This window comes from Bufo gargarizans, chromosome 4 (genome assembly GCF_014858855.1).
Source record: "Bufo gargarizans isolate SCDJY-AF-19 chromosome 4, ASM1485885v1, whole genome shotgun sequence".
NCBI lineage: Eukaryota > Metazoa > Chordata > Amphibia > Anura > Bufonidae > Bufo > Bufo gargarizans.
Genome location: NC_058083.1, coordinates 341,900,083 through 342,044,261, shown reverse-complemented (window position 1 = coordinate 342,044,261; position 144,179 = coordinate 341,900,083).

The following is a 144,179-nucleotide window of genomic DNA, read 5'->3' as shown; positions in this document are numbered from 1 at the left end:
AAATAGTGACCACAAAGAAATAACCTTCCAATTATCATTCAAAAGAGCGTTTCTACGTTTCTACAGGGAGGAACAAAAATACCAAACTTCAAAAAAGCTAAATTTAGCCAACTAAGAGAGGCCATAGGCCTAACTAAATGGGATAAAGTCCTCACAAATAAAAATACAGCCACAAAATGGGATATCTTTAAAAGTATCCTAAAATCTCAGTGTGAGAGGTACATACCGTATGGGAATAAAAGATTAAGGAACAAAAAGAAACTAATGTGGATAAACAGAATTGTAAAGAAAGCAATAAATGACAAAAAGAAAGCATTTAAAACACTAAAACAAGAAGGTAGCACGGAAGCACTGAAAAACTATAAGGAAAAAAATAGAACATGTAAAAAACTAATAAAAGCGGCCAAACTAAACTAACCCTAAAATGTTCTTCAATTATATAAATGTTAAAAAGTATAAATCTGAAGGTGTCGGCCCGTTAAAGAGTAATGAGGGGGGAGTCGCAGAGAGCGACGAGGAGAAAGCAAAGCTGTTAAATATTTTTTTCTCCAATGTATTCACTGAGGAAAATAAACTGTCAGATGACATGCCGAATGTTGAAATAAATTCCCCATTAAAAGTGTCCTGTCTGACCCAGGAAGAAGTACAACAGCGACTTAAAAAGATTAAAATAGACAAATCGCCAGGACCGGATGGCATACACCCCCGTATCCTAAGGGAATTAAGTAATGTCATAGCCAGACCCTTATTTCTGATATTTGCAGATTCTATATTGACAGGGAATGTCCCACAGGACTGACGCATGGCAAATGTGGTGCCAATATTCAAAAAGGGTCCAAAAACAGAGCCTGGAAACTATAGGCCGGTAAGTTTAACATCTGTTGTGGGTAAACTGTTTGAAGGTTTTCTGAGAGATGCTATGTTAGAGCATCTTAACGGAAATAAGCTGAAAATAACGGAAAATTAGGGTTATTCACTTTAGAAAAAAAGACAACTGAGAGGAGATCTAATTAATATGTATAAATATATCAGGGGTCAGTACAGAGATCTATCCCATCATCTATTCATTCCCAGGACGGTGACTGTGACGAGGGAACATCCTCTGTGTCTGGAGGAAAGAAGGTTTGTACACAAACATAGAAGAGGATTCTCTACTGTAAGAGCAGTGAGACTCTGGAACTCTCTGCCTGAGGAGGTGGTGATGGTGAGTACAATAAAGAAATTCAAGAGGGGCCTGGATGTATTTCTGGAGCGCAATAATATTACAGGCTATAGCTACTAGAGAGAGATCTTTGATCCAGGGATTTATTCTGATTGCCTGATTGGAGTCGGGAAGGAATTTGTATTCCCCTAAAGTGAGGAAAATTGGCTTCTACCCCACAGTTTTTTTTTTGCCTTCCTCTGGATCAACTTGCAGGATGACAGGCCGAACTGGATGGACAAATGTCTTTTTTCGGCCTTATGTACTATGTTTCTATGTAAATTCACTAACAGGGATTTTAACATATGCCAGAGATTTTTGTAAGTCTTTAGCTGACACTCTAGGATTCTTCTTCACCTCATTGAGCAGTCTGTGCTGTGCTCTTGCAGTCATCTTTACAGGACGGCCACTCCTAGGGAGAGTAGCAGCAGTGCTTAACTTTCTCCATTTATAGTCAATTTGTCTTACCGTGGACTGATGAACAGCAAGGCTTTTGGAGATACTTTTATAACCCTTTCCAGCTTTATGCAAGTCAACTATTTTTAATCGTAGGTCTTCTGAGAGCTCTTTTGTGTGAGGCATCATTTGCATCAGGCACTGCTTCTTGTGAAAAGCAAACCCAGAACTGGTGTGTTTTTTTTATAGGGCAGGGCAGCTGTAACCAACACCTCCAATCTCATCTCATTGGAGATGTCATTAGTCTAGGGGTTCACATAATTTTTCCACCTGCACTGTGAATGTTTACATGGTGTGTTCAATAAAAACATGATAACATTTAATTATTTGCGTGTTATTAGTTTAAGCAGACTGTGATTGTCTATTGTTGTGACTTAGATAAAGATCAGATCACAATTTGTACGGAAATCCATATCATTTCAAAGGGTTTGCATACTTTTTCTTGCAACTGTATATATAGATGAGCGAACCAACCGGGTTAATTGCGAACTTTGAAAAATTTTGTCTGGCAGACGAACCCGAACATTTTTAGGTTAGTTTTAGATGATTCCAGTAAAACATTGCACAGCACCATTTCACTGCACATGTTGGTGGGAAAAATCTACGAATTTGACCGCGCAGCCACAGTGGAAAAGGAGAGAGGAGGAGAGTAAACGGGGCGGGCAGAGGCATATTGAGGGCGGGGTTATGAGCCATTGAGGAGGTGCTGCCTGGGGCTCGGACGATTGAGACGCCCCCCTGGGCACTTGTGAGGGCGCATTTACAGAATCTTAAAAGTTCATTTTTGGCTGAAAGAAAACTCCATTAGATACAACAAAGGTACCGTTTTTAAGTTCCTAATACCTAATATGTCTACTTTTTATTTTATTTTTACATTTAACACAATAAAAGCATTTTTTAAACAAAAAAATCATGGTTTTATATTTTTTTTAGGCTATTGTCTTAGGTAGGGGCTAATTTTATTGTAGGATGAGGTGACAGTTAAATTGGTACTATTTTGGGGGCATATGCCTTTTTTATCACTTGGTGTTGCACTTTTAGTGCTGTAAATTGACAAAAAATAGCTTTTTTTGCACCGTTTTTATCAATTTTTTTTAAGGTGTTCACCTGAGGGGTTAGATCATGTGATATTTTTATATATAGCAGGTTGTAACGGATGCGGTGATACCTAATATGTGTAATTTATTTATTTATTTTAATTCTACACAATAATATCATTTTTGAAACAAAAAAAAATCATGTTTTAGTGTCTCCATAGTCTGAGAGACTTTTTTTTTTTAAATTTTTGGGTGATTGTCTTAGGTAGGGCTTATTTTTTGCAGGATGAGATAACTGTTCGATTGGCACTATTTTGGGGGGCATATGCCTTTTTTATCGCTTGGTGTTGCACTTTTAGCGATGTCTGGTGACAAAAAATGGTTGATACGGACACGACGATACCTAATATATACTTTTCTTCCCTATTTCTTTTTACTTTAATTTGGAAAAAGGACACTTTTTTTTTTTTTTACTTGAAACTTAAAAAAATGTTGTAAAACTGTTTTTTTTTAACTTTTTTCTTTCACTTTATTATTTGTCCCACTCTGGGACTTCAACATTACAGGGTCTGATCCCTGTTTCAATGCAGCACAATACATCTGTATTGTGCTGTATTGAACTGTTAGTGTCTAACACTGTTAGATGCTAAGGCCTCTTTCACATGGGCGTTACGGGAAAATATGCGGGTACGTTGCAGGAACATGCGCAATTTTCCCTGCAAGTACAAAGCGTTCTAATGCGTTTTGCACACAAGTGAGAAAAATCTGCATGTTTGGTACCCAGACCCGAACCCGGAATTCTTCACAGAAGTTCAGGTTTGGGTTCAGTATTCTGTAAATTTTATTATTTTCCGTTATAACATGGTTATAAGGGAAAATAATAGCATTCTTTAATACAGAACGCTTAGTAGAAGGTCCATTGAGGGTTAAAAAATAAATAAAAATTAACTCACCTCCTCCAATTGATCGTGTAGCTGCAGGTCTCCTGTTCTTTCTTCAGGACCTGTCAAAGGACCTGTGGTGACGTCACTGAGCTCATCACATGGTCAATCACCATAGTGATGTATCATGTGATGAGCACAGTGATGTCACCACAGGTCCTTTGACAGGTCCTGAGGAAAGAACAGGAGACCGGCACCTACTACGCGATCAATTGGAGGAGGCTTGGGGGAAAAACTCCACACCACTCAGGAGCTGTGGACGGGCATGGAAAAACAGTCCGATGATGGTTGGTGCCACTGAGCACTCAGTGCTCGACTGGTCGGTCAGTCGGTCATGTGACGCTGGCCACGTCACATGACCCTCACGCCCCACTATAAATACAGGCAGCCTGCTGGCCACAGGTTGCCTGTTAATTTAGGTTCCTGGCAGTTGTTGGATACCTGTGTACTTACCTGATCCTGTTCCCTGACAATCCATTGCCTGCTCCTCCTGTACTGCGCATCCTTCCTGGTATATTGACCTCGGCTTCCACCTGACTATTCTTTGCGGACTCCTTTGGTACTTCTCGACTCTCCTGGTATTTATGACCTTTATGACCCCGGCTTCTCCTGACCATTCTTTGCTTATCCCTCTGTACTGCGTTGTCCTCTTGGTTTTGACCCGGTCCGTTCACTATCCGTTATTTGTCTTGTCTGTCTTTCCCGCACGTATCCTAAGTTAGGGACTGCCGTCCAGTTGTCCCCTGTCATCAGGACTCGTGAGGCAAGTAGGCAGGGCCAGGGGTGAGGGTGGTGCGCAGTGGTCACTATCCTCTTCCCTGTGTGTGTGTGTACGTGACCGTTACAGCTGATCACTGGGTGGCCAGTGACAATGTGCCGTCCTTAATTCAGTCACTGGAGAGTGATCAGAATATTCGCGAGTACAAGTGCATGCTGGTAGACACGCTGCTAATGGCATTCCCACCTGACACTGGGGACTCAGTGGAAGCACAAGGCGAAGGCAGAGGAGGAGGAAGAAGTTGCCAACGCAGCTGGGGCACTGCCAGAACCTCAGAAGGGAAGGTTAGCATGGCCAAAATGTGGAAAAGCTTTATCAGCACGCCACAACAACCAGCAGCACCAGCTGATATGGAACATCTTAGCAGGAGGCAGCATTTCAGGAACATGGTGAAACATTACGTGTGTGTACACACACCTACACTTGCTGACTGATGGGTCTGCCCCCTTCAACTTCTGGGTCTCCAAATTTGGCACATGGCCTGAGCTTGCCCTTTGTTCCTTGGAGGTGCTGGCCTGCCCTGCGGCCAGTGTATTGTCCGGACAAGTGCACAGCACGACAGTGGGAGTGATCACAGACAAGTGCAGCCGCCTGTCCACAGCCAATGTGGACAAGCTCACGTTCTTTAAAATGAACCAGGCATGGATCCCACAGGACTTGTCCGTACCTTGTGCAGAATAGACGAGTATACCGGCCGCACCCAGTCATTTTTATACTCCAGCACACTTTCTCTTTGTTTTCTTTTTTATATTTCCAAATGTTTTTTGGTCTTCCTAAATTTCAAAAAATAAAATAAAAAAACTACAAAAATAGTTTGGTTACCTCCTCCTCCACCACCGCTTCCACCTACACCACCACGTCCACCGCCTCCTCCTACTCCACTTTGACCTCTGCCTCCTAGTTCAAGATAATTATTTTTTTACTTTTAATTCTATTTATGTTAATTAATTTCCCTATCCACATTTGTTAGCAGGTCAATTGTCCTCCTCTTACCCCTATTTTACTTACTTTTGCAGCCCTCTAGCCCTTTCTGTGACTTTTTTATAGCCATTTTAGTGCCCTAACGTTCGGGTCCCCATAGACTTCAATGGGGTTCAGGTTCAGGGTCAAGTTCGGGTCCCAAACCCAGCTAACCTGAACTTCCAGGTGTTCGCTCAACAGTACCCACAAGCCCACTGGGGATGGGTCAGCATGGTCCATGGCCTGAGCTTACTGTTATGGACAGCAGGTGTGGACCCACTGCGCCAGCTAACCAGTTTGGCTTTGGGCTAAACCTAAAGGTGTTGTCCTGGCGGTTCCCTGGCATTCACCCTTTAACTTCTGTACAGAAATCTGGACTTCACCGCAAGGAACCAACTACCTGGTGTAGTTGGCTGCTGACCCATGGGAGTCAGAGACACTGGTGCGAAGGACACAGGCAAATGCGCAGTCTGAACACAGTCTAATAGTCAAGACAGGCTGAATACTTGGGTATTTCAGGTCACCAAGGTTGGAGCAGACAGCAAGGAGCAGAATCAGAAGACAAACAAGGTTCAGTACACAGCAATCCAGACAAGATCACTCGTGTTGAACGAATCAAAGCATCCTAAGTGGAAGTCCATCCAAAGTTTAGAAAAAGTTTGATTCACACTGAATCTGAATTTCCTTTTGCTTCGTGGTAATGAATCAGCCACAAGTGTTACAAAGTAAAAAAGTAAGAAGCCCTCACCCATAATGCCATGCAGCCAGCCAATCTGTAGCCATTCCCTATGATGTTACATCCCTTTAAAAGCTTCATCCCGCGTGTTCTCCATCATTTCACTGCAAGCTGAACATGAGGAAAGAGATGTGGAAGTGCTATTGAGCTAGGGATAGTAGTGCTGACAATCTGTAGAAAAAGAGAATACTGAATTGTGTAAAAAGTGTGAAAGGGACAGTGCAGGGACTGGATCCAAGCTGAAGGGATCCATAGGAGACAGCTCCATTTGAATAAATCACAATGTAGTTCTAATTGAACTTTGTCCACAGTGATTAATAGAAAAACAATTCTATTGGGCCTTGATTCCCAAATTGAGGTTGTTGGGGCACAGACTCCGATGCCGGATGAGCGGTGGATTCTAAATTAGAAGATATATGAGCACTCATAGAAAAAAACTAAAGATAGGGCAGGCACACCTCCTTCTGGTATGGAAGAGATAAATTCCATATAAAATATAAAAACATTTATTAGGTCATGTACATATCAAATACATAAGTATTAAAAGAACTGAAATATTTATAAAAAACATGGTTAAAGAATTCCCCTCACCCAAAAAACTGAGTTGTGTATATGAATGATCTGTAAGAAATGCAAAATGGATGATCTGTAGGAAATGGGACAAACTATTGCCAATCCAATATGTTGCTGATTAGATTATACAATGAATCTACGTTGCGGCCTAAACAGGATAACCTATGGAGAAAAACGATTATATTAATGGAAGTCCCCCCCAATTTTTTTTTTATGTCTTTCATGAAGTAAGGTTCAATTGGGTCTTCCAAGAGGAGTAATACTAGTTTTGAGTGTGTTTCAAGGTCAAACACACTTGCAGATTCATAGAGCAAGGTAGTCAGTAATGTTGCATAAAACCCAGTTGTCAGAGATGCTGCATAGCCAAAACTGGTAGATGGAGGTTTAACAATGTTCAAAACAGCATATAACGTGGCCTGTGTGGTATGCACATAGATGGTATGAATCTTCATATTAGCAGACTTAGTATCATTGGCCAGTAAATCTCCATATTGGCAGACTTAGTATAACTTGCAGACTTAGCATAACTTGCAAATCAGCTATTGGGAATACAGTGCCTCACTGAGACTCTTACCGCAGACCATAGGTTTTCTTGCGGTTTGGAGTCTGTACCGCGAAGTATGGAGGAGCTTCTTCCTCGCTGTATGCTGTGTGAGTAGTCACGTGTGCGAATCACATGGAGTGGTCATTGGTTTTACTCCATGCACGGAGACTTGTTCGTACCTGCTGCACTTCCGTGCATGGAGTAAAACCTTCCAGGACCTGCAAAGACTTCCAGGACCTGTACCACATGATTGTCTCTTGTGATCACATGATCGCTCCATGTGATTTGCACACGTGGCTACTCACACGGCATACAGTGGAGAAGAAGCTCCTATTGTACAGCAATTACCTCTTGGACCCTTGATCCCACGAGTCTTCGATGGTTTGAAAAGATATACTGCACACGGGTAGGGATCCGGACTAGATCTCCCTTCAGATACCCCAAAGGGGGTCCTATGCTAGCCCTACAGGCCTAACCATGGTACTCACTAAAACAAGGGTGCCCCGTCCGGAACCTAACCCTGGAATTGAAGACCCTACTTTGCCCTCTGCTAAATGTTTTGCTTTCAGATGAGCGTAAAGCTCATCAGGGGAAGCAACAGGGAGCTAGGCAAATGAATACCTCAGAGTGCACACACAACAATATTACTTGTGCACCCTGGATATAAGGATTTTAAGTAGAGTTGAGCGGACACCTGGATGTTCGGGTTCGGCAGGTTTGGCCGAACTTGAAAAAAATAATTAGGAAGGATGTAAGAGGAAGAGGTTGAGGAGGCGGTAAATGGGTGGATGTGGCCGTGTAGGCTCACGTGACAGTCTAGGTGGAAGCGGCGGCGAAGGAGGAATAGGTAGCCAACACAGATGTGTGTTATTTAGCATTTTTACATAGGAGTTTCCCCAAAAATATTAGGACATATAAAAAAAAAGGAATAAGTGCACTTGAGTACAAGGATGGATTGTTGAAGATGTTAGAACTGTCTATTCTGCACAAGGTACAGACAAGTTCTGAGGGATCCAAGCCTGGTTCATTTTAATGAACGTGAGCTTGTCCACGTTGGCTGTGGACAAGCGGCTGCGTCTGTCTGTAATGACGCCTCTTGCCGTGCTAAATACACGTTCAGAGAGTACACTGGCTGCAGGGCAGGCCAGAACCTCCAAGGCATACAGGGCAAGCTCTGGCCATGTGGACAATTTGGAGACCCAGAAGTTGAATGGGACAGAACCATCAGTCAGTACATGTAGTCATGTGCACAGGTACTCTTCCAACATGTTGTTCAAATGCTGCCTCCTGCTAACACGCTCCATATAAGCAGTTGGAACCGGTTGTTGCGGCGAAGTGCCAAAGCTTTTCCACATGTCGGCCATGCTATCCCTGCCTTCTGAGGTGCCGGCGCTGGCACAGCTGCGTTGGCGACCTCTTCCTCCTCCCCTGCCTTCGCCTTGTGCTTCCACTTGTCCCCCGGCGTCAGCCGGGAATGCTCTCATGAGAGCACCTACCAGCGTGCGCCTGTAGTCGCGCATCTTCCGATCACGCTCCAGTGAGGGAATTAAGGAGGGCACATTGTCTTTGTAACGGGGATCCAGCAGGGTGGCCACCCAGTAGTCAGCACACGTTAAAATGTGGGCAACACTGCTGTCATTGCGCAGGCACTGCAGCATGTAGTCGCTCATGTGTGCCAGGCTGCCCAGAGGTAAGGACAAGCTGTCCTCTGTGGGAGGCGTATCGTCTGTGTCCTCCGTATCCCCCCAGCCTCGCACCAGTGATGGGCCCGAGCTGCGTTGGATGCCACCCCGCTGTGAACTTGCTTCATCCCCATCCTCCACCTCCTCAGCCTCCTCCTCATCATCCTCCAGTAGTGGGCCCTGGCTGGCCAAATTTGTACCTGGCCTCTGCTGTTGCAAAAATACTCTTTCTGAGCCACTTCTAAAAGACTGGCCTGAAAGTGTTAGAGATGACCCCTCTTCCTCCTCCTCGTCCTGGGCCATATCCTCTTCCATCATTGCCCTAAGTGTTTTCTCAAGGAGACATATAAATGGTATTGTAACGCTGATAACGGCATCATCATCACTGGCCATGTTGGTGGAGTACTCAAAACAGCGCAACAGGGCACACAGGTCTCGCATAGAGGCCCAGTCATTGGTGGTGAAGTGGTGCTGTTCCGCAGTGTGACTCACCCGTGCGTGCTGCAGCTGTAACTCCACTATGGCCTGCTTCTGCTCGCACAGTCTCTCCAGCATGTGCAAAGTGGAGTTCCACCTGGGTGGCATGTCGCATATATATTGCATATAGATTTCGCCCATTATCGCACACCACCAGGCCGGGCTTGAGGCTCACTGGCAGCAACTACTCATTGGTCTGTTGTTCTATACCCCGCCACAACTCCTGCGTGGTGTGGGGTCTGTCCCCCAAACACATCAGTTTCACAACGGCCTGCTGATGTTTACCCCTAGCTGTGCTGAAGTTGGTGGTGAAGGTCTGTCGCTGACTGGATGAGGAGGTGGTAGAAGAGGAGGAGGAAGCCAAGTAGGAAGAGGAGGCAAGAGGAAGCAAAGAATGATGCCCTGCGATCCTTGGCAGCGGAAGGACGTGTGCCAAACAGCTCTCCGCCTGGGGCCCAGCTGCCACTACATTTACCCAGTGTGCAGTTAGGGAGATATAGCGTCCCTGGCCTTGCTTACTGGTCCACGTATCTGTGGTTAGGTGGACCTTGCCACAGATGGCATTGCGCAGTGCACACTTGATTTTATCGGATACTTGGTTGTGCAGGGAGGGCACGGCTCTCCTGGAGAAGTAGTGGGGGCTGGGAACGACGTACTGTGGAACAGCAAGCGACATGAGCTTCTGAGGTGGAATTCCCATGTCCTCATCAGGAAACATAAGTGGTTGTGCGTCAGTGCATTCTAAGTCTTACACCCCTGGGGAAGGGCTAGGTGGATGCCCTTGGGAAACGCTGCCAGCAGAGACTTCAAACAGCATAAGAGACTGCTGCATGACTTGAGGCTCAGACAGGTTCCCCGATATGCAAGGGGGTGATGTGACAGACTGATGGGCATGGGTTTCAGGCGCCACCTGTGCGCTTTCTGCAGAAGACTGGGTGGGAGATAATGTGAACGTGCTGCATCCACTGACGGCCACCCAATTGACTAGCGCCTTTACTTGTTCAGGCCTTACCATTATTAGAACGGCATTAGGCCTGACCAAATATTGCTGTAGATTCTCCCTGCACCAGAGGCTCCACCAACAATAACCCTGATGTAGGGTATTGCACTCCAATTTTTTCTATTTTTACACTATATGACAGCGGCATTTGTGGCCTAAACTTCACAGTAACTTATGCACGTCTAATCCCAGATGTTCAGTAGATCAGAGGGTTTTTTCACCCTAGTAACCAAAAAGCCGTATTTCTGGCCTAAATGTGACAGCCACTTATGCAAGTCTAATCCCACAGAAACGTATGCACGTGTAATCTCAGATGTGCAGTATATATTAGAGGGTTTTTTCACCCCAGTAAACAAAAAGCCGTATTTCTGGCCTAAATGTGACAGTCACTTATGCATGTCTAATGCCAGATGTGCAGTATATATTAGAGGGTTTTTTCAACCCAGTACCCAAAAAGATATATTTCGGCCTAAATGTGACAGTCACTTATGCACGTATAATCTTAGATGTGCAGTATACAGTATATTATAGGTTTTTTTCACCCCAGTAACCAAAAAGCCATATTTCTGGCCTAAATGTGACAGTGACTTATGCATGTCTAATCCCAGATGTGCAGTATATATTAGAGGGGATTTTCACCCCAGTAACCAAAAAGCCGTATTTCTGGCCCAAATGTGACAGTCACTTATGCATGTCTAATCCCAGATGTGCAGTATATATTAGAGGGTTTTTTCAACCCAGTACCCAAAAATATATATTTCGGCCTAAATGTGACAGTCACTTATGCATATCTAATCCCAGATGTGCAGTATATATTAGAGAGGTTTTTCACCCTAGTAACCAAAAAGCCGTATTTCTGGTCTAAATGTGACAGTCACTTATGCATGTCTTATCCCAGATGTGCAGTATATCAGAGGTTTTTTTCACCCCAGTAACCAAAAAGCCGTATTTCTGGCCTAAATGTGACAGTCACTTATGCATGTCTAATCCCAGATGTGCATTATATTAGAGGGTTTTTTCACCCCAGTAAGCAAAAATCTGTATTTCTGGACTTGCAGACATGCATATAACCTGTGCTGGTGCACTATCGTTGCATAAAATGGCTGCCGATTATGTATTGATATTGACAAACTGAAGTAAAAAAAAGTTTGTTTTCAGCAGTAGTTGGCTTAGGGCAGGCTTAAAAAAATTAAGATTTCTCCCTGATCTCTCCCTCACAGCAGTTGCAGCCTCTCCCTACACTAATCCGAGCAGAGTGATGGGCTGTGCTACGTGACTCCAGCTTAAATAGAGGCTGGGTCACATGCTGCAGTTGGACAATCACAGCCATGCCAATAGTAGGCATGGCTGTGATGGCCTTTTGGGGCAAGTAGTATAACGCTTGTTGATTGGCTGCTGTGCAGCCTTTCAAAAAGCGCTGAGAAAGCGCTGAACACCCAACCCAAACTTTATGTAAATGTTCGGGGTCGGGTGCCGAAAAACCTAAAGTTCGGGTTCACTTAACTCTAATTATACGTCAGGTAACAAATATCCAATCAAAGGAGAAGGAAGAGAGGGTGATAGATAGATACCCCCTACCTCCTAACAAGAGGATAACGGTCTTTTGTGGGCCCAATATAGCCTACAGCGGCCTCAAAACTCACCGGAATTTAAATGCGGCAAAGCTTGGGGACAAGCCTTGGCTTGGGGTCACGCCTCCTGAACGCAGTGCTACATATAACAGTGCATGCGCAACGTTGGTCTGGAGGCCAGGTCGTAGCAAAGACGCACGTACGTAAGATGACGTCATTGCATCAGGTCGTGCAGATGTATGCAAAATCTCTTTATTTTCTGACAGGATTGTTGGGCAGCATGGAAGTGTCCCCGGCTCCGATTAGAGACGCAACTGTAGATGTAAGATTGCATCCTCAATAGAAAATGGCATTTACAGCATACTTTTTCAAAGAAAAGGTGAATTGAATAAATTGGCCCAAATATAAGGAATGTAGCTCTGTGAGAGAGGCAGGCACTTATTTAGGACACCGTAAGGAATAATATAGTAATTGTGTCAACAATATCTTAAAGGGATATACTGCTACCAACCTAATAGAGGGAGGAGAACAGAAGGAGAGAAGGGGACAGTGACAAAGATGATAATATAAATAATGATATAACAGACTGCAACGGAAATCAATAATTGGACCAATGTATATATATTAATACAAATAATGTATCTAAATAAAGCAGCTCGTTGCAACAGAATTCGGTCCCAATCCCCACCTTGTGTCGGGGGTCTCACTTGTTCTATGCCCATGGCCCTGATGCACCTTGGGTCACCCCAGTGACACTCCTAAACATGTCTGGACACAGCAGTGTCCCTTTTATTCTCAATGTCACCAAGGTGTTCACCCAGGCACCTGCGTAATTCCCGTCTAGTCTTACTGATATATTGCTTGCCTGCACTCACAGGTAATGTTATAAACTACACCCTTGGTGCGACAACTGATAAAGTCCCTGATTGGAAATGTACGTTGCAAGTTTGTGCTGAAAAAGGACTTTCCAGGTTGTATGATGTTGCAGGCTACACAGCCACTACATCTAAAACTGCCAATTGGTCTAAGGTCTAGCCATGTTCCTTGTTGGGGAGCTGACGTGTAGTGACTGTGAACAAGGAGATCCATGAGACTGTTACCCTTTCTGAATGTAATATGTGGGTACTCGTGTATGACTTTGCTAATATCAGGATCCATGAGAAGAATGGGCCAATGCTTCCTTAAGGATCCCCCTTGTACGGTCTGTAGTACCATCAAAGGTGGCAATCAAAGGGATTTTTTGATCCTCTATTGTTTTATTTTTAGGCACCAAAAGTTCCGTAAGGGCTGTTGTAGTAGCCCTACGGTATGCTTTCCTTAGAACTTTATCAGGGTACCCTCTTTCTAGGAATCTTGCCCTGAGAATGTCCGCTTGTTTCCTAAACTCTGTTGCATCCGAGCAGTTACGCCGAAGGTGCAAATATTGGCCGCATGGAATCCCCCTTTTTATAGGGGCAGGGTGGCTACTGCTCAAATGCAAAATGGAGTTGGTGCAAGTGGGTTTCCTAAAAATTGTGGTAGACAGTTGATCAGATCCCTTCCTCGAAATATAAATATCCAGGAAAGGGAGGGTATCCATGCTAGATTCATGCGTGAATCTAAGTCCGATGTTGTTATTGTTAAGACTATTCACAAAGTCAGAGAAAGTGTATTTCGGATCATTCCAGATAAAAAAAAATGGCGTTGATATACCTAGCCCATACTGATATGGGCATGGTACCCGGCCACATACTGTCGTCAAAGACCATAGTTGATTCCCACCAGACCAGGAGCAAATTTGCGTAGGTTGGTGCACATGAACAACCCATCGCTGTGTCCCTAAGCTGGTGGTAGATCTTGTTACAAAAAAGGAAGAAATTGTGGGTAAGTAAGTATTCAAGGAGTATCAAGATGAAATCATTATGTGCAGTATATAGATGCCCCCACATACTTATAATACAGATAATATTGCACTGCTCTTGAGTCCAGCCTCATGGGGAATAGATAAGTACAGGGCTTCCACATCTATACTCCCCAGGATGGACCCCCTATCAGTGGTAACACCATCCAGTCTCTTAAGAAGATCCATGGTATCCCTAATGTAAGATGGAAGGGACACTACAAACGGCATAAGAATTTTTCAATATATATATCCCAATGTTCTGGCTAATACTGCTGATTCCAGAAAAAATTGTCCTCCCTTTCAGTGGGCTAGTGCCCTTGTGAATCTTAGGTAGACTGTACAAAGTTACAACTACCAGAGATTTTGGATAGAGAAAATCATATTCCTCCTGGGAAATCGTTTTTTTTTACTCTGGTGTCCTGAAGAATATTTTTAAGTTCAAGCAGGTATAGCTTGGTAGGGGTAGATGAAAGTATCTCGTAACCCTTCCTGTCTCTTAATAGCTGCTCGCACATACTTTTATAATTGTCAGAGTTCATGATTATTACCACATTACCCCCTTTATCAGAGGGCTTCACAATAATCAAAGGGTCGTTTCTCAAGGTAGCAATTGCTTCCCACTCTTCCTTAGTACAATTTGACGCTGGAATGGACGAGGACATTTTAGAGAAGTCTGCTGTTACAAGTTGGGAGAAGACATCTAGCCACGAGATATTGCTGTGGGGTGGCATTTTCGTACTTTTATTTCTAAGTGAGGTAAACGGCCCCTCACCCTCCCGACGAATGTTCCCTTCTCCCAAACTGTCCAATAATCTGACATCGGATGCCATGTTTAAGGGAATCCCAAGTTCCAAACACTGTCGCTTGTCTTTGTTTTTTGAAAAAATTGTGCCATCTCAATTTGCGGATGAACAATTATAAGTCCTTAATCCAAGAGAAGGCATCAAAGCGGTGCGATGGAACAAAGGAAATTACACCACTTTCACTGCACCTACCTACTTAACTAAGACTTAACTTTTATTTCGTATTATTTAATAATTTTGGTGTAAATAACTAATTTTTAAAATTCTCAGTGATCACTGGCCATTTGTCTATCCCTTTAAATTACCCTGTCAGGACCGTCATCTGACTGGGTTTGAATACACACTTTCACTTGCAGGCTGCGCGCTTGCCTGTATTTAATGTTTGTTGAGTGCAATTCATTTTATTTTACTGTAATGGCCTAATGAACAGCTGCCATAAAATTCAGAGCCTCACGCTGCCCCCCGACATGTTTCGCCGTTTCACAGCGTCTTCAGGGGTTAGGCCCTAACCCCTGAAGACGCCGTGAAACGGCGAAACATGTCGGGGGGCAGCGTGAGGCTCTGAATTTTATGGCAGCTGTTCATTAGGCCATTACAGTAAAATAAAATGAATTGCACTCAACAAACATTAAATACAGGCAAGCGCGCAGCCTGCTAGTGAAAGTGTGTATTCAAACCCAGTCAGATGACGGTCCTGACAGGGTAATTTAAAGGGATAGACAAATGGCCAGTGATCACTGAGAATTTTAAAAATTAGTTATTTACACCAAAATTATTAAATAATACGAAATAAAAGTTAAGTCTTAGTTAAGTAGGTAGGTGCAGTGAAAGTGGTGTAATTTAGTCCCAAAGGACATTAGTAGTAGAAAGTGTTGATTAACACACCACATCTCTGCTCTTAAAGGGGAAGTACAGTTATTGTGGAACAAAGGAAAGACCCTTACTAAGAACGGCCATTTCAGTAGTATTGAGTAATTTGTGAGATGAGTTAATTATTTTGGGGCCTGTTGATCCCGTGTTTTGGATCGTTTCCTCAATGGGAAGAGTATTCAGATTTGGTCTCCCTGACAGTTGACTTCTCTTTCAGGACCATATAAGCCTTATTTTCTTTGAACTCCGCGAGATCTTTAGTAAACTGTGTATTTCTCTCTCTCAGATAGTATTGGTACTTTTCAATAGAGGTCTGTAATTGTTGTTTTTGATTATTAAAATCTGGATCTTGAGAGAATGTTTTAGTAACCTCTGAGCCTTTAATTTCTCTAATTTAAGGTTCTCTAGGTTAATCCTCTCTTCTTCAAGGAGTATTCTTAAACCTCTAGAGACAATACCATGTTTAAAAAAATTGTCCAGACTTTGGACCTCCCACCAACTGGAAAGGTGATCTTTATACAGCCTACTCAACTCCTTAAACGCTGTTTTAAAGGATGGAATTAATATTTTTTGTACATATGACTTATCGGAGAACACTTCCCTAGCCTCATCCAGCCACAAATCTGTATTAAGGCCACTAGCCAAGAAACCTGCCATGCCAGGAATAGTCAAGTAATGAAGTTAGGTTCTCCTTTGATTGGATATTTGTTACCTGGGCCATATCAGATCTCAGGACTTATAATCCTTATATCCAGGGTGCACAATTTGTACTTTTCATTGTTATTTTGAGGGGCAATCTTTAATTAGTAGTTTTATATTAAAAGTTAAGTTTTATTATCTAACAATTACGGATCACTTTCTTCTATACTTTTGATATGTATATGTTTTTATATTTTTTTTTCGGAATTTATCTCTTCCATACTAGGAGGTGTGCCTGCACTATTTTTTGTTGTTGCATTCTATTATTACTGGACTAAGGGTGATCCAGAGAGCAGTGAACTCCCAGTTATCCAGTCTTTGATAGTGTGAGTCCTTCCACATACAGCACTCATAGAAAAACCAACACAGGCAAAGTGCTGTGTATGAAGTTGTTCTACACTTTATTGAAAGAAAGCAGAGGTTATATAGCATTTTTCTGGATCATTTCCAGTACATGAGGCATAGTTAAACATTTACATCATATCTCATTAAACCACAATCTGAAATTAGCCTCTCTTGGCTATACACCCGGAGTGTCTCCTTAATCTTAAGTGTGAGTGTTAGTCCCGGACTAGTCCTGCTAATGATTATAAAAATTCCTTACTAGGAAAAGGTTCACACAGAAAAGTTAACAGTTTATAAAATAAAATGGCTGCACAAGGCACAGGATGGAGTCTTAACCCTCACAATTCCCCTATTTTGAGATATTCACTTAACACAGGTGACAGGTAGACATACTTCAGCCGGACATTCCTCTTGCTGCTGGTTCCCCAGATTCTGCATATCTGTAGCTGCATGAGGGATAATCTCAACATGTTTCATAATCTCTCCTGTTTCGACCCTGTTACACATTTTGTTTAAACCGATTAATATAAGCTTAAGATTTTATAATTGTCTGCATTTGTCATGTTTTTAAACATAACCTGATGATGCCTAATAAGGCATTTTCCCAGTCACTTTTCAGGTTCACATAAGGAGCTTGGATGCTCAGAGCCAGGGTTAGCAGTACAATAATCCTTATCCTCAGGGTTAGGCACTTTCTTACAGTGTGAGGTATGGATCCAGTTGGGTTTTCCCTCTACTTTCACCGCTGTGTGTGTGTAGTCAGCAGATCCTGGAGGGGGCCATCAAATCTGGGATCCAGGCCTTTTCTCATGTGCCTCTTTATCACCACCCAGTCACCTGGTTGAAGACTGAGTTCCTTCTACTGAGTCGGGATCTGGAAGTGAAGCAAACACTTGTTTATGCGTGTGTTCCAACCTTTTTGTGAGGGCTCGCATATAACTGGTCAGACTGTTATTATTCATCTGCAGCTGTGGGGAAAGTGCAACCTTAGTCTAGGGGCACTTCCAAACAGGATATCAAATGGGGATAACCCTGTCTTCCTGTCTGGGGTAGTCCTTACCGAGAATAGAGCCAAGGAAAGCACTCTGTCCAGAACCTCTGGGTCTCCTGCATGGCCTTCTGTATTTTCTGTTTTAATGTGCCATTCAGGTACTTAACTCAGCCACTGCTGGGGTTGGTAAGCTGTATGGAAGGCTTGGGTAACCCCTAATGCTTGCATAGCCTCTCTCATCACTTCACCTATAAAGTGGGAACCTCTGTCTGACTCAATAACTTCAGGAAAACCCTACTTGCATATCAGTTCACTGACCAGTTTCTTTGCAGTGTTCTTGGCATTGGCTTTGGCTATTGGGAAGGCTTCCGACCAACCTGAAAAGAGATCAACACACACGAGAACAAACTTATACACTCCTACCTTTGGTAGTTGTATGTAGTCTATCTGCAGTCTCTGAAATGGGTAAAGTGGCCTAGGGGTGTGCTTGCTTGGAGTCTTCACCACTTGGCTGGGGTTGTTCAATGCACAGACCATACATTCTTGTACAAATCAAGTGGCTACTGCAGAAAACCCTGGAGCAATCCACCTTGCATTTACCATACTTAACATGGCACCTTTCGACAGATGTGTAGGCCCATGGGACTCTTGAGCCATAGCTGGGTATAGAGGGCATGGTAGACACATTTTGTCCTTGTTTCTCCAAATTCCATGTTCATCAGGTTTGGCCCTTTGTTTTGCTCAAAGTTCTTTTTCCTCTGGAGGGGCTTGCTTGAGCATTCTTTGAAATGTACTTACTGAAATTTCCTCAGGTCTCAAGGCTCTCATCGGGGTGGCATGAGCATTTGGTGGTTGGAGAACAGCTCGTTTGGCTGCCTTGTCTGCTGGATCATTGCCTTTTGCTTCCACCGTGGTACATCTTGTATGAGCCCTTACCTCAATAATAGCAACCTCCTCTAGTAATAACAGAGAGTTCATAAGTTCAAGTACAGAGTCTTTATTTTTAATTGGCTGGCCTGCTAATGCTAGATATAGTGATGAGCGGCGGGGGCAATATTCGAATTTGCGATATTTTGTGAATATTTGGTAGACTATTCGCCATATATTTGAGATTTCACAAATTTCAGATTATTTTCTTGATTGCGAAAAATCGGCAATGTAATATACGTGTAATGTGCTCGAAATACAGACGTGGGTCACTATAGCTACCTTTTTCAAGCTGCTAGAAGATTCCTGAGACTGGAGAAAATGGTTTGAACGGCAGAAAATTATAATATATTTATATGCAGCTAGAGTGCTCTAATATATTAGTGATTGAGAAATCGGCACTAATGATGCAAATATTTTGGCGCAATACGTGCAACTTCACATTTTAACAGGTCTGACTGACTACTTATTAGTGCGTGACAATGAGTATTGTCGTGAACATGTGACATCACAGCACTATGTATGTACAGTATGTAGCATACATACATACATACATACAGCACTATGTATGTAACATGTATGTATTGTGGGGATTTGCTCTGGTAGACAGGTTAGCGGATGCAGTATAGATGCAAGGAACCAGGATGTAAATCAAACTCCAGTGTTTTATTCACACTCAACAAAAACATAACAGTCTTGGTGCTTGTTCACACACAGCAAAATAACACAGTGTTCACCTGGAATCCTAGGTGTCCGTTCACACACACCAAAATAACACGGTGCTCATCTGGAATCCTAGGTGTCAGTTCACAACTGGCTGAATGCTCAGCCACAGAAAAGTTCACTGGCCTCTTTCAGGCGGCCTGCATGCCTATTTGCAGTCTTCAGCCTCCAGCACAGAGGCTCCACAGCTTTACTGTCAGATGGAGGTAATCCAGGCTAAAACCCAGCCTGGAGCATGGGGAGCAGCCACCCACCCTGCACTTTGGCTGCTCCCAGTAAGAGCCAGCCGGATCGGCTTTACAGCCATGCTAAATAACAAATACTGTCAGTCAGCACTAACTGCCACTGACACTTAAAATTACAAAAATCTCGGTGACACGTACCTGCCGTCAGTGACAGACCCTTGCGCCTTCCTACAGTACGGTCAGCAGAACCCTACACTATATTACTATCTAACCTACACTGACTATCTCCCATTAACTATCTGTATTATATATACAGTGGGATGCGAAAGTTTGGGCAACCTTGTTAATTGTCATGATTTACCTGTATAAATCGTTGGCTGTTACGATAAAAAATGTCAGTTAAATATATCATATAGGACCAAGAAAAATCTCGGATAGATAGAAGCAACGAATGGCGAGAACAGTCAGAGTCAACCCACAGACCAAAACCAAAGACCTACAACATCATCTTGCTGCAGATGGAGTCACTGTGCATCGTTCAACCATTCGGTGCACTTTACACAAGGAGATGCTGTATGCGAGAGTGATGCAGAGGAAGCCTTTTCTCCGCCCACGGCACAAAATGTGCCGCTTGAGGTGGGCTAAAGCACATTTGGACAAGCCAGCTTCATTTTGGAATAAGGTGCTGTGGACTGATGAAACTAAAATTTAGTTATTTGGCCATAACAAGGGGCGTTATGCAAGGAGGAAAAAGAAAACAGCATTCCAAGAAAAACACCTGCTACCTACAGTAAAATATGGTGGTGGTTCCATCATGCTGTGGGGCTGTGTGGCCAGTGCAGGGACTGGAAATCTTGTCAAAGTTGAGGGACGCATGGATTCCACTCAGTGTCAGCAGATTCTGGAGACCAGTGTCCAGGAATCAGTGACAAAGCTGAAGCTGCGCCGGGGCTGGATCTTTCAACAAGACAACAACCCTAAACGCTGCTCAAAATCCACTAAGGCATTTATGCAGAGGAACAAGTACAACGTTCTGGAATGGCCATCTCAGTCCCCAGACCTGAATATAATTGAAAATCTGTGGGGTGACTTAAAGAGAGCTGTCCATGCTCGCAAGCCATCAAACCTGAATGAACTAAAGATGTTTTGTAAAGAGGAATGGTCCAAAATACCTTCAACCAGAATCCAGATTCTCATTGGAACCTACAGGAAGCGTTTAGAGGCTGTAATTTCTGCAAAAGGAGGATCTACTAAATATTGATTTCATTTCTTTTTTTGTGATGCCCAAATGTATGCACCTGCCTAATTTTGTTTAAACAATTATAGCACAATTTCTGTAAATCCAATAAACTTAATTTCACTTCTCAAATATCACTGTGTGTGTCTCCTATATGATATATTTAACCGACATTTTGTATCGTAACAACCAACGATTTATACAGGAAAATCATGATGATTAACAAGGTTGCCCAAACTTTCGCATCCCACTGTATAAGCTAACTAACTATATAATGTAATGACACAGGAAAGCAGAGAGCACAGCAATAACACTGCTGTCTCTCTCAGATCTGCAAAATACTGCATACAAGTGCTGCTGGTGACGTTCTTATATAGTAAGGGTTAGGCAACCTTCCTATTGGTTGCTAGGGATGTTGCTAAGCTCAGACAAAGACATTGCAGCCTTCCTATTGGCCCACAAGCAAGAAGGGAGGCTACTGTTGAAAAACAAATCTAGAATATTCAATATATCACTATATTCTAAATATTCACAAATTATCAAAGTGCCGATATTCGCGAATAATATTCGCTATTAGAATATTCTAGCCCAACACTAGTTAGAAAGTCTCTAGCCTGCCATATGGGTCCATAGTCATGTGCAATACCAAAAGCATACCTGAAGTCCGTGTAGATGTTCACCTTCTTTCCTTCGGCCATTTTACACGTCTCAGTGAGTGCCTTCAGATCTTCCTCCTGTGCAGACATGTACGGAGGGAGTGGTTCAGCAACGTCTACCTCATGCTGAGTAACCACTGCATATCCAGTGTGGAACCGGCTATCCTCTCCTATGAACCTGCTTCCATCTACAAAATACTCAAGATCAGGGTTTATCAAGAGATTTTTCATGCACATAAGAAAGTTTCTTGTTGCATCATCTATATACAATCATGAGGATCATTTTCAGCTAAATCAGACAAAAGGCTACCTGTGCTACCCTCCCCCATTTCTGAATCTGTGATTGGTAACAAAGTAGCAGGATTCAGAGTAGTACATCTTTTGAAATAAATATTGTCTGGCATGAGGAAGGCACATTGGAGTCTGAGTTGTCTAGACATAGAAATATGTTTTGGTTGCACCTGTGTGAGAATGCCCTGTATATCATGGGGAGTTTGTACAATTACCGGGTAGTCCAACACTACTTCTAAGGCTTTTTAAATCATTGTCTGCACTGCCGTGACTGCCCTAACACAGGAGACGGTGCAGCGAGCAACAGGATCTAATCTGGCTGAGAAGTATGCCACTGGGCGTTGACATTCACCATGCTTCTGAGTAAGCACAGCAGTACTGTGACCCTGCATTTCTGAACAGAACAGGTTAAATTCCTCATCATGCTTTGTAATACCCAGCGCTGGAGAAAAACATCAATTTGATTGGCCACTGCTCTCTTCTGGGCATGACTGAGGGGGGTACTGCTTCACTCGAGGGGGCTGACATCCTGGCTTAAGATGCACAGTGACCGGAGACACAGTGACTTTCCCTATGTCTGTTTATCATTGTTTTTTTTTTTTTTTTGTATATATCGAGAATATTATAATTTCACTCCTTTTTTACCTAAAGCCAGAGCACTTTCCTCCCTGTGTTTTTGTGATGATTCCATCAGTAAAGCTGATTTTGCTCACAGTAAACTTGGCTGTTTGACCTTCCTCCGTTTTCTAGTTAACAGCACACACAAGGTCAGTTTTCTAGCTCACACAGACATAAATAAATATTTCCCATGCATTAACACACACACAAGTCTTTGAACTTATTAACAAATAACATATAAATAACACGCACACGCTCCATACACGCACACTAAGTACGTCATACACATTGTCTTGTTATTTTCTCTTGGTATTTCAAACCATTGTCTTGCTTTTCCCACAGAGGCTTCCCCACCCTCTCTTTCAGGTGTACCTCTGTGTTGCTTTTGAGCTGAAGCTTCACTGTGCTTCTGGCCCCTTCCCCTAGCTTCCTGATAAATTCTATGCACACAAAAGACAATAACAAATATGTAGACAGTTACTCCCAGAACAATCCCAAGCAATTCCCAGCTAAAATCCTGGTTTAAATCCATCCACCACTCATGTGCTCGTCTGCGAGCCATCAGGGTCGCAGATTCTTAAACATAAACTAGGCATGACTGTAAAGTTACCTTATACTCTGCCGTGCCCTCGAAAAAGACAAATGCCAGACAGAGAGGTACAGATTACTTGTAAGAAAAAGCTCTTACCTTAGTGCTGATTTTTGCATGTTTGCCCTTGTATGGCACATCTAGGCCTTAGGGGTCTCAGAAGGAAGGTCTTAGTCGTGCCCCACGTTTTGGGCGCCAAGTTTCTTTTGGAGGCGAAGACCCCAATGCTGGATGAGTGGTGGATTCCGAATTAGAAGATATTTGAGTACTCATAGAAAACCAACACAGGCAAACTTTATTGATAGAAAGCAGAGGTTATATTGCATTTTTCTGGATCATTTCCAATACAGGAGGCATAGTTTAACATTTATATCATATCTCATTAAACCACAATCTGAAATGAGCATCTCTTGGCTATACGCCCTGAGTGTCTCCCTATTCTTAAGTGTGTGTGTTAGTCATGGACTAGTTCTGCTAATAATTATAAAAATTATTTACTAGGAAAAGGTTCACACAGAGAAGTTCACAGTTTATAACACAAATGGCTGCACAAGGCACAGGATGGAGTCTCAACCCTCACAGGGTGAACAACCTGTCTCATTCTACTGTTATTGGGGTGTCCACCTTGTTTAATAGATAAACAATTCCATTAGGCCTTGATTCTCAAATTGGGATGAATAACCGGTCTTGTTCGACTGTTATTAGGGTGTCCACCTTGTGTAATAGATAAACTATTCTATTACGCCTCGATACTCAAATTTCGGTGAATAATCTGTCGCCTTCAACAGTTATTGGGGTGTCCACCTTCTTTAACAGATAAAGAATTAGGTTTTGATTCTCAAATTTGGCTGAATAACCTGTCTTGTTCTACTGTTATTGGGGTGTCCAATTTTACTCACTTTAGGGGAAAATATTCCTTCCTCACTCCAATCAGGCAATCAAAATAACTCCCTGGATCAACGATTCCTCTCTAGTATCTATAACATGTAATATTATTACAGTCCAGAAATACATCCAAGCCCCTCTTGAACTCTTTTAGTGAATTCACCACCACCACCTCCTCAGGCAGAGAGTTCCATAGTCTCACTGCTCTAACCACAAATAATCCTCTTCTATGTTTGTGTACAAACCTTCTTTCCTCCAGACGCAGAGCATGTCCCCTCATCACAGTCACAGTCCTGGGGATAAATAGATGATGTGAGAGGTCTCTGTAGTGACCCCTGATATATTTCTACATAGTTATTAGATCGCCCCTTAGGCGTCATTTTTTCTAAAATGAATAACCCTAATTTTGATCATCTTTCTGGGTACTGTAGTCCAGCTATTCCAGTTATTAATTTAGCTGGCCTCCTCTGAACTCTCTCCAGCTCTGCTATGTCTGCCTTGTCCATAGGAGTCCAGAACTGTACACAGTACTCCATGTGTGATCTAACTAGGCAGGACTACGTTCTAATCACGGGCATCTATACCCCTTTTGATGCAGCCCATTATTTTATTGGCATTGGCAACAGCTACCTGACACTGGTTTCTAAAGTTTAGTTTGCTGTCCACTAAAATTCCTAGGTCCTTTTCTATGTCAGTGTTACCCAGTGTTTTACCATTTAGTATGTACTGGTGACATGCATTTTTCCTTCCCATGTGCATAACCTTACATTTGTCAATGTTAAACCTCTTCTCTGCCCAAGCCTCCAATCTATACAGATCCCTCTGAACAGAATAGGGCCCAATACTGACCCCTGTGGTACCCCACTAGTGACAGTTAGTGATGAGCAGCAGGGGTCATATTCGAATTTGCGATATTTCGCTATATATTCGTTATATTCTACAATTTTTTTACTCAAAGCCGGCAAGGTAATGATTGTGTAATATGCAAATTTTCGAAATTCGAATTTTCGTAATACGAATTTTTTATTGCGAATTTTTCAACTTACAACTATTAGACAAAGAAGATTATAGCACTATATTAGCTAAATTGCTCTATATTCGTTTTTTTCCGAATATTCGCTATATTGCTATAACTTTGTTTTTTCGAATATTTGTAATATTCTAAAACAAGAATATATAGCGAATATAAAAAAAACGAATATAGAGCAATTTAGCTAATATAGTGCTATAATCTAGTGATCAACACTAGTGACAGTGACGCAATCTGAGTGTGTACCGTTAATAGCTACCCTCTGTTTTCTATCACTGAGCCAGTTACTTACCCACATACATTTTCTCCCAGTCCAACCATTCTTATTTTATATACAGATGTAGCAGTGCTAGCGATCACAGTAGAATCGCGTGAGAGCAGAACGATATCCTGTTTCATTAACTTACGATATGCCTAAAAAGAGAGTGTTGAGAAAATCCAGGCTGCAATTTGTGTTTGTAAACAGCAGATGGCACATGGAACTGTAGTACGGAAGTATTTGTACCTGCTTTCAGTGTCTTTATAGCATGGTTCCTCCTAATGTCCCTGGGAGGGAAGTAAGGAAGTACCTAAGGCTAGAGATGGAATGGTGCTCAGCATGTACTGTATTCATGGTGTGTGACCCTGCCTATTTACACGGCACTTCTTGTCTCAGTTGTGAGTGATGTAGTAGGACAGTGGCCATAAACCCCCATCATCCCGTGTCTGTCTTCAGTTCTCAACTTTTCATCATGAATCCCGCCTGCCATTCTGTGTTGTCGAATAAAGAATCTCCCTTAATGTATTTGTGCAATTCTTATTATCTATTTATTATCTATTATAATAATAATAATCTTTATTTATATAGCGCCAACATATTCCGCAGCACCTTACAATTCAGGGGTTCATGTACAAACAGTCATAAATAACATAGCAACAGACAAGTTGATTACTACAACAAGATGAATGAGGGCCCTGCTTGCAAGCATTATTATCTTGGCAATGGCTTAATAAGAAGTAATAATTATGAAAATCATGTATATTTGAATTGTTTCATCATAGCGGATATAACCAAAATAGACAGACAAAAATAGACTAATATTTTAAAAAAAAAATATTTTTATGTATTTTGCAATTTCCTGGAATTTTTTTTTGTAAATTGCTTTGTAATTTTAAAAATCTTATCATGTATTTACTATCTTTTTTATTATTATCTTCTAAATAGCCTAAAATGACTTAATAACTATGAAATTGCATATATTTGAATTGTCTCATAATATCTGATATTTTAGAGTAGTTCAGCATATTTATAGTCTATATTATGTATAGTATATATTATACCCACTTGAGAACCAACTTACTCTTTAGTGGCATGTCCTTTATCCTGTAAGAGTGAACAATAGAGTACGAGAGACACGCGACAAACAAATAATATACAACACTGCCCATATAAAGAATAACAGACACATACTGTACAACCACACATCTGAAGCCGAAGTTACCTTCCTCTAGTAGTCATAGCCCTATGTAGGTCAGTCTCACTTAGCCACCTATGCCGCTATATTGATACATTAAATAAAATACTACTGTACATTATTCCTCCATAATCAAGACACTTTACCCTGTTTGAATTCCCTCCACACGGAGTAAAAGCTACTGTATACCAGCCCCATCATCAGAGAACCCCGCCGGTGTAATAATAAAAACCAAGCGCGTCCACTATTAAAATATAATGGCCAGCGAGCTTTGAGCTCTTATTTCCTGATACAGCCGCAAGGTACACAATAACCTTTGAGACAAACACTGGATACAAGTCCAGCAACTGTAAAACTCCTGCACATAGCGGATAGCATTTACTCATACAAAAGTACAGTAGCAATACACAAGATCTAGTCAGACATTCCAGTTAGTCTGTACGCATATCGCCGAGCCACATTATAAATGCAAACAAAATAATGTTTTTTTTTGTATGTAAATATTTACTGATATATATGAACCCATTCTATTAGACGACCAACATACCGGATTATGCAAAACATGTCCAAAACTGTCCCACCTCCCACCATCTGGCCTGCGCGCCAAAAAGGGTTTTTAAAAATCACTGTTTTCTGCATGTTAATAATAGTAGTATCCCTGTCCTGACGAATGGGGCGTATGCATTGACCTGAAAAAAAATGATCATCTGATTCTTACTAATACTGTACTTACCTGGTATTGCATCCCTGCTGACAGCGCCGACATAGAGGTTCCAATTGCTCTACTTATCCTCACTAATTGCTTGTACTGTACACTACACTATGCCCAATCTTCCTCCTCAACCTTTCTCCACACATCCCTCCACATCTTCCCCACTTCTACTCTGCTAGCCCTTTTTGTAAAATATAAAAATATATAGTTTATATGTAGATATAATATATGCAGTGGATATAAAAAGTCTACAATACCCCTGTTAAAATGTCAGGTTTCTGTGATGTAAAAAAATGAGACAAAGATAAATCTTTCAGAACTTTTTCCACCTTTAATGTGACCTATAAACTGTACAACTCAATTGAAAAAATACTGAAATATTTTAGGTGGAGGGAAGAAAACAAACAAAAAATAATAATAATGTGGTTGCATAAGTGTGCACACCATCATATAACTGGGGATGTAGCTGTGTTCAGAATTAAGCAATCACATTCAAAATCATGTTAAATAGGAGTCAGTATACACCTGCCATCATTTAAAAGTGCCTCTGATTAACCCCAAATAAAGTTCAGCTGCTCTAGTTGGTCTTTCCTGAAATTTTCTTAGTCACATCTCACATTAAAAGCCATGGTCCACAGAGAGCTTACTAAGCATCAGAGGGATCTCATTGTTAAAAGGTTTCAGTCAGGAGAAGGGTACAAAAGAATTTCCAAGGCATATACCATGGAACACAGTGAAGACAGTCATCATCAAGTGGAGAAAATACGGCACAACAGTGACATTACCAAGAACTGGACGTCCCTCCAAAATTGATGAAAAGACGAAGAAGAAAACTGGTCTGGGAGGCTACCAAGAGGCCTACAGCAACATTAAAGCTGCAGAAATATCTGGCAAGTACTGGCTGTGTGGTACACGTGACAACAATCGCCCGTATTCTTCATATGTCTGGGTAGAGTGGCAAGACAAAAGCCTTTTCTTACAAAGAAGAACATCCAAGCCAAGCTACATTTTGCAAAAACACATCTGAAGTTTCCCAAAAGCATGTGGGAATAGGTGTTATGGTCTGATGAAACCAAGGTTGAACTTTTTGGCCATAATTCCAAAAGATATGTTTGGCGCCAAAAACAACACTGTAAATCACCAAAAGAACACCATACCCACAGTGAAGCATAGTGGTGGCAGCATCATGCTTTGGGGCTGTTTTTCTTCAGCTGGAACTGGGGCTTTAGTTAAGCTAGAGGGAATTATGAACAATTCCAAATACCAGTCAATATTGGCACAAAACCTTCAGGCTTCTGCTAGAAAGCTGAACATGAAGAAGAACTTCATCTTTCAACATGACAATGACCCAAAGCATACATCCAAATCAACAAAGGAAGGCTTCACCAGAAGAAGATTAAAGTTTTGGAATGGCCCAGCCAGAGCCCGAATCCAATAGAAAATCTGTGGGGTGATCTGAAGAGGGCTGTGCACAGGAGATGCCCTCGCAATCTGACAGATTTGGAGTGGGCAAATCTTGCCAAGTAAAGACTCATACCAAAAAAGACAGTGCTGTAATAAAATCAAAAGGTGCGTCAACAAAGTATTAGTTTAAGGGTGTGCACACTTATGCAACCATATTTTTTTAGTTTTATATTTTTTCTTCCCTCTACCTAAAAGATTTCAGTTTGTTTTTCAATTGTATTGTACGGTTTATAGGTCACATTAAAAGGTGGAAAAAGTTCTGAAATGATTTATCTTTGTCTCATTTTTTTACATCACAGAAACCTGACATTTTAACAGCGGTGTGTAGACTTTTTATATCCACTGTATGTGGACTGTTGTGCTTTTTCCCCACAATACTATGAAGATGGCAAAAAAAATCACAAGCTTTGTTTGGAGGCACTCTAATAATTCATGATAGAATACTATTTGGATATAGCAATTTGCCCCCAAAAATGCAAGAATAGACAATTCAAAAAAGCATTTGTTTAAATATAGAACTGTATGATGAATCAAACAACAGCATTTTACATAGGTTTGCCAAAAATAAAATTGTGGCTTCTAAGGGCAGTTACGTATTTCAAGCTAATATAACTAACTGCCTATCAGTTGGCCACTAATCTTTACTGCAACCAACTGGTTCTAATTAATTTAGGAGAGCTCACTGGTTGAATTCCAGCTATTGAATGTATGGTATTTCATATCAATGTACTATAGTTTGAAATCATAGGAAAGCTAATTTTCTTTTCCCCCCATACATTTACGGTACATTTTATCATGAAAAATGATATGGTAAAATCAAGTCTTATTGTCCTTGTTAAGGAAAATGATCTAATTTTGTAATCTTCTTATGCATGGAGTGCCTTTTATTAATATGTGCAATTAGTCATTCCTGTCACAATCTCACATAAAAGCCATAATCTGTTTTCAGCAGATTGAGGAATTATGTGTTGCAAAGGGTAGCACATTGGAATGTGAATAAATATTTAATTAGCATTAGACCAAATCTCACTTAATACTATTATAACTCCGATCTATAAATCTTATCAGATGGTTGCAAATAATTCACTTTCAGAATTTATTATGAAAACGAAAACTGAATAAATAACATAATGAATAAAATATTAGACTGTTACAGTATGTTGTCAATGCATTAATAAGCTTCAAGTATTCTACCGAACCTGCATCAAGAAATAATGTATGTTCCTTTATTATCCGATATGCTCACTTAGACATAAAATGTATATGCTCAGACATATAAATGTATTAACATCTAAATTATAGGTATTTAGTTCAGAGTTTAATTTAAAAAAAAATATATAAAACAATAATCAAAGAACAGGATTATATTTGTATAATACTTTGTACGGTCATGTACCATAATTTGGATACGCTAATAAGTAATCTGTTTGACATAGGCAAGAATGGATGCAGAATTTAACCTCTTAACAGTCACATTAAAATTGGCAAAACCCTCACAAAAAATGTCAAATTTTTTATTGTCGATTTGTAATGTGTGTCTGCAGTAAATCTTGTTGGTGCATAACTCATGGAACACTATTGCATTTTTAACCCCTTAGTGACATCATTAACTCCTTCAAACAACAGACAATTTGGACCAAATGCCGGAGCCCCATGTTTCAAATCTGACATATGTCACTTTAGCTGGTATTAACTTTGGAATGCTTTTACTTATCCAAGCTATTCTGAAACAGTTTTCTAGTGACACATGCATACTTCATGTTAGTGGTGATTTTGAGTTGATACAACTCACCTTTATGCATAAAACAAATCAAAATTTGCCAAAATTTTGAAAAAAAATCGATATATTCAAAATGAGAATGTTTTTGCTTTTAAGACAGATGGTGATACACACATAAATGACCCAAATTTAGAAACAACACCCCTCGTTATTCAAAACTGACTTTACAAACTGTGTTAACCCTTTAGGTGTTCCACAAGAATTAAAGCAAAATGGAGAGGCGACAAAACCAGCAATTCCGCAATTTTTATATATTTTTTTTTACAGCATATGCCATCTGGGTTTAGTAACATGACACTTTTATAGATCAGGTCGTTACTATGGCGATACCAATTATGTGCACTTTATTTTATGTTTTAATTTTATTAATTTGAAATGTGTGGATATGGGAAAAGCCTATTTTATTTTTTATTTACATTTTTATAAAACAAAAATAGTTTTATTGTTTCTTCACAATTTTTTTTACACTATTAATTTTATTTTATCGAGACTCACATGGATCTTGTAGATCTAGTGGCCTGATTTCTATACAGTGCACTGCAATACTATTGCAATGCACTGTACACATGGCAAGCCTGGATGCATGTTACCATGGCAACTGGATGCTTACAAAGGCAATTGGTTGCCAAGGTAACCATCGAGAAGCTGCCATCACAGCGAATAAGCCCGATAAGAGAGGGAGCTCCCTTTCTCTATTAACCTCATGGATGCCGTGTTAGGCTACTGGCCGTAGCATATAAGAGGTTAAAGGGGGAACATCGGTGCTAGCACCAATCTCAGCCATCACAGCAGAGTGTCAGCTTTATGTTACAGCTGACGCTCTGCTGATGACAGCGGGAAGACAGCCATACTGATGAAGACAGCAGTGCATCAAGGGCACATCAGGTAGCGTGAGGGGGCATCAGGCAGTATGAGGAGGCACAGGGGGTATGAATATTCTGATTGGTTAGTCTGCAAAGACTAACTATTTGAACAAATCATTTCTACTGGTGTGATATACCAGTTTCCCCTTCTAAAAAAACTGATTGAAGCAGGGGTGTTATATGCAATAATATACTTTCTATATAGTGCATTTGGGTAGTACAGCATTTGTTTGCGGTTTTGCTGCGTTACCACAGCTACACAGAGTGACAAACACTATTGCAACAAATAATTTCTACTGTTGTGATATACCAATTGTCTCCCCAAAAAAGTCATTGGAGAAGGGGTGTTATATACCAATAATATACTTTCTGTATAGTGCATTTGGGCAGTGGAGCATTTTTTGAGGTTTTGCTGCTTTACCGCAGCTACACAGAGTGACAAACGCAATTGGAACAAATAATTTCTACTGGTGTTATATACTAGTTGCCCCTTCCAAAAAAACTGATTGAAGCAGGGGTGTTATATGCCAATAGTATACTTTCTATATAGTGCATTTGGGTAGTGCAGCATTTGTTTGCGGTTTTGCTGCTTTACCACAGCTACACAGAGTGACAAACGCTTTTGGAACAAATAATTTAGACTGGTGTGGTATACCAGTTGCCCCCCCCAAAAAAGTAATTGAGGTAGAGGTGTTATATGGCAATATTATACTTTCTATATAGTGCATTTGGGTAGTACAGCATTTGTTTGTGGTTTTGCTGCGTTACCTCAGCTACACAGAGTAGCAAACGATATTGGAACAAATAATTTCTACTGGTGTGATATAGCAGTTTCCCCCCAAAAAAGGTGATTGAGGGAGAGGGGTGTGATATTCCAATAATATACTTTCTATAAAGTGCATTTGGGCAATGCAGCATTTGATTGTGGTTTTGCTGCAAAACCGCATTTACATAGAGTGACAAACGATATTGGAACAAATAATTTCTACTGGTGTGATATACCATATGCCCCCCAAAAAAGTGATTGAGCCAGGGGTGTTATATACAACTAATATACTTTCTATGTAGTGCATTTGGGTAGTGCAGCATTTGTTTGCGGTTTTGCTGCGTTAGCGCAGCTACACAAAGTGACAAACACTTTTGGGACAAATAATTTCAACTGGTGTGATATACCAGTTGCCCCCCCAAAAAAACTGATTGAAACAGGGGTGTTGTATACCAATAATATAATTTCTATATTGTGCATTTGGGTAGTGCAGCATTTGTTTGCGTTTTTTCTGCGTTATCCGCAGCTACACAGAGTGACAAACGCTATTGGAACACGCAATTTCTACTGATGTGATATACCAATTGTTCCCCCCCCCCAAAAAAATAAAAATAAAAAGTAATTGAGGCAGGGGTGTTCTAAACCATTTATTTCAGTACTGCAAATTAAAAGGAATTGCATTAATGCAGCTTAAAATTTGAGTTTTCTGAAAAGGTTTAATATTCTATGCTCAAAGTGTCACACTCTAGTCGGCTAATTAATTCATACCCCCTGAGCAAAGGGTACCTCAAAATTGCAAATTTGGGGTTTCATAAGCTGTAAGCCATAATCATCCAAATTATAACAAATAAAGGCTTGAAATATCTCGCTTTGCATCACATATGTTGGTTTCACTTTTTAAGTTGCATTACTAAAATAAATTAACTTTGCACAATATTCTAATTTCTCGAGTTTCACCTGTATATTGCATTTGGGTAGTACAGCATTTGTTTGCGGCTTTGCTGCGTTACCACAGCTACACGGAGTGACAAACACTATTGGAACAAATAATTTCTACTGGTGTGATATACCATTTGCCCCCCAAAAAAGTGATAGAGAAAGGGGTGTTATATAAAAATAATATACTTTCTATATAGTGCATTTGGGTAGTGCGGCATTTGTTTGTTGTGAGCTGTGTTACCTCAGCTAAACAGATCAGCCCAAGGAAGGTGGTTCCCGCTGTTGCTGCCTACTCCGAGATCTCTAATGTCAGTGGTGGTGAAGGTGATGATGACGTGTCGATGGATGTCATGTGGGTGCCCACAAGAGAGGAAGAGGAGGGGAGTTCAGAGGGAGAGACGGAGCAGAAGATAGGGAAGAGAAGTTGGAGAAGCAGGCAGAGCTTACAGGGCACAGGAGGCAAAAAGCAGATGCTAATGTATCTGGAATTAGCCATCCACCGTGTATGGTCACATCTGGCGCTCCCAAGACACCGGCACATGGCTCCACAATGTGGGCTTTTTATAAAGTGTCCGCTGCTGACAATAGTGTTGCCATCTGCAGCCTGTGCTGGCAACGCATAAGTCGCAGTAATCCCAACACTCACCTATGAACGACCACCTTAAGAAGGCACCTGGCCTCCCATCACTGAGCGCAACACCGTCAGAACCCACAAAGCCACACTCCCGGTGCTCCATGTCCTCCCTTCTTCTCCTTCTCCTCTCTCCTCACATTTGTCCTCCAGTACACCTACCACGTGCCGTTGTCACGTTTATCTGGCAAAAGGCAGGTTTCCGTGGCCCATATGTTCGAGCGTATAAAGATGAAGACACCAGATAACCCTCTTGCACAACAGCTGACTGCTGGCTTGTCGGAACTGCTAGCCCACCAAATGATGCCATATAAACTGGTGGACTCAGAGGCCTTTAGATAATTTGTAGACATTGGCACACAGCAAAGGAAGGTCCCTGGAAGGAAATATTTCTCCCAGAAGGGCATCCTGGAGCTATATTGCCACGTTCAGTGGCAAGTGAATGTATCTCTTGCACACAATGTTGGTGCCAAGATACATCTGACCACAGACATGTGGTCTAGCAAACACGGGCAGGGAAGGTACATAACTTTTACTGCGTACTGGGTGAACCTTCTGACAGCTGTCAAGTATGCAACCCATGGCACCTGTGTGGATTTGGTGTTACCAGCACGGATTGCATGCAGACCTGCCTCTTCTTCTCCTCCTCCTACTCCATCCTCCGTCTCCTTCTCGGCTGACTACTCCTTTTCCACTGCTACCGCCTCTTGCGCTACGCCCCCCAAGCTCCCCAGAACCTATTCGGCGTGAAAGGTGAGACGTTGCCATGCTGTGCTGTGGCTGTTGTGCCTGGAAACCAAGAGCCACACCGGTCCTGCACTCCTTTCAGCTTTGCGGTCACAGTCGAATCAGTGGCTAACCCTGGTCAAATTGACAGTTGAAAAAGTGGTGTGCGATAACGATGCCAATCTTCTGCGCGCGCTGAAACAGGGCAAATTAGCACAAGTGCCGTGCATGGCACACTTCCTGAACTTAGTTGTGCAGCAATTTGTTGCCAAATACCCCGGGGTCCAGGATGTCTTGCGGCAGGCCAGGAAAATCTCTGGCCATTTTAGAAGATCTTACACGGCCATGGCTCGCCTTGCTGACGTTCAGCGGCGACACCATCTGCCCATCAGATGTCTGATTTGTGACTTACCGACACGCTGGAACTCCATCTTGTATATGCTTGATAGGCTGCTCCAACAGAAACGTGCAGTTAACGACTACCTGTATGAACTCTGCGGCAGGGCAGGTTCTGGGGAGCTTGTTTTTTTTTTCACCGTGCCTGTGGCTGCTCATTCGCAATGCATGCAGACTTCTGCAGCCATTTGATGAGATAACCAAATTGGTCAGTAGAGATGGCCTTTCGGTTCGCCCGGTGGTCATTTTGCAGCAAACTTTGCTTGTTTGCTGTTTGCTGAACTGGCAAACATATGGCGATATTCGCGCCCGCCATATTCTTTTACATTGTGAAGAACTTTGATCTATGACACATCCACTAGGTGGTACAGGACAGCTAATTGAGATGTTTCAGCACATGGACATACCCCCCTACCTTATAAATAAACCTAATCTGGCCGGCATTTTACATTCAGTCTTTTACCAGTGCTGTGTGGAGCAGGGACAGACTGTTAGGGACACAAATCGCTAGCTAATAGGGTCATAAAAATCCTTTTAAGGACTGGTATAAGTTTGCTATAGATAGGTGTGACATACTGAGTGGTGAAATATACTTATAATATACTTTCTAACATAGAAAGTATATTATAGTGCAATTGTATTGTGCCGCAGTTGTGTGCGGTTCTGCTGTAATACTGCAGCCACACAGAGTGCCAAACACTATTGGAACAAATAATTTCTACTGGTGTGATTTACCAGTTGCCCCCCAAAAAAATCTGATTGAGGCAGGGGTGTGATATACCAATAATATACTTTCTATAAAGTGCATTTGGGTGGTGCAGCATTTGTTTGCAGTTTTGCTGCGTTACCGCATCTACACAGACTGAAAAACACTATTTGAAGAAATTTCTACTGGTGTGATTAACCAGTTGCCCCCCAAAAACTGATTGAAGCAGGGGTGTTATATACCAATAATATATTTTCTATGTAGTGCATTTTGGTAGTGCAGCATTTGTCTGCGGTTTTGCTGTGTTACCGCATCTACACAGAGTGAAAAACACTATTTAAAGAAATCATTTCTACTGGTGTGATTTACCAGTTGCCCCCCCCCCCAAAAAAACGGATTGAAGCAGGAATTTTATATACCAATAATATACGTTCTATATAGTGCATTTAGGTAGTGCAGCATTTTTCTGCGGTTTTCCTGCGTTACCACATCTACACAGAGTAAAAAAACACTATTTGAAGAAATAATTTTTACTGGTGTGATTAACCAGTTGCCCCCCCATAAAATCTGATTGAAGCAGGGGTGTTATATACCAATAACATACTTTCTATATAGTGCATTTAGGTAGTGCAGCATTTGTCTGCGGTTTTGCTGCGTTACCGCATATACACAGAGTGACAAACGCTATTGGAACCAATAATTTCTACCGGTCCGAAAGGAGGTTCAGCGCAGCAGGGGGGGAACGTGACCGATAAGCGCACTCGCCTAGCTCTCGACACTGTGGACTACCTCACATTTCAAAAAATGAATGAGGCATGGATTTCGGAGGAATTCAACACATGTGACGAGTCGACCACGTTTAATTGAATTTCCTTAATATTTCCAAATGTCCGGTTTTTCTGTCCGGTGAATGCCTAATGTTTTGGGCCTCGGAGGAATTCAACACCTGTGACAACCACGTTTTTCAACTATTATTATTAGGGTTTTTTTCAAGAGAGGGGGATTTTGTTAGCCATGTTTTAGTCCAATTTTATATTTTTAGTTCTTTTAAACATATGTATTTGACCTACATTTGTACTGGCCTTCAGTAAAATTGATATACATTGACCCTCTAATAGACCTCCAGCCACACTTACTTGTTCTTTTCTGCCCGCTGAATGCATAATTTGTGGGGCCTGTAGTCCACTGGCCTGCTGTAAAATTGGTATCCAATGACAGTTTAATCTACCTCCAGCCACATACTTACTTGTTCTTTTCTATCCGCTGAATGCATAATTTGTGGGGCCTGTAGTCCACTGGCCTGCTGTAAAATTGATATCCAATGGCCGTGTAATCTACCTCCAGCCACATACTTATTTAGTCTTTCTGTATGGTAAATGAATAATTGTTGGGGCCTCAGAGGAATTCAACACCAGTGACAACCATGTGTTATCGAATTTCAACTATTATCATTATGTTTTTCAAGAGGGGAGGATTTTGTTAGCCATGTTTTTAATCCAATTTAATATTTTTAGTTCTTTTAAACATATGTATTTGACCTGCATTTTACTGGCCTGCAGTAAAATTGATATCCATTGACCGCATAATGTACGTCAAGCCATATAATCAAAATTTATTTTATGTCAGGTGAATGCCTAATTTTTAAGGCCCGTACTACCATGGCCTAAAATACATTTTTCTAGGCTCCATCAGGGCACATTTCAGAGAATTTCCCTTTAAGACGCATAAAAATGTCCCCTAGATTAAGATACTTATTTTTTGTTGGAAATGTTGTCATTGATCCCCCTCTAGTATGTCACTGTCCATGTTGTGGGACTATTTGTGCACTTCTACTAAGTATTTGGTGGCTTAAAATATGAGCTGAAGGTTTTTCAGGTTCGCCTGCCATTAAAGCGAATGGGGCCCACCGCGAACTTACGCTTCGCGAACATTTGATCGCGTTCGCAAACCGTCCCCGCCGATGTTCATCCATCACTAATCTTGACACTAATTCAGCCAAGAGGTAAGTTAAGGAAGGGCATATCTGTGATTCTCAAACATAGGGGCCTTTACTGTTTTCAAGGCACAACCCAGAAGTAAGTAGAGCTCATAAGGACATAGAAAGTGTGAAAAGTTGAATATTTTTATAAAATAACCTTCCCAGCTGTAATAAAGTGTTTCCCACATGTGATCACTAATACATCATAATGATCATTGTTAGTGAGGAAACCGCTTAAACGCGCAGCTTTCACTTTAATTATCCTTTACAGTGTAATATAAGGACTAGTGTTGATCACGAATATTCGAATTTCGAATTTTTATCGCGAATATAGGTACTTAAAAAATTCGCGAAAATTTCGAATATAGTTATATACAGACGTGGACAAAATTGTTGGTACCCTTTGGTCAATGAAAGAAAAAGTCACAATGGTCACAGAAATAACTTTAATCTGACAAAAGTAATAATAAATTAAAATTCTATAAATGTTAACCAATGAAAGTCAGACATTGTTTTTCAACCATGCTTCAACAGAATTATGTAAAAAAATAAACTCATGAAACAGGCATGGACAAAAATGATGGTACCCCTAGAAAACACAGAACATAATGTGACCAAAGGGACATGTTAATTCAAGGTGTGTCCACTAATTAGCATCACAGGTGTCTACAACCTTGTAATCAGCCATTGGGCCTATATATATGGCTCCAGGTAATCACTGTGTTGTTTGGTGATATGGTGTGTACCACACTCGACATGGACCAGAGGAAGCAAAGGAAAGAGCTGTCTCAAGAGATCAGAAAGAAAATTATAGACAAGCATGTTAAAGGTAAAGGCTATAAGACCATCTCCAAGCAACTAGATGTTCCTGTGAGTACAGTTGCACATATTATTCATAAGTTTAAGATCCATGGGACTGTAGCCAACCTCCCTGGACGTGGCCGCAGGAGGAAAATTGATGACAAATCTAAGAGACGGATAATCCGAATGGTAACAAAAGAGCCTAGAAAGACTTCTAAAGAGATTCAAGGTGAACTTCATGCTCAAGGAACATCAGTGTCAGATCGCACCATCCGTCGTTGTTTGAGCCAAAGTGGACTACATGGGAGACGACCAAGGAGGACACCATTGTTGAAAACGAATCATAAAAAAGCAAGACTGGAATATGCCAAACTACATGTTGACAAGCCACAAAGCTTCTGGGAGAATGTCCTGTGGACAGATGAGACAAAAATCGAAGTTTTTGCCAAGGCACATCAGCTGTATGTTCACAGACGAAAAAATGAAGCATATCAAGAAAAGAACACTGTCCCTACTGTGAAACATGGAGGAGGCTCTGTTATGTTCTGGGGCTGCTTTGCTGCGTCTGGCACAGGGTGTCTTGAATCTGTGCAGGGTACAATGAAATCTCAAGACTATCAAGGAATTCTAGAGAGAAATGTACTAGCCAGTGTCAGAAAGCTTGGTCTCAGTCGCAGGTCATGGGTCTTGCAACAGGACAATGACCCAAAACACACCGCTAAAAACACCCAAGAATGGCTAAGAGGAAAAAATTGGACTATTCTAAAGTGGCCTTCTATGAGCCCTGACCTCAATCCTATTGAGCATCTTTGGAAGGAGCTGAAACATGCAGTCTGGAAAAGGCACCCTTCAAACCGGACACAACTGGAGCAGTTTGCTCATGAGGAGTGGGCCAAAATACCTGCTGAGAGGTGCAGATGTCTCATTGACAGTTACAGGAAGCGTTTGATTGCAGTGATTGCCTCAAAAGGTTGCGCAACAAAATATTAAGTTAGGGGTACCATCATTTTTGTCCATGCCTGTTTCATGAGTTTATTTTTTTACATAATTCTGTTGAAGCATGGTTGAAAAACAATGTCTGACTTTCATTGGTTAACATTTATAGAATTTTAATTTATTATTACTTTTGTCAGATTAAAGTTATTTCTGTGACCATTGTGACTTTTTCTTTCATTGACCAAAGGGTACCAACAATTTTGTCCACGTCTGTATATTCGTAATTTTGAATATTAGATTTTTTTTTCATTTTTTTTTATTCAAATTTTTTTTTTAATCAGTACACATGATCCCTCCCTGCTTCTAGCTTGTGGGCCAATAAGAAGGCTGCAATATACTTGACTTTAGGAGTAGTAGTGTGTGAATTTTGCTCTATATTCGTTTTTTCGAATATTCGCTATATAGCTATATATTCTTGTTATAGCAATATAGCGAATATTCAAAAAAAATCGAATATAGAGCAATTTAGCTAATATAGTGCTATAATCTTCTTTGTCTAATAGTTGTAAGTTGAAAAATTCGCAATAAAAATTCGAATTATGAAAATTTGCATATTACACAATCATTACCTTGCCAATTTTTCTAGTAAAAAAAATATTCGTGAAATATTGCGAATTCGAATATGACCCCTGCTGCTCATCACTAATAAGGACAGCAGGAGATGCAGGAATAAATTGATGCCAGACACCTTGTATCATTAAGGTCATGAGATTGTTGGCTGGTTCCACAAAAATTATTGGATTCTGCTGACATTTGTCTAAGATGTGCAACACAACTAGGTAAGCACCACTACATTATAATTAGAGTTGTGTGTTAATTGATAATTGCATATTACTTTTATTTAAAACAGTTAAAAGGGGTTGTCCGAGTTATTTTTTTGTTCTTTCTATGTTCCTAACTAAGCAAATGTAACAGCTTTCCAATTAACTCACTTTATCTCCAGTGGCTGGTTTCTCAGATTTCACTGAGGGTCACATGACCTGTGATGTCAGCTTCTCTCCCTGCTCTGACAAAGGTTGTTTGCAAGCCTGTAAACGAGACGTCACTGTGCTGGCCACGCCCCCCTTTCACTGCAGTCTATTCTCTGCTAGGATTCTTAACCCCTTCAGCTGCAAAGCTCTGCAGGCAGTGACGAGACAATGCTGGGCACTGGAGTTGACATACTAGAGAGAGAATTGCACAAGAAGGTAGGGGGAAGATCCTGTGTGTATTAGCAGTGTCATTGTACAGGTGGGACATGTAGTTCTACACTTACAAGTTGCTGTTGATTCTCCCAGCACTCAGGGCAGCTCTTGTATCCACTCCCTTAGCAGTGTTATTATACAGCTGGGACTTGTAGTCCTACACTAAAAACATGCTGCAGAGTCTCCCAGCAGGCAGACATGTCATTCACTCCCTTAGCAGAGCAGGGAGAGGGGCAGAAATTGTTTTTATTGCATGTAAACAAAGGGCCAGAAAAGAGCCAGGGAAATTAGGAAATATATATATATATTTTGCATAAAAACTTGCTTAGCTCAGTTATATATCAGATTTTCAGTGCTATATTATTTTTTTTCATAATTCTGACACCCCTTTAATATAAAATTCTTTATAAATTTGCCCTTGCCTTGATATCTAGCTAAGCTGCCAATTGCAGTATTACTGAAGTCATTTGTAGTGTTGACCGCAAATATTCTAATCATGAATTTTTTATTGAGAATATTTGCACTTCAAGAATTCATGAATATCTAGAATATAGTACTACATCTTCGTAATCGCAAATATTCAAGATTTTTTTTCATCAGTACCCATGATTAGAGTTGAGCGAACACCTAGATGTTTGGGGAGTTCGGACGAACTTTAAAAAAAAGTTTGGGTTCTGGACCCGAACTTGATCCGAACCTGAACCCCATTGAAGTCAATGGGGACTCGAACTTCACTTTATTATTTTCCGTTATGACATGGTTATAATGAAAAATAATAGTATTCGCTGTTTCAGATCCGAGTTTTCACGATCGTGAAAACTCAGATTCGACAGTATATAACACAGAGGCGTTCCCATGGTGATGGGAACGCTTCAAGTTAGAATATACTAAGAACTGTGTACATAACTGCCCCCTGCTACCTGGCAGCACCCGATCTCTTACAGGGGGCTGTGATCCACACAATTAACCCCTCAGGTGTCATTGCGGCCCCCCCCTCCCTCCATCCCCAGTATTAAAATTATTGGTGGCCAGTGCTGCCCCCCCACCCCACCCCTATTAAAATCATTGGTGGCTAGTGCGGCCCTCCTATTAAAATCATTGGTGTCCAGTGCGGCCTACCCTTCCCCCCACCCCTAATTAAAATCATTGGTGGCAGTGGCCACAGGTTACCAACCCCCCTCTCCCCCATCATTGGTGGCAGCGAAGCGGCAGTTCCGATCAGAGTCCCAGTTTAAATTGCTGTGGCTCCAATCGGTTACCATGGCAGCCAGGACACTACTGCAGTCCTGGCTGCCATGGTTACTTAGCACTTTTAGCAGCATTATACTTACGTGCGCTGTCTGTGGTCAGCTGGGCGCTCCTCCTACTGGTAAGTGACAGGTCTGTGCTATAAGCAATTTGCCGCACAGACCTTTCACTTGCCAGTAGGCCACAGACAGCGCAAGTAAGTAGAATGCTGCTAAAAGTGCTAAGTAACCATGGCAGCCAGGACTGCAGTAGCGTCCTGGCTGCCATAGTAACGCCCCAGCGATGGAACTGGGACTCCGATCGGAACTGCCTCTCCGCTGCCACCAATGATGGGGGGGGTGTTAACCAATGATTTTAATTAGGTAGGGGAGGGAGAGGGGAGGCCACACTGGAAACCAATGATTTTAATAGGGTGTGTAGTAGCCGCACTAGCCACCAATGATTTTAATAGGGTGTGGGAGGGGGCGGGGGGGCCGCACTAGCCACCAGTTTTTTTAATAGGGTTGGCCGCACTGGCCACCAATGATTTTAATACTGAGCAGGGAGGGGGGTCTGGCCCCCTGCTGCCTGGCAGCACCTGATCTCTTACAGAGGGCTGCGATCTGCACAATTAAACCCTCAGGTGTGGCACCTGAGAGGTTAATTGTGCGGATCACAGCTCCCTGTAAGAGATCAGGTGCTGCCAGGCAGCAGGGGGCTGTTATGTCCACAGTTCTCAGTATATTCTAACTTGAAGGGTCCCCATCACTATGGGAACGCCTCTGTGTAAGAATATACTGTCGGATCTGAGTTTTCACGATCTAATTCAAATCCGATGATATATTCTAACATAGAGGCTTTCCCATGACGATGGGGACGCTTCAAGTTAGAATATACCATCGGATTGGAGAAAACTCCGATCTGATAGAATATTAATATTACTCGAACACCGAACTTTTACAGAAATGTTTGGGTGCCGAACACCGTAAAGTTTGGTACAAACCCGAACTTTACAGTTCGGGTTCGCTCAACCCTACCCATGATCCCTCACTGCTTCTTGCTTGTGGGCTAATGAAAAGGCTGCAATATCTTTGACTTTAGGAGTAGTATTGATCACAAATTTTAGCATTGCAAATTTTCCAATTGCAGATTTTTGCAATCAAGAAAATAATGACTGGAGATCACAAATTCTAGAATTTATGAATTTATGACGAATATTAGGCCAAAAATTTGGGATATATCGCAAATATGAATATTGCCTATGCTGCTCATCATTAGTCATTTGTACTACTATCCAGTTCATCTTTAAGTAGTAGATATTTCTGCCTATCCTAATCCCCTGATGAGCAAACAGCAAAGCATGTCATGTAAAGAGTAGGTTATAGGGATTTTCAAGGGCTAATAGGGTTGAGTGAGCATGCTCGGCCGAACACCTGTTTGGCTTGAGCATCGCTATGCTCGGCACATTGCAGTGCTCGGCCAAATACTGCAGGTGCTCAAGTACAATTTAATACAATGAAAGTCAGTGGGAAACCCGAGCATCAAACCAGGCACCCCCTGATCTGAAGAAGAGAGGGTGTCTTGTTCACAAAAAAAGGTTAGAATGGAAATGGAAACACCATAAAAATTGTTTGGAAACAGGATGGCTGGATGCGTCTTGGACTCCTATCTTCTATGACATACAATAGACAACCACACAAAGGCTTTATGCCAAAAGCCAGGTATGTGGAAGGCAACAATCTATCCATGAGACAGAAAACAGGCTGAATCAGCATAGCTTACAAAGGCAGCCTTGTGCACTGAGACATTCCAAACCATCTCTCATCTGACTGAGAGCCAGTAAGCCTCAAAGTTGCTTCACATCTGTTGGATGGCTTCTGTAGACCTGCGCAGAATATGCCTTGTTTTTCAGCTGAAAAACCATTTGCATGGAAAATTCGGGATCTACACTACTCATGAACAGTGCCATCTATTGGACTCATAGTCTTATGGCTAGATTATTAGTCTTGTCATAAGACTATGAAACCAATAGATGGCGCTGTTCATCTTGTTGGGGCGCTAGTAAGTGTGGTGCCCTGCTCAACAGAGTCCACACACCGTCTAGCACTATAGCCTATAATAGCCTGCACTAGCACTAAGGTGTATATTGGATTGCTGCTATCATTCACACATCTTCTAGCACTTTATCTGCGGTAATATAAGCTTGCTAGGGTGTATTTGAGGACTATTGCCATGCTTTTAATGACTCATGAACAGCGCCATATATTGGTTTCATAGTCTTATGACAAGTAGTATGAGTAGTATAGATCGCACATTTTTAATCGCATATTTTCCATGCAAAAAGCTGAGTGCTACAGTGTGTAGACTCTGTTAAGCAGGGTGCCCCACTAACTAGCGCCCCAACAAGATGAACAGCACCATCTATTTGTTTCATAGTCTTATGACAAGACTAATAGTCTTGTCATAAGACTATGAAACCAATAGATGGTGTTGTTCATGAGTAGTGTAGATCACAAATTTTCAGCTAAAAAACAAGGAAGATTCTGCTCCTTTGCATGTCTTTCCCATATACCCATGTTTATGCAAATTCGTTTCTACATGACAAAACTGTATAGAAAGGCTATTGAATATTATGTTAGGAAAATCAGATTTTTTTTTGTCACCCTAATGATATTGATTTAGGTATGCAGGTCCACCCAAGCCATCCAACAGATGTGAAGCAACTTTGAGTCTTACTGGCTCTCAGTCACATGAGAGATGGTTTAGAATGTCTCAAACTGCACAAGGCTGCCTTTGTAACGTGTGCTGACTGTTATCTGTCTCATGGATAGATTGGTGGCTTCCACATACCTGGTTTTTGGCATATTGTCATATTTGGCCTTTGTGTGGTTGTCTATTGTATGTCATAGATCATAGGAGTACAAGAGACATTCAGCCATCCTCTTAATGCTGTTTCCAAACCATTTTGATGGGGTTTCCATAATTTTCTAACCATTTTTTGTGAACCAGACACCATCCTCTCTTCTGAAAAAGGCGGTACCTGGGGTTCTCCCATTGACTTCCATTATTCTTGGGTGCTCAGTAGAGCACACGAGCATACCGATGTGTTAGGCCAGAGCACACAAACACTTTGGTGCTCAATCAACACTAGAGGCTATCTTGTGCCAGAGTCAGGTACCAGATGGGGTCAGACCTTTTCCGGAACAGGTGCTTCATGGTTAGGCCCAGCACATCACCCATCCATAGGGTCAGGTGTTTATCCATTACCCTTACAAGTTCTGGTTTATGCCTGATGGTATAGGAGCTATTAGTTCTTTTTTAATTTCCGCTGGTTTGGTGCCACCGTGTACCCTGTATAAGTTGTGCCTACCCATGGGGTAGTACATCTATAAGGCTAACTTTTGTTAAGTTATTTAATCTGGGTTCATTTTAACTAGCTTATAATTAACAATAAATTTCATTATAGCAGTCACCCCCTTTGTTTTTAACTGGGGGTGTTAATATGTAGAAATCCAATAATAAGCTTAAAGGATAACTGTCATATTTTCATCAAAAAATCTATTTTACCATATGTTACTGCTGCAGCAGCATTATGCATAAAGCAGTCCTTAGTTTTTTCACTTACCACTGTTTTCCTTGAGTTTCCCACCTTCTCTAAGGACAAAACTGCATTCCCTCGGGTCACATACAAACTTGCTGTGGCCAGCAGCTTCCTGCCAGCCAATCAGATTGGATTACTGAAAGACATGCCTCCTCACTCTGAAGCTTAATGCAGGCATTCAGTGTGAAGGACCGCCCCTCTCTTTTCCTAGCCGGAGACAGACGAACCATAGCAACAGTCTTTTAAGGGAGCAGTGGAAAGGGACAGAGGACATTAATGAAAGCTGTTATTATTAGGTGATTACAGATCTTTTGGCAATCATTGATAGACTAACTCAGGTATACATGCCTAGCTCTAATAAACTAGCAAATAAAAAATAAATAAAAAAATGACACTTATCCTTTAATCAGACTGCTCGTTGACCATAAACTTCCAGGTGGTTTGCACTTATTTATGCAAGAATATTCCTGAATATATTGCAGAGGTGGCATTCTGTTCTTATACCGGAGAGCAAACCGCAGCATGCTGCGGTTTACTTTCTATCCTAGGAAGCAGACCTGGATGGATCCGTCATGACCCACAATGCAAGTCAATGGGGACGGATCAGTTTTCTCTGCCACAATAGAAAATGGATCCGTCCCCCATTGACTTTCAATGGTGTTCATGACAGATCTGTCTTGACTATGTTAAAGATAGTACAACCAGATCCGTTCATAATGTATGCAGATGGTTGTATTATCAGTAGCGGAAGCATTTTTGCTGAACCCTGCCGAGTCCAGCAAAAACGCTAGTGTGAAAGTAGCCTAATGTTAAACACCCCCAAAGGACTTTTATGACCTTAAAAATAAAGGCAAATTTTAAAAAAATGTATTTAAAAAAAATATATAATGATAATAAGAAGAAGAAAAATGTGGAAAGCATTCCCTTTTTAGTTTCATGCTCCCAGGTATAAAAGATTAAAGCAAAAAATAGAGATGGCATAAAAATAAAGCCTCACAAAAATTCTAAAACAAGTTATGGCTGCTAAGAAGCATTTGCTTAAAGACAAAACTGTAAATGATTTCTAAAATGTAGACTTTTGAGTGCATATATACATTATTTATTAGTAATAAAATAATTCAAAAAAAATAATCGTTACTGGGAATATATATTCAGGAATGCTGAAGGTGATTGAATATATGGGAGCCACCAACTTTATGATTCTTTTCTATATCCACACAACAAATTACAAAAGATTTATTGATCTGTTTCCTGTGAATATTTACATAAATAGATATATTAAAAAAGCTGAATACTTCTCATCTACATGCCATGGTTTGTATGGCGTACATATTATTATGCCCTATTATAGTCATTACTGAAATGACAGTTTTGTATTCAGAGCAGATATGCTTCGTAATTTTGTTGCCTACAGTTTTGCCATCTGTCTTAATTTCCTCTGATTATGGTGAAATGCAAAATTATCCTCATTCCATATAGAGCACAAGGCCAGTTCCCATCCTGAACTTGTACAACATCTACATTATGGCAATAATCATAATAATTACTGGCTTTAAATGTAAAACTTACTTTAAAGGCTACTTCACACACACACAAGAAAATGTTCTGCTTTTTAATTTTTAGATTATGAAATTCAGAGGAATTAAAAAAATCTATTACTTTGTTTACCAGAATAAATGTCATATAGCCAACAGTATGTGGAGAACTGACTCACACCTACAGGTGAAACAAAAAAAAATTGAATATCGTGCAAAAGTTCATTTATTTCAGCAATGCAACTTAAAAGGAGTTGCATTAATGCAACTTAAAATTAGAATATTGTGAAAAGTTTCAATATTCTAGGCTTACAAAAGTGTCACAATCTAGTCAGCTAATTAATCCATACCCTCTGAGCAAAGGGTACCGTACCTGAGATTGTGACTTTGGGGTTTTCATAAGCTATAAGCCATAATCATCCAAATTATAACAAATAAAGGCTTGAAATATCTTGCTTTGCATGTAATCAGTCTCTCTCATATATTAGTTTCACCTTTTAAGTTGCATTACTGAAATAAATGAACTTTGCGCGATATTCAGATTTTTTGAGTTTCACATATATGACAGCATGTAGTGTATCCCATTATAGCTTGTGTGCAGTTGGTTGACCATGGTAACCCATTTAATGAAGTTTATGACATACAGTTCTTGTGCTGATGATATTTGCAGACACAGTTTGGGACTCTGCACTGAGTGATACAACAACAAACAGGTGACTTTTGTTTTCCATATGCTTCAGTACTCTAGGAATTTGCATGGTCTATATTAAGGATTAGCGAAACATTTCGGATCGAACTGAGTTAGCTCCATACTTTGCTATTTTTTTACTGCCAGAGACAGTGACTGGAAAGGCTAGAATTACAAAGAAGACGAAGAAGAAGAAGAAGAAGAAGAAGAAGAATTGTGTGTGTAGAATAGGGAAGAACAGGAAAACTGTCAGGCAGGAAGTGAAAAAAGAGGAACTGAGGCTGGCAGAACTGAAGTTGCTGCAAACTTCAGAAGCAGCTACCTGCAAGGTAGTGTCAGGCCTCAATCATCCGTTTCTGTTTAAATCTATATTCACATGGTTGGATTTTTTATTTTATTTTATTTTTTTATCACTTTTTGGACTGCCCTGAGGAGAATTTGGGAAGGAGTCTGGGGACCCATGCATACAGATGTAGCAAAGCCAGATTTGACTCGGGTAACACAGGTCATAGAGTTATCTTCGCTATCTCTTAACAAAACCTATTGAAATCCATTGAAAATTTAGTTAGCTTTTTCTTGCCATTCTTTACTTAATGTGTTAACCATCAAGTTTAGCTTGACTGCATCTGTACCTGTGTTAATGGTGGTTGTAATAGTGGCACCTGTATCCACGGCATTAGTGTAGGGGACAGCAACAGTGTTGTTCGGGGAAAACACAGAGCAAAGTAGAAGGGCCCAGGAGCCCACCATAATATCTCACAGTCTGATAAAAGCAGCAGGGAGGGTGAAGACGCCGATGACTATTGTCTGCTGGACAGGACCTGGGAGCTGGATCGGGGTGCTGAGAAGGAGGCAACATCAGCGAAGGATGGTGGCGGCAGCAAATAGACCAACAGAGATGTACCTCCCAGCCAGGGCCATGTCTGCTTCAGGATCTGGCGATGCCGCTGACACTGTGGTATGCAAGATCTCTAGGATTAAAATAAGCCATTGCCATTCAAACACACTCATAGCTACCAGAGGTTTATGGCACCAAATGAGGCGCCATTCCTGGATCCTTTAGTAAAAATCAACTGGCCAACATAAATTTCAAAACCAGTATGGATTGAATAGTTAAAAACAAGAAAGTTAGGTGGATGAGCTCTTGGTTGAGTTGGAACGGAACCCGAGTTCTGGAAATGTTTTTTTACAGTAGAAATGAATTTATTAAGTTATTATGTGAAGTCTCGCGAGACTTCTCAAAGTATTAACTTCGGCTCATAGGAGCCAATACATTCTAATACTGTATGGAGCTCTAGCTCCGTGCAGTATTCAAATAAAGTATTATGCGAACTGACTTCTGATGTTTCATCCAAAGTCGATTTGCTTATCCCTACTACTCACCTTAAGTGCTATCCCACTGTCCAGCCCAGCTCCATTTCTTCCATTTACAGTGGTTCTGGACGCCAGCGTCCTCTGCAGGCTTCTGCCTGCGCTTCTGGTCTGAAAGTGTCCAGGCCTGTTCCATAGGATACACGCTCATTTTTGGCCTCTTAAACTTCTAAACTAGCACAAGTTCTTGTACTGAACCCCTACCTCCTGACAACTGACTCTTAGCAGTGTGTCCTGGCCTCAGCACGTTACTAATATTGCATCATTACTACCTGTCCTGACCTTTGACTTGTTTCTCGGGTTTGTTTGTATGCTGCCTGCCCCGACTTTGGTCTGTTACTAGACTACAAACATTGCCTGATCCCGCTATGCTTTGCGCCATTGTCTCTAACCCCTGTGAGTGTCACGAGGGTGTCAAGAACCACGCCTGACTCCGTTATACCCGGGGTCAGGAAGTCGCAGCGGTTGGCTGCGCGCTCTATGTAAGATAGGGCTGTTTCCTTATGGTAGCTTTCTGGGTTTGCTTTGCAACCCTTTTTGGCTCACTCAGGGATCCGTAGCTCCTTCTCCTCAGCTGTTCCTTGTCCAGCACTCCCAACCTCCTTATATTCCCCTCTCACACTTCTCTGGTTGCCAGATATAGAGCTTCCTGCCTGGACTTCTATACTGACCCACTGGAGCTGTGTTGCTGCGTTCTCTGGTTGTTGGTCCAGAACGTTTCCCTCCGGATCCCTGTTGGACCTTTGTGGTCTGCTGTGGTCGCCCACCTGGGTTTATGTGTTTGTCTGTATTGTCTGTCCTCTACCTGGTGTTTCCCTCTTAGTGTCAGTGGTGAGGACTAGCGATCCCACCGGCCTGTTCACTATCTAGGGCTCATTTTAGGGAAAGACAGGGTTTAGGCACGTGAATGCCGCACAGGTGAGGAACCCGTCTAGGGACGTCAGGGCAGTCAGGTGCCAGCCGCAAGGTGAGTCAGTGGGTCACCACCTTTCCGTCTCCCTTGGGCAGGGCTTTCCCTTTTCCCTCCCTGTGCGTGACGCCGGTCATTACAGTGAGTTAGCAGCCCACTACACTGCAACTATCTCAAATGGTAGCAGCCTGTTGGGTACCCTGTAACAAAGACCATATCCCTGTTTAGGGGCTAAATGATGAAAACCATATAACGCCTTTTGAGTTACTGCAAAGTCAAACCAGTTAGTTGGTACAGGAAGTCCACACCCACTGCACATTATAGTTGTTAATAAATGCTGGATTACATTTCGCTACTGCAGCTATACTCTGCAAAGGCATTTTCTCTTCTTTCTTTTTCCCAACCAACTATCATATCAGCATATTCATGAGAAAAAGGGGCAACATTTTACTTCCTTGAGAACCACATAGTGACAGTGTCACAAACCAGTAGAGTATAGTGATATAATTAGGTAGATTTAGGGTTTTATCAGGAAATAAATGGGCATCCAGCCAGTCAGCCAGCTTTTTTTTGTAAAAATCTAATTTCTACAATTCATAGGTGTATTGCCAGCACCTCCATAATCAATAGAATACATTATGCTGCAAATAGTGATGTCCCAAACTATATACCGGTGAATAGTTCCCGGCGAACATAGATTGTTCGCTTTTGCCGCTGCGGGCGAACATATGCGATGTTCGGTCCACCCCCTATACATCATCATTGAGTAAACTTTGACCCTGTACCTCACAGTCAGCAGACACATTCCAGCCAATCAGCAGCAGACCCTCCCTCCCAGACCCTCCCACCTCCTGGACAGCATCCATTTTAGATTCATTCGGAAGCTGCATTCACAGTGAGAGGAGGGAGAGAGTAGCTGCTGCTGATTCAATAGGGAAAGCGTTAGCTAGGGCATTGTTCTGTGTCCACAGACTCATCTGCTGTAAGGACAGCGTCCTGACAGCACCCCAAAAAGCCCTTTTCAGGGCCGGTACATCAGTCTGCTTATATATATATATATATACATATATATATATTTATATTTATATATTAATTACCATTACAGGGTGTCATTCACTCAAATACCTTGCAGATAAAAAAATTCTATTTAAAATTTTTCTGTGATATAATCACAGTTGCAAGCCCGTGTGTGTCAGACCCACACAGACTGTACTGTGCCTACTGCCCACCACTTATATAGGTTGGCACAGTACCTTGCACGCATAGTACCACTTCACATAAAAAAATAAAAATAATGACAGGCAGAGGCAGGCCACCCCGCAGGGGCCGTCGTGGTCATGGTGCTGTGATTTCCACTGGCCCTGGAATAATGCCCAGTGTTCAGAGGACACGTACCCTGAACCCAAAAAATTCTGAGAAAATTATTGACTGGCTTACACAGGACACCCAATCTTCAACAGCTTCCGCTAAGAACCTTGACGCACCATCCTCCTCCAGCTCAGCTTTGGTCACCTGCTCTCAAGTTACCACTCTCCCGCCTGCCACCACCACCACCATCATCACAGCCGCTTCACTTGATCCCTCAGAGGAGTTATTTACACATCAGTTGGATGAAATTAGTGATGCGCAACCATTATTGCCAGGGGATGTAGATAATAGGGATATGTCTCAGTCAGGCAGCATTACTCACATAGACGTACAGTGTGATGATGATGATGTTGTACCCGCTGCTGCTTCCTTTGCTGAGGTGTCAGATACAAGTGAAGTGGTTGATGATGACGATATGTCCGTGGATGCCACGTGGGTGCCTGCTCGAAGAGAAAAAGAAGAGGGGGAAAGTTCAGAAGGGGAGACAGAGAGAAGGAGGAGACGAGTTGGAAGCAGAGGGAGGTCGTCGCAAGGAGCTAGTGGCACAGTCAGACAGCATGTATCGGCACCCGGGGTCAGCCAGACAGCACGCCAATCAACGCATGCTGTTGCCACCACTAGTGTTGAGCGCGAATATTCGAATCGCGAATTTTTTTCGCGAATATCGGCACTTCGCTAATTCGCGAATATTTCGAATATAGTGCTATAAATTCGCAATTTCGAATATTCTTTTTTTTTTTTTTTTTTTTTTTTTTTTTTTTAATTGTTATATTTTTTCCTTTCCCACTTCCCTAAAGTTGTTCTTACCTGTCCTTTGGATTCCTGGCTTCCTGGCTGCTCCAGTCAGTGCCCGTTGCCGCTTCTGCCGCCTTCCGTGCTCATGGAGCGTCCCCATCTCCATGGGAACGTCTCCATATACTAGAATGTACTGTCGGATTTGAGAATTACGTTGAAATCGCAATTGCGATTAATATAACACGAAATAATCGCATTTGCGATTTCAACGTAATTCTCAAATCCGACAGTACATTCTAGTATATGGAGACATTCCCATGAGCATGGAATATAGCATTACTAAGTTAAAAATCGCAAATGCGATTATTTTGTGTTATATTAATCGCATTTGCGATTTTTTTTTTTTTTTTTTTTTTTTTTTTTTTTTTACTATGGTTGGCTTCAATGGTAGAATTAGCGAATATGACGAATATATTCGTTATATTCCACAAAACGAATATACGAATGTATTCGTCATATTCCACAAAACGAAGATAACGAAGTATTCTGCATCTCAGTTATATCTACCTATTCATCAACTTCGCTAATTCTAGCAATCATATAGGACAGTTTACTATAGAGACAGCTAAGTATAATTCGCTATGCGATTATATGACTGCTTTTTTTTTATATAAATAGAATAATTATAATACCTGATAATTATTATAATCTATTTATATAAAAAAGCAAAGTAATATAATCGCATAGCGAATTATACTTATCTGTCTTTATAGTAAACTTTCCTATATGATTGCTAGAATTAGCGAAGTTGATGAATAGGTAGATATAACTGAGATGCAGAATACTTCGTTATCTTCGTTTTGTGGAATATAACGAATATATTCGTATATTCGTTTTGTGGAATATAACGAATATATTCGTCATATTCGCTAATTCTACCATTGAAGCCAACCATAGTAAAAAAAAAAAAAAAAAAAAAAAAAAATCGCAAATGCGATTAATATAACACGAAATAATCGCATTTGCGATTTTTACTTAGTAATGCTATATTCCAGGGATCAGCAACCTCCGGCACTCCAGCTGTTGTCAAACTACGACTCCCAGCATGCTCCATTCACTTCTTTGGGAGTCCTGAGAACAGCCATGGAGGTGTGCATGCTGGGAGTTGTAGTTGCACCACAGCTGGAGTGCCGAAGGTTGCTGATCCCTGCTATATGCCATGCTCATGGAGCGTCCCCATCACCATGGGAACGTCTCCATATACTAGAATGTACTGTCGGATTTGAGAATTACGTTGAAATCGCAAATGCGTGTTATATTAATCGCATTTGCGATTTCAATAGGAGAGTAGCCTTTAAGTTTAAAAAAAAAAAAATTTTTAATCGCATATTATTCGCAATAACTAGCATAATGACGAATATTCGATTTCGACGAATATAAAACGAATATTCTATCGAATATTCGCGAATTTCGTCGAAATCGAATATGGCACCTGCCGCTCATCACTAGCCACCACCAGAATGCCGTCATTGCAAAGCTCAGCAGTGTGGCATTTTTGTTGTGTGTCTGCCTCTGACAACAGCGATGCCATTTGCAACCTGTGCCAAAAGAAACTGAGTCGTGGGAAATCCAACACCCACCTAGATACAACTGCTTTGCGAAGGCACATGATCGCACATCACAAACGCCTATGGGATCAACACATGATGACGAGTAGAAGCAGCACACAAGCTCAAAGCCACCATCCTCCTCCTGGTCCAGCATAATCAGCCACGTCAACCACTGCTGTCCTCCTTGCCCCCTCTCAACCACCCGCAACTCCACCTCTCACCTTCAGCAGTTCCATCTCATCTGCCCACAGTCAGGTGTCTGTAAAGGAAATGTTTGAGCGTAAGAAGCCAATGTCACAGAGTCACCCCCTTGCCCGGCGTCTGACAGCTGGCTTGACGGAACTCTTAGCCCGCCAGCTTTTACCATACCAGCTGGTGGAGTCTGAGGCCTTCAAAAAGTTTGTCGCTTTTGGGGCACCAAAGTGGTGGGTACCCAGACTAATTTTTTTTTCAAATAAGGCAATCCCAAACTCAGTGATTGAAAAGGAAGTCATGGCATCTCTAGCATACAGTGTTGGGGCAAGGGTCCATCTGACCACTGATACCTGGTCTGCAAAGCATGGTCAGGGCAGGTATATCACCTACACTGCGCATTGGGTCAACCTGCTGACGGCTGCCAAGCATGGAATGCGTGGCTCTGCAGCGGAGTTGGTGACACCGCCATGCCTTGAAGGCAGGCCTACTGTCACCTCCTCTACTCCTCCTACTCCATCCTCTTCCTTAACCTCCTCGACTGAGTCCTCTTCTGCTGCGGCGTCTGGCTGCACATCAAATTAATCCCCCCAGCTCCCCAGGGGCTATTCCACATCCCGGATACGACAGTGTCACGCTGTCTTGGGGTTGACTTGCCTGAAAGCAGAGAGCCACACCGGACCAGCACTCCTGTCCTCCCTGAACGCACAGGTGGATCAGTGGTTGACCCCGCACCAACTGGAGATCGGCAAAGTGGTGTGTGACAATGGAAGCAATTTGTTGGCGGCATTGAATTTGGGCAAGTTGTCACATGTGCCGTGCATGGCACATGTGTTGAATCTCATCGTACAACGCTTTGTGTCTAAGTACCCAGGCTTACAGGATGTCCTCAAGCAGACCAGGAAGGTGTGTGGCCATTTCAGGCGTTCCTACACTCCTGCCATGGTGCACTTTTCAGACATTCAGCACCGAAACAAAATGCCAGTGAGGCGCTTGATTTGCGACAGCCCGACACGTTGGAATTCAACACTCCTAATGTTCGACCGCCTGTTCCAACAAGAAAAAGCCGTCAACGAGTATTTGTATGACCGGGGTTCTAGGACAGCCTCTGTGGAGCTGGGAATTTTTTTGCCACGTTACTGGACGCTCATGCGCAATGCCTGTAGGCTCATGCGTCCTTTTGAGGAGGTAACAAACCTAGTCAGTCGCGCCGAAGGCACCATCAGCGACCGAATCCCATTTGTTTTCTTCCTGGAGCATGCCCTGCGAAGAGTGCTGGATTAGGCTGTAGATGAGCGTGAAGAGGAAGAGGAAGAGTTGTGGTCTTCCACCACCAGAAACAGCCTTGTCATCATCACTTGCCGGACCTGCGGCAACGCTGGAAGAGGAGTATGAGGAAGAGGAGTCAGAGGAGGAATGTGGCTTTGAGGAGGAAGAAGACCAACCACAGCAGGCATCCCAGGGTGCTCGTTGTTGTCACCTATCTGGGACCCGTGGTGTTGTATGCGGCTGGGGGGAAGAACAGACCGTCAATGACATCAGTGAGGACGAGGAACGGGAAATAAGTAGCTCGGCATCCAACCTTATGCAAATGGGGTCTTTCATGCTGTCATGTCTGTTGAGGGACCCTTGTATAAAAAGTATGAAGGAGAACGACCTGTACTGGGTGGCCATGCTACTAGACCACCGGTATAAGCAGAAAGTGTTGAAAATGTTACCAAATTGCCGGAAGTCAGAAAGGATGCAGCAGTTCAAAACCAAACTAAAAAATATGCTTTACACAGCTTATAAGAAGGATGTCACAGCACAACGAGAATCTAACAAGGGAAGAGGGGAAAGTAATCCTCCTCCTACCACAACCACGACAGCAAGAACAGGACGCTTTACAGATGTGTTGTTGATGGAGGACATGCAGAGCTTTTTCAGTCCTACACATCGCCACAGCCCTTCGGGATCCAGCCTTAGAGAACGACTCGACCGACAGGTAGCAGACTACCTCGCCTTAACTGCAGATATCGACAATCTGAGGAGCGATTAACCCCTTGACTACTGGGTGTGCAGGCTTGACCTGTGGCCTGAACTATCCCAGTTTGCGATAGAACTTCTGGCCTGCCCTGCTTCAAGTGTCCTGTCAGAAAGGACCTTCAGTGCAGAAGGAGGCATTGTCAATGACAAAAGAAGTCACCTCGGTCAAAAAAGTGTTGATTACCTCACCTTCATTAAGATGAATGAGGCATGGTTACCGAAGGGACTGACAGTGGGGGATACATTTGACTAACAAAAAGCCTGATGACATGCCTTGGCCTCAAAATGGTCCCCACGCTGCTGTATTTAATGTCTGCATACCGGGTGACTTTTGTGAATTCTCCACCACCAACTAGGGTTCAAGCCGCAATGCCGCAATGTTTTAGTCACTTTTCTACCTGGAAATTTTTTCCAGCCGCGGCTGCAACAATGCCTTATTTTTCAGGCATGCGTGCATGCCTAATTTTTCTGGCCTCTAGTGCTGCAAAAACAAAACAAAAAGGCACATACATGTGTCAATTCCCCTTCGTGATCGGTACCTTGTTGTGGCGAAGGGGCTTGCGTATCACAATGAAGCGATCATCACCTCTATGAGTGTGTTGGCAATGCTGCCACACCCCAGATAAGGCTGTTGCTTCATTATGATCAGACTAAAAGACATTATATTTTTTTCTCTTTTTAAGTTGTATGGGTTTTTAATGCATAAAATAAAAAAAAATCATAATAAAGTCTCTTAATAGTTTATTAGAAATAATGCAGACAATTTAAAAAATCCCCATCAATTCCAATACAAAGCAAGTACAGAGCTCAGAACAAAATTATTTCAGGATGTCATTAATTCTACAATGATTAATCAATTCGACACACGTCCCCTTACAGGGGACGTAACAGGGATTAAACTAATGAGTATAGTACTACAGAAAATACCACTCATATTGGGTGTGACAGTGAATTGCACGGCGCAGATGCAGTGACCTTGGCGTGGATTCAAACAAAGGGGCGGGAGCCGGCGTTTTTTTTAACCATCTCCCCGTTCGAAAAATCAATTTAATAAATGGACCCCAGATTGGGGATGTCACGTAACAGGGATTAAACTGATGAGAATATTACTACAGAAAATACCACTCATATCAGGTGTGACAGTAAATTGCACGGCGCAGACGCAGTGACCGTGGCGTGGATTCAAACAAAGGGGAGGGAGCCAGCGTTTTTTTAACCATCTCCCCATTCGAAAAATCAATTCAATTCACCTTTCGGGGACCCTTGGTGATGTACGTGGCTGGGTGGAGGAAGAAACCTTCAATGACATCAACGGGACATGGCTAGCTTGGTATCCAACCTTGTGCAAATGGGAAGTTTTCTGTTGGGCCAATGGACTGTTTGCGGTTGTTTGGTCTGTCAATGTCTGTGAAGCGGGCATAACCCTTACACTACCTGATCGATACAACATCATACCTGATCATATGCACACACACTGGATGTTTTAAACCACGTTGTTCAAAAAAAAAATTAGGATTGTTAGGTGATTTATGCCCTTTATGGATTAAAATCCAACTCTGTGTCAACTATGTAATTTTCCATGGGAGTTTTGCCATGGATCCCCCTCCGGCATGCCACAGTCCAGGTGTTAGTCCCCTTGAAACAACTTTTCCATCACTACTGTGGCTAGACAGAGTCCCTGTGGGTTTTAAAATTCGCCTGCCTATTGAAGTCAATGGCGGTTCGCAAACATTTGCAGAAATGTGCGTTCTCCGTTCGCGAAATTTTATGTTCGCAACATCTCTAGCTGCAAATACTGAGCAAGTGCCTCCTTTTTGTTTTAATAAAAAACTTTCTTCAATTGATCTACTGTTTGTAATAGGGCATGTCAGAGCATTGCAGTAATGTGTTGTATTACTTAAAGAAACCATGCAGTTCCAGTAAACACATTTTAGTGGAATAATTGCATTAACCCCTTCTATGCCGGACCAGTTTTCACCTTCCTGAACAGGCCATTTTTTGCAAATCATGACAGACTGTACTTCCCGACAGAGGTAAATTTGAGTTGATATATTTGACTTTTATTTATAAACACATAAAGACATGACGATACCAAATATGTCTATTTTTTATTTTTGTTTTAGTTTAAATGCATAATAAATCATTTTTGTGTCTCTATTTTCTGAAAGCCATATTTTATTTTTCTTTTGATTGTCTTGTCTAGGGGCTAGTTTTTTGCGGGAAGAGTTGAAATTTTTGGGTACTTTTTTTGATCATTTAATATTACACTTATTTGGGGCAAGATGACAAATGGCACAGTTTTTATTTTATATTTTTTTACGGCATTCACCTGAAGGAGGTAGGTCATGTCATATTTTTAGAGAGCAGTTCATTAAGGACACTGCAATATCTAATATATCTATTTTTATAATGAAAAATTGCTTAAATAATAGAAAGAGGCGCTATTTGTTACTGTAACTTTGTAGTAGCATTGAACAGTTGCTTTTACTTGGCATAAATGGTGATCCAGTTTCTAAACTGTATCTTTTCAGTAAAAGTTAGGGTTCGAATTCGGTATTTGGCGATTTAATAACGCTTTTTGAAAGGCTGCAGAGCTGCCAATCAACAAGCGTTTAACTCTTGTTCCCTTAGAAGCCTTTACAGCCATGCCTACTAATGGCATAGCTGTGATTGGCCAGTGCAGCATGTGATCTAGCCTCTATGTAAGCTGGAGTCACGTAGCACTGCATGTCACTCTGCTCTTACTATTGTAGGGATAAAATGCTGCTGCTGTGAGGGAGAGAATATCTGTTATCAGTAGTGGTTGTTAACTGTGCGATCTACAGCAATTTTGTTTTGTGGGTGCAGTGCACCATTTGTTTACCCTGCCCTGAGCCCAGTGACACAGAAAAATAACTTGTATCCATCTGTTAGTTAGGTGGGTGTCGGCGGCCATTTTGTGCAAGTTCAGTGCAACAGCACAGCATATGTGCATTTGTGACAGTCAAATACAAGCTTTAAATACTGCAGTTATATTCAGGGTTTAAAAAAAAACACCCATTCTTTGCAAGCTAATACATTTTGGATCCTTTGCTGAATCTATGACAGTCAAATACAAGCTCTAAAAACTGCAGTTATATACTGGGTTTAAAAAACACCCATATTTTGCAAGACCCTACATTTGGGGCCTTTGCTGCATTTGTCACAGTAAAATACAAGCTTTAAATACTGCAGTTATATTCTAGGTATAAAAAAAAAACACCCATCTTGTGCAAGACCATACATCTGGGGCCTTTGCTGCATTTGTGACAGTCAAATACAAGTATTATATACTGCTGTTATAATCTTGTATAAAAAACAAAAAACACCCATTTTGTGGCAAGTTTATACATTTGCGGCCTTTGCTGCATTTCTGACAGTCCAATACAAGTGTTAGATACTGCTGTTATATTCTGGTATAAAAAAATAAATTAAAAAAATTGGGCAAGATAAATATATTTGTGGCCTTTGCTGCATTTCTGACAATCCAATACAAGCTTTAAATATTGCAGTTATAGTCTAGGTTTAAAAAAAAAACACCCATTTTGTGCAAGACCCTACATCTGGAGCCTTTGCTGCATTTGTCACAGTCAAATACAAGCGTTAAATACTGCTGTTATATTTTGGATTTTAAAAAAAACAACACCCATTTTGGGCAAAATAATACATTTGCAGCCTTTGTTGCATTTGTGACAGTCCAATACAAACTTTAAATACTGCAGTTATATTCTGGGTTTAAAAAAAACACAATTTTTGTGCAAAACACTACATTTGGGGCTTTTCCTACATTTCTGACAGTCCAATACAAGCGTTATATACTGCTGTTATATTCTGGGTTTAAAAAAAACAACTACTTTGGGCAAGATTATACATTTGCTGCCTTTGTTGCATTTCTGAAAGTCCAATACAAGCCTTAGATACTGCTGTTATATTCTGGTATTAAAAAAAAAAAAAAACAACACCTATTTTGAGCAAGATAATACATTTGCGGCCTTTGTTGCATTTCTGACAGTCCAATACAAGCTTTAAATACTGCAGTTATATTCTGGGTTTAAAAAAAACACCCATTTTGTACAAGACACTACATCTGGAGCCTTTACTGCATTTGTCACAGTCAAATACAAGCGTTAGATACTGTTATATTCTGGTTTTAAAACACCCATTTTGGGAAAATAATACATTTTCGGCCTTTGTTGCATTTCTGACAGTCCAATACAAGCGTTAGATACTGCAGTTATATTCTGGTATTAAAAAAACCCACCTATTTTGGGCAAGATAATGCATTTGCGGCCTTTACTGCATTTCTGACAGTTAAATGCAAGCTTTAAATACAGCTGTTATATTCTGGGTTTAAAAAAACACAAATTTTGTGCAAAACACTACATTTGGGGCTTTTGCTGCATTTATGACAGTCCAATACAAGAGTTAGATACTGATGTTATATTCTGGTTTAAAAAAAAACACCCATTTTGGGCAAGATAATACATTTGTGGCCTTTGCTGCATTTCTGACAGTCCAATTACAAGCTTTAAATACTGCAGTTATAGTCTGGGTTTAGAAAAAAAATAAAACATCTTGTGCAAGACCCTACATCTGGAGCCTTTGCTGCATTTGTCACAGTCAAATACAAGCGTTAGATACTGTTATATTCTGGTATTAAAACAACACCCATTTTGGGCAAAATAATACATTTTCGGCCTTTGTTGCATTTGTAACAGTCCAATATAAGCTTTAAATATAGCAGTTATATTCTGGGTTAAAAAAAAAAACTATTTTGTGCAAAACACTACATTTGGGGCTTTTGCTGCATTTCTGACAGTCCAATACAAGTCTTAGATACTGCTGTTATATTCTGGTTTTAAAAAAACACCCATTTTGTGCAAGACACTATATTTGGGGCCTTTGTTGCTTTTCTGACAGTCCAATACAAGGGTTAGATACTGCTGTTATATTCTGGTATTAAAAATAAAATAAAAAACTATTTTGAGCAAGGTAATACATTTGCTGCCTTTGTTGCATTTGTGACAGTCCAATATAAGCTTTGAATACTGCAGGGTTAAAAAAAAAACACCCATTTTGTGCAAGACCCTAAATCTGCGGCCTTTGCTGCATTTGTCACAGTTAAATACAAGCGTTAGATACTGCGGTTATATTCTGGTTTTAAAAAAACACCAATTTTGTGCAGACAATACATCTGGGGCCTTTACTGCATTTGTCACAGTTAAATACAAGCTTTAGATACCGCTGTTATATTCTGGTTTTGAAAAAAAAAACACCCATTTTGTGCAAGACACTACATTTGGGGCTTTTGCTGCATTTGTCACAGTCAAATACAACCAGTCAATACTGCAGTTACATTGGTGGTTGACAAATTAAGATTTTTTGTGACCGTGAAGTAATTGTATAAAATTCGCCTGTCTCACTGTTGTGTGACCTCAAGAAATTTTTCCTCTTTATGACACCGGCATTGCCTTACTCTCAGTGAACTCAATTGTTGACTATTGGCGGTTACATTGTTGCCTGACATAAACCATCTGTTAGTTTGGTGGGTGAACGCAAACAATGAGGAGCGCGTCAAATGAGGGACATGGCCCAGGTCGTAGTGCTGCTGGTGGAGCTCCTGTTGCAGGGAGAGGACCTGTGGCAGCTACACACACAAGTGAAACACCTTTCTCAGGTGCAAGTAGACGACAGAACTTTCAGCGTTATTTGGTAGGGCTGAATGCGGCTTTACGAATGGTCAGGCCTGAACAAATACAGGTGATAGTAGATTGGGTGGCTGACAGTGCCTCCAGTCCTTCACATTGTCTCCCACCCAGTCTCCTGCTGAAAGATCAGAGTTCGCCATTCACATAGCCCTGACCCAGAAGTGGAGGAGATCGAGTGCACTGATGCCCAACCACTTATGTTTCAGGATGAGTGCATGGCAGGACCACCAAAGCACGTCTCGGATGATGACGAAATGCCAACGGTGCCAACTGCTGTGGCTTTCTGCAGTGTGAAGACTGACAAGGAGGGAAGGGGTGAAGACTGGGTGGAAGATGATGTGGAGGACGATGAGGTACTAGACCCCACATGGAATCAAGGTCATTCTGCTTGATCACATTTAATTTCATCCATTGACCTCCCTTGGATGTGGTATCCCTTTCTCAGGCTCCCTCTCCGGCCTGGAACCCTGATTCCCCGCTACCCATAATCACCATGGTAGATGCAGAAAAGAACATTGAAAGTTGATAGAGAAGATATCCAATTGTATTTCTGCATTTGTCACAGTCAAATACAAGATACTGCTGTTATATTCTGGCTTAAAAAAAAAAACACCTATTTTGTGCAAGACAATACATCTGGTGCCTTTACTGCATTTATTACAGTCAAATTCAAGCGTTAGATACCGCTGTTATATTCTGTTTTTGTTAAAAAACACCCATTTTGTGCAAGACCCTACATCTGGGGCCTTTGCTGCATTTGTCACAGTCAAATACAAGCGTTAGATACTGCTGTTATATTCTGGTTTAAAAAATAAATTAAAAAAAACACCCATTTTGTGCAAGACACTACATTTTGGGCTTTAGCTGCATTTGTCACAGTCAAATACAACCAGTCAATACTGCAGTTACATTGTTGGCTGACAAATTAACATTTCTTTGTGACCGTGAAGTAATTGTATAAAATTTGCCTGCCTTGTATTGTCACATAGCAGAGAATGTGGACTGCTCTTTGCAGTTCTCGCTGTCTGTAAGGATGCACACCATTATGGATACCTGGAGTATCTGTCTTGGGCAGAGACCATATATGGGCCAGATTTATCATTAGCTGAAGTCAGAATAATGGAGTGAAAAAGTAGCAAATTTTTGCGCAATCGCTTAAACTACACAACAATTATGCACTATGCTCGCCAGTTTTCTGAAAGTGAGTGTGTTTTCTTATGTAAATGAATCTCTAGACAGATTTACTATTGCGACAATTTAAAAAGTCGCAAACAAATGCGCTAAATCACTCCAGTGAGGACCATGCTTATCTTATGCAACTTTTTAAAAGAGCATGCAACTTTTTCGTAAAGACGTGCGACTTTTGTAAAGCCGCTTACTGACGGCTAAACTGCTACCGTCAAACCACATTTATTACAGTCTTAAAGGGCAATTCATAAATCTGACTTAGCTAAAATTGACTTTACCCATATGTGAAAGTGGAGAGAGCTGTCAGAGTAATGATAAATCTGGCCCTATGTCTTTTATGACCTACAGGGTCAATGTTTTTCATGGCAGCAGTGATGGAGCCTCACAGCAACAAGCCCAGGTCCTATTGACACCTCCACATTTGTGTCGGTCTGGTTCCCACACCAGGTGCTTGTTCTCCTTTTCCACGTACTTCATAATGGACATCCTTTCCTCCCCAACAGAAGCAGGGCAGAGCATTGCTTTCACTCCCCCTCCTATCATGTGAAGAGTCGCCATGCTATGTTAGAGCTAAACAGACTGAGAGATAAGGCACACAATGGATCAGTTGCTAAAGTGCATAACACAGCAATACATCCCACAGGCTGTCTCCCAGCCAACTTCCACTGGGCAAAGTGATCAGCAACAAAAAGCAGGAACATCATGGCTGTGTTGCATTTGGAGGAAATAATACATGCTCCTTACATGACACTCATGATAAATGTAGTGGTTCAATGCTTTTTGAAAAGGTATCATGGCTTGCAGAAGGTGCTGGCCATGTCCAGGAGACTATACTCACATTTCAGACATTATTATGTGGCAAGGAACACCCTCCTGGACTTGCAGTAATAGAACTGTTTGCCATTGTACTGCTCAATCTTTGACATTACAGCTTGCTAGTGAGCATGTGTTGTTCCAAGGTAATGTAGGGGCAGCTCATGAGAGGCACATATCGCATCGCATACACAGGTTCTATGAAGTAGCCACTAGAGTTGTCAGTAGGGACAACTGTTGCATCAACGATGTGATCCACCTGATAACATGGAACACTAAAACAACAAGAGATGTTGGAAGAAGAGCAGCTTACACATCTTACAGGCCATCCTGTAACTCTTAGGGACCCACATAGACAAATGTCCCATGATGGAGGAGAAGGATAAGATGCTACCTGGCGGAGAAGTTGGTGTTGGAGTAGAACAAATAAAATGATGATGATGATGATAACACTGGTCATGATGACCAATCATTGCAGTAGGGGTGAAGATGGAGAGAACTGGGTCCTATGGCAAGCATGACAAACTGTATGTGTGCTTGCTAACATACTGACAGGTGTATCGTTAGCATCAAGCAATCTGATTATTGTTGGTGTGTGATGGCCATGATTTTAGACTCTTGTTGTGAAAGCAAAATGAGGGAATGTTTTCTTGTCAAAAGAGAGGCCAAATTTCAGTATTACCAGGGTACACTATGTAAGCAACTTGCTGCAGGTTTTTTGTAAGAAGATGTCGGTCACCCCTGTGTCTGAACAGGAAGCCCTTCTCTGCCTCCCACCGAGACACCCACCTCCCGCTGTCTCCACAACAACAAGTAGCAAAAGATGCAGTATCAGCCAGTTCAGTATAATGAACATGATAGTGCAGTTTTTTTCTTGTGCCACACCAAACCAGACATAAATCAGCAAACAGAGATGTTCTACCTGGACTGTGATCTTTGCCCAGTGCATACCATGTTCCCTGACTCCATGGGCAGGCAGATTGGAACAGGGGCCAGAACTGGCCTAGTTAAAGCTACTGTGTTGCTTGACCTCTATTGTCATCTCAGAGCGGATTTTCAGGGCGGCAATGTCACACCTAAATGGATAAAGTTGTCCTTTTCCAGTGTACAAAACATCACTTTTGTCAAAATGAACGAGGCATAGATCTGTGAGGCTTTTCACACACGTCCGTCTAAGGACAATAAATAGAACTGCCATTGCTGATGGTTGCAATTAGGGTTGACCGAATCGAAGTGCACAAAGTGAGATTCAATCCAAATTTCAGGATAAATTTGATTTGCCACAAAGCTAAATTTCCTCTTGCTTTATGTTAATCGATTAATTTAACTTGAAATAGTGCAAAAAAAAAACAAGAAAAATCCTACTTACCTGTTCTTTTGTCTTGCGATGGGCCCGCTGCCATCTTGCTTGAAGATCTCGGCCGAAATTCCATGCATTATGAAGTGTGACGTCACCATGCTGGCCAGAGTGATGACCTCATCTTGAGATTTCGCACCAGCTCTTTAAGCAAGATGGCGGCAGCAGGCCCATCTCAAGCAAATGGATCAGGTATTTTTTTTATTTTTTTTACACTGTGTAATGTATATCAGATGCCACGGTCATGTATGAATGCTGTATCTGAGGGGTACAATGATAAGGGATGGCGCAATTGCCGCTCTCTGTCATTGCACCCTGTCATGCAATACTGAAGAGGTGGTATATTTATGTAAATGTATGTGCAATCTGATGTATGTAGGCAAAACATGCCGTGCTTTTAAAAAACAGATTTTGGAACATGTAGGGGATGTGAGATATAAACGTGATAAACCCATCTCCAGACATGTGACATCTAAATATGGCAGCGATACTCGAGGTGGAGATTTGGACATTATTTTGAAACAAAAAGAGGCTAGATGGATGCAACCTGCATATGAGTCTGACTACAGGAAATGTTTTTTTTTGTTTGTGGACCAAAATCTGATATAACAATTTTTGGGCATTATTGAAACATGTTCACACATATATCCTTCCCCCAATTTATTTATTTATTTTTTTCGGGCTGAGGTGATTTATGTTAATGTGGTCCCCTGATTAGCTAATGCTATTAAACAGATCAGAGAAACGCATCGGGACAAAGTTTATTATCTGGGACATACTGTATTATATGTGCTCCAATTTCTTATTGGTAACAATAATACCTTGATGCTACTGGAGTTTCAGGTGCATATAAAATATATGTGAGTTTACCATTGATTTCTTTTGTTGTCTTTTTATATATATCTTGACCACTAACAACTAATATTGGATAGCAATTACAGTAGGTCTCTCTTTGGGTGGTGGTAGCTATCCCTTGTCAGGGACATAAAGGGCTATTAAGAGCTTCCTGACACGAGATTTCCCCTATCCAGGCGGCCATTCTGTTTTTGTAGGCATCAGTCTTCAGGGCAAGTGTGAAGGTTAGTGTTGATCGCGGATATTCGAATCACAAATTTTTATTGCAAATATTGTCACTGCCAGAATTTGCGAAGATCTAGAATTTAGTGCTATAGCTTTGTAATCGCAAATATTTTAGATTTTTTTTTCATCCGTACCCTTACTGCTTCTTGCTTGTGGGCCAATGAGAAGGCTGCAATATCTTTGTCTGAGCTTAGCAACATCCCTAGCAACCAATAGGAAAATGTCCTACCCCAGCAGCCATTTTCTGTGTTTTTTTGCAGTTCTGAGAGAGAGAGAGAGAGAGAGGTGTCATTGCTGTGCTCTGTGCTTTGCAGATTACATTATAGTTAGATAGTTAGCTTATACATGTAATACAGATAGTTTGTGAGAGATTCTAGTGCAAGGTGTTAGGAATTCGCCCTTTGGAAAAAAAAAGTAATTTGCTGTCTGTTTTTCTGTGCTGTGATAGGGATGACTGTGCTAGGATAGGGAAAGTTGCCTTGAACAATATTTTGCAGTCTCAGGAAACTTCTAGCAGCTTAAAAAATGTAGAAAAAGAGATCCACACCTGTATTGTGTGCGCTATACGCTCATATTACATTGCCGATTTTTGCAATCAAGAAAATAATGACTGAAGATCACAAATTCTAGAATTTGTGAATCTATGGCGAATATTAGGACAAAAATTCACAAAACTATGCTGCTCATCACTAGTGAGGTTTAGTCATTTCTCTTTTCCTCAGTATACCCATCCTACCTGTACAGTATGTTACCCTGCTAATCCCCATACTGGCACTTCCATTACCCATACTGCCACTACCAGTAACCCTACATAGCCACCACTGCTACTACTCTACTTCGCCAACACAGCCGCACACATCTCTAGCCTTGTCTCTTCCATGCTCTGCTGCTACTGCTGCTGCTACCATTGCTGTCACTATTACCTTTATACACCTTAGTCTTACCGTTTCCATATCTACACTGTACTGCGACAGCTTCCAAATAAAAAGTAGAATTTCTTAAGACTTGTTCAGAATAAGCTACTGTTACTTCTGACAATTAACATTTGTGTATGAATAAATATGGGTAGGCATCAGCATCTGTTAAGACATCATTTTTGGCTACTTGTGCAGAACAAGCCACTGTTTCTTATTATAGTAACATGTATGTGTGTATAAACAGGGACAGGCATCTGCCCTCAATAAAGCAAACTTTTTTCACTCTTGTTCCCAACAAGCAATGGTATCAGAGTCAAAGTTTTAATAAAGGAGAATATTTCAATTATTTTCAAGATGACAACTGATATAACAGACTACTGTGTTTCTGATAAACACATTTATCTAAGCTGAAGAGTTGTATCTAGAGTGAAAAACAACTCATACAAACACAGGCACAGATTTCCTTTTCATTTTCAGATGTTCCCAATCTTCTCCTGGCTTCAGATTAAAAGTTTCCTTTTTTGCTTTTCAGCCTTTGATCACAGTAGGTCATTTTTACAAGAAGCTAATTTCTGTCTATGGTCTATTTTGTTAAATTATTGCAAAGTAGTGAAAGGAAGCCATTAAAAGCATCGAGAATGCATTAAAGAACCATAACTACTGTCCAAAGCTTTGACTGTAATCCTCCAACCATTTATAGAGGAACAAAACCTAAAATCTACAAGACTGAGATGTATTTATTTTCTGTGCTTTATTCCTAATAAATATCCTATTCTTGAAGACCATTTGTGTAATTGACTTCCTTTCAGTGCTACTATGCATTGTAGTAATTAAAGTAGTAGTAAAAACTGTGAGTTCTACTATACTAGAAGGGCTGTTTCACACGAACGTGATCAGCCCAAGAAAAATGGGCTGTGTGTCTGACAGATCTTCCAGGACAACTGCACCCAGCGGCCCAGAACTGACTGCATCCCAGTGTTTTATGAGACAGTCAGTTCATACCTGATAGCGGATCTCTTGTACTAATCTCACATGATGATGTCTATGTTTATCACTACTTTTACACAGAATGGGGAGTCTTATCAATTCTAGTTTACATCATCCAAACAAACTAATATTATTACTGAATGATCATAATGTTTATCATTTGGGCTGAAAAAAAAATATTTGAATAAACCCTTCTCTCTAGAATAACTAACAGAATAGCTCCAGAAGTAACTTTTGTTTTATACACGCATATTTAGGCATGCCCAAAATGCCTTGCAGTCAGCCTGGCAGCCAATCAGTAAGGAAGATATTGGCTGGTCTAACAGGCACTATGATAGTTCCCTTGCAGAGATGCCATTCTGAGCTTAGCCACTGGTGTGATAGGACATGTCTGCCACAGACATCAATTAGACACAAAAGACAGCTATTTTGGGGTCTTCCAAGAGCAATATTAGGGAAAAGGAAAAATATATTTAGTTAGATTGAATTATTTGATAGAAAGTCCGTTTTTTTTTTTCATTAGGGACAGGGTAGAATGAGTTAGTGTATTGTGTGTCTGTTACAGACAGGGCTGAGGCTATTTATATAACTACTGCTTTACACTGCACATGAGCCTTTCAACCGACAATACTCTTTTTATGTGCAGAAGCGAGCCTTTTTCTTTCAAAAACCTGTTACAAAGCTTCACAAAGTGTGCAATGAGTACAAACCGGATTCCAAAAAAGTTGGGACACTAAACAAATTGTGAATAAAAACTGAATGCAATGATGTGGAGATGGCAAATGTCAATATTTTATTTGTAATAGAACGTAGATGACAGATCAAACGTTTAATCCGAGTAAATGTATCATTTTAAAGGAAAAATACGTTGATTAAAATTTTCACGGTGTCAACAAATCCCAAAAAAGTTGGGACAAGTAGCAATAAGAGGCTGGAAAAAGTAAATTTGAGCATAACGAAGAGCTGGAAGACCAATTAACACTAATTATGTCAATTGGCAACATGATTGGGTATAAAAAGAGCTTCTAAGAGTGGCAGTGTCTCTCAGAAGCCAAGATGGGTAGAGGATCACCAATTCCCACAATGTTGCGCAGAAAGATAGTGGAGCAATATCAGAAAGGTGTTACCCAGCGAAAAATTGCAAAGACTTTGCATCTATCATCATCAACTGTGCATAACATCATCTGAAGATTCAGAGAATCTGGAACAATCTCTGTGCGTAAGGGTCAAGGCCGTAAAACCATACTGGATGCCCGTGATCTCCGGGCCCTTAAATGACACTGCACCACAAACAGGAATGCTACTGTAAAGGAAATCACAGAATGGGCTCAGGAATACTTCCAGAAACCATTGTCAGTGAACACAATCCACCGTGCCATCCGCCGTTGCCAGCTGGAACTCTACAGTGCAAAGAAGAAGCCATTTCTAAGCAAGATCCACAAGCTCAGGTGTTTTCACTGGGCCAGGGATCATTTAAAATGGAGTGTGGCAAAATGGAAGACTGTTCTGTGGTCAGACGAGTCACGATTCAAAGTTCTTTTTGGAAATCTGGGACGCCATGTCATCCAGACCAAAGAGGACAAGGACAACCCAAGTTGTTATCAACGCTCAGTTCAGAAGCCTGCATCTCTGATGGTATGGGGTTGCATGAGTGTGTGTGGCAAGGACAGCTTGCATGTCTGGAAAGGCACCATCAATGCAGAAAAATATATTCAGGTTCTAGAACAACATATGCTCCCATCCAGACGTCATCTCTTTCAGGGAAGACCCTGCATTTTTCAACAAGATAATGCCAGACCACATTCTGCATCAATCACAACATCATGGCTGCGTAGGAGAAGGATCCGGGTACTGAAATGGCCAGTCTGCAGTCCAGATCTTTCACCTATAGAGAACATTTGGCGAATCATAAAGAGGAAGGTGCAACAAAGAAGGCCCAAGACGATTGAACAGTTAGAGGCCTGTATTAGACAAGAATGGGAGAGCATTCCTATTTCTAAACTTGAGAAACTGGTCTCCTCGGTCCCCAGACGTCTGTTGAGTGTTGTAAGAAGAAGGGGAGATGCCACACAGTGGTGAAAATGGCCTTGTCCCAACTTTTTGGGGATTTGTTGACACCATGAAATATATAAACATATTTTTCCCTCAAAATGGTACATTTTCTCAGTTTAAACTTTTGTTCCGTGATTTATGTTCTAGTCTGAATAAAATATTAGAAGTTGGCACCTCCACATCATTGCATTCAGTTTTTATTCAGGATTTGTATAGTGTCCCAGCTTTTTTGGAATCCGGTTTGCATTTTGCAGTATCAGTGTATATCATTATTGACATTGTGCAATTATATCCTTTTCTCTGCAAAAACCCGTTGCAAAGATTCTCCGATAAATATGTATACAAATAAAGGTCGAAATAAGTGTGTCAACATCAGCGGATATTTTGGTTACACAAGAGGTTGCCCAAATATGTTTCTTTTCTTTTTTTTTAAACCTGTTGCAAAGTTTTCTCACTTAATACTCAGTTTGCCAAACCTGTGGCTACTCATTCTTTAAATAGGCTTCATAATAAATTGATAATTCAAAGAGTGGCAACAAGTCAGGTAATGGAGAATGACAAAGCCGTGCTACAGAATCCGCAAATGAGAATGTACCTGGCTGCAATTAGAGATAAGCAAAGTTTAAAAAAATTTGATTTAATCACTTTGCTAAATTTTAGTTTTTTGTTTCAAATTAATTTGTCATAAAGCTCTTTAAATTAGGTCTATCCCAGCCTACAGTTAAACTTACGGAGAACGTATTCATGTTGTGGCAGTGCACACGTGTTTGAATCCCTTCTGTTAGTCAACCCAAAGCAGTTACGGTTCAAAACCACAGAACAGTGTCACGGCTGAGGATGGGGAAAACCCTCAGCTGTGCGATGCCAGATGATGTTAGGCTGCTCGGCCAGGAAGACAGGATTAGGGAGCAGGTCACCTCCTAACGCAGTCCCTAACCTGACCCTAACTCCTAGCTGCATGGGCCGACCTTTAAGGTAGGAGGACCCATGCTCCGGAACCTCGGATCCCTAACTCACCCTCCGTCCGGTCCCTGGACTAGGAGTCAGGGCAAGACGGCCTGTTCCTCCAGGACACGGAGGAACAGAGGTCTCAATGGCCAAGCTGCAGGGAAAAGGGGAACACAAACAGACTTACGGATATGGCAGGCGAACTAAGTAGTTCCACCAACCTGCCACAGCCTGGCTGACTGGATCCCTGTGCACACAGGAGTCCAGAACCATAAGCTGCACAAAACGACAAAGGAAGGTCCCAACAGAACATCACATGGACATCACACACAACATGACATAAACATAATGTGACAATATCTTTATGACCACAGGGGTGGCTCTCACTGGCAGGTAGAAAACACAGGAGGCTGCTCCAGCTAAGTATGGCTGAAGCAACCCTCAGACCTGTGCTAACAGTGAGGCTTTATAGGCCAAGAAGCCACACCCCACAGTCGGACACACCCAGTGACACACACTGGGAAGGGAGTTAACCCTTCCAGCACCAGGGAAGGGAAAACACAACTTAAAAGGGGAAGTGTCCAAACTCAGGAACACTGTGGCTGTTGCCGCAGGCAACGACATGGGTGGCAACCATGTCCTGGGAGTCAGCCCGACACTGCCCGGGACACTGCCACCACATGTACAACTACAACCAAACATTGCCACGGGTAACCACAGTGTAGGAAAGATGTCAGTGCACACCACACATAACACAGAGTGCACACCAGACATACAACAGTGCATCCAAACACGCACACAACTCCAAGGGGACCGCACACATAGCTGTTGTCCGCAGCAACCGCATTTGAGGCTAACCACATTATGCCTCCAGCTGCGGTTGACACAACAACCCGAAAACCGCGGGCAACTGTATGCGGCTCCCAAGGAGTCACGGCCATAAACATGGTCGTGACAAACAGGTGCAGATCTATTTATGATAACTAATCCGAGAGTAGACTTGGCTCCTAAACTTAAATCAAAATCAGTAATGAACTAACTGACCAAAGAGCACACGTGTGAACTCTGCCTTATAGGTTAATGTTTGCGTCATCTCTAATTTATCTGCATAACTATGCAGTGGCCCAAGATTCAAGTAGTGGCCCCATAACAGTGGGGAGGGTGTCAGCAGGCTATGTTCACATCAATGTTTATTTTTCCGTTCTGCTAACGTACAGGCCAAAAAAAGCAGATCCTGTACTTTGAACATCTGACTTCAAACCGTCAGCATTTGGTCACCATTTGATCAGTATTGGTAAGGCAACATACTGACTGTGTGGTAGAGGCCTCATGCTGAATTTGCATGTTTTGGTAATTTGCGTCTGAAATCAGCTTTATTCAGATGGCCTCTATCACACAGTCAGTTTCTGGTCAGTTTTTTCATCAGTAGTCGATCAGTATTGGTAAGTAGGGATGAGCGAATCGACATCGGATGAAACATCCAAAGTCGATTCACATAAAACTTCGTTCTAATACTGTATGGATTAGGAGCTCCGTACAGTGTTAGAATGTATTGGCTCTGATGAGCCGAAGTGAAGTCTTGCGAGACCGCGCAATATCTTCATAAATTAATTTGTACTGTAAAAAAAACATTTCCCGAACTCGGGTTCGGTTCTAAGTAGTACCTTGGCACCAAACCCAAGTTCAGGAAATTGTTTTTTACAGTACAAATTAATTCATGAAGTTATTGTGCAAAGTCTCGCAAGACTTCTCGTAGCAATAACTTCAGCTCATCGGAGCCAATAGATTCTAATACTGTAATGGGCTCCTGCTCCATAGAGTATTAGAACAAAGTTTTATGTGAATCGACTTTGGATGTTTCATCCGAAGTCGATTCGCTCATCCCTATTGGTAAGGCTAAACCAGGATTGGGTCAAAAAAAAAAAGAGATAACATGCAATGTAAATATTTTCACATCTTCTGTGTTTTGGACCCATGCCTGCTTTGGCTTCCAAATCATGATCAAATCCTGATGCAAAATGCTGACCATATAGATGCTCAATCAACAAGATCAGAAAAACAGAAGTATAAAAAGGTGATCTCAACACAGCCAAATGAGGACACTAGTGGTCCTGTAACAGAGTGGTACAAGTAACAATAGTCGCCCCGGAACAGAGTGAAGAGGGTGTCAACAGCAGAAAAAGTGACAATGGTGGCCCCAGAACAGAGTGGTGAAGGTGACAACAGCATGAAGAGTCACAATAGTGGCCCCGTAACAGAGTGGGGTTGGGGGGGGGGGGGGAACAGCAGTGGCAGTAACATCACAAGATGGTGGCAGATCACATTAGGCCGTAGAGGCAGCAGGTGTGTGGCTTCATGCGGGTGACAGTGTCAGAATAGTGGCAGAAGCACGTGGTCAGAAGTAACATGCCATTTGTAACAATGTTGTCAGCACACTACAGTCAGATCACTACTGCCGGAATGATGTAGTCTGTTGTATCAGCCAACAGTGTCTAGAAATCGTGGTTAATCCTAGCTTGATTCATCTTTATAAAGGTTAGTCTCTCAACATTTTTTGTTGAAAGGAGAGTTCTCTTTGGGGTAACTATGCCACTCGACACACTAAACACTCGCTCTGATGCCACACTGCTGGCCAGGCAGTAAAGCTTGCCCTGGGAAAACTCGGCCAGTTGCAACCACAGTTCAAGTTTTGCTACCCAGTAGTCTAGGAAATGTTGGATCAGGTGTGACAGGGTACAGTCCAAGTATGCCACCGCCTGCTGGTTGAGGTTCTGCTACATGTCCTGCTGCTCCTGTGTGGTTTCTTCAGTAGGCAGGTGAAGAAAACAACATTGCTTACCAGTAATCGTTTTTCTCGATACCCATGATGGACCCTGTGCGACTCAGGACCTCCCATCAGGACAGGAAACCTGAGAAGATAAAAAGGACACACCTCCACCCAACACCAGTGGAAGAAATAAATTGTTCTCTGGAGAGAATTGACAAAGGATTAAAGAACACCTTCTCTTTTTTTTTTTTTTTTTTTAATCTATATTACTTCATATAGACCTGGCAAAATGCTATATATATATATATATATATATATATATATATATATATATATGTACACACACACTCACCTAAAGAATTATTAGGAACACCATACTAATACGGTGTTCCTAATAATACCCCCTTTTGCCTTCAGAACTGCCTTAATTCTACGTGGCATTGATTCAACAAGGTGCTGATAGCATTCTTTAGAACTGTTGGCCCATATTGATAGGATAGCATCTTGCAGTTGATGGAGATTTGAGGGATGCACATCCAGGGCACGAAGCTCCCGTTCCATCACATCCCAAAGATTCTCTATTGGGTTGAGATCTGGTGACTGTGGGGGCCATTTTAGTACAGTGAACTCATTGTCATGTTCAAGAAACCACTTTTCCAGTCTTCAACAGTCTAATTTTGGTGAGCTTGTGCAAATTGTAGCCTCTTTTTCCTATTTGTAGTGGAGATGAGTGGTACCTGGTGGGGTCTTCTGCTGTTGTAGCCCATCCACCTCAAGGTTGTGCGTGTTATGGCTTCACAAATGCTTTGCTGCATTCCTCGGTTGTAACGATTTCAGTCAACTTTGCTCTTCTATCAGCTTGAATCAGTCGGCCTATTCTCCTCTGACCTCTAGCATCAACAAGGCATTTTCGCCCACAGGACTGCTGCATACTGGATGTTTTTCCCTTTTCACACCATTCATTGTAAACCCTAGAAATGGTTGTGCATGAAAATCCCAGTAACTGAGCAGATTGTGAAATACTCAAACCGGCCCGTCTGGCACCAACAACCATGCCACGCTCAAAATTGCTTAAATCACCTTTCTTTAACATTCTGAGATTCAGTTTGGAGTTCAGGAGATTGTCTTGATCAGGACCACAACCCTACATGCATTGAAGCAACTGCCATGTGATTGGTTGACTAGATAACCGCATTAATGAAAAATAGAACAGGTGTTCCTAATAATTCTTTAGGTGAGTGTATATATATATATAAATATATATATATATATATATATATATATATATAGTGGGATGCGAAAGTTTGGGCAACCTTGTTAATCGTCACGATTTTCCTGTATAAATCGTTGGTTGTTACGATAAAAAAAAGTTAGTTAAATATATCATATAGGAGACACACACAGTGATATTTGAGAAGTGAAATGAAGTTTATTGGCTTTACAGAAAGTGTGCTATAATTGTTTAAACAAAATTAGGCAGGTGCATAAATTTGGGCACCACAAAAAATAAATGAAATCAATATTTAGTAGATCCTCCTTTTGCAGAAATTACAGCCTCTAAACTCTTCCTGTAGGTTCCAATGAGAGTCTGGATTCTGGTTGAATGTATTTTGGACCATTCCTCTTTCCAAAACATCTTTAGTTCATTCAGGTTTGATGGCTTCCGAGTATGGACAGCTCTCTTTAAGTCACACCACAGATTTTCAATTATATTCGGGTCTGGGGACTGAGATGGCCATTCCAGAATGTTGTACTTGTTCCTCTGCATAAATGCCTTAGTGGATTTTAAGCAGTGTTTAGGGTCGTTGTCTTGCTGAAAGATCCAGCCCCGGCGCAGCTTCTGCTTTGTCACTAATTCCTGGACATTGGTCTCCAGAATCTGCTGATACTGAGTGGAATCCATGTGTCCCTCAACTTTGACAATATTCCCAGTCCCTGCACTGGCCACACAGCCCCACAGCATGATGGAACCACCACCATATTTTACTGTAGGTAGCAGGTGTTTTTCTTTGAATGCTGTGTTCTTTCCTCCATGCATAACGCCCCTTGTTATGGCCAAATAACTAAATTTTTGTTTCATCAGTCCACAGCACCTTATTCCAAAATGAAGCTGGCTTTTCCAAATGTGCTTTAGCCCACCTCAAGCTCTACTTTTTGTGCTGTGGGCGGAGAAAAGGCTTCCTCTGCATCACTCTTACATACAGCATCTCCTTGTGTGAAGTGCGCCGAATGGTTGAACGATGCACAGTAACTCAATCTGCAGCAAAATGATGTCTAGGTCTTTGGTGCTGGTTTGTGGGTTGACGCTGACTGTTCTCAACATTAGTCACTTCTGTCTATCCGAGATTTTTATGGGTCTGCCACTTCAAGCCTTAACTTGAACTGAGCCTGTGGTCTTCCATTTCCTCAATATGTTCCTAACTGTGGAAACAGACTGCTGAAATCTCTGCGACAGCTTTCTGTATCCTTCCCCTAAACCATGATGGTGAACAATCTTTGTCTTCAGGTCATTTGAGAGTTCTTTTGAGACCCCCATGTTGCTACTCTTCAGAGAAAATTAAAAGAGGAGAGAAACTTACAATTGACCCCCTTAAATACTCTCTCATAATTGGATTCACCTGTGTATGTAGGTCAGGGGTCACTGAGCTTACCAAGCCAATTTGAGTTCCAATAATTAGTTCTAAAGGTTTTGGAATCAATAAAATGACAACAGTGCACACAGGCAACACAATGTCTTGGCTATTATGAAAATTTAGAGACAACCTTGGGAAGGAAAGAAGGCAGGGGCCTGATAACTATTTGGTTATCCTGGATGATAGTATAAGGTGGATATGCCGAGATGGCTTGGATCTCTGAGATCCTCCTAGCAGAGGTAATAGCCAGGAGGAATGCCATTTTAATGGACAAGATTTTAATTGGGATCTCTAATAAGGGCTTAAAGGGTCTATCGGTTAGGGCCGTCAAGACCCTGTTCAGGTCCCAAGGAGGGGAAAGAGGTCTTACAGAAGGACAGATTCTGGCAGCGGCAGAAAGGAAACGCTTGACCCACGGGTGGATTGCTAATTGGAAGTCAAAAAGGTAGCTCAAAGCCGACACCTGAAATTTTAAGGTGGAGGCCTTGAGCCCTTTGTCTAACCCTGCTTGTAAAAAGTCTAAAATCTTAGGGATTTCTGGAGGACTAAATGGATCAGGGCTAGAACCTAGAAAGGAAGAAAAGACATTCCAAACCCTATTATACTTCCTGGCTGTTGAAGTTTTTTTACTACCTAGAAGGGTGGAAACAACTTTGCTAGAAAGCCCTCTCTTCAACCAGATGTCCCTGTCAATCTCCATACTGCCAATTGAAGAATCCCCGGATTGGGATGCCATACGGGCCCCTGAGAGAGTAGATCCTCCCTTGGAGGGATCACCCAGGGAGGGCTTCTGGCTAGACTTAAGAGGGTGGAGTACCAGACTCTCTTGGGCCACTTTGGGGCTACCATGATTATGGTGGCTCCCTCCTTCTGCACTTTCTTCAGAACCTGCGGAATTAGGGAAATAGGTGGGAAGGCAAAGCCAAGTTCCTGGCTCCAATCCTGAGCCAGACTGTCTACCGCTGTAGGATTCTCTGAGTAATTTAGGGAGAAGAATCTCTTTGTCTTCCTGTTTTTCCGGGTGGCAAAGAGGTCTATAGTTGGGGTCCCAAACTTTGTCACAATCTGGGAAAAGGTCTCCTCGTTCAGACTCCACTCTGCCTGACTGAGTTCTACTCGACTTAGAAAGTCGGCCACCGTGTTCTCTTTCCCTTTCAAATGTATTGTGGATAAGACCAGGTTTCTGTCTTCTGCTATTTTGAAAATTTCCTGGCAGAGGAAGATTAGGGATGGTACTTTTGTTCCCCCTTGATGATTTATATAGGCCACTGTCGTTGAATTGTCCGAGTAAAAGACCAACTTTCTGTTTGAGACATCTGGAACTGCCACCTTTAGGACTCTTTCTACTGCTTTGAGCTCCTTGTAATTTGACGTGCAGTCCCGGGTTCTTAAATTCCATCTTCCCTGCCAGTATTTTCCCTCTGAGTGAGCTCCCCAACCCCATGGACTGGCGTCTGTCGTTATCAGCATGGGCTCCATGAAGGACCAAGGCATTCCTACCGAAAGGTTCTTCTCGGACGTCCACCACAGAAGGGAATACCTTGCTCTGGAGGAGAGATGACATTTTTCCTCTAGTGTTTGTGGAAGACCATTCCAATTCTTCAAGATGGCCGACTGTAACGGTCTTGTGTGGATCTGCGCAAATGGTACGGCTGGAATTGTAGCCGCCAGGTGCCCCAGTACTGCCATCGCCTCTCTGATGGAACATCGGAAGGACCCGAAAAGGAACCAAACAATCGATTGTTGAGGACACTTTCTTCTGAGGGAGGAATGTCTTCTGAGCCGTGCATTTAGCTGCAGTCCTAAAAGGGTGCAAATTTGAGAAGGGGTTAGACAAGACTTCTCCTGATTCATCTTCCACCCCAGATCCTTCAACAGAGAGCACACCAGGACAAGCTCTGTTTGTAACTGCTCCCTTGTTTGGGCTATGAACAAAAAATCGTCCAGATAGGGTACTACTACTATCCCAGACAATCAAAGGATTGCCACCATCTCCGCCACGACCTTGGTGAAAATTCTCGGGGCTTGAGAGACCCCAAACAGGAGGGCCCTGTATTGCAGGTGCAGAAGTTGGCCCCTTACTTGAACAGCCGTTCTTAAATACTTTTGGGAGGAAGAGTGAATTGGGATGTGATAATAGGCATCCTCTAAGTCTATACTTGCCATCCAGCAACCTTGGTATAACAGGTCTAAAGTCGTCTTTATAGTTTCCATCCAAAACTTCTTGTATCTCAGGAATTTGTTTAGACGCTTTAGGTTCAGAATCATCCGAAAGGAACCGTTGGGTTTCTTTATTAAAAAGAGTGGGGAGTAAAACCCCTTGCCCTCCTCCTTCTTTGGGACTTGGCAAAGAACTCCTTTGTCCAACCATAACTGAACCTCTCCCTCCAGAACTGTGGACTTTAGAGGATCCTTCGGAGTTGGAGTGTGGGTGAAAATAACTTGGGGAAAGGAGCGGAACTCCAACCTGAATCCCTCTGCTATCCCTCCCAAAACCCACTTGTTTTGGGTGACATTCGACCAAGCTGGGAGAAAAGCAGAGAGTCTTCCCCCAACCTGGAGTTTGGCATCATTGCTTGTCCTTTGCTATCCTGGGATTTAAAAGGGAAGCCGCTAGTTTTTCTTTGAAACCTATCCCTCTCCTTCCTATCGTATGGCTTACCCCTCTGTCTTCTAAAACCCTGCTGGGGTTTACGAAAAAAGGGGTTCTTCTGAGGGACAGGAAATCCTTTTTTCTTGTCGGATGCCTTCTCCAAGATGTCATCTAGGGAGGACCCAAACAACCTATCGCCCTCACACGGAAGGGCACAGAGTCACCCTTCCATGATCTAAGCCAAATGGCTCTTCTTGCCGCATTCGTCATAGCTGAGGATTTGGCGGCAAAGCGCATGACATCCGTAGAAGCATCCGTTAAAAAAATCTGCCGCTTTAGCAAAGGTGGGAAGAGAAGCTAAGATTTCTTCCCTAGGCTTTTTCTCTTTAAGATGTGCCTCTAGCTGTTCAATCCACAATCTCAAGAACGGTATACTCAAGTGGCTCCAACTGCGGGTCTAAGACAAGTAGTAGAAGTTTCCCACGCCCGTTTTAGGTATATGTCTGCTTTCTTATCTAACGGGTCCAAAAGACAACCCAGATCATCAAAGGGGAGGGCAGATCTCTTTGCTATCTTAGCGACTGGAGCATCTAGCGTAGGGGCCCTATCCCAGCTGGAGGAAACTTTTTCCTCATAAGGATATTTTCTTTTCACTGAGGAGGGTAGGAAAAATTTCCTGTCAGGATTTTTCCATTCTCTATTAATAATTGCTTGCATGTTTTCATGAATAGGGAAGACCCTTTTTAGGGCCTAATGCCTGAAAGGCCTGGTCCGCAACTGATCTGGTCTGCTTAACGTCTTCCAACTGCATAGTTGCTCTGACCGCTTTTAGTAACGGCTGAAGGATCTCCCTGAATAATCTTCGTCCGAGGAGTCCGAATTACTAGCAAATAGCTGTCCGGATTCTCAGTCATCATCGGATGAGTCCAACTCTATACTGTCGTACTCTGTATCTCTCCCTGGTTTATCTGGGGACCTGGCACGGCTTTTACTGAATGCTTTGAAGGATGCCTTGATAATAGACTTCATGGATTTAGTAAGGGTCTGGGATTGCTCTGCTACTAGTTTATCTATACACGCTGAGCATAACGCTTTCTGATAAGGGACGTTTTACATTCCGCACACTCCCTGTGTTTTGTCTTGGAAGATGACTTTTTAGGTGGCTTAGGGATCTAAAAACAATCATATGAAACACCACATTAGCAATAAAAAGGAACGCTCTCACCCATTGAAGTTTTTCCTTTTCCCCCATCCTCAGACCAGTACCGGACTTGCAGGCCTCAAGGGTTCCTGGGGTTCAGCGCGTCCCTCTGTAGGCTCCGACATGCTTGAAAGCAGGATCGCTACTCAGCACATCCAAAATTGTTCCCCAGCTGGCTGCCTGAACCTGCCGCCGTATTTGTATTTTAAAGGACGCGCTCCGGCACTCCACTTCCGGGTCCTGCACGGGCGAAGCCCCCCCCCCCCCGACGTCATCTCCAAGAGACGGCCCCGCGCATGGATGCGCGGGCGCCATCTTGGAACTGGGAAGAGCGAGGAAGAGCGTGGGGAGCCACCTGAACACGGCCACAGCGGCTCCCCGCAGGGCCGGAGAGAGGGCAGGCAGACTTGTGGGGAGCATGGCCACAGAACTACCGCTCCCCAGGGATAGGACTTCCCACGGCACTTAGCCACAGACCTTCCCCAGCTCTGGTGTCTATTCTGAGGTATGTCTTCTGCAGCGACCTGCGCTACTTCTCAGGATCTCCCATCCGGAGGACAGGAAACCTGAACTGGTGTTAGGTGGAGGTGTGTCCTTTTTATCTTCTCAGGTTTCCTGTCCTGATGGGAGGTCCTGAGTTGCACAGGGTGCCGTCATGGGTGAGGGGAAAAGTGCTCATTAGAGACTCAAGACGTAAGTTGCTGCTGATGGAGCTGGTGCTGTTTCTGCCCCCCATCCCCTTCCAGCAAGTGTCTAACATTGTGGAGAGCCAGTAGTCATCCCTCTGCTGAATGGTTAGAATCCAGCTGTCACTACACAAGCAACTCAGCATGCATCTGTCGATTTACACATGGGATTCGGAGAGACTCCCTGACTCAATCTCCACTGCATACTGTCATGATCTGTAGGGGTCATCTGTGTAGTCTTCATTGTCACCCTCTAGCTCCTCCTGCTCCTCTCCTGTTGAATGGGCAGATAAATCACCTAGTTTTGTATAGAATTACTTGGCGTTTATGTCCTCCTCCTCCTGTGCCAGTACAGCCTCCACAGGGCTCAGGTGGCCTTGGCAAATAGGCACCACGTCTTCTGTCACCTCACCAGTCAGATTTATCAGCATCTATTCCAGGACATGAAGGAGTGGAATTACATAATTCATCCCATAGTCCTGGCTACTGACACATAAAGAGGCCTTCTCAAAGGGCCTGAGCAAACAGCAGGTGTCATGCATGAGCTGCCACTGTCTAACTTCAAAGTTACACCGGGGAGTAATCCTGTTCATCTGCATAATCAAGAAATCGGTAACAGGTTTCCTCTGCTCATACAATTAGTCCAACAAAGGGAAGGAACAACAGTTTCCTTTAGCTGAGGTTGAAGAACCCTGACTGTTGGAGAAGGTGTGCAGGCCTCTGGAAGATACAGCAGTTGCAGCATCAAGCTGTACCACTGCATCAGTGCCACAGTTTTCCCATGGTACTTTATAGTGATGCTCCATGTGTTGACTTGATAAAAAATTCTAACACTGCCGAATATGGCATGGTAAACCCCACTACTCCGTGCTTAAAGAGGACCTTTCATCAGAAAAAAGTATTGATAACAGCCTGGCTGTGAGCTGAGCGCTGCGATTGGCCAGCGCTACAGCATAGGAGAAAGAGACCGCGGCAGGTTCCCCTGGGTGGAGCCTAAGTTCCCCCGGGTGGAGCCTAAGTAGGAACATACCGGAGGCTATAACCGGAGAACGGAGCGGCGCCTGGGGATAACAGTAAATGCAGGGGGATCCCTCGATGCCTTCCTGGTGAAAGGTCCTCTTTAATGTCTGCTGCTGCCTGTATGAACCCATGCACTGCTAGTTGTTTCTTGACAGGTAGGCTCCTGAGTAGTAGACAGCCTACCCCAGCTGTGTTTGGCTACAGATCTCACACTGCTTCCACCCTGATGGCTCATCGGCACTCTGCCACCCCTACCCCATGATGATGATGCCCCCTCATCACCCAGCTCCCAAGTGTGATTGGCTTATGTCATCCTCACCAGTCTTATGGCCACGTCCCTGACAGTTCACAATATCCGCTCCCACCTGACTGTCATCATTGCTAGAAGCATGCCTAATGGATGACGCAGTAGACCTTTCCTCCAAGTCTGTGCTGGCCTGTAGCTGCTGACTGTCCTCACTAAGCTCGTCCTCACCGAAAAGCAAAGCAAAGCTGGCAGCATGTATGACTTCCCAAGTGGAAGGCTATATGCACACAAACGTATTTTATTTCTGCATCCGTTCCTGGTTTTTTGCTGATAGGATGCGCACTCATTCATTTCTATGGTGCTGTTAAAAAATGCGGATAGTCAACCGTTTGTTTTCCGCGTCCGTAGTTCCATTCTGCCCCCCAAAAAATAGAACATGTCCTATTCTTGTCTGTTTTGCAGACAAGGATAGGCATATACAATGGATCTGCAAAACTTTTTTTTGCGGATCTGTAATTTGCGGACCGCAAAACACATATGGTCGTGTGCAAGTAGCCGCAAAAGAAAGAGGCAGTTGCAGGGCACAGAGGTTGTTCCTGGGCCATGTCAATTAATTGTGGCATCAGACAAATCCACAGATTCCTTGCTGCCGTATATGTATCTTGTGACGAAACCAACCTCGCCACAGTGTTTTGGAGGGGGCTGGTTGCCAGCCTCCTGCCTCAGGATTATGGCCCATACTAACTTTAAAGAAGACAGGCTGGCCGCACAGCTTAACTCTGTCTTTGGAATTGTATTTTGTTATGTGAGGGCACCCAGATGGCTAGTTTAATTGTATTCGTGTGGTCTGAGTGCCATTCACCTAATGATATGCACTCAGACTTGAGCTATCTGGGAATATGTTAAATGTCGGTGTTTGCTGGGAGGGTGTGACATTGTGTGTTTAAATGGTGATGTCTGTCCTGTTGTCCCCACATGTGTATTGGCGATCTCCCCTTTGTCCTGAGAGATAATTGGATTATCCCTCGGTTGTCTCTGGGGCAGAGAGGAGGAAACCATGATGCATTGTGGGGATGTGTTATATCTGTCCTGTGTGTCGCAGTCTCCATTCTGGTCCCCTGGGGGCGTGTCCACCAGATGGGGACCTGCATAAATACGGGCGGGTAGCCCTCAATAAAGTGTTCCTGTTTTATCCTTCATCATGTTGAGACGGGTGTTTGGATAACTGATCAAAACTAAAGGAATTGCTATACGCTGACAATTTGCTTTACTCCCCTGGCATAACTACTAGCTCTTGTAAGAGCTGTTCCTGCTCTCTGGCTGTAGGAGAGGTTCACCCACTGGAGCCTGGAGCCTTGTCGTAGGTCCAGCGTGGGTGGAGGACGGTGAGACCCCAACCAAGCTGCGGCGGTTCGTGGGGTCTGCAGGGCGTACGGTGTCAAGTGGAGTGCTTGGAGTCCTCGGAAAGCACTAGGAGCATCTATCGACGGAGGTACCCGGTCGGGGTGCTAGGAGATCCGTTACATATCTGTTGTCACCTCAGATGATATTGAAGAGTGAGTCAACCATTCCAGTACAGCTGAATAGTTGGTCAAAGCACGACCAAAGAATGACAGTGACAGAGCTCTGACCTGTTGCTGCAGCTACCACCACCCCTTCTTTTGCTGCTTTTTGTGCCGGCTACAACAACATTTTTGCCACTGTCTGTTCCTTTTGAGGATCCAGGCAACTGTCTATTGGCCATAGTATACAGTAATTGAATCAGTAATGTAATATGTAGATTAAAGGGAACCTCTCAGCGGCAAGACCCATCCCAAACCGCCAGCAGTACCTGCAAATAGCCAGCAGTGAGTTTCGAATGATAATTTTCTTACTGCATTCTGATGAGCCAAACAACGAGAATGAACGGAGATTAAACGGGTATATCATCAAAAATAACTCCTTTATTGAATAAATAACATATATAGATGAGAACGTGGGACAACAGATAAAAAATGGCTACATCTGAGGAGGCATATCAGCACAAGCGAAACATAAAGGGGAAGGATGGAGTACAAGAACGGAGGCAGAGAAAGAGTACGATGCCTCACTAAATTCTGCATGTACTTCTGTAACCACAATTACTCAGTATATGGGGCAAAAAAAAACCAAACAACTAAAAATACTAAAAGGTGCAAGAGCAAATAATAAAACACCACATCAATAAATGGTTACAGACTACACCGCAACGTATGGATGTGTAATGGTTCCAATAGATGTATGGGAACATACAACAGCCAAGAGAAAATTTAAGTGCAAGTGCATAGAGAGTCACCACATAAATGGTCCAAAATAATAATGGAAACTGTGGTGACAACTTAGAACTCCATATACATAAAGATAGGTGCACGGCAACATCCACCTATGGATAACCCAAGTAGGTATAGCTAAGCACCAGAGCCAGTAAACACATCCCCAAAAATCCACAAGAGCATTACATATCTACATACCCATAGTATGGGGATATACACCTCAGGTGAGCCACGTAAACCAGACGCGCATTTTGGCGGATGTCTTCCATTCTGATGAGGCAGAAGTATGAAAAACGTTGTTTTATCCTCCGTCCGCACTATTTTCCAGTCAGTCTTGAAGTCAAGGGTCAGTGTCCTCATTGTCCAATAAAGGTAACCGCACCCCCTTCGATGTGACTGACAGCGCTTATGCCCGACAGCCGCCTGGCTTTGCCGAACAGCCGGCTGTCAGTCACAGAAGGGGCAGGGAAGATGGCGCAGTTACCTTGACTTGAAGAAAAGAGGCCGCTGCCCCCTTGACTTCAAGCCTGCAATGCAGTAAGAAAATTGCAGGCTGTTTGGGATGGGTTTTGCCACTGACAGGTTCCCTTTAAGTATGAATGGCACATAAGATTAACAAGATAAACGTGCATATATATTAGGCTGCCTGTTGACACTGAGTCTGATACACAGTAAAGTCCATGTCTAACAGAACAGATTAAGTATTATTGGGACAGCAAGTGAACTAGATAAACCTTCTTTTATATTAGATTGCCTGTTGATAATGAGTCTGATGCAGAGTAAGTATATGTATAACAAAACAGATCAACCCTTTCATGACCAAGGGTCATTGATGCCCCAGTGTACAGGTCAAAATTTACAAATCTGACATGCGTCACTTTATGTGGTAATAGCTTTGGAACACTTTTACTTATCCACGCCATTCTGAGACTGTTTTCTTGTGACACATTGTACTTCATGATAGTCATAAATTTGAGTCAATATATTTCACCTTTATTTATGAAAAAATCCAAAATTTACCAAAAATTTTGAAAAATTCTCAATTTTCCAAATTTCTATTTCTCTGCTTCTAAAACAGAAAGTCATACCTAATAAAATATTTATTACCTAACATTCCCCATATGTCTACTTTATGTTGGCATCATTTTGGAAATATCATTTTATTTTTTTAGGACGTTAGAAGGCTTAGAAGTTTAGAAGCTAATTCTTAAAATTTTTAAGAAAATTTCCAAAAACCACTTTTTAAGGACCAGTTCAGGTCTGAAGTCACTTTGTGGGGCTTCCATAGTGGAAACCCCCATAAATGACCCCATTGTAGAAACTACACCCATCAAGTTACTCAAAACTGATTTTACAAACTTTGTTAACCCTTTAGGCGTTCCACAAGAATTAAAGGAAAATGGAGATGAAATTTCAAAATTTCACTTTTTTGGCAGATTTTCCATTTTATATATTTTTTTTCCTTAACACATTGAGGGTTAACAGCCAAACAAAACTCAATATTTATTACCCTAATTCCACAGTTTACATAAACACCCCACATGTGGTCGTAAACTGCTGTACAGGCACACGGCAGGGCGCAGAAGGAAAGGAATGCCATATGGTTTTTGGAAGGCAGATTGTGCTGGATTGGTTTTCTGAACGCCATATGTTTTTTATTTTTCTGCCGATCGTCTTGTGCAGGGGCTCGTTTTTTGCAGAAAGTGTTGAGGTTTTTATCGGTTCCATTTTTGGGTACATAGGATTTTTTGATCATTCATTGTTACACTTTATGGGGCAAGGTGACCCAAAAATTGGCTGCTTTGGAACAGTTTTCATTTATTTATTTTTACAGCATTCATCTGAGGAGTTAGGTCATGTGATAGTTTTATAGAGAAGATCGTTACGGATGTGGCAATACCTAATATGTATACTTTTTCTTATTTATTTAAGTTTTACACAATAATAGCATTTCTGAAACCAAAAAAATGATGTTTTAGTGTCTCTATAGTCTGAGAGCCATAGCTTTTTTATTTTTTGGATGATTGTCTTAAATAGGGCATCATTTTTTGCAGGTCGAGGTGACGGTTTGATTGGCACTTTGATTTTGGGGGTCATAAGCCTTTTTGATCGCTTGCTGTTGCACTTTTTGTGATGTAAGGTGACAAAAATAGCTTTTTTGACACTGTTTTTTATTTTTATGGTGTTTATCGGACGGGGTCTATCATGTGATATATTTATAGAGAGGGTCGTTACGGACGCGCTGACACCTAATATGCAGCGCTTGGATTAAAGAGCTGCCAGAACGTTTATATACGTGGTAGCTGCATGGGGTATGTGTAGCTATCACGTATATATACAGATTGCGGTCGGGAAGGGGTTAAGAATGAATGGCACAGCAGATGAATAAGATGCACAGTGCTGATTGGCTGGCTGCACGGCATTATGAGTCATATCATGTTCCCTGGCTTCTTACTTTAACTTTGCATCACGTAGCTGCCATTTTAGGAAAAAGCCGATTCGTTACCACAAAGCCTGAGGAAATTTGGATTTGTGACAAATCACATTTTTCCTAAAATTAGGATCAGATTCAATTTGTTTCACTTTGATTCCCTCAACAAGAAAGTCAGAAATTGATGGAAAAAGCACCAAAATGGTTCGGGAACAGCATAGGGAGGATGTCTAGATGCATCTTGAACTCCCAGGTCACTGTTGAGAACAATGTTGTCCGAGTAGTACGGCACTTTTAAAGACTGACAATAATACGCACAAAACCAAAGATAATATTGATTTTAGAGGAAAAATTGTTAGGAAACATTATTTCCAATATATTTACTTAATGTATATATATTGCAATATGGGGGGGGGGGTCGCTCCAATAAACCAGGTGCATGAGTCAGCCCAGGGTTAAAGAAAACAGATGTTTATTTTCCAAAACAAAAATAGGTACAGCTTCCAGCAGCCAAGGTCCAAACAAACCCAACTTAAAGTCCGCTTAGTTCAGTACAACATAATCAATAGAACAGTTGGTTCAAAAATAAAGGGATTTTTACCCTGGGTTCGTTTTAGTCCATGGTAGATTCCAGTCAGCTTTCCTGCCAAACTTTCTACATGTCCTCAGTTTCCAGCTCTGTTCACAGCCAGCCACAGCAGTGTGTCCACCACACCACCCCCTTACTCACTTCCTTTTCCTCTTATCAGGAGAGTGAGTTAACCCTGTGGGTACTGGAACCTAGGTAGTGCTTTCTTAAAGGCACCACAACCCAAATAATGGTGATACATATCTGTCACTGAGGACCTTGGCGTCCTCTACAAAATATATACATATATATATATACACCCTTTATTACACATAATGGAGGGTATCATACACACCCTTGAAAAATTATGATTGAGGGCCTGCTGGTGACCCTCTAAAACATTAGGGGTGAGGGCCTGCTGCTGATCTGACCATCTAAAACATTAGAGATGGGGGTCTGCTGCTGAGATGACCCTGTAAAACATTAGGGGCGAGGGCCTGCTGCTGATCTGACCATCAAAAAATTATGGGCGAGGGCCTGCTGGTGACCCTCTAAAACATTAGGGGTGAGGGTCTGCTGCTAAGCTGACCCTCTAAAACATTAGGAGTGAGAGCAGCTTAATCAGCGTGTTGATATGATGGAGGAGGAGTAGGACGAAAAAAGGAAGATTGAAACATATACCCTTTTTTATGGTGATAGGGGTGCATGGGAATACAGTGTATTCAATACACCATAAAAGCCACATTTAAAGTGCCTTTATGTTCAGCCGCTTTCCTCTGGTGGAGTAGAGAAGTCAGGGGCAATCTAGGCCTTGTTCATTTTGATAAGAGTCAACCTGTGAGCATCTTCAGTTGACAGGGGATGCACGTATCAGTTATTATGCCCCCAGCAGCACTAAATACCCGCTCTGACAAAACGTTGGCGGCAGGGCAGGCCAGCACCTCCAAGGCATAGATCACCAGTTCATGGGATCACTGAGGAGGCTGACACGGTCTGCTACGTACTCCTTAACCATCTTCCAAAACTTTTCCTTACTTGTGACACTAGGCCGTGCATCAGGGTAAGGGTGCTGGTGAGGTGTCATGAAACTGTCCCAGGCCTTAGAAAGTGTTGCCCTGCCTCTGTTGGAACTGCTGTGTGTTCCTCTTGTCTCCCCTCCTCGGTTGCCCAAGGAACTACGTCCTCTGCCACCAACGTAGTCAGCTGGAAATTTTGGGAGCAATTTTTCCACAAGGACCTTCTTGTATTGCACCATTTTGCTAGTCATCTCCACCACAGCAATAAGAAGTTCTCTATATAGAGGGAGTCAAAAAGGGTGAACATCCAGTAATCTGTGTTGGCCAAAATGCTTAAAATACGATGGTCACGGGAAAGGCAGCATAACATAAAGTCAGCCATTGTCATGGAACCATGAACCAGACGTACAACAAGAGATGGGTGGAAATAAGAAGGCTTTATTGAAAATCAAGCCGTAGCTAAAGTCCAAACGGATGGCTAAACCGAAGCAGGGTCTTGCGTAGACGGAGGTCAGGAACCAGGAGGGTAGTCAGACGAAGCCAGGATCAGGAACCAACGGGGTAGTCAGACGAAGCCTGGATCAGGAACCAACGGGGTAGTCAGACGAAGCCAGGATCAGGAACCAACGGGGTAGTCAGACGAGGCCAGGATCAGGAACCAGAAGCAGCAGCAGTCTTTGAAGCATGTGCACACAGGAGGACCAAGCAAGGAACTGAAGCCACAGACCTTCTATATATATGAGCTAGGCATCCAGCTCCTCCCAGTGGGAAGGAGGAGCCGCAGGGTGGGAGGCTACAAGAAACCCAGAAACCAAGATGGCCGCCAGCACATGTCAAACGAAGGAGAACAGTGAGAAGGTAAGACCATGACAGCCATGTGTGCCAGAGTCCCAAGAGACAAGACTTTGCTGTACTCATCAGGAGGATGCCTCTCAATCTCCTTATCTTCTTCCTCCTCTTCGGACCATCCACGCTGAACAGATGGAATAAACCTTCTATGGGTACTACCCTCTGTAGCGGAGACAACCGTTTCCTGCTCCTCCTCATAATCATCCAATTTGAGCTGAGAAGATGAACTGAGGGTGGTCTGGCTATCACCCTGTGTACTGTCCATTTCCACCTCTTCCACATGAAAAGCATTCGCCTTCATTGTGAGCAGCGAGCGTTTCAGTAGACACAGAAGTGTGGTTATGCTGATAATAGCGGCATCACCACTCACCATCTGTGTTGATTCCTCAAAGTCGCAAAAAAACTCACAGAGGTCCAAAATCTATGCCCACTCCTTGGTTGTGAAGAGCAGAAGCTGACTGGAAAGGCGATGACCATGTTGCAGCTGGTATTCTACTACTGCCCTCTGCTGCTAACAAAGCTTGGCCAACATATGGAACGTGGAGTTCCAGCGCGTGCTCATGTCGCACAACAGTTGGTGAGCTGGCAATTGCAAGCACTGCTGCAGTTTTGCCAGACCAGCGGCAGCTGTAGATGACTTTCGGAAATGGGCACACACATGGCACACCTTCAGCAGTAGGTCAGGCAAATTGGGGGAGGTTTTGAGATACTGCTGAACCACTAGGTTGAACACATGGGCTAGGCATGGTATGTGTGTGAGCTTGCCGAAACTGCCACCAAGTTATGGCCATTATCAGACACAACCATGCCTGGTTGTAGGTTGAGTGGCGAGAGCCACAGCTCAGTCTGGTACCTTATTCCCTGCCACAGCTCTGCGGCTGTTTGTCACCTAAGCAGATCAGTTTAAGCACAGCCTGTTGCCGCTTCCCCACTGCAGTGCTACACTGCTTCCAGCTACTGACTGATGTCTGACTGGTGCTGCAAGATAAGAATTCAGAGGTGGAAGTGGAGGAGGAGGCAGAGGAGGAGAAGGGGGGTTGAGGACACTAACATTTATGGTGACGAAAACATTGATGGAAGTAGGGAGCGCAATCCTTGGCATCGGTAGCACCTGTGCCATCCTAGGGTATGACTCGCACCTGTGCCATCCTAGGGTACGACTGTGGGTGGGTGGCTGGGTATTTGCGCGTTCGTTCAAAGGCCTGGAGTATGGACATCTGTACGCTGTGCTGGGACACAGAAGTGGATGTGCTAGCTGATGGTGCTTGCATAGGTCCAGGTGCAGGGCAGGAGGCATCCTGGCCTGCGTCTTGGACAGTAGATTGGCCATCACGTAACACAGGGGAAGAGGAGGCAGTTGTGTGACCCGCAGACACTGATTATGGACCCAGGAGTTCAGCCCACCTTTTAAGGGTGCTTTGATGCGGATCATGCTGGAGCAGTTGACCCTAGCCAGCCGTAGACAGGCCCGGATGGATCAACTGCGGGCCTGTCTGATCAAGCGGCTGGAGCAGGGCAACCCTCGGCCTCACGCTCCAGTTCTCCCCGCCCATCTCACCCAGCAGGTGGCTGGCACTAGCAGCACCAGCCGAGCAGGTGACCTTATGTGTGAGATGCGGTCATTCTACCAGTCTGCGCGACCCAGTAGCAGCAGCAGCAGCAGTCACCACCAGCGGCTGGCCCGCATGGTGGCAGACTACATGGGGTCCGTTGGTGCTTCCGACAGCATGAGCACCAAAAACAAATATGGGGACACTATAACATGATTTTTTTTTGTTTCAAAAATGATATTATTGTGTAAAACTTACATAAATAAAAAAAAGTATACATATTAGGTATCGCCGCATCCATATCGACCAGCTCTATAATAATATCACATGAGCTAACCCCTCAGATGAACACCGTAAAAAAATAAAAAATAAAAACTGTGCTAAATAAACTATTTTTTGTCACCTTACATCACAAAAAGTGTAATAGCAAGCGATCAAAAGGTCATATGCACCCCAAAATAGCGCCAATCAAACCATCATCTCATCCCGCAAAAATCATACCCTACCCAAGATAATTGCCCAAAAACTGAAAAAACTATGGCTCTTAGACTATGGAAACACTAAAACATGATTTTTTTTGTTTCAAAAATGAAATCATTGTGTAAAACTTACATAAATAAAAAAAGTATACATATTAGGTATCACTGGGTCCATATCGACCACCTCTATAAAAATATCACATGACCTAACCCCTCAGGTGAACACCGTAAAAAAATAAAAATAAAAACGGTGTAAAAAAATGCCATTTTGTGTCATCTTATGTCACAAAAAGTGTAATAGCAAGCGATCAAAAAGTCATATGCACCCCAAAATAGTGCCGTCATCTCATCCCACAAAAAATGAGACCCTACTTTAGATAATCCAAAAACTGAAAAAACTATGGCTCTCAGACTATGGAGACACTAAAACATATTTTTTTGTTTCAAAAATGAAATCATTGTGTAAAACTTACATAAATAAAAAAATTGTATACATATTAGGTATCGCCGCGTCCGTGACTACCTGCTCTATAAAAATACCACATGATCTAACCTGTCAGATAAATGTTGTAAATGTTGTAAATAACAAAAAAAAACGGTGCCAAAAAAGCTATTTCTTGTTACCTTGCCTCACAAAAAGTGTAATATAGAGCAACCAAAAATCATATGTAACCTAAACTAGTACCAACAAAACCACCCTATCCCGTAGTTTCTAAAATTGGGTCACTTTTTTTGGAGTTTCTACTCTAGGGGTGCATCAGGGGGGATTCAAATGGGACATGGTGTCCCAAAAAAACTGTCTAGCAAAATCTGCCTTTCCAAAACCGTATGGCATTCCTTTCCTTCTGTGTCCTACCGTGTGCCCGTACAGTTGTTTACGACCACATATGGGGTGTTTCGGTAAACTACAGAATCAGGGCCATAAATAATGAGTTTTGTTTGGCTGTTAACCCTTGCTTTGTAACTGGAAAAAATTATCAAAATGGAAAATATGCCAAATAAGATGAATAAGAAAAAATAGTAAAATGGAAAATTTGCCCAAAAATAGAAATTCTGAAATGTCATCTCTATTTGCCAATATTTGACGTTTGTAAAATCAGTTTTGAATACCTTTAGGGGTGTAGTTTTTTAGATGGAGTCACTTTTATGGAGTTTCTACTCTAGGGGTGCATCAGGGGGGCTTTAAATGGGACATGGTGTCAAAAAAAAAAACTGTCTAGCAAAATCTGCCTTTCAAAAACGGATGGTATTCCTTTCCTTCTGCACCCTACCGTGTGCCCGTACAGTGGTTTATGACCACATATGAGGTGTTTCTGTAAACTACAGAATCTCGAGCCATAAATATTGAGTCTTGTTTGGCTGTTAACCCTTGCTTTGTAACTGGAAAAAATTATTAAAATGGAAAATATGCCAAATAAGTGAAATTTTGAAATCTGTATTTTCCATTAATTCTTGTGGAACACCTAAAGGGTTAACAAAGTTTGTAAAATCAGTTTTGAATACCTTGAGGGGTGTAGTTTCTAGAATGGTGTCATTTTTGGGTGGTTTCTATTATATAAGCCTCACAAAGTGACTTCAGACCTGAACTGGTCCCTAAACATTGGGTTTTTGAAAAGTTCAGAACAATTTCAAGATTTGCTTCCAAACTTCTAAGCCTTGTAACATCCCCAAAATATAAAATATCATTCCCAAAATGATGCAAACATGAAGTAGACATATGGGGAATGTAAAGTAATAAATATGGCCTGGATAAGTTAAAGCGTTTTAAAGTTATCACCACATAAAGTGACACTGGTCAGATTTGCAAAAAATGGCCTGGTCCTTAAGGTGAAAATGAGCCTGGTCCTTAAGGTGTTAAATTGATTGTTACCAATCCAAAAACTAAAGATAAATTAAGTAGACACGCCGCATGCATCGGTAGTCAACAATTTATTCTTTAAAGCATATTGAGTCAGTATCAGAACACTGCGGCTACACAGACAGCCTAAACGTGTGATGATTCCTACACGTCAGAGGGCACTAGTAGTGGTGGTGTTTATCAGCGGCTATCTCATCCTCAGTTTGTCTGTGAGGAGTAATGGGTACGGCCGCTCTCCACACCCATACATGATCTTCAGCGCACGCAAGCTGTGCTCCAGGCCCACGACTGGACTTATCCATCCTGTGCCCGTATGAGCACAGAAGGCACTGATGAGGCAGCTCTCCTTAGCCAGGGTCTTGAAGTGTCCCCTGCTCATGCTCCTGGATTAGTTCACCTTCTCATCATCGAAGACTCAGCTGCGTTCCCCTGGCTGCTGTGGGTGTTACAGGCGTTTGGGTTCAATGCGCATCCTTGATGAACTATTGCAAGTCATAGTGCAGAACAAGACTTTAAATGCGAGGCTTGTCTACAACCCGGGGAGGAGGGGGGTTCAAACAGCCAGTGGCAGACAAATAAATTAGGCCTGTTTACCACTGTCGTGTGTGTGCTCCATTTTCCGTATTGCTGAACGCATTTGAACAGCAATACACGGCTGCCGTTCCGTGGTCATTCTGTATCACAGATGCGGACACATTAACTTCAATGTGTCTTCAAATTTGCAGATGCGGAACAGAACCCTACGGAAGCACTATGGTATTTTTCCCTGTGTTTTCGTCCAGGAATTCAATTCTGCTAAAATATAGATCATGTGCTATCTTTTTGCGTAACGGCCGGATCGCGTAACGATTTAAGTGAATTGGTCTGTGATCCGCTGGGGCTGCCCCACATACTGGGCTCATGTACTGCGGACTGCATTTTGTGGGCCGCAGCAGGACAACGGGGCGCACACACCCGTGGGAAAGAGGCATTTAAGGTGATGACAGGGAAAGTGGGACACCTTCTCTTTCATTCTGCAGAGTGCATTTTTGATTGTCATTAGAAGGTTCATCAAGGATGCGCATTGAACCCAAACGCCTGTGACACCCACAGCAGCCAGGGGAACGCAGCTGAGTCTTCGATGATGAGAAGGTGAACTAATCCAGGCGCATGAGCAGGGGACACTTCAAGACCCTGGCCCAGGAGAGCTGCCTCATCAGTGCCTTTTGTGCTCATACGGGCACAGGATGGATAAGTCCTGTCGTGGGCCTGGAGCACAGCGTGTGCGCGCTGAAGATCATGTATGGGTGTGGAGAGCGGCCGTACCCATTACTCCTCACAGACAAAAGGAGGACGAGATAGCCGCTGATAAACACCACCACTACTAGTGCCCTCTGGCGTGTAGGAATCATCACACGTTTAGGCTGTCTGTGTAGCCGCAGTGTTCTGATACTGACTCAATATGCTTTAAAAAATAAATTGTTGACTACCGATGCATGCGGCGTGTCTACTTAATTTATCAATACTTTATGGTGTGGAAGCAAAATCTTAATATAATCAAAATAATCATTCTAGAATGCCAAATTTTTTATTATTATGCATGTCATCACATTTCCTCAGCACACTGAATACCTGCTGCTGTCAGAGTTGCAATTTTTTTAAGTTATGGGCTTACGATGGCCTGTTGGTTTCCCATTCAGGAGTACACATGGCTGCTGCCAACTTTGAACGTGCTTCTGACTGACATGTCATATTTCATTTATGGGCTTACCATGGCCTGTTGGTTTCTCATTCAGCAGTACACATTGCTGCTGCCAACTTTGAACGTGATGCTGTCTAAAATGTCATATTTCATTTATGGGCTTACCATTGCCTGTTGGTTTCCCATTCAGCAGTACACATTGCTGCTGCCAACTTTGAACGTGCTGCTGACTGACATGTCATATTTCATTTATGGGATTACCATGGCCTGTTGGTTTCCCATTCAGCAGTACACATTGCTGCTGCCAACTTTGAACGTGTTGCTGTCTTACATGTCATATTTCATTTATGGGCTTACCATGGCCTGTTGGTTTCCCATTCAGCAGTACACATTGCTGCTGCCAACTTTAAACGTGTTGCTGTCTGTCTTGATAAGTTATTCAGAGCTATGTTTAGGCCTTTTACGAGACATTTTTCATCTTCCATCCTGTTGATGCTGCTATTGAATTTTCTGATCAGGCTGATTTTTGTTTAGTCCTTACACTACATCATTATATTTAAATATTGATTATGCATTTCCTACTGAGTTGTGCCAAGTTATGTGTAGACCTTATGCTCAACCATTTCAAACTTCCATCTTGTTGATGCTGCATCTGTCTGTCCTGAACATGTAGTTTATAATTACTCTTTATTCTCCAATTTTAACATTAAATTATGATGCTGTCTGTCCTGCAGCGTTAGGCGAACTTGGTGTAGACCTTTTGCTATGGTGTTTACATTTACCTGCTTTTGTCTGCCCTGTTCCTGCAGAGTTTAGTTTAGCTATGTGTGGCCTTTAGACAACAGATTTTTTCTATTTTAATGGTAGTTTCAGTAGTTATCCTTTATTGTTTGGCCCTTTGATTTGTATGCCTTCTACTGTTGCATTACTATTTTACTGCTACTGTCTGGCCTAATGCTGCCAAGTAATGTGTCTGAAATATAGTAAATTATAAAAATCTAACTGTGGAATTTTTTTTTCCAAGATCATGCAAAGGAGATCCATTATGGAGCACTTATTAGCCCTTGTAATATGACAAGTATTGAGTATTATTATTTTCATAAAATGGTGTTCATGTTTAATATTTGCGAATGTGCACTATTCATCGTATATTGTCAAGAATTAGATTTGAATATATATTGAATAAAAACGTTTTTTGTTTAATACATTCATGCGGTTTTACGCTTCATTCACCAAAATAATTTATTTTGTTTTATTTTATTTTAAAATGTTTAATTTTGCTTTAATTGGGTTGTTGGTGTCCATGTTTTGGTTCTTACTTTAGCAAGGTGGGGACCGCATGTGGGCTTCCATTTCCAAAAGGTTTTGTGCACTTAACATTGTACAAGACTGATTGATAAACCTAATAAAAGTTTTTTATTTTATTTATTATTTTAATACGGACTTAGGTTCTAACATGGTGATGTTGGTTTTCCTGGAAAGGATGCCTGGCTTCCGTGTTGACCTCTCTACATGGTTAGGTGTTACTGGCCTTATACTCATCCGTGTGGTAATCCGGTTTTTGTAATGGAGCGTTATTGCCACATGTATATATAGATATATACATTTATATGTAATCTTACTTCTTGACAATTATATAATGATTATTTTCACATGCTAGTGTAATATAATAACAGATTTTAATCTTTCAAAATTAACTGCTGACAGTATAATAATCTTGAAGCCATGTCACCATTTTGTGAGTGATTCTACTCATTGCATCACATGTTGATGTCTTTATTGAGGAAGCTATGTTCCGACATGTCCAGTTTAACAAACAGACACTATGTCAGAATCATGCTAGTTATTTCTTTGCTGACTCATCAATTGTTTCCTCTTTTTTTTTCAGACACATTTGATGTTTAAAATTTTTAAAAATAATGGAACTAATATAACTTAAGACAATTTTACTATGCAATATTGCCTTATTCAGGTTGAAATTTGGATCACAGTATGGATAGTTGGATACTTTTTTTAATATAAGATACTTTTTTTAAAGTATCAATTTATTTTTTGTTAAAATTTGGTTGATACTCTATATATATTTATTATACATTTTGAATGTAGATTTGTATTTTGTAATCTAAAGCTTTGTTCAGCTGTGTTCACACAAAGGTTAATTAATGTGCGTTAAACAATAATTTTCTATTATAAATTACGGTCTTTTTTTTTAGATAAATGATTTATTGTACAATGTTATATTGGTCTTTTCAATAAAATATTATTAGGACAACATTGTATATGTAAGCGATGAATACACATGCTGTAGTTGGGGATTCAATCTTTTTTTTAAATACTTTTATAATCGGTCTTCCACATCCCCATCTGTTAATAAATTTTGTCTGCTGCAATATATTAACTTGACACTCTCTATTACTGCTTAGTTATGCCAAACTTTGTGTAGTAATTAGAATACTACTTTAACTTACCTACTGCATGCTGATCTTGGCCTGATACTTCAGAATTCTGTGTAGTCATTATACTTCACCGTTAGCAATGACTGCTTATATTGTCCTGATCATTGAGAGTTATGTGTAAGCCGTATAATCCACTGTTAATATCTAGCTACTGCGGATTCTGCTGCTGTCTGTTCTGATCACGGCGAGTTAGCATTCAGCCTTTTGAGAATACACATTACCCGCTGCTGTCTGTCCTGCTGAGTCAGGATAAGATTATACTCGCTAATATCTACCAGCTGCAGATGCTGTCTGTCATGATCATACATAGTTATGTCAAGCTAGTTGTTTGTCCTTTGTAGCTATGTGAAGTCCTTATACAACACCGTCAGCTGTCCTGATAAAGTTGATTTTTCAATTTACTAATCAACCTAAAATGTTAACTTTACCAACTGCTGCTGTCCAAATGAAGCTGACTTGTATGCCTCAGAATATACCGTTAGCTCTACTTGCTGCTGCTGTCCTGATCAAGTTGATTTGTTATGTATATACCTCATAATAAAACACTACCTGCTGCTGCTGTCATGAAAAAAACGTATTTATGTGTAGGCCCTATACTACACTGTTAAGATGTACCTACTGCTGTTGTCTGTCCAAACCCTGCTGACTTTGAACGTGGACTAAAGGCTCCTTTACTGATAAGTCTGCAGTTAAAATTAGACAAAATCATAACCTTATAGAAAAATAAGTATGGAATCAATATAACTGAAGAAAACTTTTTTAATAACAAAATAAATAAAAATAAGTTTAAGGCAAGTTTTGCAGTTGTTCCTGCAAGCCTGTGAGTTCCTTCAGGTCCTCTCCGTATTGGTCATGGAATTCCTGAAGCATCTTCTGGGATTTTCGGGTGTGGGCTCAGAATTCCATGACTGTTTTCCGATACCACTCTTTCATTGTAGCAATTTTGGTTTCAATTTTCTTGATTACTGTTATGCAAACACAAAAAATAAATATATCAATTAACAATAAAAGTAATTTGTTGAATTTTGTGTGGTATGTAGTTAAGTGCAGAGAATTTGAGTGTGATTTTTAAAGTATACCATAATAAATGTAGTTATATATTAGATTATTTAGTGACATTTTAGTTTTAAATTAAATTTGTTGTGTTATATAATATTAGTATATGTAGATTAAAGAGTTATTGTGCATGTCTGTTGTTTGATATTACTGTGGTTTTTGTTGTCCCATTATTGTTGTTACTTTTATCATCTTCATCACCTGCTATATAATTATAGGGTGCAGTGTTTCATGACTTTCAAAATTGCTCCGTACTATTTTTGTGCCAAATATAAAATATTTGCCCTTGGGACAAAATGGCTCATTAACCACTTCAACCCCGCTAGCTGAAACCCCCTTAATGACCAGGCCACTTTTTACACTTCTGCACTACACTACTTTCACCGTTTATTGCTCGGTCATGCAACTTACCACCCAAATTAATTTTACCTCCTTTTCTTCTCACTAATAGAGCTTTCATTTGGTGGTATTTCATTGCTGCTGACATTTTTACTTTTTTTGTTATTAATTGAAATGTAACGATTTTTTTGCAAAAAAATTACATTTTTCACTTTCAGTTGTAAAATTTTGCAAAAAAACTACATCCATATATACATTTTTCACTAAATTTATTGTTCTACGTGTCTTTGATAAAAAAAAATGTTTGGCTCAAAAAAAATGGTTTGGGTAAAAGTTATAGCGTTTACAAACTATGGTACAAAAATGTGAATTTCCGCTTTTTGAAGCAGCTCTGACTTTCTGAGCACCTGTCATGTTTCCTGAGGTTCTACAATGCCCCGACAGTACAAACACCCCACAAATGACCCCATTTCGGAAAGTAGACACCCTAAGGTATTCACTGATGGGCATAGTGAGTTCATAGAACTTTTTATTTTTTGTCACAAGTTAGCGGAAAATGATGATTTTTTCTTACAAAGTCTCATATTCCACTAACTTGTGACAAAAAATAAAAACTTCCATGAACTCACTATGCCCATCACAAAATACCTTGGGTTGTCTTCTTTCCAAAATGAGGTCACTTGTGGGGTAGTTATACTGCCCTGGCATTCTAGGGGCCCTAATGTGTGGTAAGTAGTTTGAAATCAAAATGTGTAAAAAATGACCTGTGAAATCCTAAAGGTGCTCTTTGGAATGTGTGCCCCTTTGCGCATCTAGGCTGCAAAAAAGTGTCACACATCTGGTATCGTCGTACTCAGGAGAAGTTGGGGAATGTGTTTTGGGGTGTAATTTTACATATACCCATGCTGGGTGAGAGAAATATCTTGGCAAAAGACAACTTTTCCCATTTTTTTATACAAAGTTGGAATTTTACCAAGATATTATCTTTTGTGTATTTTCTCACAAAGTCTCCCTTTCCGCTAACTTGGGACAAAAATTTCAATCTTTCATGGACTCAAAGCGTGAGAAGAAGTCTGGAATATAAATGTCAAAAAAAATGTACGCATTTGGATTCCGTGAGGGGTATGGTGAGTTCATGAGAGATTTTATTTTTTTGACACAAGTTGGTGGAATATGAGAGTTTGTAAGAAAAAAGAGAAAAAAATAAAATAAAAATTTCCGCTAACTTGGGCCCAAAAAAATGTCTGAATGGAGCCTTACAGGGGGTGATCAATGACAGGGGGGTGATCAGGGAGTCTATATGGGGTGATCACCCCCCTGTCATTGATAACCCCCCTGTCATTGATCACCCCCCTGTAAGGCTCCATTCAGACATCTGTATGATTTTTACGTATCCACGGATACATGGATCGGATCCGCAAAATTGATAAAGGACGTCTGAATGGAACATTACAGGGGGGTGATCAATGACAGGGGGTGATCAGGGAGTCTATATGGGTGATCACCCCCCTGTCATTGATCACCCCACTGTAAGGCTCCATTCAGACATCCGTATGCGTTTTGCGGATCCGATCCATGTATCCGTAAAAATCATATGGACGTCTGATTGGAGCCTTACAGGGGGGTGATCAATGACAGGGGGGTGATCAATGACAGGGGGGTGATCAGGAAGTCTATATGGGTGATCACCCCCTTGTCATTTATCACCCCCCTGTAAGTCTCCATTCAGACATCCGTATGTGTTTTGCGGATTCGATCCATGTATCTGTGGATCCGTAAAAATCATACGGACGTCTGAATGGAGCCTTACAGGGGGGTGATCAATGACAGGGGGGTGATCAATGACAGGGGGGTGATCAGGAAGTCTATATGGGTGATCACCCCCTTGTCATTTATCACCCCCCTGTAAGGCTCCATTCAGACGTCCGTATGTGTTTTGTGGATCCGATCCATGTATCCGTGGATCCGTAAAAATCATATTGACGTCTGAATGGAGCCTTACAGGGGGGTGATCAATGACAGGGGGGTGATCACCCATATAGACTCCCTGATCACCACCCTGTCATTGATCACCCCCCTGTAAGGCTCCATTCAGACGTCCGTATGTGTTTTGCGGATCCGATCCATGTATCCGTGGATCCATAAAAAAACATACGGACGTCTGAATGGAGCCTTACAGGGGGGTGATCAATGACAGGCGGGTGATCAATGACAGGGTGGTGATCAGGGAGTCTATATGGGTGATCACCCTCCTGTCATTGATCACCCCCTGTAAGGCTCCATTCAGACGTCCGTATGTGTTTTGCGGATCCGATCCATGTATCCGTGGATCCGTAAAAATCATATTGACGTCTGAATGGAGCCTTACAGGGGGGTGATCAATGACAGGGGGGTGATCAGGGAGTCTATATCGGGTGATCAGGGGTTAAAAAGGGGTTAATAAGTGACAGGGGGTGGTGTAGTGTAGTGGTGTTTGGTGCTACTTTACTGAGCTACCTGTGTCCTCTGGTGGTCGATCCAAGCAAAAGGGACCACCAGAGGACCAGGTAGCAGGTATATTAGACACTGTTATCAAAACAGCGTCTAATATACCTGTTAGGGGTTAAAAAAAATCGCATCTCCAGCCTGCCAGCGAACGATCGCCACTGGCAGGCTGGAGATCCACTCTTTTACCTTCCGATCCTGTGAACGCGCACGCCTGTGTGCGCGCGTTCACAGGAAATCTTGGCTCACGCGAGATGACGCGTATATGCGTTGCTGAGCCTGGGAGAGCCGCGATCCTGCGTTAGGCGGTCCGGAGGCGGTTAAGTGGTATTTTTTGTACTGGGACACATTATAAGGGGGCATTTTGTCTACTGGCACACACTATAAGGGGGTTATTACTACTAGTATGGGCACTATGTGGCCATTACTTTTGGGGCAGAATGGGAGGCATTATTACTACTGGGTGCACTGTTAACACTCTGGTGCACTCTGGTAGATAATTATTATTATTATTATTGGTGGGGCTTTTGAGAGCAATATTGCTATAGTGGGTACCCTAGCACAGTATCAACTTAGCACAATTCTTTTTTGGGGATACTATGTTTATGGCAATATTAGTATCACATACACTTGCTGGGGCGCACTATGTGCCAATAATAATAATTATTCATAATATTATTGGGGCACTATCTGTGTGGTACTAGTATTTTCAGGGGATTATCAGTTTTTGTAGGATAGCTTTGGGAAGCGTAGTGGGCACAATATTGAGGGTGGCAGGATGGAGTGTTTAGAAGGTAGGATGGATAATGGAAAGGTAGGAAAATAAGATGTCTGTGTGTATAACTTTTCACATACAAGACACAACTGAAAGAAATCATTATGACTGTCTGGTCCAAATAGTAAAGATGAGGAAAACAAACATCTACATCAGAGGAGACATCAATGGATGTTAGAGGTATGTAGCGCTGTATTACCCTGTATGTTTTGTAGAGCTTAATGTAATGTGTTCCAAGTATGTCTTTAGCAGTAGGGCTGAAGGGAAGGGGTTACATTGAGAATTTGACATGTAGGGGGCACAATTTCAATGTTTGCCTTAGGCAGTAGAAAGACTAGGTGCATACCTGTTAATATAGATTAAGGGCTCGTTCACACAACCGTTAGTGTCCCGTTCTCGTATGGCGGACCGCATTTGCGGATCCGCAATACACGGGCACCGTTCCGTTGTCATTCCGCATCACAGATGTGGACCCATTCATTTCAAAGGGTCCACAAATCCAGAGATGCGGAAAGGTGCGGAAGGAAAGCACGGAACAGAACACTATGAAGCACTTCTCTTTGCGGAAAAAATTAATGTTTCTGCGATCTCCATGCGCCTGCCCCACGGAAGGTGCCCATGCATTGCAGACTGCACGGGCACAGGCTTCAAACGTTTGTGTGAACAAGCCTTAAAGCTGAAACTTTGCTGATGTATTTGAGAATTGCTTCATAGCACTTCCTTAACCCCTTAGCGCAGAACGCCATACATGTACGGTGGAAGATGCATTGCCAGAATGCATTCCGCCGTACATGCACGGCAGGATGATCGGGCGGGCACCCGAGCGGTGCGCACCCAATCACTGCAGGGGTCCGGCAGTCCCTGGGCCCCTACTGTACAGCGATGCCGGCGGATTAACCCCTTCTATGCCGCGGTGTGCGCTGACCGCGACAAAGTAGTGGTTTGCGGCAGATGAGTGATCGCATCGAGTCCCCGTGCTGCTGTGGCGGGGACCCGATGTTTTACAAGGCAGCCAGATGCTTGGAAGAGGCTGCCCAATGCCCTGCACGGCATCGGGAACTGCCTTCTACGGGAGCCGAAGCGATCCAGCCTCAGGCTGGGTATCGTAGGCAACCTGTTAGTGTATGACTCAGTGTCATACATTTATTGTAATGCATTACAGAGGGGATCAGACCCCCAAAAGAGTGAGCTAGAAATAAAGTGGAAAAAAACACCCCATTCCCCTGATTTTCAAATAAAAAAAATATTAGGTATCACCATGTCCGTAACAAACGGCTCTATAAATATACCACATGATCAACCCCATCCGATAGACACCATAAAAAATAAAAACTGTGTAAAAAAAGCTATTTTTGTCCAAGCGATCAAAAAAGCATATGCCACCAAAAATAGTACCAATCAAACCGTCACCTTGTCCCTCAAAAAATGAGCCCCCCATATAAGACAATTGCCCAAAAACTAAAATCTATGGCTCTCAGAATATGGAGACACTAAAACATTATATTTTTTTTGAAAAAGATATTATTGTGTAAAACTTTCATAAATAAAAAAAGTATATATATATATTAGGTATCTCCGCGTCCGTAATAACCTGCTCTAAAAGACCTAACCCCTCAGGTAAATACCGTAAAAAAAAAAAAAAAAAAATGTAAAAAAGGCCATTTTTTGTCACCTCAGATCACAAAAAGTGTAATAGCAAGCAATCAAAAAGTCATACGCACCCCAAAATAGTGCCAATAAAACTGTCCTCTCATCCCGCAAAATAATGAGACACTACCTGTGGCGAAACCAACCTCGCCACTGGGTTTTGGAGAGGCCTGTTTAAAAGCCTCTTGCCTCAGGATTATGGCCCATACTAACTTTAAAGGAGAAGACAGAAGGCCGCACAGCTTAAATCTGTCTTTGGAATTGTATTTTATGTTATTATGCGTTCGGTTAAATTGTATGTTATGTGAGGGTACCCAGATAGCTAATATTATTGTATTTGTGTATTCTGAGTGCCATTCACCTAATGATATGCACTCAGACTTGAACTATCTGGGGATATGTTAAATGTCTGTGTTTGCTGTGGGGGTGTGATATTGTGTGTTTGGGTGGTGATTCCTGTCCTGTTGTCTCCACATGTGTATTGGCGATTTCCCTTTGTCCTGAGAGATAATTGGATTGCTCCTCGGTTGTCTCCGGGACAGAGAGGAGGAAACCATGATGCATTGTGGGGATATGTTGTATCTGTCCTGTGTTGCAGTCTCCCTTCTGGTCCTCTGGGGGACGTGAACGATTGGTTGCTGTACTTACATTGTATGTGTTGTAATATACTGATTGGTTGTATTTCAAAACCCTGTGGGCAGTACTATGTTTGTTTTTTGTGAATAAAAGAGGCTGTACTTGAAGTACAGTCAGTTCCTGCTTGAACCCTCAACACGGAGCCTCGTCTCGTTCTTGGGGGGATTCACTGTATGTTGTTAGAGACTGATTGCTAGGAGTGTAAGCCACTTGGGTGCGTTTCCTATTCGTATGCTAGCAGCTATTCGTGAGGTTCCATTCGGAGTTTGGAGCATTCCCTTGTATGTCGTTACAACTGGTGGCAAGCAGTGGGATCGTTCTCACAGCCAGAAGCACAGCTACAGGAGACACCATTTCATGGATTTTACAATTTGAGTGCAACGCATGTCCCAGTACAGCGACCCAGACAGCTGCAGGATGGAACCAGCAGTGGCATATGATGAGGAAGACCTGGATGGCCGGGATGCATTAAGGAAAGGCATCTGGTACCAGGCCCTGGATAATGTACAATACCAGCGAGGCGAGAGTCTCCCCAGTGAAGAGCAGCGATTGCAGGAGCTATGGCTGGAGGATGCCTACCAGGCGCTCTGGTGGTATATGGCACAGTATATACCCTGGACAGCTGAGCATGACAAGCCAGAGGGAGAGGAGTTTGATAGTCCTGGCTTGTTATGGGAGTCCTTTGCAGAGCCTGACTTCGGGAGCCCTGCACAGTCCAGACTTCAGGACATTTTCTACGAGAGGGAGGCTAGGCAGAATTGGGATGACCCCCATGAGGTAGAGAAAGACCTGGCTCACCTAGCAACCCTGGAGTGGGAACTGGAGCAGGACTACCAAGATCTCTTCCACTCCATTTTGGGAAGGCTCAGCAGGACAGCAAGAAGTCAGACCCAGGTCCAGAGCCCTTCAGCTGGTAGGATATTGTGGATGTTTACTGGGAAGAAACACAGGTGGCCGGTGGAGATGGGACCGAGGTCTCTCCACCGGTCCTGCAGGGAATTGGGAGCCTAGTCTCCATTCCCCAGCGGCAGGCTGAGTTACAGGGGGCAGAGACAGTCAGTCCTGTCCCCCAGCGGCAGAGTGTCCTACAGGGAATAGAGAGCCCAGTCTCCTTTCCCCAGCAACAGGACACTGTATTGGGAGTGGAAACAGTCGGTCTCCCTCCACAGAGGCTGGAAGTATGTATGGGAGAGGAGCTTGTTACCCCCTCTCCCCAGCGGCAGCTTAACGCACCAGGGGGAGACAGTAAGCCCCACAACAGTGCAGATGGGACCGTGGTCTCTGCACTTACAGCACAGGGGGTAGGGGCAGTCGGTCCTGTCCCCCAGCAACAGGGCTGTTTAGCCAAAGGGGAGACAGTCGGTTTCCCCCTCCAACAACCAGACTCCAACCAGGCTTCTTCCATGGTAGCGCTGGTACCAGGGCAGAGTACCGCTGATCCCTGCCCACAAAGCAACCTTCACTCCAAGCCAGGGAGCAAGTCAGAGACCAGGAGTACCAGCTACCAATATAACCTTGGTGGATTCACTGGACAGAGACAGGCTACTAAATTCAACAGGTCCAGTATTTGGTTGTGGGTGGGCTGCCAGACTAACTCAGGTACCGACCGGCGTGAGGTCAGGTATCTGGTTAGTCTTCCCTGGGAGGGGGAGATGTGTGGTGAAACCAACCTTGCCACTGGGTTTTCGAGAGGCCTGTTTAAAAGCCTCTTGCCTCAGGATTATGGCCCATACTAACTTTAAAGGAGAAGGCAGACCGGCCGCACAGCTTAAATCTGTCTTTTGAATTGTATTTTATGTTATTATGCGTTCTGTTAAATTTTATGTTATGTGAGGGTACCCAGATAGCTAATATTATTGTATTTGTGTATTCTGAGTGCCATTCACCTAATGATATGCACTCAGACTTGAGCTATCTGGGGATATGTTAAATGTCTGTGTTTGCTGTGGGGGTGTGACATTGTGTGTTTGGGTGGTGATTCCTGTCCTGTTGTCTCCACATGTGTATTGGCGATTTCCCTTTGTCCTGAGAGATAATTGGATTGCTCCTCGGTTGTCTCCGGGACAGAGAGGAGGAAACCATGATGCATTGTGGGGATATGTTGTATCTGTCCTGTGTCGCAGTCTCCCTTCTGGTCCTCTGGGGGCGTGAACAATTGGTTGCTGTACTTACATTGTATGTGTTGTAATATACTGATTGGTTGTATTTCAAAACCCTGTGGGCAGTACTATGTTTGTTTTTTGTGAATAAAAGAGGCTGTACTTGAAGTACAGTCAGATCCTGCTTGACCCTCAACACGGAGCCTCGTATCGTTCTTGGGGGGATTCACTGTATGTTGTTAGAGACTGATTGCTAGGAGTGTAAGCCGCTTGGGTGCGTTTCCTATTCGTCTGCTAGCAGCTATAAGTGAGGTTCCGTTCAGAGTTTGGAGCATTCCCTTGTATGCCGTTACACTACCTAAGATAATCGCCCAAAAACTGAACAAACTATGGCTCTGGAGACACTAAAACATTATTTTTTTGTTTCAAAAATGAAATCATTGTGTAAAACTTACATAAATAAGAAAATAGTATATACATTAGGTATCGCCACTTCCGTAATATCCTGTTCTATAAAGATATCAACCCCTCAGGTGAATACCGTAAAAAAATAAAAACGGTGTAAAAAAAGCAATTTTTTGTCACCTTAGATCACAAAAAGTATAATAACAAGCGATCAAAATGTCATACTCACCCCCAAAATAGTGCCAATTAAACCTTCATCTCATCCAGCAAAAAATGAGACCCTACCAAAGATAATCGCCCAAAAACTGAAAAAACTATGGCTCTCAGACTATGGAGACACTAAAACATTTATTTTTTTCAAAAATGAAATAATTGTGTAAAACTTACATAAATAAAAAAAGTATATATATTAGATATCGCCGCGTCCGTAATAACCTGCTCTATAAAAATATGTCTTGACCTAACCCCTAAGGTGAATACCGTAAAAAATAAAAACGGTGTAAAAAAAAGCCATTTTTTGTTTCCTTAGATCACAAAAAGTGTAATAGCAAGCGATCAAAAAGTCATACTGTCATGCCCCACTCTGACGATGTGCGGAGGTCGGCCAGGATAGCAGCACAAGTTTAGTTTTTGTTTTGGAGCCGTGCTGGATGTGCCTCTCATCAGGTGCACTGGATGGGGTCATTAGTTTAAATAGCACACCATCCCAGTGCTCTGAGCGGATTATAGGAATCATTGTGGTCTTGGAAGCTAGGAAGGAAGGTTGTCTGTTCCAGCTCAGAAAGATAAGTGTGATTTCAAGTTTGGTTGCTTTGTGTCATCTCTCCCATCCAGGTTCTGTGCGAGCAGGCTGCTCCTATTTCCCCTCTTCACCATCTCAGGGAATTTAGGGTGTTTTCAGCCCAGGCACGGGGACACATAATACCTACCATTAAGGTCTGCATGTGGGCTGAGCAGTGCAGGGAAAGACATCAGGGATTAGCTAGGAGGTGACCCTTCCCCTGTCTCTCGCCCAGAGCCTGGTTGGTGGGTTATCTGTGAGTCTGAGTACACGCCTGCCGTGACACATACGCACCCCAAAATAGTGCCAATCAAACCATTATCTCATCCTGCAAAATAATGAGACCCTACCTAAGATAATCGCCCAAAAACTGAAAAAACTATGGCTCTCAGACTATGGAGACACTAAAACATGATAAATTTTTAAAAAAAAATGAAATAATTGTGTCAAAATTACATAAATAAATAAAAAGTATATATATTAGGTATCGCTGCGTCCGTAATAACCTGCTCTATAAAAATATCACATTACCTAACCCCTCAGGTGAATACCTTAAATAAATAAAAAATAGAAAAAAAAAACCACACAGGCGAAACGTCACATTTTGCTGGTGAATAAAACCTTTCGAAATTCAAGACTGGAGAGTGCTGCAGTCTTCTTTACAAGTGTACATGTATGTCAGATCTGGACGTGACTTAAGGCCCAGTGATGTAAAGGTACTGCATTGTGATCAGGCGGGTTCAGGAGCTGCACTTGCCCGATCGGGGGCAGGGGTCCGGCAGTCACTGATAGCCGGACCCCTGCTGTATGCGCCGGCATCGATGAAAATCACCGATGCCGGCGCATTAAGCTCTGCACGGCTGCAGTCAGCATTGACCGTGGCACGTGCAAGATTCAGACATGTGCAAGATTCAGACTGCTGTGACGGGGACCCGATGGCAGGGAAGGTAGCCCAATGCCTTCCTTAGGCATTGTGGCTGCCTTCCGGGAGGGCCTATGAGATCCAGCCACTGTATTACCCTGTATTACACTGGTAATACACTTACAGCCAATGCATTTTAGTACAGAAGTATTGTAACGCATTGTAAAGGTGATCAGACCCCCAAAAGTTGAAGTCTCAGAGGGGGACTAAAAATAAACTGAGAAAAAAGCGTCCTTTTCCCAAAATAAAGTTAAATAAATATTTTAAAAAATTGTGAAACAAAGAAAAAGTAGACATATTATGTACCTTGGCGTCCGTACTGGCTCTATAAAAATATCAGATGACCTAACCCCTCAGATGAACACCATAAAAATAAGAAAATAAAAACTGTCAACTGTGTCACCTTACATCACAAAAAGCGTAATACCGATGGTGGCTTGGCAATGGAGGAGTAAAGACGCACTTCACTTCAGCTCCTGTGCTCCGCTCCACTTGGAGACTGTATTAACACATACAGAGATCATAGTTCTCTCACAAAATGGTCATTAAGAAAAAGAAGTCAGCTCCGGCTACTCTTGGGCAGCCAGACTCCACTCCCTCCTCACAGAACATTGAGAAGTTCTTCTCTGAGGGTGACCAGCGCTCCTTGCATGCGGCTCCAAAATGTTTATATCAAATGCATAAACAAAAGGTTAGTGTTTTACTATTGCAGGAAACCCATTTTGGAGCAGGACAAGTACCGGCGCTTAAGAATAGATATTTCCCTCATTGGCATCATAGCCCCAGTACTAATTCTCGATCTAGGGGGGTTTCTGTGGCCCTACATAAGTCATTTCGGGGTACAGTTGTAGATGTCTGCATGGATGGAGAGGGGCGTTAAATTTTTCTTAAATTGAGGATTAACTTCTCGATGTTCATGATAGCAAACTGGTACCTTCCTAATGTTAAACAACTTTCTTCTTCCAGATACTTTCTCAGTAAGCTGGAAGAATTCATGGAGGGTCAGGTGATTGTCGGTGGAGATTTTAATTTTACGTTTTAGACTCATCGGCGAGACAGAACACTGCCCCTTGTCGACAACTACGCTCATTACTCACACGTCTTCACTCCCTCCAACTCATTGATGTTTGGAGGACATTACATCCTCACGGTAGGGATTATACCTTATTTTCGCCCTCTCATAAGTCGTATAGCCGTATTGACCTTTTTCTTATAAGCCACCATATGTTGGCTTGGAATCCTGAGGCCTCCATTGGAGACATTTTACTTTCTGATCATGCCCCCATATTATTTTCTGTGGAATCGCCCGATGCCTTGGCAAAACCGTGGAATTGGAGATTAAATAATAATCTTTTGAAAGATGTGGTGTGCATGACGTACGTACGTGATGTCATCAATGAATTCCTTCAAATTCACTCCACTGATCCCACTCCCCTTCCAATTCAGTGGGAGGCATTGAAATGCGTCCTTAGAGGTACGTTCATAAAACATGGCTCTAGATTAAAGAGGGGAAAAGCGGTGACACTTGTAAAGCTATTGGCCCAAGATCATGATCTTGAAAAATCACACAAACTGACACTCTCTAACAGCACACATGTTGAAGGAATTATCTTTAGGAATTATTACTCTAAGCTGTATAATCTTAAAGGCCAATTTTCTGATATGCCACTCATCGCACTAGAGAAACGGATTAAAAAATACATCACTGAAACAGCCTTGCCCACAATATCTGGGACAGATAAAGAAAGTTTAGATGCGGATATCACTGAAGGGGATGTTAGAAATGTTATCAAGAACTCTCCAGGCGGGAAATGCCCAGGCCCTGACGGCTTCACAACGGCTTTTTTTAAACAACTTAGTGACCTACCGGCCCCTTTCCTTGCAAGGGTTTTTAACAGCATTAGTCCAGAGACTATATTTACTAGACAATTGTTAGAAGCGCATATAAGCGTTCTCCCTAAACCAGGGAAAGACCATTCTCTGTCATCTAATTTCCGGCCGATTTCATTGATCAATATAGATATCAAATTGTATTCTAAAATACTTGCAGACAGACTGGCCCCTATAATCCCAAACATTGTTCATACTGACCAGGTTGGGTTTCTTCGTGGAAGAGAAGCAAGGGATAACACTATTAAAACTGTACTACTTACGGATATAGCCAGAAATAGTGCCTCACCTTTTTGTCGTATTTATTACACGCATGTACCCTGCACATGTAGAGGCACTTTGAATTTTTTACACTTAGTACAAGACTACTGATTTGCCTGCTCTTGACATGTGCACTTTTAACATTAAAATATAACTTTTATTAGTCGTTTTTAAACTTAGTGATACCTTATTTCTATCGAACCTACTATTAAAACTATCTACTGGACCCTCAGGTGTGCTGTTTGATTTAGCTGTGCTTTGATTTTGATAGCCTGGTGGCAGCGCGCTTGCTCCAGTAGCTATCTGATATTTGTCTCGGCGTCTGCCTACTATCACACTATTAGGAGGTATCGAGTAGCTTAAAACCCTATAAGCTGCCCCCTAACATGTTTCGCCATATACATGGCGTCTTCAGGGGAACGGGCAGGTAGACTAGAGGGTCCAGTAGATAGTTTTAATAGTAGGTTAGATAGAAATAAGGTATCACTAAGTTTAAAAATGACTACAAAAGTTATATTTTAATGTTAAAAGTGCACATGTCAAGAGCAGGCAAATCAGTAGTCTTGTACTAAGTGTAAAAAATTTCACCTTTTTGTCTGCTTTAATAGACGCTGAGAAGGCCTTTGATAGGGTCCATTGGTCTTTCCTTGACTTAACGCTACGACAAATTGGGGTGAGCCCCAAAATTTTTAATTGTATACGTGCCCTGTATTCGGACCTCACTGCAAAAGTAAGGGTTAATGGGTTATTATCCTCACCCATACCGATTCGGAATGGGACTAGGCAAGGCTGCCCACTTTCCCCACTTTTATATGTATTAGTGATGGAGCACTTGGCAACGGCCCTTCATAAGAACCCATCTATCCATGGTCTTACAGTTGAGGGCAGGCAATATAAGACGGCCTTATATGCTGATGATCTTTTGCTATATATCATCAGCCACGCATTTATATCCCTTCGATCTTAAAAGAATTCAAGCAGTTCGGCCACTTGAGTAACTTTAAGGTCAATTACACGAAATCCGAAATCCTCAATATAACTGTTCCGCATGGTGATTTTGCGAGTCTTTTGTCAGCCTTTAGATTCAAACATCAACCTTCTGACATTAAATATTTGGGTGTATACATACCAGCTGATAACAAGCACCTATTAAAACTAAACTATTTCCCCTTACTGGATAGGATAGTGAAAGATCTTGAGACTTTCAACAAAAAGGAGCTATTGTGGTTTGGACGGATTATTGCCTTAAAAATGGACATCTTACCGAAATTTCTAGATGTATTTCAGGCAGTCCCGCTCTCTCCACCATCCTCCTTTTTCCGGAAAGCCAAAATGGCATTTTCTCATTTCATATGGGGACAGGGTAGTCCGCTGATAGGTCATTCCACCTTGGTCAGATCTAAACCTCAAGGGGGCGTAGGTCTACCGGACCTTAATTTGTACCATTCAGCTGCAGTACTCATTAGAGTGTTAGACTGGCATCACAACGCAGTCACGAAACAATGGGTTGGTTTAGAACAAACTTTATGCTCCCTCCCTCTCAAATATATTGCTTGGTTGTCACCTGTGGACCGCCCACGGTCTTCTGATCACCCCTCCTTATTGCTACATACCATCAAACTTTGGGACTCATTAACGCATAAGGGGATGGGTATCAGAGGACTCAGCCCGCTCACTCCTATTTTTCATAACCCAGCATTCCCCGCTGGAATGGGTAGGGATTCATTTTTGGGCTTTAGGATCTCAGATGACCCCCGATTTCATCACTTGATGCAAGGAAGTACATTCCCTTCTCTATCGGTTATATCCACTAAATTTCCAGACAAAAGGATATCTTGTGCTGGAATATGAGCAAATTAAATCCTTCATCTTGTCCAGGGGAGCGCAGTGTTCTTTCAGGGCTACACTCACAGAGTTTGAAAAACTGTTTATATTATCTTCTCCACCGATTCACCTTGTTTCCTACCTGTATCAGATTCTTCTAACGGACTCACATAAAGGCAGACCAAATTTAATAAGGGGCTGGGAATCAGATTTAGGTATTACCATAGCAGAAGCTGATTGTCAAAAAGCTTTCCTGTACTCTCATAAGCTTTCTATGGCGTGTGCCGCTCAAGAGAAGAACTACAAAATATTATCCCGTTGGTACAGGTACCCGGTCAGACTCCATAGAATTTTCCCTTCAGTATCAGAGTTATGCTGGAGATGCTGCGTCATGTGTGGTGGGGTTGTGACTTGATAAAACCCTTTTGGGACTCAGTATTGCAAACCTTTAATAAAATTTCTCCAAATCCAGTCAATAATTCTCCTCAGGTGGCGCTCCTCTCCATCCTTCCTGGATCTATGTCGTCTCAAAAGGGGTCATTACTAAGATTTTTTTATTGCAGCTGCTAGAACAGTGATCCCTAGATACTGGCGCTCAACACAGGTTCCCACGATGAGGGATTGGTTTCAAGAAATGCAACAAATAGCTAGAATAGGGGAGATTTCGGCTGAGGCGTCCGATGTATCGGCTAAATATAGCAAGACTTGGGCTGGATGGGCTACTGCAATAGAATCCCCAGACTTTCTGTCTTTTCTGACATTATGAGAGAGTATGAACTTGGTTTTTTGGTTGTGATAAAAGCCTCATGCTATGTATCTCCCCTAGTGACAGGGATATATTCTGTTCCCCTTTCTTGTCCCCCCCCCCTCCTCTATACCCTCCTCTTTCCTTTCCTTTTCTTTTTTCTTTCCTGTTTGACATTCTTTCTGTTTCTATCTCCTTTTAGATATGTTTGAGTGCTCTGTTGACAAACTGAACAGTAGATTATGACAGGACAGAATAGCATCAGCAATGTTGTGCACTTTATGTATGTACTTGCTGCCATGATATCTTATATCAGTACTGTCATAAGTTGATATGGAGCTCCTACATAGGCGTTTTTTGTTATCTTGTAAAATTTAATCTGATGAAAACTTTAATTAATCTAAAAAGCGTAATACCAAGTGATCAAATTTTTGGCAAATTTTTTATTATTTTTAAAACAAAAAAAGTAATTTGTGACTGAATTTTTCCACTGTCATGAAATACAATATGTGACGAGAAAAAAATCTCAGAATGGCCTGCATAAGTAAAGGCATTTTAAACTTACTACCGAATAAATTGACACGTCTGAGTGGCTAAAAATGGCCTGGGCAGAAAGGCGAAAAATGGCCCGGTCATTAAGGGGTGAATTTGCATTTGTTATGAGTTCTGAGTTGTTTGTCTAAATTCTAAATATTGTGTGATTACAGGGGTTCCAGTTCCCTCTGTATGGCACAGGCCTTATGGAGGTGTTTGTGGTCTTGGCAGAGGAGGAGGGAGAGCATGCAGATGCTCCACCACCACCTGATGTGGGTGAAATGGTTGTCGCTGAAGAGACTGGTCCCTCTCAGCAGCCGCATTACCCCTCCCCATCTCCTGATGAGGAAGAAGAGGAGGAGGTTGTCACCAGCCCCCACCAGGAGGGTAAATATGTGCACACAGCAATATAATTCTGTATCTATAAAATATAAAGAAACAACGGGCCAACAATGAGGGGACAACACTACAGTAATAGAAAACAACAACACTGGACACTAACTCTGTAATCTACATAAAAACCATTAACTAACCAACTAAATAACATTATACTCTACAAAACTATCACAAACTAACCAACTAAATACAATAATTCTCTACTAAACTAGCACTAACTAACCAACTAAATAACATTATACTATACTGAACTATCACTAACTAACAAACTATATAATCATAATCTTATATACACATTGGTCAGCAATAACCAGGAAGTGGCCAACCCCTTTAACAATTTGATTTGTATTGTGTCTAAACATAAAAAATAATGTAAAAAATGAAATAATATACAAGTATCCACTTCCATATCCATATCCAGTATACGGTTAAGACATTAATAACTTCCATTAAAGTATGTGAATTAATATTATCTCCTTAATTCATCAAAATTCCAGAATAAAAAAAATGTCAAAAAGCAATTTTGTCATTAAAATATCCGGTGTAACATTAAAAAACATAATGGAGGGGGCCAGGAATATAGCATCTAGTTTGGTTAACTGCGCATATTGGCGCATTGCTTCCACATTACATAAAGAAAAATGTGATGCAATAATGTGATCGCATCGAAGGAGGAACACGCACAGGCTGCGAGTGTCCATAGACAGATCACGTGTTCGCGCCAGAAACTGAACGCAAGCTGAGCCACAAACGCATCCTATCTATGCGGTCACATGATAGCAAACCTTGAATGATAAGAATAACTCCCAAAATGGTGACATGGCTTCAAGAATATTATATATACCATAGTTTATATTGTAAGATGAAAAGCTTGGATTCTACAAAAATCGCATGTGCACATTATCATTATATAGTTGTCAAGAAGTAACATCAAATAAAAATGTATGTATAGATATATACATGTGGCAATAATGCTCCATTCCGAAAACAGGATTACCACATGGATGAGTATAACGCCAGTCACACCAAATCATGTGGAGAGGTCAACATGGAAGTCAGGCATCCTGTTCCAGACGACAGAGAACACTTTGTTCGAACCTAAATCCTGATTAAAATAAGCAAGAAAATAATCTAATAATCAAATTTAATTAGGGTCCTCAATCAGTCCTGTAATATGTTAACTGCACAAGACATTTTGACAAGGGAAGCCCACATGTGGTCCCCACCTAGTTTTAGTAAGAACCACACCAGGGCCGCCCAAAACCCAAGAATAGCAAAATAATAACAGATTAAATAAAATAAATAAAAAAAGATTGTATTTTATTCAAATAAATCTTTTTATATATATATATATATATATATATATATGTATATATTTATATTTTTTTACAATATGTGATGAACAGAGCACATGCGCAAAAAATGAAGCATGCACACCAGTTTAAGAGAATTCTAATACTCGATAGTTGATAAAGTCCAAGTGCGAATAAGTGGTCCATGCTGGTAGTCCTCAGCAGGATCAGGACAGACAGCAGCAGCAGGTAATTGTTAAGGGCATAGTATAAGGTCTACACCTAGCTAGACCAAACTTAGCAGGAGCAGGACAGACTGCAGCAGGTAAATGGTAACGCTTTAGTGTAAAGCATACACATAGCTGGGCCTAACTCAGCAATATCAGGACAGACAGCAGCAGCTGAAAAATGCTAATGCTGTAGTGTCAGGCGTACACATATTTGGGCCTAAATCAGCAGGAACAGACAACAGCAGGGAAATAGTAATGCTGTAGGACAAGGCCGACACATAACTCATCAAGATCAGGACAGACAGGAGCAGCAGATAAAGGTAACAGTGGAGTATAAGGAATACACATAATTCAACATGATCAGGACAGACAGCAGCAGCAGGTACATGGTAATGGTCGAGTCTATGGCCTACACATAGCTCGGCATAACTCAGCAGGAACAGACAGCAGCAGGTTTTTTGTTTGTAGCAGGAATATGTTCCCAGGAATGGGCCCCCAACAGACCTGGGCAACACCAAATATAAACTTAGACACCTCTGACGGCAGCGGGTTCTTTGTTTGCAGCAGGAATGTGCTCCCAGGGATGCTCACATACATACAAAAAGCAATATTTTCCTTTGACAAAATTGTTTATCGGTTGAGTTTGTACAGCTCACAATAAATTAGTATGACATTAGCTCCACACGCTGCCAGCACCGGTCTGCTCTCAGTTTCCATATCGGGCACACTGAGTCTAGAGAAGAACACTGCGGTAACACAGCCTGCCACACCATGTGCTGATTCCTCCAAGCCAGAGGACAGCAGGACTGGTGTGGTTTAGCAGTGGCTCTGTCATCCTCCTTTTGTCTGTGAAGAGGCATGGTTACCGCGGATCACACGACCCATACATGATCAGCGCCACACACACATCGTGCTCCAGCCATCGGCAGCACCCAGCCGTCCTCTGCCCGTCAGAGCACAGAAGCCAGTGAGGAACCAGCTTGCCTCGGCCTGGGTGTGGAAGTGTCCCCGGCTTTGCTGCCGGGATCAGTTCCCCTCCCCTCAGTGATAACTCTGTCAAGTCAAGTCCACAAAGATGAAGCAAAGCTGCATTCGTTTTGTAGGGTAAGTTTACCAGCTGTTCGATGTAACTCGAGAATACATGGTGCCTTCAGAACAGACTCCAAACTATGCTCTGCTAGATGACAGTGTAGGTGCCTGTCAGCCCCTTCCTGGTGAAGTCTGCCCGGGCTGTGTGACACTACCCCCCATGTGTAGCCAAGCCTTGCAGCTAAAGGCTTATTCAGCAGCATGACCTGCGATCGATGATCCGGGCTGCGCACTGGATTTAGCCGTCGAGGACCCCGTCAGCAGCCGAGTCATCACTAAGGGGAGGGGAACTGATCCCGGCAGCAGATCCGGGGACACTTCCACACCTGGGCCAAGGAAAGCTGGTTCTTCACTGTCTTCTGTACTCTGACAGGCAGAGGATTGCTGGGTGCTGCCGATGGCTGGAACCCAGCGTGTGTGTGGCGCTGATCATGTATGGGTCATGCGAGCGTGTTCTTCTCCAGACTCGATGTGCCCGATATGGAAACTGAGAGCAGACCTGTGTTGGCAGCATGTGGAGAGCTGTGTGCCAATTGGTAAATTGGTATCTGAGAAGTCTATTTTCCAGAATGGTTTAAGTATGGAGGGCAGTATCCAGAGATAATACAGAGGACTAAGGGTTACACTATACTAGGGCTGAAACGATTAATCAATTGAATCGAGTTAAGTTCCCTTGACATTTAAGATCTACTAATGTTTGTGCACTACTGTTCTAGAGCTTGTTATTCTAATGGGATTATGGGCTTAATGTGTAGTGTGTGTATATATATATATATATATATATATATATATTTAACAATTAGTTAAATCAATGAATAAATCAATAAGAGGTTTAGTAAGTCAATTAAAAAAATGATAAATAAACTCATCGATTTAAAAAAAAAATTCTATTGTTTGCCAAAAAAATACGTAATGAAATTCAACAATAGAGAAATATATAATGTCATAAATAAATAAATATATTCAAAAATTCATCAATAAATAAATAAATGCATAAATAAATTCATCAAAACAGAAATCTATAAAGTTATCAATAAATAAATAAATAAATATATATTAAAAATTTCATCCATAAATAAATGCATAAATAAATTCATCAACAAATACATAAATAATCAATTAATCAATATAGAAATATATAAATAAAGTTAGAAATAAATATATAAAAAAATCATCCATAAATAAATAAATTCATCAAGAAATATATACAGAAGTAAAAAAACAATGAAGTTTTGAGGGAGAGCCAAGGAAAGGGATTGACAAGGGACCCTTCAGCATCCGGAACCATTTTGATAAATATAAGTTTGTCCACAGAGTCAGTGGACAGACAGGTCCGCTAGTCGGTGACCTCCCCACCTGCCGAGCTGAATGTCCGCTCAGACAGTACACTGGAGGGGGTGCAAGACGGTACTTCCAGCGCATACTGAGCGAGCTCATGGCAGGTGTCCAGCCTGGCAACCCAGTACTCCATGGGGTCATCGGTGCTCATGCTGTCAGAAGCACTGACAGATCCCATGTAGTCTGCCACCATGCGGGCCAGCCACTAGTGGTGACTGCTGCTGCTGCTGCTATTGGGTCGCGCAGACTGGTGGAACAACCTTATCTCACCCATAAGATCACCTACTCGGCTGGAGCTGCTTGGGCCAGCCACCTGCTGGGTGGGATGGGCTGGAGAGCGTGAGGCTGAGGGTTTGCCTGCTCCAGCCGGAGGATCAGACAGGCCCACAGGTTTTTCATATGGGCATCCCTCTGGCTGGCTGGGATGAACAACTCCAGTTTCCCCTTGCAGCGAGGGTCTAAAAGGGTGGCCAACCAAAAATCATCCTTCGCCTTAATTTTCTTCATCCGGTGGTCCCTTATGAGGCATTGCAGCATGTGGGCAGCCATGGGGAAGAGGACAGCCCTCTGTGACTCTTCTTGGCTGCCCGGGACCAGGACATCTTGGTCCTCCTGCTGCTGCTGCTCCCTGTGGCAGCTGCCCCACCCCCAGACTAACGGTGCCCCTATCACCGTCTTTCCCTCCTAACCAGGCCCAGACTTATGGACGTCGGCAAAATCCTCTACAAATTCTTCCTCCTCCTCATCCTGGGCCTGGTCTTGGTGGAGCATTGTTGCCTCTTCTTTCTCCACCAAGGCACTCTCCCCAGCTTCGAGCAGGTGATCTAGTGTCCGTTCCAGCAGGAACACTATGGGGAGCATGTCATTGAGGCCGACATGCTCCCTGCTGACAATCTTGGTACCCTGCTCGAATAAGGCCAACATGTGGAAGACCTGGTGTATCTGCCCCCACTCCGCATTAGTGATGTAGGGGCTCAAACTATTTTGTACAAAATGATTTGCCAAGCATCTCTAATTTATAAGCATAGCATAAGCAATATAAATAATTTATTTTTACTTTATTTGGTTTGCAGAATGCTGTTGCATTGTATGGTGTGTTCTAGGGGATGTAGGGGAGTGGATGTGATGGCCCAGAAGTGCCTTGGTCCAGCAGGTATTCTTTCACCACCCATCGCTGCTCTCACAACTTCTCCAGCATGTGGAGGATGGATTTCCACCGCGTCACGCTGTCCACAATCAGCCTATGAGGTGGCAGGCAGTTGTTCTGCTGCAGTTTGGACAGAGATGTCGTGGCGGTTGGGGGGCGTCGGAAGTGGCTGGCAATCCTAAGTACACGTTGCACGATGTTGCTAAACCTTGGGTATGTGCATAGGAACTTCTGTACCACAAGGTTGAGGACATGTGCCATGCAGGGCATGTGTGTTAGACTCCCAGCATGGAGGGCAGCGAGGAGGTTGCTGCTGTTGTCACAGACAACCATACCTGCCTGGAGCCTTTGGGATGTCAGCCACTTCTGGAACTGAGCCTGGAGGGCGGCCAGAACATAAGGTCCAGTGTGTCTCCGTTCCCCTAAGCTCACTAACTAGAGCACGGCCTGGCAGTGGATGTGCCCCACACTTGTGTAGCTACGGGGATGGTTGCTGGGGGGCTCAGCCGCAGTGGAGATAGTGGCTTGAGGGAGAGCAGCAGTTCTCCCCCAGACACCCTGGGCCGGAACCACAAACTGAGATGCCGCCACATTTGATGATCCCTCCCTGGCGCCTCGGAGGGACACCAAATGGGCTGTAAAACTGATGTATCGTCCCTACTGGTCCAGGCATCCATTGTGATTCAGCGACAATGTGATCCAGCGACAGGGATACATTTTTCACAATGTGCTGGTGTAGGGCAGGGATGCCGGTCCTGGCAAAGAAATGGCAGATGGGGGCACAACATCTGGGTTGGGCCTGCTCCAACATCTGCCGGAATGGATTGCAGTCCACAATATTGAAGGGCAGCAGATGTTGGGCGATAACCCTTGCCAGGAGACCCATTTAGTGAACGCAAACATCGGTCCCGGGGCGTAGGGCGCGGTGCATTCAAATGCGTCGGCAACCGACGGCTGGTGCTGGATGGCAGTGGAGGCGATAGAGGAGGATGCAGAGGAGGCAGAGGTCTGGCTGCCGGCACCAGTACCTCTAGGAGAGAGAGTGGGGGAGTGGGAATATCTACCAAGGTCGACCAGTGGTAGACTGGGGGGAACAGCAGACATGATGCCCCTTACCTGGCACCGCTGTCCCCTTGCTGACGCCTGGGTCTGACTAGGTGCAGGTTTGTGTGGCTGAAACCACCCGCACCAATCGGAAGGGATGCCACTGGGGTACTGATGGGTGGTACCCGCTCCTCCTCCATCCCTTCCAAAAGGTCCTAAGCATACAGACCAAGCTCTAGCTCACTCTCCTGCATTACCACCCCCAAGATGTCCTGGTCCCGGGCAGCCAAGAAGAGTCCCAGTGGGCTGTCCTCTTCCCCATGGCTGCCCACATGCTGCAATGCCTCATGAGGGACCACCGGATGAAGAAAACTAGGGAGAAGGATGATTTTTGGTTGGCCACCCTTTTAGACCCTCGCTGCAAGGGGAAACTGGAGCAGTTCATCCCAACCAGCCAGAGGGATGCTCACAGCTGCTGCTTCTCAGAGCCAGGGCAGAGGACTCCATGCCAGTGTCTTGTGTCACGAATGACACCACTGCCGCGTCGTCTTAAGATGAAATGGGATGGCTGCCACGCCCAAAAAAATCATGGATGAGGTGGACGCCCTTGCCACCTGCACCAGTCCCTCTGTGGGTAGAGAAGCGGCCCCGTGCTGGCAGTGGTCCAGCACTGGAACCAACTCCTCTACCACGACCATGGATGCCGGCATGCCCAAGTGCACTCATGATCTGTTTTTATATACAAAAAAAATATAAGGAAAATAACGAGGGAATTTGGGCAAACTTTATTGGGTTGGGGACAATGGGGTAAAAAAAGGAAAAATAAAATATACACAAAACCATTAAACAGAAAAATACATTAATTTTTTTCATAGAAAAAAGACACTGACACTAATCATTACTTTTTTTTCACAGACAAAGGACGCTGGCACTAATCACTACCCACACAAAACTCTAAAACACTAACCCTAAAACACAGAAAAATCCTTTTTTTTTCACAGACAAAAGACAATGACACTAATCACTACCCACAGGAAACACTAAAACACTAACCCGAAAACACAGAAAAATACTTTTTTTTTTCATAGACAAAGGACGCTGACATTAATCCACTACCCACATGAAACCCCAAAACACAAAAACACAAAAACAAACTTTATTTTTCACAGACAAAACAGACAGCAAAAGCCTACACTATATTATATCTCTATATACACCCTGCACTGGACCCTATCAGCTACACTATTCACTCACTAGCCTACACTGACTATCTACCACTAACTATCTGGAATATATATGTGAGCTAACTATGTAATGTCCCTAACACCCTACACTGGAACCTATGAGCTACACTATTCACTCACTAACTCACTAACACTATCTGGATTATATACATGAGGTATCAGATGTCACAGGAATTCAGCACAACACAAAGATCACACTCCTCTCTCTCTCTCTCTCTCTCTCTCTCACAACTGCATGAAACAGCACAATATGGCTGTGGGGAGGTTCTCTTATATAGTAAGGGGTAGGAAACTTTCCTATTGTTTGCTAGGGAAGTTGCTAAGCTCTTGCAGCCTTCTCATTGGCCCACAAGCTAGAAGCAGGGAATTCTTAAAGTGCCGATATTCACGATTAATATTCGCGATTTGAATATTCGTGCCCAACACTATTATTAACATGTTCCCTTTACCACATTGGAGCTCGCCACATTCCTCTCAAACTGGGAAAAGTAAGAAAATCCACTGTTGTGACCAGTCGACAGTATTTACGCACTTGTTTTTTTCCAGTTTTTACTTTAGTTAGTTAGTTTATGTTACTACAGAGTAGAGACTTCCAAGACAACAAAGACCCTTGAAGCGAGCTTAGCACATATTTGCCCTGCCCAAAAAAAATTCCACAATGAGGATAATTTTATGTATTATTTATACTCCAAATTTGATCAAATTAAAATTATGTTGATTATTTATAGAAATTTTGGCAAAAATATCAAGCAATATTTCATTACTAATATTTGAATTTGTAGAAATAAAGGGGGTCATTTAGTAATCTAATCTAATAGGTGCAGATGTGCAGATGACAGAGCCACTATCTGAGATTTCTCTCTGCTCATGCCAGGTCTAAAATTCTGGGCGTGATGCGGGCGGGGAAGGGAATGTACCAGCAGGCCCGTCCCATTTACCATTTTCTACGCTTTGAAAGCTGTCTTACATTTAGAACTGGTGTTGGATGTGCCGAAGTTATGGAGAGGCCTGCACCTCTTCATAACTTTGGCAGATCCTCCGCCAGCTAGGGGGATTATTAAGACCTTAAAAAATGTGACCCAAAGACTTTTTTTATTTTTCATTTTCTTAAAAAAGGCAAAAACATTATTTAGCACCGCATACCCAGGCAACAGGTATCGAACGACCAGAGAGGCATTGCACACTGCTGTTTCCATAATTCAACCCAGCCACTGAATTTGATTGTTAGATCAAGGCATGCTTGGCTATGTTATTTCCCTAGTTTCCATGCATCTCTTGGAAAACAATGGAAATAGCCTAGTGGCAGGCACATTGGCTACTTAGAAACCAGTGACAGGGGTAGATGGCGTAAAATACATTTTTTACCATTTAGTGTTTCAATATTATAAACTCTGGTTGTGCTGTTCTACTATAATGTTGACCTATCCTCAGCAGAGGTCATCAATATCAGATAGGCTTGAGTCTGAATTCAGGCAACCACACCACACTGTTTCCTCTTCAACATTACCTGCATCTCGTCCCCTTTCTCAAGGAAATTGCAGTGCAATTACAACTGCTTGTCCCATTCATAATAGAACTGTTTGGTGGAGTTGCTGGGTTTTGGACCCCCGCCTATCTGATATTGATCACCTATTCAGAAGATAGGTCAACAACATCTTAAAAAAATGCAATACACAGTGGACACATCCTTTGATGTCCACAATTTATTTTCCTTCAGGTATACCCTCTGCCCTGTATACTAGAATGACATACACTAACAGACAAAGTTCAGTTTGCATATAGGTAATCAATATTTGTATGTAGGTCACCAATATTAAACACCTGGAAAACCTCTTTAAAGCAATAACTATACAGTTGCAAGAAAAAGTATGTGAACCCTTTGGAATGATATGGATTTCTGCACAAATTGGTCATAAAATGTGATCTGATCTTCATCTAAGTCACAACAATAGACAATCACAGTTTGCTTAAACTAATAACACACAAAGAATTAAATGTTACCATGTTTTTGTTGAACACACCATGTAAACATACACAGTGCAGGTGGAAAAAGTATGTGAACCCCTAGACCAGGGATACTCAACTGGCGGACCACGGTCCAAATACGGACTGTGGCCTCCAGCTGTCCGGACCCCTGCCATCCCTTCCATTGGAAGCAGCACTTTAGTCTGCTTCCTAATCTGACAGTGCGCCGGAAAGAGCTGGAGCACAAGCTCCTCCCCATGCAGGCACCGGATGGAAGGGGATGAGCGTTCCGCCACATGCAAGTAACTTGTCTCTCTCAGCGCTTTCACAACAGCGCCTGCCCGTGAAGGAAGCAGTCTCTCTCAGCGGCTCAGTCCCTTTTCTCCTGCAGCAGCGGCACGTAAGGGAGCTTCAAGCTCCAAAGGACACTTACCTGCAGCTGGAGAAGAGGATGGACATCACCACTGCCACCAATGGAATAAAGTCCACATTTTGGGGGGAAGGGAGGGGGCTGAGGGGTACAGACAAGCAGGAACACGTCACTGACTGCAGGAAAGGACTCCAGTGTCAGTGGCCTGTTCCCATGTTGCCTGTGCCTCTCTCTGTAATGGTTAAATAAAGATAAGGCTCCATTCACACCATGGTATTTTTGTTCCACATCCAGTCCCCATTATTGGTGGATTGGCTGCGGACTCCTTCATTTCAGTGGGGCCGCAAAAGATGTACAGAGCACACTGTGTGCTGTCTGCATCTTTTATGGCCCCATTGAAATGAAGGGGTCTGCATCTAATCCACCAATAATGGAAGTTGGATGTGGAACAAAAATACATATGTCTGTTCTGTGGCTAGGGTTGCCACCCAGCCAGTATCTCACCGACAAGGCCGATATTTGAGTGGCCCTGCCAGTGCAGGTAACTTCTTTATACCCACAATTTTTCTGTATGGACTGTTACTAATGAACGCTTCTATTGCAGAGCACTCATTAGTACAGCCTTTACCTCCACCGTCACTTGTGTTAATAAAAAATAAATAAAAAAAACAACTTACCTACCTCCTCCATTTGTTCGTGTAGTAGGGAACACGCCGACTGGAAGCTCACACTGGAGCGCAGGTCCTGTCCTCAGCTTCCAGTCAACAGAGAGTGTTCACCGCAGAGCCATCAAATGGAGGAGGTATATATTTTTTTTTTGCAAAAGCAGAGATGGGGGCATTATTCTTACCAGGGGCACTAATGAAGGCATTATTTTTACTGGGGGCACTAATGGGGGCATTATTCTTACTGGGGGCACTAATGGGGCATTATTCTTACTGAGGGCACTAATCGGGCCGTTATTCTTATTGGGGGCACTAATCGGGGCATTATTCTTATTGGGGGCACTAATGGGGGCATTATTCTTGCTGGGGGCACTAATGGGGGCATTATTCTTACTGAAGGAACTAATGGGGGCATTATTCTTACCAGGGGCACTAATGGAGGCATTAGTCTTACTGGGGGCACTAATGGGGGAATTATTCTTACTGTGGGCACTAATGGGGACATTATTCTTACCGGGGGCACTAAAGGGGGCATTATTCTTACCGGGGGCACTAATGGGGGTATTATTATTACTGGGGGCACTAATAGGGGGGTTCATCTTTACTGTTGGCATTCAGCTCGGACCTTCACCTGACTGCAGACCCAGGTATGTGGACCTTTAATAAAACTAGTTGAGTACCCCTGCCCTAGACTAATGACATCTCCAAGAGCTAATTGGAGTGAGGTGTCAGCCAACTGGTGTCCAATCAATGAGATGAGATTGGAGGTTCTGGTTACAGCTGCCCTGCCTTATAAAAAAACACACCAGTTCTGGGTTTGCCTTTCACAAGAAGCATTGCCTGATGTGAATGATACCTTGCACAAAAGAGCTCTCAGAAGACCTACAATTAAGAATTGCTGACTTGCATAAAGCTGGAAAGGGTTATAAAAGTATATCCACAAGCCTTGCGGTTCATCAGTACATGGTAAGACAAATTGTCTATAAATGGAGAAAGTTCAGCACTGCTGCTACTCTCCCTAGGAGTGGCCGTCCTGTAAAGATGACTGCAAGAACACTGCGCAGACTGCTCAATAAGGTGAAGAAGAATCCTAGAGTGTCAGCTAAAGACTTACAAAAGTCTCTGGCATATGCTAACATCCCTGTTAGCGAATCTACGATACGTAAAACACTAAACAAGAATGAATTTAATGGGAGGATACCACAGAGGAAGCCATTGCTGTCCCAAATAAACATTGCTGCAAGTTTACAGTTTGCAAAAGAGCACCTGGATATTTAACAGCAGTACTGGCAAAATATTCTGTGGACAGATGAAACCAAAGTTGAGTTGTTTGGAAGAAACACACAACACTATGTGTGGAGAAAAAGAGGCACAGCACACCAACATCAAAACCTCATCCCTCCCAACTGTGAAGTTTGGTGGTGGGGGCATCATGGTTTGGGGCTGCTTTGCTGCATCAGTGCCTGGACGGATTGCTATCATCAAAGGAAAAATGAATTCCCAAGTTTATCAAGACATTTTGCAGGAGAACTTAAGGCCATCTGTCCACCAGCTGAAGCTCAACAGAAGATGGGTTTTGCAACAGGACAACGACCCAAAGCATAGAAGCAAATTTACAACAGAATGGCTTAAACAGAAGAAAATACACCTTCTGGAGTGGCCCAGTCAGAGTCCTGACCTCAACCCGATTGAGATGCTGTGGCATGACCTCAAGAAAGCCATTCACACCAGACATCCGAGGAATATTGCTGAACTGAAACAGTTCTGTAAAGAGGAATGGTCAAGAATTACTCCTGACCGTTGTGCACGTCTGATCTGCAACTACAGGAAACATTTGGTTGAAGTTATTTCTTCAGGAGGTTCAACCAGTTATTAAATCCAAGGGTTCACGTACTTTTTCCACCTGCACTGTGAATGTTTACATGGTGTGTTCAATAAAAACATGGTAACCTTTAATTCTTTGTGTGTTATTAGTTTAAGCAGACTGTGATTGTCTATTGTTGTGACTTAGATGAAGATCAGATCACATTTTATGACCAATTTGTGCAGAAATCCATATCATTCCAAAGGGTTCACATACTTTTTCTTGCAACTGTATATGGCTACTTTATGTAACAGTTTACATTCTAATAAACAATCCATGTAGTTATCCTTGATGTTACAGTACTGATTAACCCAGTCAACAACCCCAACTCACAACAGGGAGTGATCCCTGTTGTGAGAAAAGTGATATATGCATGTATGCATGCAAATTGCTTAGTTTCACATTACTTATCATATTTCGAGTTTCTGTAGAAACTTGAAAAAACAACAAATAAATGTCCTTTTACTATGTTACATTCATATATGTCAGGGATGCCTAATATGTGGCCCTCCAGCTGTTGCAAAACTACAACTCCCAGCATGCCTGGGCAGCCTACAGCTGTTACGGCATGCTGGGAGTTGTAGTTTTGTAACAGCTGGAGGGCTTGATATATACCATTTACTTGCTAAGATTTTATTCTGATGTTATTAGTCTGTGTTTACTTTCAGATTTTGCTGCTATCAAGGGCAAAATTATATTTCTGGCATTTTAATACATTGTTTGGAAACTTCATTAATTGCTTGGCATAGATGTTTAGTTGAAAGGGACACATTACGGCGTCAGGAGACTACAACTATATCATGATTATAATTGTAACTGGTTTTCAGCTAATAAATCTTTCCTCTTAGATCTCCACATCTGTTATATTCCAAGAAGTGAAAAGGTTAGATGAATGAATAGACCTTGTCTATTACATTGGGATGAAATGACAGTTCATGACCGATGGCACTAGAGTAATGGAGTAGAATAATGACTAAATACAATGCAGCTTTGAGTGTTTCATCAATGTGTGCACATTCTAGTTTAAACTTTCCATTGATTTTCCCAGCATGCTTTCTACTGTCAGAATTTTCACAACTCTATTGATTTTTTCCCCCCTACATTAGGCAATTTGGAACTTACACAGCCACAATAATAATTAAACAAAAATACTTGTTTAATAGCTATTTGAAAATGGCTTGATTCCACAATAAAATAATAAATGCAAATCTAGAATTTCATTGAAATGTTTAGGAAATGTATTTTTAAGTATAAAATTAAAGTATAATTTATTGAAACATTCCGGTGAAGTTTTTCTATTACTCTTAGGGCTTAGGCACATGGTCATTTCCGCATTTGTCCGCGCCCCCCCCCCCCCACAAAAAAAAAAATAATAATATTGAACATGCCTTATTCTTGTCTGTTTTGCTGACATATCTCTGTAGGGGAATAAAAAATGTTCGCAGGCTTTTGGCTGGTATCTGTTTTGCAGATCCGTAATTTGTGGACTGCAAAAACAGATACGGCCGTGTGCAGGAGCCCTTAAAGGATATCTGTCACCTCATTTTTACTTATTAAGCTTCTGGCAGTGTTCTGTTGTACACCAAAACAGTATTTAAACATACAGTGCTGTGAAAAAGTTATTTGCACCTTTACAGATTTCTTCTGTTTTTGTACATTTGTCACACTTAATGTTTCAGGTTATCAAACTAATTTAATTATCAGACAAAGATAACCTGAGAAAATACAAAAAGTAGTTTTTAAATGATAAGAAAAAAGCTATCCAAACCAACCTGTTCCTATTTGAAAAAGTAATTGTACCACCCTTGGCAGTAACAGCTGCAGTCAAGTGTCTGCGATAACTGGCAATAAGTCTTCCACATCTCTGTGGAGGGATTTTGGCCCACTCTTCTTTGCAGAATTGTTTTAATTCAGCCACATTGCAGGATTTTTGATCATGAACAGCCTGTTTAGATACAGGATGGATAATGCCTCTGTGCACTTGGGGCCTAATTTGAATAACAAATAAAGATTGTTTTCTGCTGCAAGCAACTCACTCAAATGCAAAAGGCTGTATTACACAGCCCGATGTGGCAGACGATTGTCGAGAAGGAAGTGTTACCTCCCGGCAATAGCTTGCTAGCTAGCAGAGGAAACTGTTGCTATTACATGCAGAGATCTGCTCCACAGAATGGGAAGGAGTGATCACTATGCCATTGCTTGTCCCCATGCTGTATAGTGGTTTGCCGGCGGCAGATTGCTATTAGACACCACGACCTGCCTCCTACAAGCGATTATTTTTTAACATATCAAACGATTTGGATTGCCTAATGACTGATCATCTGCGTTTCATTGGGCAATAGGCGGCAGCATTACACTGCCACATGATGGTGAACGCTTGTTATCGATTATCTGACATAAAATTATTCAGTATAATACAGGCTTTATAAGGTATGTTTAAAATGCTGGTTTGGTGTACAACATAACACTCTCAGAAGCGTAATAACTGAAACTTAGGTGATAGGTTACCTTTAAGGCCATCATAAACATTTGTGTGTTGTTTGCCAAACCTTCTGCAAAGATGATGTTGGGGGAGAGAAGTATAGGATTAGTGTTGGGCGAGTATGCTTGGCCGAAGACCATTTTGACTCGAGCATCGCGATGCTGGGCACATTGCGGTGTTCGGCCGAGTGTGCTCGAGTGTCCTCCCTGCACGTTTGTTGGCTGCTACGCAGCCAATAAGTGTGCAGGGAAGTACTGGCACTCACTGTAACGCCGAAGCCATGTTGCTTTACTGGCATTACAGTGATTGGCTGGCTGGAACATGTCATCTGGTGCTGTATAGCACCCGATGACACGTGGTTCAGCTCAGTCTTAGTCAGGGAGAGCTGCAGCAGAACGGACAGATAGTGTAGGGACAGGAATTTATTTATTTTTTCAGGAAGGGTTTACTGTTGAAAGGTGTTAGAGACCCAAAAGTCCTTTTAAGGACTATTGTTTTATCTGTTGTGTTGTGTTTTTTTCTTAGCTGCTGGTGACAGCGACATTACCTATGCTACATCTCCTCTATAACCACCTATAAATGAATAACACAGCCGTGTTCAAATGTAAAACATACCAAATCTATATTGTTACATACAAAACGCAATAATAAAAAACATATATATATATATATATATATATATATGGCAATGAACACACAGGAATAAAACTGGACTGTTGGTAATGTAGCCATATAATACATGTAGTAAATTCCATCTACCCCTAAAAAGTGGCAAGTAGGTATCAAGTCAGTAGGTAATAATAAAGTGCAAAGTGCATGAAAATGGGGATGAACGTGGGAAAAATAGCTGCTTAATAAATACAGACCCCTGACGCCCGTTTCGCTGCTGCTTCTTCAGAAGATGCATTGGAACACGGGTGTGTATACATTTATAGGTGTTAGGTATTTATAGGTATAGGTATTAATTTCTATTTTTAACTCACAGCCATTACTGCCTTTGGGCGTTAATTTTGATTGGTGTTGTGCGTATCTCCTGTATCACGTTTTCTCATCCTAAATATCTGTGACATTCAGTGTCATTCAGTGTAATTTTTTCTCAGCTGCAGTGACATTCAGTGTCATTTTTTCTTAGTTGCTGGTTACAGCGACATTACTTGCACTACATCTCCTGTATAACATTTGCGCATCCAAAATATCTGTGACATTCAGTGTAATTTATTTGCCGCTGCTAACAGCGACATTACCTACACAATATCTCCTGTATAAAGTTTGCGCATCCTAAATAACAGCGACATTCAGTGTAATTTTTTCACCACTGGTGATAGCGACATTACCTGCACTACATCTCCTGTATAACGTTTGTGCATCCTAAATATCTGTGACATTCAGTGTAATTTTTTCACCACTGGTGATAGCGACATTACCTGCGCTACATCTCCTGTATAACGTTTGCGCATCCTAAATATCTGTGATATTCAGTGTCATTTTTTTCTTAGCCGCTGGTGACAGCAACATTACCTGCACTACATCTCCTGTATAACGTTTTCACATCCTAAATATCTGTGACATTCAGTGTAATTTTTTCTTAACCACTAGTGACAGCGACATTACCTGCGCTACATCTCCTGTATAACGTTTGCGCATCCTAAATATCTGTGACATTCAGTGTAATTTATTTCCGCATTAACTTACAAAACCTGCGCTAATGTACATGTGACATACTTGCAAGCATATATACCATTTAATATGCTCAAGGCGAGCAGTAAGGGATGGAGAAGTGGCCGTGATGCTTATGGTGCACGCAGAAGCTGTGACCCTGGGTGCGTTAAAACTGTGCCTGCTGCCAGAGCACAAGAAACACACTCATCCACGATACCTAGCTTCATGTCCCTGTTTGCAGGGCGGCACAGGACACCACTCTCAAAGTCAGACCAGTGCGACCGGGTGGTCGGTTGGATTGTAGCAGATAATGCTTCCAGTCGGTTAAGCACCACCCTGTCTTCCACAAAGTCCAGTCTCAGTAGCCAAGAGTCTGGTCAACAGAATCCTAATCCTGATCCTCCTTCCTCCCACCATGCATAGTCTTGGCAAACAAGTAATCCCACACTCGGATATTCCGAGGAACTCTTTTCAGCGCCATTCTTTGATTTAGGCCTATCGCCAAGCCCGCTTGAAGAGGGACATGAGGAGATCTTGTGCACTGATTCCCAAATTCTTAAGCATCCACAGTCAGACGAAGATGGTGGTGGGGAACGGCAATTAGTGTTTCACAAGGTGGATGATAATGATAAGACACAGTTGTCAATAAGTGAGGTTCTTGTTAGGTCCAGACAGGAGAATAACCAGAGTGAGGAAGTGGAAGAGGAGCTGGTGGACAATTAAATCACTTACTCAAACTGGGAAGTTGGCAAGCCAAGCGATGACAGCAGTACAGAGGGGAAGGGATCCGCAGAACCGCAACAGGCTGGAATAGGCAGTGGGGTGGCAAAAGGGAGAAGGCGGGCCACACCAAACAGGCTCACAACTGTTCCCCAGAGCACCCCCTTGCAGCAATCTCCCTTGCCAAGGGGTAGGTGTTCCGCAGTCTGGTGCTTTTTTGAGGAAAGTGCGGACGATAAAAAAATTGTCATTTGCAACCTGTGCCGTACCAAAATGATCAGGGGCGCAAACACTAGCAACCTCAACCCCACCAGGTTCCCCTTGCAGCGAGGGTCTAAAAGGGTGGCCAACCAATAATCTCCCCTCTCCTTGATTCTCTTGATCCGGGGGTCCCTCTGGAGGCATCGCAGCATGTGGGCAGCCATAGGGAAGAGGACAGTCCGCTGTGACTGTTCATGGCTGCCCAGGAGCTGCCCCACCCCCGGAATAACGGTGCCCCCAACACCGTCTCTCACTCCTGGCCATGCCGAGACTGCTGGACGTCTACAAATTCTTCCTCCTCCTTCTCCTCGTCTTGGGCCTGGTCTTGTTGGAGCATTGCTGCCTCCTCTTGCTCCAACAAGGCACTCTCCCCAGCCTCGAGCAGGTGATCTAGTGTCCTGTCCAGCAGGAACACTAAGGGGAGCACGTCATTGAGGCCGACCTGCTCCCCGCTGACCATCTTGGTCGCTTGCTCAAATGGGGCCATCACGTGGCAGACCTGCTGTATCTGCCCCCACTCCGCATTAGTGATGTATGGGAGTGGTTGTGCTGGCCCTGGAGTGCCTTGGTCCAACAGGTATTCCCTCACCGCCCGTCGCTGCTCCCACAACCTCTCCAGCATGTGGAGGGTGGAGTTCCACCGCGTCACACTGTCCACAATCAGCCTGTGAGGTGGCAGGCTGTTGTCCTGCTGCAGTTTGGACAGGGACGCGGCAGCAGTTGGGGAGCGTCTAAAGTGGCTGGCAATCCTCCGTACCATTGGCACTATGTCACTCAACCCTTCGTATGTTCGGAGGAATTTCTGCACAACTAGGTTGAGAACATGTGCCATGCAGGGCACGTGTGTTAGACTGCCAGCATGGAGGGCGGCGAGTAGGTTGCTGCCGTTGTCACAGACAACCATACCTGCCTGGAGCCTTCGGGGTGTCAGACACTTCTGGACCTGATCCTGTAGTGCAGCCAGAACGTCAGGTCCAGTGTGTCTCCATTCCCCTAAGCTCACAAGCTGGAGCACGGCCTGGCAGCGGACGTGCACCACACTCGCGTAGCTACGGGGCGCTTGCTGGGGGGCTTAGCAGCGGTGGAGACAGTGGCTTGTGGGGGGAGAGCAGCAGTTCTCCCCTGGACACCCTGGGGCGGCACCACAAACTCAGATGCCGCCGTTCCCTCCCCAGTGCCTCGGAGGGAAACCGAATGGGCAGTAAAACTGATATAGCGTCCCTGCCCATGCCTGCTGATCCAAGCATCCATTGTCAGATGCACCCTGTCACTGACAGCATGATCCAGCGACAGGGATACCTTCTGCACAATGTGCTGGTGTAGGGCAGGGAAGCCAGTCCTGGCAAAGAAATGGCAGCTGGGGACACGCCATCTGGGTTGTGCCTGCTCCAACATCTGCCGGAATGGATTGCTGTCCACAAGATTGAAGGGCAGCAGATGTTGGGCGATAACCCTTGCCAGGAGCCCATTGAGTGAACGCACGTGTCGGTCCCCGGGGGCATAGGGCGCGGTGCGTTCAAAAAGGTCAGCAACCGTCGGCTGGCGCCGGACGGCAGTGGAGGACATAGAGGAGGGTGCGGTGGAGGCAGAGGTCTGGCTGCCGGTACCAGTACCTCTAGGAGAGGGAGAGGGGGAGTGGGAACGCCTTGTTGGAAGTGGTTGGGGTGGCTGCAGAACAGTGGCAGGAGCTGCTGTCCCCTGCGCACTGCTGGTGGCACCACTGCTGTGACCACCCCGCATCTGTTCCCACTCCCGCCAGTGGTTAACTCGTGCTGGGTGAGGGCAGTGGTACCCAGGCGAGCCGCAGACCTCCCTCTCCTCGCCCTGGCATGGCACAGATTGCAAATGCCAATTGTGGCATCATCTGGTGCCAGGGTGAAGTAAGCCCAAACAGGCGACTTACGTACCACCCTCCTGTCAGATGGGGCGGTGCTGACTTGCACCTGCTCGGGCTCGGTGCGTACAGGTGGAGCTGGCTCCTGCTGCCTCCTCCTACTGCCATTACCAGTGGAGCCCCTGACGCTGAGCTCACTGGCAACCTGTCGCACCATTTGCCTCTGGTGCCTACCTTCCTCCTCATCAGTGCTGCTGATGCTTGATAAGGGAGGTGGCACCCATTCTCTGTCACCCTCCTCTGCGTCCCCCGATATGTCAGACACAGGGCCAACCAGTGGTGGACTGAGGGGAACAGCAGAAGTGTGGCCCCTGACCTGGCTCCTCTGTCCCCTCGCTGACGCCTGGGTCTGACTAGGTGTGGGGTTTTGCTGGCTGAAACCGCCCGCACCTGTTGGAAGGGATGTCACTGGGGTACATACAGGTGGTACCCCCTCCATCTCCTCCTCCATCCCTTCCAAAAGGTCCTGACCCTCAGGACTGAAGTGCAAATCAGCCTCCTGCATTACCTCCCCCAAGGTGTCCCTCTCACTGTCGCAGTCAAACAGGAGCAGGGACGATTCTTGGGGGCTGGGGGTTGGTCCTACAGGAGACGAACTGCAGCTGCTGCTCGGAGTCGGGGCAGAGGACTCTGTGGCACTGGCTTGTGCCACGAGAGACACAACTTCCTCGGCATCCTGTAAAGTAATTCTCCTGCTGCCAGTGCCCAAAAAATCGTGAATAAGGCAGACGCCCCTGACACCTATGTCCGCAACTCGGTGGGTAGAGGAGCGGCCCCGTGCTGGCAGCTGTCTCCTACCCCTGCTGCTTGATCGTGAAGACCTCTATTGCTGACAATACACCAAATAACCAGTAAAAGAAAAAACACTTAAACTAATAAACTTTTTTGTCTTTTTTTTTTAACTAACAAAGGACGTAGATACTGACACGACACAAACTAAACAGTAATAAACGAAAACTAATAAACTTTTTTTTTTCTTTAACTAACAAAGGACGTAGACACTGACACTGACACGACACAAACTAAACAGTAATAAACGAAAACTTTTCTTTTTATTACAGATACTAAACTAAACTAGAAAACTAAAAAAAAACAACTAAAGCCTACACTATAACTAACCTACACCCTTCACTAGAAACTATCAGCTAACTAATCTATTCACTAACCTAAATAAATTATTATATTTCTCCTAACTATGCCCTACACTACACCCTGCACTAGAAACTATCAGCTAACTAATCTATTACCTAACCTAAATAAATGATTATTTTTCTCCTAACTATGTACCCTAATCTTTAACCTCTCAGCTACACTAAACTACCCTATCTAAAACTATCAGATTCAACAATTAATTCGATTTAGAATATGCTTTTAAAAAAGCAAAGCACTGCACAGTTCCAAGCTCCTCTCTCAATCACCACCACATGAAACTGCACAAAATGGCTGCCGTGACAAAATCTTATATAGTAATGGGGTGGGCAACTTTCTGATTGGTTGCTAGGGATGTTGCTAACCTGTTGGACTCCTTCTCATTGGCCCACAATCTAAAATGAGGGAGGGATTAGTGTCCTCACAAAGAGCCGATATTCGCATGTGCGCTAATATAATCTCATTACGAAAATTTGCGCCTCAATCACTTTCTCGGCAATGTGAGTAAGATCTGAGCTTTTGGACTTTTTGGAATCAATCGAGATACAGAAGGCGGTGATGACAGTAGTTTAATATTTAAGTTCTAAATATTCGCAAATATGGTGCTGTACTATATGAATGCAAAGCCCATTGCCTCTGTTCTGGGACAAGTGCCGATATTCGCCTGTGCGCTAATATAATCGCATTACGAAGATTCGCACCTCAGTCACTTTCTCGGCAATGTGAGTAAGATCTGAGCTTTTGGACTTTTGGGAATCAATCGAGATACAGTGGGGGGTGATGACTGTAGTTTACAGAGTACAGATCAATGTAGTGATTATGTAATATAGTGGGCACTCAATACCTGCAGCTACATATAGGGTACAACACATTTATTCAATAACATTATACAATATTCACATATATCTCAATAAAATTATACAAAAATGACAATTAATATATTCATAAAATGTATATCCTGTGTTGAAAGTTCATGAATCAAAATCCAGATCAGGTCACTCACCCCTCTTCTTATGCGCAATGGCGTATATGGGTCTGCGGCTCGTCCTGGTGTCGATTACCACGTTGTTCAGTGGCGTTCTTCCTGCTTGTATTCAGTGTCCCACGTGTAGTGTCACGTGATCGGAACTTAAAAGGTTATCACGTGATTTGTATTTTGTTCCGGAGGTGGTACCAACCTCCATGCGGACAATCACTCACAAGTACTCCGTGCAGTTTTTTTCAAACAGTCCTTACGGAATACTGACAATGATTTTTGAAGCGCTGTACAGTCTCTTCTTAACGCCGGGATCTCATCCGCTATCGCTATACGCGTTTCGGGGTTCCGTACCCCTTCATCAGTAGCTGGTTTATGAGATCCTCCTTCCTTCCTTATATACTATTGTAGGTTCCACCCCTTGTTTTAATTGGGGTTCTTTACAAAATCTGGTTGGGAACCTATAAAGTTCGAATTACTTTTACTGCATTTTTCGCATATGGATAAATTCCCATGTGGTTTCCGTGCGATTTTTTTAGCCAATTTTTTCGCAGTTTTTTTTCTTCATATTTTCAAATTGTTATAAGAGTAGATTTATAGATGATGTGATCTTTATATGGCAGGGAACGGAAGAAGAACTATTATCGTTTCTTAATGAGATAAATACAAATGAAAACGATATAAGATTTAAGTCAAATATTAGCAAAAAGCAGATAGAATTTTTAGATCTGACTATCAAAGTGGAAGAAGAAAAACTAATATGCCACACATACCAAAAAGAGGTATCCAGAAACAGTTTTATTTTGTATACGAGCTGCCACCTACCAAGGTGGTTGTTAAATATCCCTAAGGGGCAATTCAGAAGATTAAGGCGAAATTGCACAAAGGAAGAAGATTATATTAGGGAAGCTACAGATATGAAAGAACAATTCCTTATCAAACAATACCCTGTTAAACAGGTGGAAAATCCCTCAAAGAAGTACGTGATATGGATAGGAGAGTATTCTTTGAAGAAAAAGAACACTTGGGGACAGATAAAGAAACAGATAGCAAAATGGATGACCTAATTAGGATTATCCTACCCTATAGTGCGCAATATAAAAGAATTGAAACCATTATAAAGAATCACTGGCATCATGTCATCAAAGATAGACTGATAGGACCATATTTAATCAAGGGTCCCCAAATGGTTTACACTAAGGCTCCAAATTTATCTTTAAAGGTAGCACCAACAATAAGGAATGGGAAGAAAAAGAACACTAATCATAATATATTTAATTTAAAGGGATTCTATAGGTGCAACAAATGTAACAACTGTAAGAATACACAATTCCCTAAAAAGACTGATAAGGCTTCTTCTACTACGAATACATTTTCATATGAAATTGATACTTTTTTATCCTGCAATACATCTAACGTCCTATATCTAATTGAATGCCCTTGTAGGAAACAGTATATAGGACGTACAAAAAGATTGCTAAAAACTAGAATTGGAGAACATATGACGAAAATTAGGTCTGGATATGAAAAGCACTCGCTATCAAAACATTTTAAAATTTATCACAATAAGGATCCTTCACTGTTGAAATTCATGGCATTTGAAAAGATTGATGTACATTGGAGGGGAGGGGACCATATCTCGAATATGTCGCGACAGGAAGCAAGGCGTATATATGATTTCAACACCTTGCAACCTGAAGGATTAAATGCAGACTTCGAGATATTTGGATTCCTATAATATACGATTTGGTGCCCCGCGTCGATAGGATATCGGTGTTTCGCTATAATATGGACACACTGATCTCCTCTGGATGTGGGGCCCCCTATCTTCACTCCCCCAGACATCACACCGTACAGCACAAATAGTGAATCAAGACAATATGTATTAAAATAAAATATTGGATAAAAGAAGAAAAATGTTTCAATATAATTTATTGTTTTACGAATATTTTATGATGTTTTTTAATATTATATATAGGATATTGAAAATCATGATTAAACATTAGGATAGAAAATACCCATAACCCTATGAGTACTGGATACTAATTATGTTTGTTAATAGAGAGGATTTACTATGTTGCGAATAATATCCTGTGAACATGTATAATTAAGTAACTCTTATAACAAGTTGAAAATATAAAGAAACAAAAACTGCGAAAAAATTGGCTAAAAAAATCGCACGGAAACCACATGCGAATTTATCCATATGCGAAAAATGCAGTAAAAGTAATTCGAACTTTATAGGTTCCCAACCAGATTTTGTAAAGAACCCCAATTAAAACAAGGGGTGGAACCTACAATAGTATATAAGGAAGGAAGGAGGATCTCATAAACCAGCTACTGATGAAGGGGTACGGAACCCCGAAACGGGTATAGCGATAGCGGATGAGATCCCGGCGTTAAGAAGAGACTGTACAGCGCTTCAAAAATCATTGTCAGTATTCCGTAAGGACTGTTTGAAAAAGACTTGTGAGTGATTGTCCGCATGGAGGTTGGTACCACCTCCGGAACAAAATACAAATCACCTGATAACCTTTTAAGTTCCGATCACGTGACACTACACGTGGGACGCTGAATACAAGCAGGAAGAACGCCACTGAACAACGTGGTAATCGACACCAGGACGAGCCGCAGACCCATATACGCCATTGCGCATAAGAAGAGGGGTGAGTGACCTGATCTGTAGTGGGACGCCATTACAGTCAGGGATAGAAAAAGATTGGACTAACAGCAGTAAGTACCACCAATATACTGCATTCTATTATTCCCTGAATTACCAATATTACCCCGTTTGTCTGTACCAACAACTTGGTATACAGCACATTGAATATTGAGATCAGACAAACTGCACAATAATTTAATACTGTTTTATATTGCCAATTGATGTGGCAAAATCTTAAAGGACTTTTAATACAGCATATGGATTTTGATTCATGAACTTTCAACACAGGATATAAATTTTATGAATATATTAATTGTCATTTTTGTATAATTTTATTGAGATATATGTGAATATTGTATAATGTTATTGAATAAATGTGTTGTACCCTATATGTAGCTGCAGGTATTGAGTGCCCACTATATTACATAATCACTTTATTTCTTTTGTGTGGTTGGGGTGAACCGCATTTAGTGTGAGCACCTGTTCATGATATCAGGAGGGGTGAGCTACTATATATATATACGAATTTGCACAGATCAATGTATTCTGTGCGGTGGAAACTAAAATAAAAAATACAAATATTCGTAAATTGAATTTTTTGAAGTTCTAAATATTCGCGAATATGGTGCTATACTATATTAATGCAAAGCCCTTTGCCTCTCTGTTCTGGAACAAGTGCCGATATTCGCCTGTGCGCTAATATAATCGCCTTACGAAGATTCGCAACTCAATTCACTAATGTATGAATGCAAAGCCCTTTGCCTCTCCGTTCTGGTACAAGTGCCGATATTCGCCTTGCGCTAATATAATCGCATTACGAAGATTCGCACCTCAGTCACTTTCTCGGCAATATGAGTAATATCCGAGCTTTTGGGAATCAATTGAGATACAGTGGGGGGTGATGACAGTAGTTTACAGAGTACATATCAATTTAATCTGTACGGTGGAAACTAAAATAAAAAATACGAATATTCGTAAATCAAATTTTTCGAAGTTCTAAATATTTGCGAAAAATGGTGCTATACTATATGAATGCAAAACGCTTTGCCTCTGTTCTGGGACAAGTGCCGATATTCGCCTGTGCGCTAATATAATCGCCTTACGAAGATTCACACCTCAATTCACTAATGTATGAATGTAAAGCCCTTTGCCTCTCCGTTCTGGTGCAAGTGCCGATATTCGCCTGTGCGCTAATATAATCGCATTACGAAGATTCGCTCCTCAATCACTTTCTCGGCAATGTGAGTAAGATCTGAGCTTTTGGACTTTTGGGAAACAATCAATTATATGTGTACTGTATTTTGTGAAAAAATAAATAAAAATATGAATATTCGTTTATACGAATATATAGCACTATATTCGAAATATTCACGAAATCGTGAAGTTGCGATATTCGCAAAAAAAATAGCTTTTCGAATATTCGCCCTCAACACTAATTATCAGACACAACCATGCCTGGTTGTAGGTTGAGTGGCGAGACACAACTCAGTCTGGTCCTTTATACCCTGCAACAGCTCTGCGATGGTGTGCTGTTTGTCACCTAAGAAAATTTGTTTCAGCATGACCTGTTGCCGCTTCCCCACTGCAGAGCTCCACTTCTTCCAGCTACTGACTGATGGCTGACTGGTGCTGCAAGATGAGAATTCAGAGGTGGAAGTGGAGGAGGAGGTGGAGAAGGAGAAGGGGGGTTGCAGCCACTAATGTAGGTGGTGGCGGAAATTCTGATGGAATTAGGGCCCGCAATCCTTGGCATCGGTAGCACCTGTGCCATCCCAGGGTAAGACTCGCTCCTGGCCTCCACAACGTTCACCCAGTGTGCCATCAGGAAAATGTAGCATCCCTGGCCAAAAGCACTTGTCCATGTGTCAGTCCTTAAGTAAACCTTCCCCATAACTATGTTGGTCAGGGCATGGGTGATGTTACGGGACAAATGCTGGTGTAAGGGGGGGACAGCACACTGGGAAAAATAGTGGCAGCTGAGGACTGAGTAACGAGGGACGAACGCCACCATCAGGCTGCGGAAAGCCTCAATGTCCACAAGCCTAAATGGAAAAATTTCCAGGGCCAACAATTTGGAAAGGTGTGCATTTAGTGCATTGGTGGGTGGCTGGGTATTTGTGATTTCATTCAAAGGCCTGGGGTATGGACATCCGTACGCTGCACTGGGACACAGAAGTGGATGTGCTAGCTGATGGTGCTTGCAAAGATCCAGGTGCAAGGCGGCAGGCATCCAGGCCTGCATTTTGGACAGGGGATTGGCCATAACGTAACATAGGGGAAGAGGAGGCAGTGGTGTGACCCGCAGACACAGATTGCGGACCCAGGCATTCGGCACACCTATTAGGGTGCTTTGATGCCATGTGGTCGATCATGCTGGTGGCAGTTAGGTTGCTAGTTTTCACGCCCCTGCTCATTTTGGTACGGCACCGGTTGCAAATGACAATTCTTTTATCATCCGCACTTTCCTCACAAAAGCGCTACACTTCGGAACACCTACCCCTTTGGCAAGGGAGACTGCTGCAAGAAGGTACTCCAGGGAACAGTTGCGGGCCTTTTTGGTGTGGCCTGCCTTCTACCATTTGCCACTACACTGCCTCTTCCAGCCTGTTGCAGTGCTGCGGATCCCTCCCCCTCTGAACTGCTGTCCTCGCTCGGCTTGCCACCTTCCCAGGTTGGGTCAGTGATTTCATCGTCCACCACCTCCTGTTCCACTTCCTCACTCTGGTCATCCTCCTGACTTGTTGACCTAACAAGAACCTCACTTATTGACAACTGTGTCTCATCCTCATCATCAACCTCTTGAGACACTAATTGCCGTTGAATTATTGGCAACTGTGTCTCATCATAATCCACCTTGAGAAACACTTATTGCAGTTCCCCGCCATCATCTTCTTCTGACTGTGGATTCTCAAGAGTTTGGGAATCAGTGCACAAGATCTCCTCATGTCCCTCTTCAAGTGGGCTTGGTGAGAGGCCCAAATCAAGGAATGGCACTGAAAAGAGCTCCTCGCAATATCCGAGTGTGGGATCACTTGTTTGGCAAGACTCTCCATGGTGGGAGGAAGGAGGATCAAGGTTAGGATTCTGTTGACCAGACTCTAGGCTACTGAGATAGGGTGGTGCTTAACCGACTGGAAGCATTATCTGCTGCAATCCAACAGACCACCTGGTCGCACTGGTGTGACTTTCGAGAGTGGTGTCCTGCGGCACCCTGCAAACTGGGACATGAAGTTAGGTATCGTGGATGAGTGTGTTTCTTGTCCTCTAGCAGCAGGCACAGTTTCACCGCGCCCAGGGCCACGGCCTCTGCATGCACCATCAGCAGCATGGCCACTTCTCTGTCCCTTACTGCTTGCCTTGAGCATATTAAATGGTATATATGCTTGCAAGTATGTCACAAGTACAGTAGCGCAGGTTTTGTAAGTGTATGAGCAAATAAGATACACTGAATGTCACAGATATTTAGGATGCAAAAACGTTATACAGGAGATGTAGCGCAGGTAATGTTGCTGTCACCAGCGGCTAAGAAACAATTACAATGAATGTCATAGATATTTAGGATGCGCAAATGTTATACAGGAGATGTAGCACAGGTAATGTCGCTGTCACCAGCGGCTAAGAAAAAATTACACTGAATGTCACAGATATTTAGGATGTGCAAACGTTATACAGGAGATGTAGCGCAGGTAATGTCGCTGTCACTAGCGGCTAAAAAAAAATTACAATGAATGTCACAGATATTTAGGATGCGCAAATGTTATACAGGAGATGTAACACAGGTAATGTCGCTGTCACCAGCGGCTAAGAAAAAATTACACTGAATGTCACAGATATTTAGGATGTGCAAATGTAACACAACAGATGTAGCAGAGGCTGTGTCACTGTCAACAGCGGCCAAACAATTGCAGGCAATTTAGCGCAGGTTGCACTAATAATATATATTGCAGCCAGATAAAACAATAGTCCTTAAAATTACTTTTGGGTCTCTAACACCTTTCAACAGTAAACCCTCCTTGAAAAAAAAAAAAAGATCCTGTATTTACACTATCTGTCCCTTCTGCTGCAGCTCTCCCTGACTAAGACTGAGCCGAACCACGTGTCATCTGGTGCTATATAACACCCGATGATGTGTTCCGGCCAGCCAATCAATGTAATGCCAGTAAGCAACATGGCTATGGCATTACAGTGAGTGCCAGTACTTCCCCGCACGTTTATTGGATGCTCAAGTCAAAATGGTGTTCGGCTGAGCATGCTCGCCCAATACTATGTGTAAAGTGTGACAGTACTAAAAAAGGCCTTATAACAAGTGCCAATCCAATACATAAAAATAAAAAAAAACACAGCATCTCAATCGGGTTGAGGTCAGGACTCTGACTGGGCCACTCCAGAAGGTGTATTTTCTACTGGTTAATCCATTCTGTGTTGATTTACTTCTATGCTTTGGGTCATTGTCCTGTTGCAACACCCATCTTCTGTTGAGCTTCAGCTGGTGGACAGATGGCCTTAAGTTCTCCTGCAAAATGTCTTGATAAACTTGGGAATTAATTTTTACTTTGATGATCGCAATCTGTCCTGCCCCTGACGCAGCAAAGCAGCCCTAAACCCTGATGCCCCCACCACCATGCTTCACAGTTGGGATGAGGTTTTGATGTTGGTGTGCTGTGCCTCTTTTTCTCCACACATAGTGTTGTGTGTTCCTTCCAAACAACTCAACTTTGGCTTCATCTGTCCATAGAATATTTTGCCAGTACTGCTGTGGAATATCCAGGTGCTCTTGTGCAAACTGTAAACGTGCAGCAATTTTTTTTGGGACAGCAGTGGCTTCCTCTGTGGTATCCTCCCATTAAATTCATTCTTGTTTAGTGTTTTACGTATCGTAGATTTGCTAACAGGGATGTTAACATATGCTAGAGACTTCTGTAAGTCTTTAGCTGACACTCTAGGATTCTTCTTCACCTCATTGAGCAGTCTGCGCTGTGCTCTTGCAGTCATTTTTACAGGACGGCCACTCCTAGGGAGAGTAGCAGCAGAGCTCAACTTTCTCCATTTATAGACAATTTGTCTTATCGTGGACTGATGAACAGCAAGGCTTTTGGAGATATTTTTATAACCCTTTCCAGCTTTATGCAAATCAACATCTCTTAATCATAGGTCTTCTGAGAGCTCTTTTGTGCAAGGCATCATTCACATCAGGCAATGCTTCTTGTGAAAAGCAAACCCAGAATCTGGTGTGTGTTTTTAATAAGGCAGGGCAGCTGTAACCAACACCTCCAATCTCATCTCATTGATTGGACTCCAGTTGGCTGACACCTCACTCCATTTAGCTCTTGGGGATGTCATTAGTCTAGGGGTTCACATACTTTTTGAGATGTCATTAGTCTAGAGGTTCACATACTTTTTCCACCTGCACTGTAAATGTTTACATGGTGTGCTCAATAAAAACATTTAATTCTTTGTGTTTTATTAGTTTAGAGGGAACCTGTCACTAAGATTTTGTGTATAGAGCTGAGGACATGGGGTGCTAGATGGCCGCTAGCACATCCACAATACCCAGTCCCCATAGCGCTGTGTGCTTTTATTGTGTAAAAAAAACTATTTAATACATATGCAAATTACCCTGAGATGAGTCCTGTACGTGAGATGAGTCAGGGACAGGACTCATCTCAGGTTAATTTGCATATGTATCAAATAGTTTTTTTTTTACACAATAAAAGCACACAGAGCTATGGGGACTAGGTATTGTGGATGTGCTAGCGGCCATCTAGCACCCCATGTCCTCAGCTCTATACCCAAAATCCAGGTGACAGGTTCCCTTTAAGCAGACTGTGATTGTCTATTGTTGTGACTTAGATGAAGATCAGATCACTTTTCATGACCAATTTGTGCAGAAATCCATATCATTCCAAAGGGTTCATATACTTTTTCTTGCAACTGTAAGTAGGTAAAATAATAAATCAGCTTTTTGTTTCAATTACCTAATTATACAATGTTTATGTTTGCAAAATGTCATTGTAATTAAAAAATGATATTTAGATCACGAAAAATAAAGAAAAAATGACTGGCATTTTGTGAAAGCCATGTGTCAATAATTTTTACAATCGTGATAGGCACTGCATTATGACGTGGAGGACAGTCTTTCCTATCTGTATGCTGATGTGAATTCACTTGGACTGTCCTTGACACTGACAAATGCATAGTAACATACCAAGACTTTCAAATAAATGTCATACAAATGTGCTTGCCTGCTCACATACAGTGGGATGCGAAAGTTTGGGCAACCTTGTTAATCTTCATGATTTTCCTGTATAAACCGTTGGTTGTTACGATAAAAAATGTCAGTTAAATATATCATATAGGAGACACACACAGTGATATTTGAGAAGTGAAATGAAGTTTATTGGATTTACAGAAAGTGTGCTATAATTGTTTAAACAAAATTAGGCAGGTGCATAAATTTGCATAAATTTGCATAAATGTGGGCACTGTAGTCCAAAACCTTTAGAACTAATTATTGGAACTCAAATTAAGCTCAGTGACCCCTGACTAGTAAGCTCAGTGACCCCTGACCTACATACACAGGTGAATCCAATTATGA